The sequence below is a fragment of the Apteryx rowi genome, unplaced genomic scaffold (assembly GCF_003343035.1).
Source record: "Apteryx rowi isolate R43461 unplaced genomic scaffold, aptRow1 scaffold_551, whole genome shotgun sequence".
Lineage (NCBI taxonomy): Eukaryota > Metazoa > Chordata > Aves > Apterygiformes > Apterygidae > Apteryx > Apteryx rowi.
Window position 1 is genome coordinate 226,355 of NW_020450818.1, and position 144,179 is coordinate 370,533.

Sequence of the window (144,179 nt, forward strand, 5' to 3'; positions counted from 1 at the left end):
ACCCAAAAAAACAGCACTGAGTTACCTGGTGGGTATTTAGAATTCTTTGATTCCCGCTGCAAACTGCTAGGCTATTACTGGAGACTGCCTGTGGTGTGGAGTGCATGTTTGAATGCATTGTTTATTTTCAAAATTCCCTTCTTACTCGTCTACGTTCCACATCAGCTGCACGTGAGGGAGGCATGAGTTATAAGAGATCTGCTTTTGAGTAAGTTCTGAAGGTGTAGCGAAAGTTAAATCCTTGTTTTGAGGACTCCTGTGCTGGCTAGCGGTTCTGAGATTAGTGGGAGGCTGTTCAACCTGTTACATATATGCAGTAGTAAACTCATGAGAGCAAACAGGTGATTTGAAGAAAGTCTGAACTCCACTGGGACTAAAGGCAATGAATGTTTGTGTCTTGGAAGTTCATCTCTCCTGGCTGGAGAAGTTTCCTTGCTGTTGCACAGACTTGCCTCTGAAGGTCTTCTAGTACAATAGAAAAGGATTAAGGCTTGGGGTAGTAGAAGTAGCTTACCTAAGGCTTTGGAAGGCAAAGAACTTGCCTTCCAGAATGAAATGGTTTTCATTACCTAACGCTTGCCAAAGTTGACTATTTTGGAGGAGCTGTGCTGTTCACTTGCACAAAAGCTCTAAGAGGACTCCTACATTAAAAATGTACTGAACTACGACTGAGTTCTTAAACGCTGTAACTGCCTAAGGAGTAGTTTATGACAATAGGGTTTCTGCATCTGGCATAACAAATACCAACGAGTAAAATTCCTCATATGCAAATATAAAGGAATAATACTTCTCAAGTCATGTAAAACCTGGTGTCTCATTTCTTTCCGCAGTCTTTGTTCTTGAGTGTGGTAGACAGTATTTTGGGGCGTATCAAGGGAATTTGAATTCCTTGTAAGAGAATCTTAGTTTTTTTTAAGGCATTAGCAACCAAGATGCTCACATTTGGGATTTGCAAGTTCAAAAGAAAGAATACTGCTGCCAGAATACTGCTTCTGATGGAGCATTTGAATTGAAAGAGTTTTCCTTTTAGCTTCCTGGAGCTCAGGCTCTCTTATCCTCTGAAGAGATTGTGTGTTGAGAAGAAGTGAGATGAACTTCATTAGTCTTGAGTTTGGTAAAAACATACCTTGCTGCCTTTGTCTTTCATGGGATGAGGTTGCATCTCATATGCTTTAACTACTGCTAGTTGTGCAGGATTGCATGCAGAACATACAGCATTCTGCCTAAATGTTTATAATATGCCTGCACAAGCCTTGATTAACATTCCCCCCCCCCCCAATATTTCTACATTCTTATTTCTAAACCAAAAAATACCAAGGCAGAGGCTGTTATGTGAGTTAAGTTTCCTTTCAGAAGCATAATAGGTTTTCATTACAATTTTCTTAATAGCAACTTGCTTTGAGAAGGGTGTGTGTTTCCCCCCCTCCACTCACTGCAGTGTGTTATAGGTCCAGATAAGAAGTCCTTTTTACCTTGTCAGGACCAAGGATAGGAATCCTTGTAATCCTGTACAGATTGGGTATAGGTGTTGAATTTTACTTTTTGTCTCTAACTTTCATGGGATGAATCCTGCATGTGGTACACCTAAACCAATATTTTGCATCCATGTTGCTTTGGGGAAGGGGGAACTGATGTTGCGAAGGACAACTAAGGTGCATTGCTGATCAGCAGCAACATCTAACAAATTGGTGAAGACTGAGGATGATTGATTGAAGAGTAAATGTATACTAAGCTCATGTTGTCCTTGAGTTTGTAGAACCTACTGCTTGAGAGGTTGCAGAAACCAATTTTGAAGTATCCCTAAGAAAAATCATGATACTTTTATTGTGGGATTGGTGCTTTTTCTGAATTTAGCTTTATTTAGTAGATAGGGAGAGTCTTCTAAGAGGAATCTTTGCTCACATAATCTGTAGTGAGTGCACAGCTTTGTTGCAGTAATGCAGTGAAGAGAGAAGGATAAACTTGTGGACCTGAACCTTTAGTTATCTTGCTAGTTAGGAAACAAGCAAATACATGCACAAAACCTGAGTTTGTTCCCAGTGCCCTCAGAATTTCATTGTTTTGAATTTGCAAGTATTGTTTCTTCAAGTGTTAAATAGTGAATCTACCTTGTGGCCTTATAAAGGAGTATCCAGAACTTTCTATAGTAACCAGGTCTCCCTCAGTTGTCTTTGACTTTCCAGATTAATGTTTTGGGGTTTTTTGAGCCCTAAGCTTAAAGAGTGGGTGTGGATTGTCTAGTATGCTGCTTACCACTCATGTGCTGACAGTGGTGGCCTGCTTCTACAACGTGAAATCTTGTCTAGCTTTTCAAGTTCACCTTGAGTGCCTTGGATTCAAATTAAGATGCTTTTATATTAAAATGCTCTATGTCATTAAGACTTTGTCTTGAAAGTGTTTTTTCCCTGAGAAATCTCAGTGTAATGTTGCTCAGGTTTTTAGGATGGTCAGTTTGTGGCAGGGGCTGAGAAGGGAGAGGGAGATAAATGGTGGTTCTCATTAGCCAGAAAGGCATGTAATCTCAGGATGGACCATTGTCACAACTGTCTTCACTTTCTTTGGCAGTCTTGGACTGTAAGCATGTGGGGGGGTGAGGGGCAGGGTCTTACCCATCTGCAAAACACTTTACTCTTATAGAGTCCTTAGAGGAAACTGTCTTCTGTGTGGTTGGGCTTTTCCACTCATGAACAATCCTCAAATTTTTACTCTGCTGATCCATGTTGCAGGAAGGACCATTTGGATTTTAGTGAAACTTAAAGTGATAAAAGCTGCTTCCTATTTAAAAAGCCTAAAGATGGCTGTTTCTTCTGACAGATTTGAATTTGAGTTGAAAGCCAATGGAGGAAACCTTCGCTTTTAATATAGTCCTTGGAAATTTTAATTGCATGCTGGCATTTACTTTCTCCTGTTTGTTTGCAGTGTTTGCTCCTCATGTTTGTTAGCTTTTTATTAAGGCTGCTAGATGATGGTTTTCTGTTGTCTGTGAACTGACTTACCCAGAAAAAGCACATAGCATGTTGAAGACAAAAATCACTTGCTTGTTAGAAAAATAGCTATTTTTAGCTTTTTATAAAAAAAAAATCTTCTGGATGAGCTCTCTAGCATCACTATCTTATTGTTGACAAATTCTAAAGCATTTCCTTATCCTAATGTGAAAGCAGATTTCCTGAATAAAGGACAAAAATGGTAATGATAGCACTAATAACAAAGCTGCATATCTTTGAAAGTTTTTGAGCTTAGCAAAGAGGTCTTGTAGTAGTTTGCAGTGTCTTGTCTGTAAAAGCATTCTACTTTACTGCGTTTGGCCTTGAAAAGGTCTGTGGGAGAAACTGGTATAGCATACCAAAGATGCAGTGTTTGGAATTATCTCTTTAACTCTGGGAAGAATTTGTAGGAAATATTGTAGGCCTTTGATATCTTTTAAGGAGCCGGGGAAAAATCACAGGAGTTAAAAATGCGTTAACTCTTAGTCCTGAAGTTTGTCAGCTAGAGCTATTGTTTTTATGGCAAGGTTTGAGCCAGACTAAAGAGCCTTGGACAGTAACTGTTTTGTCAGCTGAATCAATGGACTTTGGATGGTTACTTTTTAATGATGTGCCTAAATACAGATAAGAACTTCTATGCTTTTAACAGGTTTTGAATTAAAATTTTTTTTTTTGAATAAAAGAAACAGCAGATGTCTGGCATCTGTTTACATAATAGGTAGTGATGAAAAGGTGGAAGACAAGCTGAATGTAAGTAGACTTTAGAGAAGGACTATCCCTACTAGACCTATAGCTTCTCAAGAATAACTGCGATAGGCAGGTTTATTAATTTCACGGCCTTATCAGGAAAAAATCAGGTCTAGTAAGCACATTCAGACTTGCCTGAATCTTTCTCATAATTCTTAAACTCATTGGAGAATTGGCCATCTGTTTTGGGCTGTGTATAGCTGTCAGTGTTTAAATAACTTTATTCTGTGCCAAAACTCCATACTGTGTACCAGTTGAGCTGAGCTGCTGGAGAGAATAGAAAATAGAAAAAAAAAAAAAAGCACTTTGGCAATCTGTACTCAAAAAAAGCATGTTATGAGCTAAGGAGAAGTTTACTGTTTTGTACTTAATGTCCTTTAACACTTTCAGTAAACCTAAGAATCATTCATTATGTGAGATTTCCTGGTTGTCACAGTGCTACTTCTATATGATAGATTGCACTGAGGAGAAAGATAAGGGTTTAAATCACTATTTGAGTTACTGTATTGAAAAAAAAAATCAGTATAAACAAAGTTGACTGGCAAGGGAATACTTGCTACATGAAACTTACTCTGAAACCTGATTTAGTTAAAAGGATTGGGCAGGTTGGTAACTGGAAAAAAATGAAGCTTGATGTAGCTGGACCTCAAAAGAAGTAAAATGTGCCAGGCAATGTCAATTAGTTTATCTTCAAAAGCAAGGTGTGATGGTGTGCGTAGCATGTCAAAACTTGGTATTGAACCCAGAACACTTTTTGAAGAAGATGGGCGAGTACTCTGGAGGTGTTTCTTCTAAAAGCTGGAATAAACATGAGCCTAGACTGACTTATTTTTAAACTTTCGTCTCCTAATGAAAGCAACTGTTTTTTAAAGAGTTTTTTTTCTCATAAAGAATATACAGGGAAACTTTCAGAGGGCTCTGATCTTAAAATCTAGAATGCTAGAACTGGGTGCAATTCTTGGTACCAACATATGAAAGATTAAAGGGAGCCTGCTTGAAGAAACAGCTCTTCTGTCGGGGAATGTCTTGTGTCACAGGGTTCTTGGAGCAGTGCCAGGATGTAATGTGGTTTTCCTTGAACACTTTAAATTTGTTACATTAACTGGTATCTATAGTAATTCAGTAACTTTTGATGCTTAAAAATGGCTACAGCTTATTTCTGCCAAATTTGGCATTTCCCATTTTTGTACCAAAACTATACAGTTTGGACTTCTGCTCTAAAACTTGAGGGGTAAAGAAAGCAGTCTTTAGAGTGTATTTTTTAAAGTTGCAGGTAGAATTCAACTGATTATTGGTGTGAGAAAGCAGAAAAGGGAACTGCAAGATTGTTTGGTGTTTCATCTGATGGTGCCCTGGGTAATTAATCATAGCATTATACTGTTTTTTTCCATCTTCATGATTTGTATGTGTGTATTTGTGTGTCTTTCATAAAGATGCAAGGGCTGTTGCTAAACTCTGAGACGTAGCACAGTGCCCTCAGGTATAGATGGATATCCTGTGTGGCCTCAGTGGAAGATGTGCATCACAGCATCACAGAAGTGGGAGAAATGACATGTTGAATAAATGTATTACTGAATTTCAGTATAACCTCCTAGGTCAATAATATCTAGGGTCTGCACCATTAATCACTTAAATGAGATACGTCTGTATCCTGTCCATCTTTCAAGGAATAGCTTTGAAAGTGTATCATGAGGAATGCTGTTGGCTTTTTCTTGACTTGGACATTCAGGATTTTGGTACCTAGTCAAGTTACTGAAGTTCATCTGCCTTGACAAAAGAGAAGGATTTGGAGTGACTCATGCCCACAGTGAAGCATTGGAAAGTGACCGGTCGTCCATGAACAGGACCAATTTCTCTGAATTAATCACTTAAAGCCCTGACCGAAGTGTTCTGATGGTGTTTAAGGGATTGAGTCTATTGCATCATATTCTTGCAATGGTGTAGATCTCTCTAGAAAGCCTAGCTAGCACCTGGCAATATTATATGTGGGTAGGATTTCCTGTCCGCTGATACTTTCAGCTGTTCTTGCCTTTGAACAAATCTTGAGGTTTCTACTGTGTTACAGGGGAGTGAAACAAAAACTTAACTTTCTGTTTAATAAATCCTCTGTCTGGCTTATGACTAGTGGTAAACTCTTATTTAGTTTGAAGAAAAAGTATGGTGTGGACAGTCTGGGTTTCCCTGTAGGCTTTTGGGACAGAACAGAGCCGTGCTGCTTCCAGAAGCAGTGGTTTGTTGTCCATTTAGATACCTTGGGACTGTCAGAGGTACCGAGGTGTTCCTGAAAGCCACTTCCTAAAAGCTGTTGAGAGACATCTAACTATAGGCAGGCTGTAAGGCTTAATAAATGATGGCTGCTTTAAAAGGGCAAATGGAATATATTCAAATATGTGAGGTCTGGACATCAATTCTGTGTAACAGAGGGCTCCCAGAGTCCTAGAGCTCCCATGAAGTTTGTCCATTTATTGTTATCATATCAAACTGGCACAAGGTAAGCAATAATGTTGTTACAGTTTTGATGTCTTCTTGAAACTTCTGCTTGCAAATGCTACTAACAAAATGCTAAAATGTTGAACCTCCAGCTCAGCTTTCAAAAAAGGCTTCAGGAGCACCCATACTTAGCCTATGACATTGCACATTCATTTTGCCTGCTATCTAACTGGATAAACGAGATATAACTGGATAAATATCAGAAAACCAGTTCTTAGGAGCTAGCATACACTTAAGCCTGTGCAGTAAAATAACCTACTTGCGTTCTTCTTTTCTGCATTGGGGGTAAACTCTGACTTGTTCTCTCTGGGTCTTGACTGATACTGTTACTGCTCTGCAGTCTTGTGCAGCACCAGTGTCCTGGTTCACAGCTTGACGGGACCAAGGAGTTTGTTTTACAGAATTGTTTGCAAGAGCCTTTCCCTCCATAACGGGCTCCCATGATCATGTGCTGCAGCATTATTCACAGGCGCTCACTGAAAGCTGGAAGGACCAAGCAGTCCCAGTAGCAGATCAGTCCCAGAGGTGGGCAGGATACGCTAGGTCAGTTTATGCTGCTGCTGTTTATTCTAGGTCGACTGGTCAACTAATCTGACTGACTAATATCTGAATCAACTAAGCTGTCAGAGGCTTGCAAAACAGTTGATGCCACTTTTCTTCAGTTGCTTCTCAAGTGGACACTCTCAGCCAGCTGAATCACTTCCACCACTTACTCTTTTCTGGGGTCTGTTGAAAGAATACTGCTGTGTCTTTTCTGCCAGCTGTCTCAATAAATGCAAAACTCCACCTCCAGAGTCTTACCTCTTCTCAGTGCTTCAAAGAAGAACCTTGCTGATAATGTTAGTCTGTGTAGCTAATCACTTGCTCTAGTGGGTTTTGTGGAGAAATATGACAATTGGTACTCTTCATAAGCAAATTGGAATGTAGGAGGCTTGTACGACAGCTGGGACACTGCATCACTGCTGCTTTTAAATATTGGAAATAAGGATAGCAGTGTGTTCCCCATACACACACTTTATAGTAGGTTTTGGTCTACTGTTCAGGGACAGAGCTTTCCTATCTAGCTCCTATTTTGTTTCTGCTGGCTCTGGGAGTATGTAGGAAAAAGTACTTGTAGCCTGTGTTGTGAGCATGTCCATTCAGTGAAATGGTTCCTCATAGCTACCTTACAAGGTTTGGGTTTTTTTTTTCTTGTTGTTGTTGAAAAGTCTGGATGAATGGAGCATAAAATGTTTTTCTTCTCCTTGAGGTTTACCTGACTTCCTTTTTAAGGCTTAATTTCTCTGAAGGGTTTATTTTTGAATGATGACTTGACTGTGTACTTTCTGACTAATGAAGTAGAGAACTGGGTGATCTCCATGACACAAACAATGGTAGTTTATTGTTAAACTTCTTGGAAAGAAATGCTTTTTGTCCCTCTGTCCCTCAGTGCCACTCCAATGGATTTTTGAATCTTTCCACATGTTAAATGCTACTGCAAAACAAGGAATGCAGCAGCTGAGTAAATTAGTGAAGTTTCTTGTGTTCAGCACAAGTGTCATTTATTCCCAGGGGTGAAAGGGAGACTTTAAATCCTAGTTACTTTCCATATAGACAGTACTTCTTAAAGCATCTGGTATGGATCAGTCTTTGTCGAAGAAGCTGAAGACATTGAGTAGCTTCTGAAGTCCTTTATGCTTCCCTCCCTTTACTTGCATCTTCCTGGCAGAGCAGATGAAAGATGGTCAAGCAAGTACACTTACTCAGTCACAAATATTTAGGTTATTTATGTGGTGTTTTTAGATTTGGATATTTTCTGAAATTAAATATTCCATTTGGGACTGGATAACTTGTACCCATGTGACTCAAATAGTTGGACTCTAACTGGAGACCAGGAAAGTTGTGTAAGACTGGAGAATTGCTCTTAAACTTTGGGGGAAGAAGGATATGGTGAGCTTTCTGATACAACTCTGTTCCTAAATGGTGTCTTCATAAAATGTACTAGTATGTCAAAGGTGATGACTCCCTGTTGTTACTAATAAATTACTCAAATGCAGGTTTGAGAAGCTCTTGGTTGAGAGAGCTGACAATATTACAAAATCTTGAGTTTAAACCTTAGTGAAACAGTTTATTAGATGCAAAGTGTGCACTGTAGATTCCTGATCCTTTTAAATTGAGCTTTTACACAATTTCACATGGGAATCCTTAAACTTGTTTTTTTTTGTGTAAGCAATATCTGTTTATGTTGCATCATGACCTATGTCCCTAGATCATTTCCCCTTGGAAAGATGGGGCTGATAATCCCGCAGACAGCTTGGGTTTTTCACCTGATTTCAGTGTTGGCTGATCACAAGCTCCTGCATTGAAGTCCAACATGGATGAATTATCGTCATGAGAAGGACTGCTGCTTTTCAATCTGTAAAGCAGATGAGTACTTGAGGGATTGAGAAAGGCGCACATGCTGTGCCAGTAGCACATAACCTGTTTGATACTCCCATGACGATATATCTAAGAGGTTATCAAACGGGTGTGTTGCCTGCATTGCTTTTGAATGCGTAGCTGGAGTATGGAGATCATTCAGTAGCTGATGCTGAGAACAGCCAACTGAAGGATATTGGAAGCTTGGAGAGTATTCAGCCACAGAGGTCTGAGCTGTGTTGCTTTTATTGTAATAATAAGCTTTTCTTTGTGGTTCATTAGATGCAGCTGCAATGCATTAGAAGTGACTTAAATAAAACTCAGCTGATCAGCTCTGGATGTCCTAGGTATTTTTGCCAAAGTTACAGGCTCTTTTTTTTTTTTTTTTTTTTTAGTACTTACTCAAAAAACTCTCTTAAGCAATGGAAAAGGAACAGTTTACCAGTTTGAACAATGTGTATCTGCTCTATATCTATAAAATAAACCCCATTTGCCTTTTTGTTATGCAAAAGATAAAAATTAGCTGAGGAGCTGGTAAATTGGAGGCTGCCAGGTGATTTCTCTAATCTCTGATACTTANTTTTTTTTTTTTTTTTTTTTGAGTCCTTACTCAAAATACTCTCTTCAGCAATGGAAGAGGAACAGTTTTCCAGTTTGAACCATGTGTTTTTGCTCTAAATCTGTAAAATAATCCCCATTTGCCTTTTTGTTATGCAAAAGATAAAAATTAGCTGAGGAGCTGGTAAATTGGAGGCTGCCAGGTGATTTCTCTAATCTCTGATACTTAACAGGCTAAAATTAGTTCCTGTATGGGATATCTGTATTGCAGGGACAGCTTCTGCTGCTTGAGAAACTTTTTCTGCTGGAGCACTTCTGTGCTTGAGCAATTTTATTTATTTCATCAGCTAGGTAGAGTCAGCATTCGACTTTGAGAGCTTCTGTGAATGTCCACAGACCCATGAGGAAAAGGAGTTGCTTACTGTGAATTAATCACAGAGTTGGTATGGCAGCATTTCATGTTTGATCTTTTTTCTGCTGGATGCGTGTTAGGTCCTGGTTTAAAATTTGTATTTTCTGTTTTTGATTTTACACCTCTGGCTTGTGTCTGTTTCAAGCCTGTCTGTTACAGTTGTTTAACCTTTAAGAATTTACAGTTTAACCTGTTAAGAATTTGTAACTTCAGTAAATGTTTTTTCAGAGAAGGGCCAAACTGAGATTTTGCTTCATTGGTTGTTCTTGCTGCTGTAGGAACTTTAAACTTAACAACTGCTGAGAGGAAAAAGAGAACATCTGGTACTTTCACGTATTTTGAGTCCATTTTCCAGTAATTTGTTGTGCATAAACAAAGACTAATCCATGCAGAGCAGTTCCATGTCCTTTCATGAATACACAGTAAAGGAGGCAGAATCTAAGCTTACGCATGCTTCTGTGTCCCAGGATGTAACTGGTGTAAGTAATGTTTATATGGTATCTTTCCTCTGGCAGTTCGTCACAAGTGTGGGAATAAGGCCAGGAGATGACAACCAAGTTTCTAACAGTCTACTCTTTACAAATTAGTCACAAGTTTCTGCGGTACAGGAATTTTTGTTGTCAGCCGAGCAATGCTTGACAGCAAGTCTTCAGTGTTTAGGTGCCATTCTTCATGTTTTATCTGTTGTGTGTGCTGATTTCAGCTTCCTCCTTCTGTCACCGTCTTGCCTGATGCCATGATGTTTCCCTAAAGTGACTCTGTTAGAGCTTGTGTTTGTAGATTTATGTCTGGAGCTTGTGGCTTTAGCTTTTTGAAGTCTTTGCAACATCAGACTCTAGGACTCTGATGTGGTTAAATGAACACCAGCAGTCGTGAATCTCAAGCCAAAGCTCTCTTAATATCTTTTCAGTAAATTAACTAGTTTACAGTTGCAGAGGGAATACTGCTAGCCTTAGGCAACTAGTTCTGATGTGCACACTCTGCTTACAATGAAACAGCTGTAAAGTTTTTGCATTAACGCACAGGCTGAATGAGCACTTGCAGATCTTTCAGCCCAGGCATGGTCTTGCACAGCTGACTTGCAGGTAACTTGCTTGCAGTGCCTGTGTATTTTATACAGTGTTTGTTCAGGATTTGCTCTGAAAAAGGTTTAAATTCCCTCTTCCTTACTGCTCTTGCTAATAAGCATACTTTAACCTGTTTTTCTACTACTTTTCCCCAAAAAAGCTTTACAAAGCAATGCATGAACTACTGAAAGCTGAAAGTTCAGCACTGAATAAAGTTCTGTTTCATGCAGAATGGCATAATATGCCTGCAAAGTAAAAAAGAAATAAATGTATATGCTTACTGACTTCTGAGCTATTTTGAGAATAACTTAACATAGCCCTACACTCTTGCTCTTTAATGTCATATGTGTTTGACTAGACAATGACATACAGCTGTGATCTTTAAGACAGAGTTGTGTGGGTCATTTATGTCAGCACTTCCTCAGGATCTAGAGACTTGCTGGTCTATGTATTAGCAAATAGTTGGAAGATGGTTTCAATATATATTTTGACTTCTTTTTTTGGTAGCAAAGGGAGGAGATTAAATGATGACACTGTTCCTAGCAGAACAGTTTCTTTAAAGTATTTATCAACATTGCAGAACAGGAAAAAGGATCCTTGCTTTCTGGGTGTGAGACAGAGCACCACTTTTATAAACTGAGTCCTTTCAAATTGTGGCCATCCTGACTTCTGAGTATTTGAGTTCGTTTCTAGAAGTGAATGATTAAGTTTGTCTCTTGTCTATGTAATAATATTCTTAGATATGCTGTTCATTTAAATGACCACACTTAATGTGGCCAGTGGAGCTTAAATGACTGATCTGTTCAAAAGAAGAGTGTGGAGTAAATTGTTTTCCTTCTAATATGCTGCTTTTTTTTTAGAGCTAGAGTATGCTGATCCCCAATGAAAGAGACAATCTCTTTCAAACTTGGAACTGCTTCTGTTAGATCTCATTGAGGAATCTGTCCAATACAATTGAATGTATTCTTTCTCTTTCTGAAAATGGGATTTATGAAAATTCCAAGTCCTGGTGTGGTGGTGGTGGGGGGGACAGTACTTATTAAAATAGTGCAACTTCTGTGTTTTCTAACTGTTCATGAGACTCCTGTGTCTAGTTAGTGGGAAGATGTGATCATACAGGGCTGTCTTTGAGAAACCACATCTGATACCAGCAAGGGCTTTAATACTGATGATAGCAGTTTTCATTCAGACTTCTCTGAATGAAGCATTGACCTGTCTGGACATGCCGTGAGCATGTGTCTGGGGCTTGTTTTTGGTAGTTGCTGACTTCTGCTGTAGTAAAAATGTTCTTAATGCTGGAAAAGTATATAGGCTCACTGTATGCCAGGAGATTTGGTATAAACTACTGTCATTTTTGCAAGATGAAGGAAGAAAGATGTGTACTATTTCAGAACAGTCCTTACTAATTTACTAATGCCTTGGCCTTCAAAAGATAATTTCCCCGCTCCCCTGAAGCATGAGTGCCATGTTCACCCAGTGAAAATGGACTTGTTGCTGTTTTAGAAGTACTTGATTATAAAACAAATGGCAAAGCATCTAAATTCAGTTTCCCATTTCCATGTTAGAAGGATATGGCTGCATAAAATCCACAATCTGGTTTGTTTTGCAGCATTCTTCAACACTCAACAGAGGTCAGCCTTTGAGTGCCCAGACAAAAAACATAATTTGACAGGACTGCTGTAAAGGATGCTGAAGAGATATCGAGATTTTAACTTCCTGATCTCGGCTTGGATCCTAGGTGAAGGCGGCTTCGCCATCTCTCGTGCCTCAATGTCAGGGCATGGTTGTAGTGAAATGGTATTCAGATAGCATCAATACCGTATTCTCCAGCTGTTGATGTTCTCAGAGTAGAATTTTGGTCACTGCTATATGTCCCATTTCTCCCTCTGAACATCTCTCTGTGCTGTGCCCTACAGGACACAAAATGGCTCAGCTGGGGGCAGGGGTAAGTAAGGGACTTCAGCAGTGTGTTAACACTGCTGTTGGTACATTGAGACCAAGTAGTTTATATACCTCTGGTGTGGGAGAAGTGGTCAGGGGAGTAAGGAAATACCTGAATGGTGTGCAAGATTATTTGGCTGTTTAGAGTTGCACTGTTTAAGTCTCTCTAATTAACAGTTTCCTGCACTTCATGTGCATTGATACAAGGCAGGAAAGTGTAGGTTTATGCAAAACTGTGTTGTTGGACTGATTTTGTTCTTAACGAACACTACCTTAAAAGCATTGGTCAGTGCTCCTGGAGGCTACTCAAGTAATTCTTGTAAAAAGCCAGTACCAGCAGCTGGGGGATGCCTTTCGCAGCAGTCTGACTGTTTTGAAGCAAAGGGGCTTTCTGCCCAAGGAGGTGAACTGTCTCAAATACTTGTGTGGCTTTAGTAGTCTAGAAAAATAACAAAAGGGAATACAAGGCGTTTGTGCCAACTGTAACTTTATGAGAGAAATGCAAGGTTTTAGGGGCAGGTAGATGCAGAAAGCAATCAGAGAGGAGATGGGCTTTTTCGAGTAACCTCAAGGAGTTGTCTATTTTATGGCATCTTTAACCATACACGATTGAAATTAACTGCCTCACTTCTGCTAAAATTTGGGGCAGAAGTATTTGAGGGCTACCTGGTACCTAACGCTAGCCATAGAAACGCAGGAAGATCGGTCATGATGATGCGCTCCCGACTGTAGACTTTTCCCTGTTCCCAGTGCTGCACTTACAAAGTGAGTTTGGTGGCCAGACACTTGGTCCAAAACCGCAAATGTTCCTGGGTCTCTTTGAGGTAGGGCTGAACTTTGAAACAGGTGTAATGAATTGGTTTTTGTACTAACACTTCTAATATACTACCTGCAGTAGTGCTTCTAGAATGGTTTCTCCTGCAAATTTTTACTGATTTTTTTTATTGTGGTTATTCAATCTAGACCTATTCGTTAGCAGCAAACTATGAATTTAAGATTTTTTTTTTTTAAGCTTCTGATTTAATATATTTGGGAATATATTTACCATGATGCTGTATTGAGACTTCTCAACAACTTTTTTTGCAAACAGCTCTGTTGCTTTTCCTTTAAAATCAAAGTTCAGTGAAGATGTGCACAGAAGAATAGCCTAAAGTAGAAAAGATAAAATTCTGAGTGCTGGGGCACTGTGTTGTGGTGGTATACTCCTGTGAGTATTGTTGTTTCATTATTGAATTAGGCATATAACTAGCATTACTGTGAAATTGGATACTACTTCAAGTTTTGATACAATCAAAAATCTAATACAGTGAGGTCAACCTTTCAAAACTAATTTCAAAGAAAATTACTTGATCTAGAATTTGCTGTTAGAAGGTGGTAATGGGTGTATATACAATTTTGGCAGGGGGAGTTGAACATAGGTAATAAACTTGCACTGCATAAATATATCAAGTTGAAATTTTAATAGGCTTGAGTATAATCTCTAGTATAAGATACATACATGAAATAGTGTAAAGTAAAATAAGAACATATGCAGCATAGCTGATATAGGGATAAAGGCATCTCATGTCAAGATAGCCATATATAGCTTTTTAGTGTATTAGAAAACACCAGAGGTGGAAGACAGCTTATCTAGGGCTTTTCATCATAAAGAAACAGTTAGGAGAAGGAGCTAGAGTGAAGCCAGGCGGTCCCAGAAATCCTCTATTTTCTGGACAGATTAATAGGATGATGCAGTTAGTAGTAATGACCGAAATGTATCTGATTCATCAAGATTTAACAACAGGTTCTGGCATCTTGACTGCTCTGTCTCCCTGTCCTTGAATTTATGTTCATGCAGGGATTCCCATCTGCAGAAATCAAGTCTTCAGACTTAGGTATGACTTCTGTCCTGATGGAAATCCAGAGCAAGATTATTTTAAAATAGGAAAAAAACTTAAATCTCTTTATTTTTAGTTGGGTTGTGTAAATAAAGAATTCTGTGGATAAGTTGTCTCAGAGCAGCATATAGATCTGTCATGTTAGATATATTGCATTATTCATTACTCACTGTATTGCAGGATTAGGAAATAAAGTTCTTTTAGTTTGCTTCTATGGAAATCTAGGGTCTTTAGGCTGCATTTATGGAACTGACTCCTACCTTGCTGGAGTGGGCAGGGAAGTGTGTTAGAAGATTAAAAACAAAAGCAGTGTCAAGCATCTTCCCCCACCCCCTGAGATGTAATTAGTAACATCAGGCCATTAAGAATGCTAATTATGGACTGGATATTCAGTTTTTATCTATTATAGGTATTCAGAATAACATCCAAAAAAAAGCTGGTCTTGACCATATTAATTCATATAAGTTAGCTATGAGCTGCCTGGCTTGGCAATGTCTTTACTTTCTTGCCTTCCTTCCTGGATGGTCTGTTGTGGTGTTTTTTTAATTTATTTTTTTATTCTGTTTTTTTTGTTTGTTTAAGGATATGAAATAATAAAAGCCTGATAAGGCTGTAAGAGAAGCTTGAGCTTTTTTTGGCTGAAAGAGGGCAGAGAAAGCTGATTGAAAGTGTTCTAGATCATACACCATTCCTTTCCCTTTATCACCCATTTACCCCCAGCTGTGAAAGAAAATTCTGCGGCTCAAGGCAGTTGGTAGCACAGACCTCTTTTTTTGCCTTTAAGTTCTGTTTTGATGCCATCTAGCAATGAGGAAAAAGCAAGGATTTAGTATTTGAAATACATAAAGCAACTAAAAGAAATGCTTTGAACTTGTCCTTATAGAAGGACATAACAGTAAAGGGCAAAGTAATTTTTTTGCATTTCCTTTCACCTGTAATGTGGTGTTCTAAAGGAGAAAAAGATCTTTATCATTTCTATACTTGAAAGCTGTTCTTTATTCCTTTACTTGCTTTTCCTTTTTTATTGCAGTTCAAGAAGGAAGTGGGTTTGTTCAGTCTCTTAAAATAATCAGGAAGAGTCCTGCAGTAAGAATTCTGCAGAACTTCACCTCCTGTGGCTTCACTCTTCAGTATTAATTTGTGAACAGGATGGTTAGGATAATGGAACTAGAGATGCATCAGATAATGTAGGTGTACACCTATTAGGACAGGTACAGCAAAGTCTATCAAGGTGTTTCTGTCAAACTGTATGTTGATTCATTCAGAATAAGTTGTAGGTTACTTCAAACATGCAGCCCTTTGAAATGGTTGTCTTAAAGTTTAAAAGAAAGCTTTAAAAATGAATAGTATCTAAAGCTAACCTGGGAATTTTCCTGAGAACAATCACAAAACCCATTTATTTACTGCAAAATCTTTAGGTCAGAGTGTGATTATCACTTGGAAAATGCTGGACTGTGTGTACTGTGGTATAGAAATATTATTCTTTTAACTTCTTTTTAATACATTGCATATTAACCTCCTAAAGCAGTGATTAAATGTTCTGGTGAAGAACTTAAATTGCTATAAAAACTTGATGTGTTTTCGCAAATAATCCACATCTTCTGCCGCTGCCTCTGGCTTTTACGTGCGGATCAGTGGGAGTTAGAGAGCTCTTGTGAGCTGGTCAAGGCAGGAAGACTTGCAGAGAACAGATGCTTTAGGATAACCTTTGGCTTTATTAACCGTGCTTCTGCTGAATAACAGGCTGCCAGTGTTCTTCACATGCTCGGTCTCTAGGTTAGCCAAAAAAAGAGTATAATGTTTAACACCGGCATTGTGTGGTAAGTCGCGTGCAGATAAGCTGCCTTTGGGCAATGTACAGCCCCAGTCTGCCTGGATAGTTCTGTTCACCATCTTAGCTGCCAGATTTAAGGCCAAGTTGATGTCAGCAAACCTCACTACCTTTTGCCCTGCTCTTGCAGGTTAAAGCTCTTGTCTTCCTGAGGCTTTGTGCTTCCCCAGAAAGTTTAATTGAGATTTTTCCTGTGCAAAAGTGACTTAGTTCTATGTGCACATGTAATGGTGCGCAGTTTACTTTGGTCTGAATACTTTTGCATATTCATTTCAGTTGTCTTCAATTCTAGAGCTTAAGAAAAAGCAGCCCATGAAATGGCTGTCTCAGTCCCCTTACAAACTGGACCAGTGAAGGCATGAGTGTTGGTGTGGCAGGCTGGCAGCCCTTTGAAAGGACTTGCATATTGCAGGACTTGCACTATTCAGTTAGGAAACTTCCCTGCTTACTCTTCTTTTGAAATCAGTTAACTGTGGGAAAACAAAACCTGCCTTTTGGGGGAGAAGTCAAGGGGATTCACTCTACAGTTTGAGGGGTAGGGCTGTGATGGAGATGCTGAGTTACCAGACTGGTGGCGTGGTGGACCTGCTGGGACTGGCTTCTGATGGGGTGTCTGTGACACTGCCGGGCTTCGGGCCCACTCATCTTTCCAGCTTAACCAGGAAGCTAGGAGAGACTAGTGCTGTGATGAAAATTGGAGAGGGGAAAGAGGTTTCTTTAACCTTGGCTTCTTCAGTCTGGAAGATGAGACCCAGTTGTCTGGTCCCATTGCTGGGCCTTGTCTGGGACATGAGGGACAAACTCTTTTAGCTATATTCTCCTTCAGTGAAAGGAGTGGGAGAGTAGACGGAGAGGCCTTGAAGTTGATGCGTGCCTCCTCCTGAATCAGGAAGAAGTTGGTTTTGTGTGGTGTGGTTTTTCTTTTTTTTGGTGTGTGTGTTTTTTTTGGTTTTTTGTTTTTTTTAATTTGGGCATCTCTTAAGAGTCGCAGTGCACTATTTTGCTTCCTATCTCCAGCTATTTGTAAGACTTTAGCTTTTGAAATTGCTGGAAGAGCACAAGCATGTAACATTGAAAGTATGAAAAGGAAAAGTCTTATGGCCCCTAAACCAAAGAATGAGGTGGAAGTTAAACTGAAGCGGGAGACCTAGCCAGTTCAAGGGGAGCAGGGGCTGTCTGTCTGAATGTGGGTGTTGACTTTGAAACCCTTCTAGGTGTCAAGAGGCCATGTTTAATACAGTACTCAAGCTGTTTACTTCAGCTCTGTTGGATCTCAGGGTTTTGTCTCTTCCGTTATTCACAGCACGCTCAAGAGGACTGCAGGTGCATACGGCTGAAGGGATGATACGTCTGTAGCAAGAGACTGTTCAAGCTTGACTTCCTGCAGGATGCATATGCCCTTTGGCAGGAGTGTATTGCCCTGGATAGCACTTTCTTAGAAGCCTGTGAGCTAGCTAGCATGAGAGATGGTGACAGTGTGGGCCAATGTTTAAATGAACAAGGGCAAAAACTTTTTTTCTGTAGTTGGCACGGTTTTGTGAATGGTGTTGTACAGTTGAAAGGTCTGCATACCTCTTCTCTTGAACAATAGTCTGTCTTAAAGTATTGATCAAGCCTGGAATTGTTCTCAACTTGTGTTTGAGATTTGCTGTTTGGCTCAGGCCTGAGGAAAGGCTTGTGCTTGAAAACTTGTCTTTTACTCAATTATCTCTTTAGACCACCAAGTATATTTTTCCTCTAAGAACTTTTTCTGTTTTAAAAAGAAAAAAAAAAAAACTGATGAAACAACCAAAGACAGTTCAGAATAGTAGATCTGTTTAGAAGACCAGCCTGGATCATAGAATATCTAATTGAATAAAATCAGTCTGGCAGGGGTGGTGATATCTCTTTTATATACCTCAGTAATATCAATGAACTGCTCTGTGTGTGAGCCAGCTATAGTTTTGGTGAAACTTTTATTTAGGTCAGTAGTAATGCAGGTAGTAGTTGGGCAGGACAGGCCCAACTTGACATTTAGTTAGCGTTTTGAATATAATAAATGTTTCTCCTCAGATATCCTGAACCTTTTTTGGATGAAAGATAACAATAAAAAGGAAGAATATTGTTTTTTGTTGGGTTCTCTCATCCTTTGCTTAAGCTTATTAATCCAGCTTGGTGATGCTGTCTCATTCTAGGAATAACTAGTTATGTTTCTATAAGTGATTATGTTCCTATATAATGACCTGAATAATCAGGAACATATTTTTATTGTAGTCTCGCATCTTGAACTGATCATTTAACAGAATGCAGTTATATGTTTCTTTACAGAAGGATATTGGAGTCAATATTTCCAGTGCAATTTCTAAGACTACTTCAGCTTTCTTGTACATCTTCTCCCTTCTCCCCTGTCATGCAGGATCCCCAAGAATTAGCCTATGCTTTTGTTAATTGCTCCTGCATGTTCTCTAGATAGATGAGTTCTTAAATAATGTTCTCATCTTGTTGTACTTATAATTTTGCAGAACTGCTTGCAATTGCTCAATGCTACTAGTTTAAGAGGAAAGAAACCAGCATAAGTCAGTGCAGCATTATTTAGAGCATCTCACAGACTGTTTTGGCTTAAGAATGCCAGCTAGTCAGAACATTAACAGTTTCTGAAGACTTTGCATTTTCTGTGGAGATTTCTTTTGTTCCTTCCTAGGTATACATTTTCATTGTTCCCTGTAAATTCCTACCTTCAGTGCATAACTTATCCTTCTGTCCTTTCAGTGTGGTCACGAGGACTACCAAGCTCTTCCCTCGTAGCAGACTTCATGCCTGTACTGATGGCTCTTTCTCCTCTGACCTTCCAGCAGCTGTCTCCTTGTTGCCCACCTGGAATGGGCAAGGCTGTCTAGCTGCCTCTTTTCTTGCCAAAAACTTCTACAGGTGAACTTCTGCAGCGCTATCCACAAGGATGAATTAAAATCCTTTTGCTCACATCCTGTGTGACTGTTCTTCATATCCATCTTCCACCTCTTCACTCACTTCCTTCTTTTTCTTGCCTTTGCAAAGGCTAAAGTAGGGAAGTGTTAAGCAATATTACGTGTTTAGTGATGAGTACAAGAGCCAGTGTGAAAATGTTTCTCTTCTAACCTAGTCGCTTCAGAGAGAGACTGTGTACTTTGTTTTTACTAATGCATAGCTTGACTACTCTGCTTTCTGCTCTTAAAATTGACTGTATTTAATTTAATAACTCTGTAAGGAAGATTTTGAGAACACCTTATTATCAGAAGATAAGGTTTCTTTCATAAACTTTTGGGGACTTTGATCAATATTATATCACACGAGTTCCTCTTCGTAACTTCTGCATAAACCGAGAGGCTTTTCTCTTGTGCTATGTGAGTTTTCCCCTGGAACAGTTTCCTAATCTAATTTGTGCAGCTTTTTTTTACTGGTGTTGCAGAGGGAATGACACAGAAGTAAGCAGATGTGAGAGTGGGGATGGGTTTTAATGGAGAAATGCTGTCTTATGCTGTTTGAAAACAACGGTGAAACCGCAGGCTAAGATTCATATTGATCAGACTTGTATTTGCAGACTCACCAAGCACAGTCTGTGCCATCATGTGTGAATATTGCAGTAACCAACAAGTTCTCATTGAATCGGGGAACTGGAAGAGTTGTCAGTGTTCTGATCTGAAAAGCAGATGTAGCCTGAAGAGATGCTCTCTGGCTGCCTATATGTGCCTTTACCCATAAAGAGGTTTGAGATGCTCTTTTCTAGCAGCCCTTGCCTCTGCTGGATTCAGCAGCTCGCTCAGACAGGCCTTAGAGTAACTGTGCATCAGCGAATGCTGTGCTCTTGCAGCCCCATAAGGGTTACTGAACTAACACACGCACCTCTTCCTCCCCACCCTCCCCTCCCACACACTCAAGTGTGCTGTTACCTGTATTTCAATAATTAGAATTTACAGTCCTTCCTCTTTACTGATCTTTGTCTTTACTACAGTATTAGTTTGAAGAGTCAACTCAATCTTCTTAAAGATACTATTAAAAAATATTCTTTTTTTGCTGTGTTCTGTTTTCTAAAGCAGAATTAGACTACTGGACTTCTAGCAAATGTGTAGCAACTTGATCAAGTCTAGTGCTGAGTGCTCTTTTCAGTCTGGGCTCCATTCTTTCACTGAATCATCAAACAGTGATGGTTGTTTTTTGTTTTTGGTTAAGATTTAGAAACACTCCTTACAGGCACCAAAAAAAACCCCAAACCAAAAAAAAAAAATCATGAAAACAAAATCCGGTAACATCAGCTTGTCCAAATAGCAATGTGTAATAATTGGCACATGCTTCTGTTCCACTGCCTGTACCCAGAAGGGAAGAGGGAAAATAATGGTCCCTGAAGCATGTTCTGAAAGACCTGATACGCCACTCCTGATGTGTTACTTCTCAGGATGATCTTCAGAAGGATGTTTAGGGCCATGTCTTAGGACCATATGGAGAACATCCAATCAGCTGTGTGTGTTCCTGATGCTGTTGGCATCTGATAGTGCAGCTTTGGTTGCCTTTGGAAAAAGGCAACCTGTTGGAGGGAGATGCATTTAATATCTGCTGTCTGGTCACTTAACTTCAGGATACTGATTTTTGTGTAATCACATTTATATAATAATATCATCTACAAGTATACAGCTTAATCAGACTATGCATCTGTGTAGCAATTTTGATGTGGTATCTATAAATGCAAATATATTCTATATGTAAAAATCCGTATGATATCATTCTAAGTCAAAATGGCAGGGATGTACAGAGGTGGATGAGAAGATGTTAATCAAAACAGCGAAGCGGAACAGATGTTGGGGGGCTTTGTCCACAGCTGTGATGAATGAAGGCTTCTCTAGCCTATGCATATGGGATGTTAATGGTGGCTGGACGGTCTGACCTGTTTTGTCACTGCATCTCGGTTCTGTCTTTGGCTCAGCACTGCCAGGATCCAGGCTCAGTTACTGTTTTTCACTGTGCATGAATGCTTGAGTATGTTACATAATGAAATATGGTTTTTTGTGGTGAAAACAGAGTGGACCAATGCAACTGATTCTTATCAGTGATTGTTACCTCTCTGACTTTAGTCTTGCTAGCTCTGCTTTATTTTATAAAGCACTCTTTTAAAACAAACAAAAAAACCCCTCCTGTTGATATAATTCAGGCTGTTTTATGGCAACCAGGAGTAACTGCATAAACCGTATGGCTTTAACTTCTGAGTGTGTAGCTTCTGATGTCTTTGGTCTAAAAAAAGTGATGGTTGCTTCTCTGCTAGGCAAACTTTACTAATGACTTGCTTGGACTGCAGCTAATTAGAAAATGCCACAGACAGTGTTTAAGGGTATCTGGATATAAAATCTTAAAACTGTGGTTGATTAATTAAAATACATTTATTTAAAGATAAATGGCTCCAATGCAGTACTCATTAGTAAATTGAAATGATCACTATATCTGTTGAACTTAAGAACTTTGTTTTCAGTTAAGTCTGCTTTCAGGACTGTCAAGAACTAGCAGATACCCTTTTCTAACTTCACTTATTACTTTTCTCTTAATCTGAATGTATTTTAAATACATTCTTTAATTTCTTTAACAGATACAGTGAGTCCTGTTTCCTGAACTTAACTAATTTCTCAGTTTTTGAATGCAGTAATTGCTGAACTAGTGTAATAAGTGGAAATGTAATATCTCCACAGAAGACAATATGGTCAAAAGCTGTTTTAGCTCTCCTTTACAGTACCAGTGATTCTTCACTAGTTCAGTATTAAAAAAAAAAAAATCACACTTTTGGAGACTGTTCACAGCTTACATTTTAAATTAACATGCTACACATGGTAGTATAGTATAGTCTTAAATAGCTTATATAATCTTTAATAGTATAGTCTTAAAATAATTATAGGATTGTCTATGTTGGGAATGGATTTTTAAAATCACATTTCTTTATTATGCAATAGATAGCTATATTCCTTTTATTTATACTTTTGCCTCACCTGAAAAAAATATAAGGGTAAGAACAGTTTCCCCCTTCCCCCCCCCGGCCCCAAATTAGATGTGAAATCTTCTGTGTAAGATTGGAAGGAATAAAAATTGTGAAAGAATTGGTAGATCAAAACTTGGTTTTGATACACGGTGGTATAGTAAGGGACTGACCAGTTGTACATTGATGCAAGTATTGTATGGAACACTTCAGTAAAGGTGCAAGTATTACGTAAACTGTAAGTACTTCAAATAAGAGGTGCTTTTTCTTTTTTGAGATGCTGAGATGCTCTAAAACATAGTGAGGTCTACTGATATAGCACACTGAAATCTGGTGCATATAAGTATGCCCTTCTGTAGGCGTTTTCCATCCTCAGCCTGTGGCTCACAGGAAACCTCTCAGATCATGCTATTTTCCTGTGAGATGTAGAAATCTAAATGCATAATCTCTCATGCACATTACTGCAATACCTGAGAAACTTGTAGACTACTGTTTTATTGATGTTTGCTTCATAAAATCTGCCTGGGCTTAACAGAAGTGAGCTGAGATTCTGTGTTTTCATTAATATAACAAGCAGTTATTCAAACAATTGCCTGCGTACAATGGGAGTCCTTCAGAAACTTAGTTGTTGGCATTGTTTTGGGGCTGAGACCAGAGAGAATGCCTTGCAAGCTTGCAGCTGATGTCAAAGCCTGAAGAAAAAGCTAAAGGTCTTGATACCAACCTAGGTTAAAAATAAAGGCCAGGCATCAAGTCAGTTAACCATACTGACTTTGGCAGAAAGTTGAAGTAATTGGAACAAATCTATGCTGTTTTAAAATAGAGAAAGCCTCTGCAAAATACATGTGTGTTTGAAATCCTGTATGAAGCAGTCTTCCAAAAGCTGAATCTCTTTCTTTTTTTGTCAGTTTAAATCTACTGCTCAGATTTTTCTCATCTGCTAACAAGACTTACAGGGCAGGAAGGATAGCTTGGATTTACATCAATCTCAAACTGTGGCAACAGAGTCGGGAGTCATTTCTATTCTTGCCTGTATTGTGGCTATATTTAATAGCTGAACTGTTCGTAATCAGCTGCAAATGGCCCATTAGCTTCATTGGTATCCTCCTACCACTGTTCATTTCAAATCCAGCCGGGTTTGCAATTATCTTTTATTTAAAGGAGGGTTTAAAAAAAAAACACAAAAGCTTGCTTGGGAACAAAAGTACCCTTATGAAGAACTACCTCTTGCATTCCTGTTTATTGGACCAGTTATTTTGGTTGAGAAATGCTTGACTATTGCCATTTGTATGTCCACTAATGTGCTTCAGCAGAACTATTGCAAGAAAACATACTGAATGCAATCTGTGCAAGATTTTAGTTTATTTTTAAAACGTGGTGGCATAGGATTTAAAGAACAGACCAGATTCTAGCAAAGTGGTTGGTCTTGTGTTCTGTATTTTTGTGGGCTGCGGAAGGCAGGTAAGGGGAGTTTTTGAACAGTGCACGATCATCTTACATGCTAATGGAAAATCTACTCTTTGCATTTCCTTCCTTTCCTCTTCCTTCAGTCTTGCAAATGTGAAAAAAATTGTGCTGTGGTGTGGTTCCTTTTAGGTATGGTGTGGTTCTTGCGGTAGTTTCCAGGCTAGATGCGGAGAACTTAGATTGCGCTGTCTTTTAAATCGTCTCTTAAAAGTAAGCATCTCAAATTGTGTAAGAAGAGTAATTTTTGAACTGAATTTGGACAGATTAGATTGGAATTGCCTAAAATTCAATTAAGCCACACTGCATGGACGTGCTGGGAATATAAATAAATACAATTACTGTAAATTTGTACAAACTGATTTGTTGCATTCTCTTGCTAATCTAACATACGGTACTTTTTGTGTCCATATTGCAGACGGCAACTCCAAACTAACATGGCAGTCAGACTGTGTGATGTGGCTTCTCTGCTTAGAAGTGGTTCGTGGGCAGCAGAGCCTTGGACTGGGGTCTGTGGGATTTTTCTTAAATTCTGTAGGCTACTTTTTTACATGTTAATAGTGCTGAGGCCATACCAAACTCCTTAAGTTTTCATTTGGCACTTTAACCCTGTTCATTATAGGCTGTAGGTTGTGTCCCTATTCTGTCAGGGCCTGGAGTACGCTGGTGTACCACGACAACTTTTTGCCTAACATGGTGATCTCCTGTAGAAATTAAACTGCAGTGGTTTGCCTTTCTTCTAATGTCAATCAGATTTAGTGCTAATTCAAAACATCCAGTGGATAACTGAAGAGTAGCATTGTACTAAAATGGTTTTGGTATGGTCTGAATACTAATTTGCAGTAACTTTAAGAACCTGTATACTGTGTATTTTTGATTACTATTTTAAAACTGTGTTTACAATTCTTATTCTAATAAATTGTTTGAAAATTGTAAATTTATCTCTTAAACTATTTCTGGATGAAAAATGTGATAACTGCCGAAGATGTGGTTTGTGTTTTGTGAACAGTTGTATTCAGCCTATCAATGGAATATGCATTATTTGTAAAATGTATTAGTATCACTTTATTCAGACCAGATGGCTTTATAGCTGAGAAATGCTGTAATTTCAGCACACACAGGCTACTGCAGCTGTTCACTTGAATGTTGGCTTAGGATTTCATTCTTGCCACCTGAACATCAAAATAAATGTGCAATTAAGTGAGGATTGTTTGTTGTCCTTGCTAAATCTTGCTTATTTTGATCAATGAACACTTTAATTTTTTTATGCAATCCTAGAGAGCTTCAGTCAGAGCGCAGCATTTGTGGCTACCAGCTCTGCCGGAGAAGCTGGCATTTTAGAAAGTAATTTGTCTTAATTGGCCTCAGCTACTTCCTCAGCTTTTCAGCAGACTGGTTTTGTCACAGTGCCAGGAGCAGGTTACCCCTAGGAGTGTGTCACATAAGAAAACTGTAGCTATTCCAGTGGTAGCTCCTCAGGAAAACTGGATCACAGTTTTATATTAAAAGCTCCTAATAAACATCTTCCCTTTACTAAAATAACTTATTGGAGAATAGTTCTGTATGCAAAACATAAAAATGTTTTTCCAGGAATGTCTGAATTATAGTTTAAGACACTCAACCTAATGCTTCTGTAATGTTTTTAGGAGACTTACTAAAATTCAAATTTGCAGTCACTGAGTGAATTGATTTAGCTGTTTGGTTATGCATTGATTGGATATACCTCTGTGAACAGGGGACTTAGATGAAAATCCAGAGGTCCCTTCCAACCTAAATTATTCTATGATTTTGGGATAGGCTTTTTCATGTGAGGAAAAATTTCCTCTAGAAACTTTGCTATGAAGCTGGGTTTCAATGATTACTGGATTTTTTTTTTTTTAATGAAACTGTTTTGATCAGTCTTGCTTCTGTATTGAAGTGTCTGTTAATGGATAACAAATCTACAGAACTTTCTGTTGTGAGTTGTCCTGTGTAGCTGGTCTCTAACTGGGTAGGCAAGTCTTGGATATTTGGTCACCACTGAAAACCTACTATATTTACCAGCCACTACCATTCAGTGAGTACCTGAAATGCCAGAGTGCCTTTTCTACATCTGGCAACTCCTGGGCGTTTTTCTAAATGACTGATGCTATATCTGCCAGCTGTTCAGCCAGTTATTTTTGGATAAAATACACAAGTTTTTGGAGTGGTGATCGCTCACTTATTTTGATGTCTAACAGTAAATCAAGTAGAGTGTCAAATTTAACTGTTTTGGGTTGGTGGGGAAGGGAAGAAGAAATGGAAACCAGTACGTTTCAATTTAATCAAATCTGAAATGCATTAAAAACCTATTTCCACTCAGTGTAGGCAGCAGAGTGACCTAAGGGTTATCAAGGAAGAGTTTTCCATCACAGCACATCCATTTAGCTCTAAGTATCCCTTTTTAAAAAAAACTATTAAGCTTCCAGTGCTTACCAGGAATAGGCGGAGGACGCAGTTAACACCCCACTATTTTTTTGAAAAATAACCATAAAACCAAATACTGTCATTTTAAAAACAAGATTAATGTCTCTTCAGTTCTTGGCTGTAAATTAACAGTACTGATTAGCCTTGCAGCTGGCTCATTCTGCATGGTAACTTCTGTACCAGAAAGGCTATGATGCCCCTAAATGACGAAGTTGGGGAGGAGGGCAGAAATCAAATTTTGCTATTGATTTCTTTCAGGTAACTCCTCAGAGATATTTTAGTGACAACTTTATTTGCCTCTATGTTTCTAAAATATTGGCCTTGACTAACAGTTAATTTTTATTTATTTATTTTGCATGCAGAGAAGATATTATACAAGCCTGGCAATACCAGTTCTATATAGTGACAAGTTTTTAAATTTTTGCCTGGACTTTCCCTAATGATTGTGAAATACGAGTTTTGATGGTTCTTATTTTCTGTGTTTTTAGCAGGTGATAGCTGCCATGGAAACACAACTGTCTAACGGACCAACATGCAATAACACAGCCAATGGTTCAACCGCCATAAACAATTGCTCATCGCCAGTTGATTCGGGGAACGTAGAAGACAGCAAGACCAATTTAATAGTCAACTATCTTCCGCAGAACATGACGCAGGAAGAGCTGAAGAGTCTGTTTGGCAGCATTGGTGAGATAGAATCCTGCAAGCTTGTAAGAGACAAAATAACAGGTATGTTGGTGCTACAATTTTTTTGCATCCACATATCTTCCCTCTCCGGTACTGAGCTTTCAGCTGGTATTTTACAGTTTTCTAAATCATAGAGTAAAGGCAGAAAAAATAAATGTGGTCATCACTAGGCTGAAGGAATTTAACTGTATTACAATCTTGATTATGCACAAAAAAATTGAAGTGTTTGTATTTGCATTTCATCCAGGTTTGTATATGAGCATTATAAATGCTAACAGGGCCTTTAAATACTCTGGGCAAGACAATCTAAGTCTTTAGAAAGAAGATTTAGATATGGAAAAGCAGAGAATTATACAAGATTTGCTTGAGTTTTTGTTTAACTCTGCTGGAACTATGACTTTGTTAGCCCTGGCTGATACAAAACTAACTTTCCGAAGGATGGGAATTAAAATTGTACTTTGGGGAAAAGGATGGCTTTCTAAGTGAAACAGCTTTTGAACTGCAGCATTTATGGCACTTTTCTTTAGAATACATGCTTAAGCAATGTGTGCTGTCTGAGAATGCAAGTATGAACTGCAGAATGAGAAGCAGTACAGAGTGTCTTGTGTTAGCACTTTATTTTAGCAGCTGTTGTACAAGTCACTCATGTATTTAGATCAGTCATTTCAATTTGCAGGAATTATCAGGCAGATGCATACACTTAAAAAGTGAAAGGGTGAATGGCAAAGTTTTGTTTGTATCTCATTTCCAATTGTCAACTCTTCAAGCTCTGTCCTATTAAAAAAGGATTGGCATACACCTTATGTTGACACTGCGTGTTAGCTGTGGACAGAAGCATTGACTTTGGCACTTAATATCCTGGCTTGGTGCACAGTCTTCAGTTTTGCAGCTTTGAAGAATATGTCTTTATGTTCTTGGTTGCAGCTCCTGAATGTGCTGTTTAGCTTCTGTGTTTAAAACTGTTCTTCAAGGCTCTGTTCTTCATCTTTTGATCTAAGAGATGGAAGAGACTTCTCTTGTACAGAAAGGTAGTGGCAGAACATAAGCACTAAATAAATCTCACACACTATATAAAATCTTTTTATTGTGATTCAGTGTTCCCAGAGCAGCAACACTGAGTAGGAAGATAAAAGTTTGTGTGTTGTATGCAGCTTCAACCTCTTCCAGACAGTTTTGTTCATGTTGGTGGATTGGGTGTATTACAGAGCTGTGTTCCCAACAGAGCGCAAAAAATAGCAAAGACTGAAGATTAAAGAACCTTCAGGCAGCTTCAGCACAGACCCTAGGACTTCTTTCTTCGTTAGCTTGCAGCATCTGCTTTCTTCTCCTGTCCTGAGTACTTCTAGCATGGCAGTATGAAGCTCTACCAGCTTTGTCTGCATTGGTGCTAGCGCTGCTGTGTTGTTGGTGAAAGGGTGATACTTAAGTAGAAATATGGCAGGAAAAAGCTAGTGTGGGGAATATTCCCCCATTGTTCTGTTCAGCTATGTCTGCATCTGCCTAGAGTTAGCAGAGTGAGGTAAGTTACGCAGCTGTTCTCCTAAGCTGACCATCTAGTCTGCTGCATAGCGAGACAGAATTTTGCCTCAGCTTGTAACTATCTGAATATCACAAAAGGCTTTAATTGCCAGGATTCATACCCGTGTACTGCTAATACACGGTTAGTCAAAATATTGATTTGACACTTGGGTATTTTTCAGAAGTTATCATCTTTTTGAGGATTTTTTTTTTTTCTGTCATCGTTCTTTCTCTGCCCCCTGGAGACAACAGCTGTGATGGTGTCTGATCAGTTTTACTTGTGTTTTGGTCTGAGAATGCCCTATTCCACATAAAGGGGATGTTTGGCCTTGCTCACTTATGATTCTAGGTCTTGGCTGTTCTAATCTCTAGGCAGTTCTGTTTGACAAACTACGCTTCTGTATCCCTAGGCACAAGTTGGATTCAGGTCTCACTCCTCGACCTCCTCCAGTTTAACTCTGCACAGCACCTGTGGAAATGCACATGGTCAATTTTAATCTTTTTTTTAAGATTCCCAAAGAGAAGGAGAAATAGCTATACTCAAGTCTGCTCCCAAGATTGCAAGAATGGGATTCATTTGAAGTCTTGGTCTCTTCTACTGACTATACTACACATACAGTTTTTACTTGCTAATTTGAAGGGAATTTCCTCCAAACAGGGTAATCTTGCTTAAAGGAAGGAACAATGCCTTTTTTAAAGGAGGCTGCCAAAATGGATCCCTCTGTCCTAGTGAATTCAGTAGGCCGTGCTTCGTGGCTCTTTCTTATTTCAGTTAGTGATTGGTGAGATCTTCTCTCATCAGCCCCTCCCTGAGGTAAAGACCATATAGTGACACAGACTGGGTCAAACTAAGAGGCTGTGTAAGGCCCAACACTGATCTTGTCGCTTCCTTCCTATTTAATAGTCTCTGATTTTGATGCCCTTTTAATGAAAGCTTTTTTTGCCTCTCCATTGGAACTTAAGGACCAGCATTATTCTCCATAGCAGATGGTTTGCTTTTAAGATATTGGGTAGTGAAATGGTTAAATCAAATCCATAAAGTACCTGGCTCCAGCATTATTGCCTTGGCTACTAAAACTACTGCCTCTAGTCCTTCTGGCCTGGCACTGGACTCTACCAAACCTCATGACAGTGTCTGCTTTTCACTTCAGGGAATGTTGAACATGCTTGGGTATGTCAGACAAACTAGATGGAGTAGATGCCACATGTTGCTGTCTTCAGCTAACAGCTGGCTCATACAGAAAATAAGGCTAACTTCTATTAAGGTAATGAACTTAGTGCTTCAAAACACAAGATTTTTGCCTTAATTGCTTCCTGTCCTTTTGTTCTAGGAGCAGAGAAATGTAACTGGCACTGATGTGATGCCCACTGGCACTGATGAAGTTTGCGTAATGGCTGTTCAAGGTGTTTACCACTTGTCTTGCAGATCTGAGTCTGCATATTTAGCATTCCTTATTAAAGTTGCTAAACCATGGCATGCTTTTCCCAACTAAAGATTGCTAGAGGCACACAGAGATGAGCCTCAAGGCCTTAATGATAGATGTTCAAATTGCACACATCCTTACACGATATTTTTGATATTTGGAACCTAGAAGCTCAGTTTGCTTCTCAGTGTCAAACGACTCCTTCTCTGGGAATAGAGAATGCAGTAAGACTTAATGTCAGATCTCTCATTTGAAGGTATGATGTTTTTTCTGAAGCGTAAAGTGATGCCTAAGAAGGATCCTTAAGTTAAGTTACACTCTTTGTAGGAGAGAGCTATTGGAGATAGTGGTGTTTCCTCTCTATCAGACAGCAGCTCCTGAGCTTTCAGAGGCATACATTCCAGCTGCCAGCAAACACACTGCATCAGTCTTGTTCTAAAAGGTTTCAGTATGTATGAGACTGAGAAATATATCTGACCTCATAACTGCATTGGGAGCAATACTTCTAATTTGAGAAGCCTGAAGCAAGATTATCTTGTGTTAGTGGATGCTGGGGAGAAAGAGCTCTAGGTTTAGTCCTGTTCTTCTCATTCATCTTCAGGCCTTACAGGGAGAGTGCTTGGGAAGCAAGTTTTCCTTTTTTTTTTCCTACAATCTGGAACAGGGGATTGTTACCAGATTTGGCATGAATTTCAGGATTCTTTGCTGTTTTAACACCAGAATTAAGAAACTAAGATGTTCATCTTAAGTGAACTGCCATGAGTCCTAGATACTTAGCAAATACCTTCAATCAGTAAAAAGCTAGAGAGCATAGAAATTAAAATACATATTTGTATAGACTAAATCACAGAATGAGACTTGAAGCAGTAAAGCATTGGTCTACCTTTGACTGTCTAATTCAGATTGGTCTACATCACTATTGGATGCATCATCTGGCCCCATTCTCCTTTCTTCAGGAAGTAAAACTTTGTGTAAAATATCTCAGAAGAACTGTTTGCCAAGCAGATAAGACAACTCCAGTATAGAAGCCCTAGGAAGTTTGGTATTATCTGCATGGGTGAATGAGAAACCAAACAGTTCAGAAAAAAGCAATAATGGAAAATTAGGAACAAGCTCTCTAGCTCAGCAATGAAATATTCTCTGAAGAAAACAAGAAATGCTAACCCATCTGTCCATATAGGTAGGCAGTGTTGGATTTCTGAGACCTGCTACATCCTGGGTCACTAGTGCAGTGTACTGAAATTCAGAGAAATCAAGGGAAGAAACTAATGTCGTGCCCCAAATTATTGCTAGAAGAATCCTGTTGGCTTTAACCAAATTATCTCCCATTACCACCACTGGAGTGGGTTTAAGGCTGTGTTTTAGGAGTACCACGGTTCCTTGAAGCTGTCTGAACACTTAAGGGTCCAGTCAAGTTGAGCTTGAGGGCCTCCCTGTCTCTGGAAAACTTCTTGGAGGAAAAGGAGACACCCTGGAGTTCACTCTTTCATTTCATATGAGCAGTCTGAAGCTTTGTTTATTAGGGGCTGCATTAGCAGTTTCGGTAGTGCTTAGCATTTTTCCATGAAGGGGAACTCATTTGAACAATATCTTAATTTCAGCCAGTGGTTATAGTTCTTTGCAATGTGTTGTCTACATAAAGTTTGTGTCCTTTATTCCTTCTTATATAATGGTTCATTTGTGAAGGATGTAGGGCAGAGAGCTGAAGTGCAGAAAGGACAGACCCACCTCTTTCCCTCCTGGTCATCTCAGAGCATGCCGTGTACAGCCCGACTTGCTATGGGGACACCTTTTGCAGCTGAAGTGGAAAATACTTGCTCAGCTAATGGAAAAACACTGACAGTCTTCTCGGCAGGGGTTGTAACCATTTGTTTACTGCTCTGTTTTATTGAAGGTAGAGAAATTAAACCATGATGCTAATCAGGATTCTGAATTGTGCTGTGCATTAGTTTCTCCATTTGGAGAACCCCATCAACAAAAGCAGCACACAAGTGAGGCATGAGTTGTCACCTATCTTCACTTGCAAACCAAATAATTCATCCGAAATAGTCATCTTGCACAAATATTTTGGGGTCTAAGTGAACTCTTAAAAGCTTTTGACTTGATTCAGGTATATTTCCAAGGTGCAGATATGTTAAGTACCTGGTACAAAACTACCAGATAACTACTTTTAGTTCTGCAATAGGTGGGGGACCATGGTCTCTGCAAAGCAGCAACTGAATTCTTATCACCTGTTCTGAATAACCATTTAATTTAGTATCCGTATGCTTACATATTTAAAAGCATTAGATAACTGTTAATCTTGTGTAATTGTGAAAACTAAGCTGCAAATGCATTCTGTTCTACCTTCTCCCTTTACTTTTAATGAAGTCTTAATTATCAAACCAATTTTTAGCCCTCATCTCTATGACAAGCTATGAATGTCCTTCCTTTGGTTTAAGCATTAGAAGCTTAAGCTCTCTACCCCAGAATAGGTCTATTCAGCAGCTGTTTAGGAATGCAAGAGATGGTGATAGCTGTCACTTAAGTCAACACTTATATTAATGTGGCAAACTGAGTTTTATAGAGTGACTTTTCTGAAACCTAAATAGGCAAAATGGCAGTGAATGTGGTGGTGTTATGAAAAGGAAGACTGCACTTTCCTGCTCTATTATACTGAAGTGGGAAATCAGTTCTGTATCTGGAAAATAAATGTTTAGTTTTAGCATGGTAGAAGCTGCATGACTTGAAGCCTTTGCTTCTTTGTCACTTTCCCAGCAGTGCTTAAGGAGTTGTCACCTTTCTGGATGCTCTTTAGAGGAATTCACTGTCTCACTTCTGAGAACGGTTGAAATCAGATTTCATGAACTTGGCAGAATGTCTTCGTTTTCTGAGCTTCAAAGGGCCTGTTGTGGTTCTCTTATTGCAATAATGCATATGCTTAGAAATTTCACAAATTTCTTGATCTAAAAGAAAATTTGTTGGTTGACAGGTAAGTTTTTCCTGTCTTTTTTGGTAGAGCACGTTTGAACTAGTAACACTGCATATATGAAGATACTGTAAGTTTGCAGTTTGGTGTGCAAGCCTGTGTTACCTGGAACACAAGGCAGGATACATCTAGAGATCAGCCTGGAAAGGTGTTTCACAGCGATAGATTGTGTAGCTGAAATTACTGTTAATAGCCTGTTCCATTTAGTACAAGGAGCCGGGTGCTCCCCACCTAACTCTTCTTTTTGCATCGCTATTTACTGACATGTCGTCTTCCTGCAAATCGAAGGGTAAGGGTTTTATTATGTGGCCCTTAACTTCCACTGACTTTCACAATCTAGATACTAGAGTGTGATGAACAGATGCAAGGGGGAAGAATCATATTGCTCTCTCTTTCTCTGCTCCAGTCTAGAAACAGTTGTAGTCTGTCTTGTCTTGTTTAATTCTATCTTGCCCTCTGCTGATGCTAATTTCCCACATGCTCATAATTGTTGTCCTGTAACTGTTCTGTTGGTCATAGTTTGGATGTAAAATGCAGTACACAGATCAGCAGGTGCCTAGGACTACAGTTTTGAAAAGAATGCCTGAAAGTTGAGTGTTTCCAGAAAATTGATGCAGCTGTGGCCAGTATGCTTGGACTTAATGTTTGTACAGAAATAGTTTTTAATTGTTAATGCTGAAATGTCTCATGCTTGTTCTCTGTATTGTTTTCCTTGAAGAGCCATGGTAACAAGTGCAAAAGATTCTGGGTTACTTGCAACAGAAAATAGCAAACTTGTGTGGAATTAGAAATGATGATGTTGTCCAAGGATTTGAGCTTTATCACATTAAGTATTACAGCAGTAGTAGTTCCAGTAATATTGGTCATAATTCAGTGCATGTTCTGCATACACGTGTGATTACTGAAATGTTAAGAGGAGCACTGGGCTGTCAAGACGCTCCGTTCGGGAGCACTCTAGTTTTGCAGGGTTTGAAGGGAAACACCTGGTTATAAAGCTTTACTGCAGTCTGCCCAAATGGTTGTCTGAGGCTGTGAAATTCCTTTTTCTGGAGGGAAAGGTGCTCTGTTTGAGCAGAGCACGACTGGAATACTGGTCTCATAGAGACCAGGCCAAACAGCTTCTGATTTGAGCAGCAGCGTGGACCAAAGGTACTGCCTGGCAGACTGCATCTTCCCAGCAGGACGCCTTGCGCAGGCCTGGACTAGGTGTGAAATTAAGAATAAAAAAGTGTGACTGAAGACAGCTTTATACACATGTGTATGACAAAACAGACTGCCTGGTCTGTTCTTTCTGGAGCAACTTGCTTAAGGAATTTCAAACATGGATTTGGGGAGGGAGGAGGAACAGGGTTTGCTGTTAACACCAGCTTTTTAGTTTTCATGAAACTCCATGTTTTGAAGCCTGCAGCTGTTAAAAATGCAGTTTCTGACGTGGCATAGGGACTCAGTGTGTTGAAGCAAGAAGAAAGTGTAAAAACAAAGAGTTGTCCTATTTAGCTGGTGATTAGAATAACGTTCATTTGTCTGGATTGCAGGAATAAACCTGAACAAGTTCGTCTTTCAAACAATACTGATGTATGGATCCAGAGCATTATTAGTGGAAAATTCCCAAGTGTGTTAATACTGTATGTCACAGTGTCTTTTCTCTGATAGGTAGCATTGCTGTTTAACGTTACCAAAAGGAAATAATGGAAATTACTGTACTTTTTCATAGTAAACTACATAACTTATTGTGTCATATATCTTCTGAAAATGATTCATGCAGACAGGTGGAGATGAAGTAACTTCTTTTATTGTATGCTGTTCAAGATAGTGTGTGTTTGTCTTTGCTCTTCCAAAAATGTCTGCTCCTTTGCAGGCATAGACACTGTTTTCAGAAGGTTTTAGGCTTTCAGAAGCTTCCAGGCTGCATTTTTTTTTTTTTCCAAACAGAACGGTAACTGAAGGAATGGTTCAATTTCATGTCTGCGGAGTCTGTTTTGGTACTCAATTACTATTTAATCAGCCCTTACTACTGACATTGATGTGAAAACAAGCTATTTTTAAAATGGTTAAACTGCTTATTCAACTCTATTTTAACCTGATTTAATGAGCTGATCTCAAGATACATAGCATAAGCACGCACTTAAAAAATGCTTTAAAACCGGAACATTTTTAAGACTAAATGTGATTAGGAAGCTTTCTGAATGTACTGAATCAAAATATCCATCTTGATAAATCATTCTGTTTTTCAGCAAGCACTGTGCTTTTTGATGGGATTAATGCAATATACATATTTTCTCTGGCACTCTTCTGCAGACAAAGATTAAAATCCACTCTTGTCAGAGTGGTGGCAGCGGTTTACAAGAACCCCAAGGCAGTGTTGCAGTGCTCAAGCTGCCAGCGCTCCTCTACTGATACAAGATACTCTTGAGTACTTTTAGCAGTGATAGTGCTCGTTGTTCACATCTTTGAAATCCCCAGGTTGTGTAYGTGGTGTGTTTTATTAATCCAAATGTTTCCTCTTAGGTGCTTATAAGTATAAAGTGCTTTGATATATCCTAGTGATTCTAGGTCAGCTGTTGTGAATAAATGTTAATTCCAGTGCAAGTGCTATGCTTTAGGGGAGACCTCAAGTAATCAGACTTTAAAGGTTTCCAAAGTTTTTACATGCCACCATGCCTTTCAGTGTGTGAGATCAGTGGCAAGTATTTCTAATAGTTCAGACTTCTGTTTCAGTAAAATCTGGCTTGTTGTGGTTAGCAGTGTTGCTGGCTTGCACGGCCTGAAGCCCTTGCCCTTTTGGGATGTCATATGGATTTTGTGGAAATGGGTATCCCTAGAGAAAGTAAGTACTCTTTCTTCATCACCACAAGCAGAGTGGTAAACAGGCATGCAAGACTTCCTTCTGCAGGTGGTCCTAACAGGTTTGCGGTCAGTCCATGATGTATTGAAGCAGCTAGTGTATCATGTTAGAGAAGCAAGAATCTGAGCTTCTTTTAACTTCATGTTTTTATACTTACTCTACTGTATGAAAGCCATTATCTTTACATTTGGTTCTCTTACATCATGATGCACTTCTTAACCTGGCAACTCTCACACCACAAACTTTTCAGGTGACATTGTGTTTCTCTGTACACAACTGCAGAACAGGGACTTACTGTACTGTTCTTTGGACTTTCTTTTGTCTTTCTTGGACTATGCCAAGTGTGAATTGAAGAGGATTGGAAGTTGTAGAAGTCAACAAAAGAAGAAAAAAATGTGAGCCTCTTTTTTGTGACATAATTATTTAATCCACATGAGAAGGGAAAATAACTGACACAAATACAGCTGAAATCCTGGATTTCATTTTAAGGTTTACTTAAGATCCCTTTAACAATTTTTATAGAAGTGATCAAATGCCAGAGTTAAAGGCATGGCTATGTTATGTTCAAGGGCTTCCACATTACTAATCAACTGCTTCAGCCACTTTTTTTTGAGATGCTTAGTAGAACTATGACCAAAACAGGACTTGTAATTTGCCTTCTTTTCTGTCTAAGTGTCCAGTTATACTGAAGATGAAAGTTGCTTTATTCTTCCTACTCTCTCTGGTACTGCTTCCTCCCTCCATTGCTTAATATAGATTAAGCCACAGCCCTTTTAAGATGCATTTGAGGCCTAATGTTGCTTCATAATGGTTATGAAGTTTTGTGCCTATAGCAAGATGCCCTTGCTGGTGGGTGGGTTTTTTGTTTGTCTACCCCTCGCCCCTGCCTGGCGCACTGTATAGAGGACTAATACTCTGTTTCCTTCCAGAATAATTTTGCTATGTTCCTATAGGGATTATTTCATGGCTTGAACCTGAAATATCTCTGTTTAAAAAAAAAAAAAAATGTCATTGGTTGTTATGTTTTAAAAAAAAAAAAAAAAAAAAAAGTTAGTTTTCTCAGCATATGCTCTCTTTGTACATATTTATCAACTGCAGTGATAGATGGCTTTGTTTTCGACTACCTAGTACTCCAGATTAGTGATTGTTCTTGCATGTTAATTACTACTATTAAAATTGAAAGAAGGTACTCCTCTTTGAGCTGTAGGGAAGGACATAACTTTATTATGAGTTGACACAGTTAAATTCTGTCCCTAGCCTAAATGCTAGTTTTTTGGTAAGAAATGACAGTAACTTGATTGTTGTCTTTCAGTCAGCAAAAAACACCTTGAAGGCAATACTGCAAGTTAACTATTGCAAAATGTCTTTTAAAAAGGGGAGTTAGAAAACAAACTTTTGATCCTGACATGTTTCAGGATCTATTTGTCTTTCAAAACTCTGCAGTTCAGTAGCAAATAAAAGAGCCTGAAAGGAAAAGAAAATCCAAAAATCCAATGTCCAACAAAAATATGTGTTAGTATTAAGGTTAGAAAGGAGTTTTTGCTCAAGACTGCTGTATTTTTACTTGTATGCACAAATACTTTCGCACTTCTGCCTGCCTTTATTTAAGGTGACTAGAAGCTAGCTAGAACAGGAAGAACATTATGCATTTCTGCTGGTCATGCTCCTGGCAAGGAGCAAGTCCTCACTAGGACTTGCTACTACTAGCAATGGTAAAGGCTAAGGTAAGATGATAAGGTAACTGATTTAGCAAATTCCATGGTCTGTTTTTGTCTTAACACAGAGGTTTCTACTTGTAGTATCACAAGCCAGTTTGTAAGAAAGCATGCTCCTTAGGCCGGTCATTTTCATTTCGGTCAGTCCATGGTTTTCACCAGTTCTGCTTGTGAACACAAGAGAAGCCATAATAGTAAAGGCTATCAGTATTCAGACGCCTGTAGTGGCCATAAACAAATGCCTGAGTGTTTTGCTTGTGTGCAAAGGCATGTGCTTCCTCCACATACACTCCCTGCTTCCAACTGTTTTTCACGTTTGTTTTTCAGGTTGTTATCTCCTTGTTTGGATGTAGTCTGTCTATGAGTAACCCTCAGTTAACTCTTTTTTCTATCTTTCTCCCCCCCCCCCCCAATTCCCTAGCTTGCTGAACTTCTTGTTAAGGTTTATGTAGACCTCAGCATCTACTGCATCCCCTACTATTGAGTACCACTGTTGCCTGCTCTGGGGGAAAAAACAGAGCTACCACCTCGTTTTTGTACCTGATATCAACAAGCCATAAGAAGCTTCCAGGAAAAATAGCTTATGTAGCAGATGATGGCGTTAGTCACTTGTGCATGAAGAGCCATGCAAGATGTAAGGCAAGAGAATGGTGCTAAGTTAGTGGGAGAATTGAACCTGCCTGTGATAAAACTTACATTTCTCTTGCCTAAAAATTTAGATTTATACCTCTAGTGATTGCTGCTTAATTATGGATTTAGTCTTAATGCATGGCAGAATAAACTATCGAATACTTCAGCCAATACTTCACCCTTTCCTTCAGTCTTTCTGACTTAAGTTTTCCCAGATTGGGAGCAAGAGCTGAGAATTAGGTTTGGGAGAAAGGCATTGAGGTATCAAAATTGAAATCTAGTAGTGAACTTTCTGCAAATATCATCGTGATAACTCTGTGGCTTGCTAGCTCAGTGGTATACGTGAGTATCAGTAAATAAAACTTGAACTACAAGCAAACTGCTATATAAATGGGAATTGCTCGGTAAATCATTCTGTTGCTGTAATTTTGCTGAAGCTGATTTGGAAATACAGTTTGAGTTTTGTCATGCAAAGTTGAAAGGACTGAAGTGTTAATAATTTATGTTAAAAGTAAATGGTGAGCAAGCAGCACTGATGGTAGTCTGTCCTAATTCCTTTAGCTTCTCTCACTAGAGACCATAGCTATGTAGGTACAATGTTAGATCACAGTCGAGTTTAATGAATTGCATACCCAGGTGTGTGCTTCTAGCCTGATTCCGTATCAAAATAAAATGATTTTGGTAACCTCTAGTGGCATAAACCAGACTCATTTGGCAGTGGTGATGTGTGAAGCTGCAGCAGCATTTTTTTGACAGTCAATTAATAAAATAAAAAAAAGCTGGCACCAGCTGACTGGTCCCTTCTTTGCAAACAAATAAGTGCTGTGTAAACTGTAGCTTGGGAGTATCACACTAACATATTACGGAGCATGCAAATGTTTCGACTTGCAAATCTAGACAACTAAAAGGTCTTGGGGGTTTGTGGATGTTTTAAACTCCTGTGGGTGAAATCCTCTTTATCAAACTTCAGTCCTCCATACCTGTCAGCTGGAACACAGGCCACAAATAGTGCTCGCTCTGCGGCCCGACTTGCGTGCCTTTGGAGTATCGTAGGCTGTGACTACTCGCTGGCTTTTAGGTCGATTTAACAGCGTTGCATCTTTTACAGTGGGTGGTTTACGCCACGCTATTTGTGCTTTTGTGCAGTTGGAGAAGGCGCTTGCTGTGCCTGTGCCCCTGTTGCTCAGATCCATTCTTCCCTCTTCTGAACGTCCAGGAGACTCGTGAAAAATGTTATGGGTCTAAGGGATGAGTTCAGACAAGCGCCTTGGGATATAGGCTTGTAATATTAAGGGTATCATGCAGATTTCTTTTAATGGCATTTTTCCCCCCAGTGTGTGCAACATTAGAAGTGTTGAAAAGCAGAAGAAAGCTTAATGTCAAGTTTCTATGAACTTGATTTTGGTACTGTTTACAAAGGTATGAAGTTGGCTTGTTCACATGGTATTTTAGAGGACCTTGGCCAACCAGCTTCTATTCAGAGAAAGATAAGCTTACAACTTTTAACCAAATTATTCTTTGTGTTTATTGAAAGTAGAGCATTTGATGTAAAATGAACACTTGCATGACTGGTGGCAGAAAATGTATTAATATTCAGGGAACAAGCTATCCACTTTCAATCACTGACAGGCTGACAGGTCTTCAGGGAGTAAATCTGTTGAAGGCAGCATACAGAGCTGAAATTTAGTTGTTTAAAAAAGAAAATCCTGAATCAATTAGAATTCTTTTTTTCACCTTCTGTGGGTTTGCATTGGTTTTCTGCTCCTTAATGTTATTTCTTAACTTCAGGAGTACATTTCTTCACTGTCAAATATTGATGCAAATATGTAATGTTTTTGGAAGATGAGCTTTTTTTTAAGCATTTATTGTGTGCAGTGTTCCAGTTCTTGCTGGTTTTATCCTTTTAGTTCATTATTTTAGGAATATCTTTGCATAAGTTGAATAGCCTCACCTCACTGAAATTGTGATTTTATTGTAAAAAATTATGTATAGTCCAGAGTTTTTAGTTTTCTGGAGTATATGATGCAGTGTTTCTTTAAGATAAATTCTTGTGCTAGAATGTGAGATGAGTTTTATTAGCTTGATTGTTCCTATTCACTTTCAGATATATTAATAACCAAATGTAAATGTCACTTTTCTGTTTTGTCTTTATGTAGAATCTTTATCATGATGTTAGTTTGAAACTGAATAATAGTTTGAGTTTTTGTTATAAGAATTAATGTTGATAGCTCTCAAGTTGTGGGGCTGCTTTTTCTACTTTACCTGTTAAGGAGATCAGTAAGGGAACAGGACGAGGGGAGGCAGAACTTAAATCTCCCTGGTTTTTTTTTTCCTTAAAATAAGTCCAATTTATATCATAGAAGTCATTCAGTCTCACCTTTAAGTAAAGTACATACTGAAAAAGTTTTGAAAGCTTAGCCACCTCTGATATTTGTATGTTTTAAAACAATTTTCATTCTTATTTTTTTTTCAGTAGAAAAAGTGATCTGCTTAAATTCTTGATTGTCTGTTTTGTTTGGTCTGTACATCTTACAGGAATCTTCAAAAATTCCAGACAAAGTGCAAGATTAACTGGTTACTCTGGTAATTTAATCACCAGTTAGTTCAAAACTAACTTGTTCAGCCCTTGCATAGGGTTTTGGTGGCTCTGATGGGGAACAGAGCAGCCAAGGACTCCCTCGTGTGGTGGGTGCGCCAAGCTTTCAAAGGCATCCTGTGTGCAGCAAAGCTTGTCAAAGGACTTCTGGTTCCTGTGAGTTGAAAGAGCATATTGAAATAATGGAAGTGTTGACCCTAGAAAAAATGCAACAGCAGTAACTCTTCTGGAACCAAAACTGCCGGTTCTGCAGCATCTGATAGTCATCAGATATTACCACTGTATAGCACTGGAGCAGTGCTGAAATATAATACCATCTGTGCACCCAAACAAAAATCTAAAATTCTAGCACAGGGGCTGTGGATTTTGTGTGGGAGGTCAGGCTTTGTCACAGTACTTAACCATCTTCAGCAATATCTGTTTCAGTAGGAGAGTCGTGAGGACATGGATTCAGTAGACAGCAGCAGGAGACTTCGGGAACAGAAGATAAGCACGTCCTATATTGGCTTAACACTGGCTCCCTAATCTTGTTACCATGCAGAAAGCTATAGGAGTCTTTCTTCAGGAGTTTAAAATGCTACATGACCACTGAAAACACAGCACTTAAGTTCACTGTACATTTGTAACCTCCCAGGGACCTTTCATGTGTGGTATGGCTCTAGCTGTATTTTAGAAGAAATAGCTTTCAAAGGACCCCTTAACATCTGTGAAATTAAAGCTCGTGCTTGTCTGCCTTTCAGCCTGTTCTCTTAAGGTGTAACAAAGGTTATAAATGACACCTGAGCGCTCTTAGCCAAACTTTGTTAACAGGACTCCATAGTTCAGATGACTATACTCCCTTTTACTATGCATTCAGCCCAGTAGCATTGAGTAAAGAGCTTTTGAAGCTGATCCCTTCACTTCTGTCTGAAATAATACACTTAGTTCCGAGGTACCTGTAGGCATGGGAGATATGTTTCCTCTTAAGTGGTGGTTCTTGGGTTGAAAAAACAGCAAAAGCATTTGTCCTGCTCCCAGGTCTGTTATGAAATACACTGTCATCCTTTGACCTGCAGAAGGCAGCAGCTACACAGTAGTGGCATTACTACACCTGCTTACTTGCAGAAGTTGTCTCTTGTTGTTAAATGCTTTAGCCCCACTTCTTGATTTTTAATTTTTATTTATTTACTTGCACCTGTTTTCCTGGTACAGGAGTACAATAGTCAAGCAAAGGGAGAGGTTCTCTTTAACTTGTCCTTTGAGGAAGCCACATGATCTGAAGACTCTTTTCCTTCTCTATCTGATTCCTTTGCGGAGATGGAGCATGGAGGAATTTAGCTCTTTTATGTGATAGTTGTCTTCTGAAATTTTGTTTAATGTAAGCTCCTGATCAGCCACTGCCTGTGGCTGCTGGAGCTGCTTCCATAGAGCAAAAGGAAGGAAATGAAGGTTGGTGAGTACACTTTTTCCAAAAGGGAAGTTGAGGTGGAGGCCTTTTCCAAGGGCAGATGAAAGATAAAGCTATAAAACAATCTCTTAATTGCTGGAGTGGTGTAGTTGGGCTAAATGGCAGGGTTCAGCTGTTTGCACAACACTCTTTAATGTAACAGTAGAATATTGACGCAGGTTTGTTGGAAGGAAGAAGCCAGTCTCTTGGTGGTATGTCTTTTTAGCCTTTCTTAAATTCCACTGTAGCTGAATTAATGTTTGGAAATAAGTTCTGAATATCACTGAGAAATGGGAAATTTGGAAGAAGCAGCAAAAATGATTTGATGCTGATGAGCTACTCTGAGATAGAAATTATTAGCTTATTTAGGGAGAGTAAAGCCTTGGTCGTGTTATCCTGCACTTGTCTTTAATTGTTCACTGTTTTTTGTAGGTGCTGCCCTCAGTCCTGTAGTGGCATAAATGTTGGTCAGGCAATTACTACACTTGACAGCCCAGCCCTTCAATTATCTGTCAGTACACAGATAATAGAGAGAAAATGATGCCAACTTTTAGACTGCGAACACATCATTTGAATGTAGAAATAGTTGTGTCCCATCCTATTAAGAAAATATGTCTTGTAAATTCGTAGCAAAATAAAGGGTTGCACATACACAGCTAAGAATGGTTGTAGTGCAAGAAACAAGCAATGTCAAATTCCCACCGGAGGAGATGAGCTGTATTTAAGATGGAAATGGAATTTAAGTGAAGCCTTTGCATTATAGTAAGCTGCAAGAAAAATGGTGACCTGTTGCTCTGTACTCTTGCATGATAATATGCTATTAGCTTTCCTGTCCAGGGCTGTTCTCATGGGACAGATTTTAGTAACTGAACAGTTTCCTAACCCATAACTAGGGATGCCTTGAGACACCCTGGATATGTTTTGTGTGACTGAGTATTTCATACCTGAAACCTTTCTTCAGGAGAGGACTTTTCCAGGTAATAGATGCCTCAAACTTCAGACAGCTTCAGTGTTCTTTTTTATTCTTTGTCATGGCCAACTATCTCTTGATTATTGCTCCATTATAAATAGTTTGGATAGTAACAGTAAGAGGTCAAAATTGCCTTGTGTCTCCAGATCTTCTATTCCTCCCCACGTTATGAGAGCTTTGTACAGGTAACTAAATGTGACCAAGTGAAGTGAGCTGGTTTGCAATTGCTTTTGAGCAATTAAGTAATTCAACAGAAGCCTTTATTAGATGGCGTAAATAGCTGTGCTTCGTGGAAATGTATAGTTCAATGTAGTGGTGCGTTTTGTATCCTGCAATCCTGAATTATCTAAGATGGAACTAGGCTGTTTGGATTTTGCTAAACAGCCAGTTAGGGTTTCCCAGTCTCTTTTGTCATTCCTTCATTCCCATGTCACATCTCTAGTAGCCCAACCTAAGTCCTCTCATGAGCTTTACTTTTAAAATTCGGTTCTTGAGTACAGCACACCTTAGATCTGCTGTTATAATCCTGTCTCCTTAGAAATGTTGAAGCAGTTGCTGGAAGCGACGAGAGAATCCCTTAAGTTAGCAAAGTTCTCTAGAGTGCAGTTATTCCTGTTCAGAAACCTGAATGTGTTTTTGTCCTCAGAGGGAGAAAGATGTTGTTTTTCTAATTATATTAAAAGGACTCAACTCTGCTTTCAGGAATACCATTGCTACTTTAAAAGCAGAGCATTAAGAATGGACAGCAGACATCACACCAGTGATGTGACAGCTTTCTGTGTGGATCCTGCTGGGACATTCCTCTCAATGTTGCTTAGTAGAAGACTTTCTTCAGGCTTTTATACCTGTGTGTGCAGTATTTAAGTAGGGTTCCTTTAGAATAAGCGTTTATGAAACAATTTGAGCAGGAAAGGACTAGTTCATTTGGTGATACTTCTTTTTGTAACTATTGTGAAATGGAATTTGCACTTTCTTAAAGCAAAAAAACATGATGTGACATTTTTGAGGCACAACAGTAAATGCAAGTATACTGTGACTATGGCTGTACCTTCCTACCTATTTAATTCTGTCTTTTTAGCTGAAATTTCATTGATCTTTGAGTGACAGGTGCCTGTAAAAAGTCTGTCTACTCCTCTTCCCTAAATATTAAAGCACTAAATTTTCCTTACTTCTCCCATTTAATGTTAAGTTACTTAGTGTTTATTTGTCTAGCATGCATATGGATCTCCACTCAGTCTAAGTTGTCCCTTCAAAGACTAATTAGAATCAAATTCAGTTTGTAATCATTTTTTGCCCCACTCTTCTCAAAATCCACTTCATATTTTGACTCTAATGCCAAAAAAAACCCTGGGCATTATCTGATAAATTATCATTTTTTAATTTGCATCCTCATATCTGGTGGTCAAGTGAGCTTTATAAAGTTCGTAAAACTTGAAACATAAATAGAACAATTTCCTCTGTTAAAGTGAGTATGTATGTGCCTTATGCTTTCTTTACCAGTTCATTAAGTTTTATGGTAAGCCACATACGCAGATGCTGGATATTTGGCAGTGACCCAGTTAGTGATGAACATAGCAAGCCTAGTTCCAAAACGACTCCTCCATCTAAAAGGAGTTTTTGCCACATACGCTTGAGTTTTACTTGGTCACAAATGCCAGTTACAGAAAACATAGAGTATAATTAGTGAATATGAAGCTTCAGATCACAAACTTCAGGTCATTCACTGTCTGTCTTATATAGGCATGTGAGATGCAGTTTTACTGCTGTTTTATTTTTTATCGAACTTTGCAGTAAAATTCAAGTCAGACTCTTTTTTTCTTATTCTGATGATGTAATGATAAAAGCAACTTCTGTTGGTATTTGTGGGCATTACTGTACTGCTGTGACAATGCTTGATGATGTGGCTATTGGTTTTAGTAGCTGGTGGAGGCTACTATTTAAGTGAGCAGAGATGGAGTTTCTGACAGTCTGGAAGAATCTGAGGTCTACATCTGTCCTCGTTTCCTCAAAGTAGCTAATGCTATGTATGATGTCGTTGTTTTCTTTCTGCATGTTTGGCTTGGGGCAGTACAGGGGACAATATCTGATAAGGGGCCCTGTTTTTAGTATTTTCTGTTGTATTTGCTAAATCTGATGTGTGGGGGTGTCCTGTGGTCCCCCCCCCCCCCACCACCACCATCATTTTGGCTTTTGCCACTTCAGGTAATTTCTTCTTTTCCCAAGGATTTAGGTAACTAGTTCCTAGCTTCTATGCCACATGGCCTAATATTCATAGTGTCCCTCTGGCCCAGGCAGAAAACCCAGTGGCAGGTAGCTTGCGACTATACCTTAAAAAGATACTTTAAACAGTGCTGTGAAATATCCACAGGAAAAAAAACTATTGAGGAGAATAAGCTTAACTGAGACAATCTGAATATGCCACTTCTACAGTGACGGACACTACTGCGAATGAGCAGAGCCTTCTCCTTGAAGGCAGTGAAAGTGTTTGGTTCTTTTTTTTTTTCTTGCTGGTGCGAGTAATAGCTCACAAAAATAAGAAACAAATCATTCCTTTCTTTAGGATAAACTAAGTTTAACAAAGCTTACCGCTCTGAGTTCTGGAATAAAAAGCTGGTGTACGCAGTCTCTCCTCTGTTCAGGAGGAGTAGGCCATAATTTTACAGGTCTAGAAAGGCTGAACTCTGGGTATTAGGAAGATCTAAACATATAATATGAAAAATCATAGAGCACCAGGTTAGATAGCCTGGGGAGGTGTTGGAGGGTTTCAAAACTGAAGAGTCATTAAGCACAAATTGCTGAGGCAAGAGCTAGGTGTTGCTGGCTGTGTCTTAGGAGACTAAGCTGCACTTTAATATGCATTTAAACCTGAGGATTATTTACTCTTTGGACAAATGTAGACTTCCTTTCTTCCTTTTTCCTCCACCTCTTGTGGACTCTGTGACAAATGTCCCCCTTGAATGTGTTTCTAGACTTGAAAGCAAGTGCATGATAAGCTTGGGTGATTTCTGTCTTTCAGTGTATGAAGTTAGCTTGTGCGGAAGTGGCGCAAATGGAACAAAAATCCCAGGTTGTTTCTGTCAGCATTTGCTTCAGGTTTTGGCTTTGTGCAACATTAATGGCATAAGATTAAACAACAGAATCACAGAATGGTTGGGGTTGGAAGGGACCTCTGGAGATCATCTAGTCCAACCCCCAGGTGCCCAAGCAGGGTCACCTGGAGCACATTGCACAGGGCTGTACCCAGGCAGGTTTTGAGCATCTCCAGAGAAGGAGACTCCACTCTGGGCAACTTGATGCAGTGTTCAGCCACTCTCACAGTAAAACTTCATGGCAGAATCACAAAATAAACATGAAGCAATTAGTTCAAGCTTGTCTTGGATAAATTACTGGATTGTGTTTGTGTAACTTCCTACTTTTCATATTCCTCACCGAGTTCAGTGAAGTCTCTCCAGAAGAACTAGTCATAAAAACGGTGGCCTTTGTAGCTCTTGAATCTGTTCTTTGCCTGCAGTGATCTGGCTGTTTTTATTACGTGAAAAATAGATCATGTGAACAGAGGAGTGGAAATCATTTCTAGGTGTCGTCTTTAACCCCCTCTGGAAATAGGCCCTGTTGTGATGGGAACATCTTCAAAGAAATCAAAATCTCTGGGGAAAAAAAACTATCTTCTTTRACATTTGTGGCTGAAGTATGCTCCTGTCTAGGAGATGACTGATAACACCACCACCAAAAATTAGCATTTCTGTTTTAGGAGAGAAAATAAAAGCCATGCACAAAGAGACATTCCTTTAGATTGTATGTGGTTGTGGGTGTGTTTTTCTTGTTTTTGAGAATGTTGGCAAGAATTTCTGCAGACAATGGGAGTGATGGAGGTGACAGGTACAGAAATTACTCTGCTGTAAGCAAATCAATAAGGAAAATTTCATTTTTAGGATAATTCACTATATTTTTTGCTTTATGTACTATTTGATACATACTATAATTTGATAAATAAAATATAAGTGCTTCTATATCTATCCTGGCAATAAATTTCTTTGCTATGTTTACATTTTATATAGCATTGTCTCACCTTTCCTACCATCCTATCTCCAAGGTAATATTTCCAGTTAGTGTCTTGCCAGTGAGAATGCTGGATGCTTTGACTTGTTGACTCCTTTTTAGACCTCATTTTTGTACAGTTTCTTTTAAAAAATAAGTCAACAGTATGGAAAATTGTCTTTGAAAAGGTCTGCAAATGGATAGTGTTCTTACTCAGCAGTATACTTTCTGCTATGTTAAGTTTTTCTACTTAACTTTTGTATTTTTGTACTTGTGCTTCAGCACACCCCTTTTAAAAGATTTGTAGTGAAGGCAGCTAGTTCATGATGGTATACTCTAGGTTTTGAAGTTGTTGAAAGATGACATTGCTACTAAGCTCTCAAGTGTTTAATAACAAGCACTTAGGCTGAGAATACACTGTTAGAAGTGGGCAGTAGTTCAGTAGGAGGTAATTAAAAATACTTTGTGGCTATCTCATCTGGATTACAGATGCTAAAAGAACCTGAAAATGGTGCATGTTTGTTCTGAAGATAATTAGGTGCTGTCCAGTCACTTGTAGCTGTTGCTTCRAATATAGAAATAAATGAGCTTTTAAACTCCTCTTTACTGTGAGGCTTTGTACTTAGAGTATAAATAAATATCTGTAGAAATGTTCAGCTTCAAAGATAACTTCTGGCTCAGAAATTAGAATTCTGATCCTGAAGTATGTGTGTTAGTTTCAAAGCACTATTGCAGAATTTTGCCATTATACTTTATATGTTCAGGTATGGAAGCTCAGAACTAAGCAAGTGGTGTGTGTGGGTGTATATTTTAAACCTTGAAGATCTTGCACTTCCTCTAACTCTCTAACTAATCATAACAAACTCCCAAACCTACTCCTCATAAATATTTTTAAGTCCTTCATTAAATTGGCTGTAGCTGTTTTATGTGTTGAACCTAGGGCAGTCCTTGGGAACAGAGAAAAGCTAGATAAAATCACTAATATTGCTGGAAAAACTAGGTGTTATGAACCTCTGAAACTTTGATATATGAAGTAGGTACTGTTTTTAATATAAGCAATTTTTGCTCAGTGTGTCCATATGCATTTTAAACATTTTTCTGTTATGTAGTGCTGCAGTACTAATTATCACTTTACTTCCTTTTTTTAATCAGGACAGAGCTTGGGATATGGCTTTGTGAACTATGTGGATCCCAAGGATGCCGAAAAAGCTATCAACACGCTGAATGGACTGAGACTTCAAACTAAAACAATAAAAGTAAGTAGAGTTAATTGTGTTTTAAAGGAACTGAAGTGTCTTGATTTCTTGATGATCAGAGGAATGACTTGTTTCCCCTTTCCAAGTGGAATTTAAGCATTCTGCTGATGTTAGTCATATAGGCTAGGACTTCACCGTGGAGCAGATTGTTAGTTTGGTCCTTAAATAAAGTCTGTTTATGCTAAATTTAGAGAGTTAGATTCTGGCTAGACTGAAGATTTCTGGTTAGGTATAGAGAAGTTAGATTTTTATATATTTGATAACGCTTTGGATGTAAGCTTGAAACATTACATGTTACATGCTTGATTATATGCAACACTGCATTTCTTTAAGTCTGAGGATACTGCACTATTTGCTTCTTGCTTACCTTCTCAAAGAACATGATATGGATTGCTTTTTAGCATTTTCTTTGTTTTATGGTGGTAATGGCTTATTTCTTTTAAAATTCCTTCAAATGAAGTGTCTGAAATATCTAGTTTGGCTACAAAAAATCATGAATTACTGGATTCCTAGTGTTATGGGGATTTTTTGTTTTGTAGCTATGGTTCATAGGCCTGTTTGCTTCCAGTGTTTGGGATTCCTGGTTTTTCATTTAGTGTATGTAGTCACCCCTGCTCCTCTTGTTTCCTAAATTTAATTGCGCAGAAAATTTTCTAGAGGCATTTCTTACCAATGCCTCTTCTTGCTCCACTCAGCCACGTTTTCTTCTTGCAGGTAAACTGGCTTAAAGTTTCTCCAAATTCATTACCTGGGCTGGGGTGGTGGGGAAGTGGCTTTTTAATTAGCATCTGGTTTTAGATGCATATTTCAAGTTTCATTTTATTAAGATTGGCTTTGAAATGCAGTCTTAAACAATCATCCCATTATCAGAAGAGTGACAACAACATATTCCTTTGAGCAGTTATTTGGGCTCTAAAATCTCAGGAGAGGAGATGAAACTTTTTTAGGGAATGCTGACTTTTGAACGTGGTTCACAGGTGTTAGTGCCTGAAGGCAACACGTGTGCCCACCAGTCCGTTCTTCAACGTTAAACAGCATGGTATGCTAGTGACTTGGGTAGCGGCTGCACTCTGACTAGAGTCAGACTTGAGCTGTAAGATGAAACTTGCTTCTGAAAGGGTGTGAACTTAAAAAGCAGCTCTGAGCCCCTTTAAAAAATGATTTTGAGACAAAAATAAGATAGCAGTAGTTAAGATTTAAATGCCCTACCTGTTCTGGGTTTGTAAGCTTAAAATGCTTGACACTATTTGAAATTTATAAATATTGCTGTTTAACAAATGCAGAATCGCTACTCTTTATAGCAAGGAATGGAAAACACTGATAGAAGCCTAGTTGCAAAAAGCTTCCTGTTTGCTTCTAGCAGACTCTTTGCCCATAGGCAGACTTTCTTCCTTAATCTACTTGGGAAAAAATTTGGATGTCACTTAACTCTCCAAAAGAGCATAGAGTTTTTGAAGCTGTCATCCTGTTGTGATGGGAGACGAATGAGGAATGGAACTGTGCTCTAATAATGTTGCAAGCACATTGTGTCTTGACATTTAATATGTCAATTGCACAAATTAAAAGAAAAAAAGCTGCTGTCAAGGATATGTTGAAAGTTCTGGAGACTATAGCTAGACACAAAAAGAAGAAAATGCTACATATGGAGAATCTGGCCAGGCCTCCCAAATCAAAGTAATCACCTAAGGTGGTTGCCCATGTGTTGGTGTATGCTCCCAGTATGTGAATTATTAATCCTTTCTCACCTTGCTAAGCAATTAATGCAAACAGGCACTGTATTTCTGCAAATAAAAATTTCTTTTTGAAAAAGAGATTGGGGGGAAAATGTGAAGATGGAATGGACGAGTATAGGGGATGACACTGCTCTACCTTTCYCGCATTCGATATGCACACACACACATTTTATATATATAAAAAGTATGTTAAAAATGTGTCTGTATCTATAGCTATCTGTCTATATAGGGAATTTGTGCCATAAGCCAAAATGATGACATCTTCACTAAAATAAATAAAACCGTTGTCTAGCTAGAAAAATCTGTGAATGCTGCTTGTTCAGGTCAAATTCTCATTCTGATTAAGTGTTCAATTCTAGCTATCTTCAGCAGCAGCTTTCAATGTTAGTATGCATGACTTAAGGGTGGAAAAACTGTGTTACTCCCTTCTCCCTTCCTCTTCTCCTTTCCTGCTCCATTTCTGGTAGTGCTTCAGTGACTGCAAGTTCTCCCAAGACAGGTGTTACAAGAATCAGGCTTTACCTCCTTCCACACTGCTGGAGGCCAGGGGGATCCCTAACCTGTTTTGAGACTAAAGCATTTGTATATCAGAAGTGTGGCAGTTGCTTGAAATGCAGTTAATCGAGAGCATCTGCACTGAACTGTCACCCAACAGAAATACCCAGCCTCCTGTGGAGCACTTTGTAATTAATATATTCCTCAGGTCAGTCCTGGAGCTTGGCTGAACAGAGGTAAAGTTGATGTCCTAGGCCTTTGTGGCAAACGGGCTCTCCATCCCAGGGGTTCTTTCTGCACCAGGACCTTTGCAAAGCTGACTTACAGTTCACAGGCCACAGTGCTCCTATCCATCTGGAGCTGATACTTCAGCTGAGCAGTTTCAGTTTTGGCAAACCTGGAATCCAACTCTTATTTAGTTGGCTACTGAAGTTTTTAACCAATGCAATGGACTTTATAGGGATTTTTATATACCATCATATGAAAAATGATTGGATAGATTACTGCCCGTAGTGGGATTTTTGACTTCCTAAAATAAGTAAAAACTTGGGTTATGAGTGTGTACAATACATATTAGTGCACAGAAGCTTATAAAAAATTCTAGGACATGTGCAAAAGTTTTGTAGTTTGCCACATTTCTGGTTGAAACTGTCCTTTTTCCTATTAATTAGTAAAATTGGAAAGAACCTCTTTGGTTAGGTGATGGATGTTCTGGTCATGGCTGACCTAAGAGCATTCCTGCTCAGAGGGAAGTATTCTGACCCAGGTGTGTGATATTCTAGATGGAATAAATGATGGATGCCTTGGAACCACTGCTTCTGTTCCAGTCTATTATTCATTGGGTATATTCTTCTGGCCCTTAAAAGGGCTGCCATCTACTATTTTCTTGAAATGCTAATATATAGAAAACATGAATTTGCAAATGCTGTTTTAACTTGTGCACAGATAGCAATATCAAAAACTATTAGCCTGGTACTTAAAAAAAATAAATAATCGTATGGGATATTTTATGGAATACTTTATTGAACTATTTGCAAAATATCGTAATTAAATTTCAGCTCCATTCCTACAAAGCAAGTAACAGCAGTCTTTAGTCTTGTCTTGGTGCCAGTTGCCTCACTTTCTGTTTTAACCTGAATATTTAAAACTCTGAGGTGGACGTGCATTGATATTGCAGGTGCATCAGGATGCGTTACGTATCAGAGCTAGCTGTGGTAGGCACTGTACTTACACGTTTGGTAATAACTTCCCATGCATAAATTATGGCTTATTTGCAATGTAATTTTTTTTTAATTGCAGATAGGCTGTTAAGTTTGGGCTTCATTTAATTATACAGCTTCAGTGCAAAAACTAGCTGTAGCATAAGGGAGAGGTAAAACACTTCTATGACTTCTCTTCTAGAAGAAACTACTGCTAGGAAACATTTAGACTCCGCTCTATTTAAGAGCCAGCAAAATATGGTTTTCAGTGTCTGGAGTAATTCTTTTGCTTATCTAATTGCTTATCCATGATTTTGGGGATGGTTTTTGGGTGCTGTCATGAAAAGATCAGTCATTCCTGGACATGTGGTGAAGTATCAAAGGAGCGAACAGCGTAAGAAATGGTCATAGTGACTTGTAGATAAATTCGCTTGCATCTTCTGTTGGCTTGGCTTCTGTGTGGAGGAGAGGAAACCAAATACATTGTCAGTGACTTCCCCTCCCCYTTCTCTAACTCTAAGTTCCTTCAGAAATAAGAAGCTATAGATGAAACTGTTTTTCTGAAACGGGAGCATTTTTCAGTGTGGTGCAAAAGCACAGTGAGCCTCCCTGTCTAAAAAGGTTTGGGCAAACCAATCTCCTATCCTTCTGAGCTGGCCCAGAGGTTTAGGGTGATTTGTAGGAGGCACGTTTTTACCTAGATCATAAGGGACTAGCAAGAGAAATAGGAAAATCGGGTGCAGATGCTAGACTGCTCCAGTAGAGGCCACRGTCTCTGGATCGGAGCTCCTGCAAGGCACAGCTGACAGCAGTGGTGCCAAGTGTTGGTTCTTCCTTCCCAAGGTGACCTGGGGCTCAGAAGCTTCCTGCTGTCTGACCCTAAGCTCTCTGGTGTGAGAGGGCRTAAAATGTCAGAGCATTTGTTTGCATGAGCTGGCAGATGGTTTTCTTGGTCATTATTGCTGATGATGCACATAGATGCATATGCAAATATATATGTTAAGGGAGAAAGAAAATTGTCCTGACTAAAGGTCTAGGAATTGCATCCTTTGTAAGATAGCATTGACTGACTTACCAGCCTCTACCCAGTTAGTGCTTCTTAAAAATCAGATCTAGTGTGGTTTCTTTTTCTTTGAAATTATTTAATGGACTATTAGAGTGTTTACATGGGTAATTATCAGCTGTCATGGGAATAGAGATTTAAGAAATATTTTATCTGAAGTATTAAATCTGTAGGTTTTCTTCCCACTCCTTCCTAGCTTTGCATATATTAAAAAGAATAAGGCTTAACATATAGCATTATTCCAACAGGAAGTTGATAGAAAGTTTATTTGACAAATTTTTTGGCTACACTGCAAAGATATCCTACTTTACCGTGATTATCACTTAGTTAACTGCCCTACTGTAGAGCTGTGTAATGAAAACAGTTATGACTTCAATAGAACAGTGAATGCTGCTTTGTAATCACTAGAGGTACCCCAAAAGCATGCAGTTGGTTAAGGGGAAACTAAGTGAGGGATATGCCACAAATTTCGTTAATGCCTTCTGAGAAAGGAAGTTCCTAAAACTTGGCATTATGCAACTTATTTTCACTTAGTCCTGTGAAGCTTTACTTAGGTTTGCAATAGTATTTATGTAAAGGAATTATACTGTAACTTAATTGCTCAAGACCTCAACCTTTATGACCCTATGATAGTGCTCTTGAAAATGCTGTGTATACCTCATAGGAGCTAACAGAGAATGCCGAAGAGAGAKAAACGTGCTAGCCTGTTTTCTACATCAGTGCAACAGGTAAAGGTTACCTTGAAATTGCTCCTGCCTTGTGTACTCTCCATATTTGTAGAAGAAAATCTTAGTAATGTCATTTTTAATAGCATTTTTTTCATTAACTAGTGTCCCTGGGTAGCAGTGAAGTATATATAGATTGTGTGTTTAAAAAAAAAAAAAAAGTAGTCCGTTAAAATACCAGGGACAAGTGAACTGTGAAGGTGAGAAAAAGTCCTCCTCACCACTTCTATTTCGCTCTTCTAGTGATAAAGAGCATTGATCTAGTGAGTCGCAAAAAGGGATCCTATTTGGAGGTTTAATTAAACCTACTGAATTTTATTGATGCTATCAATCACTAGAGACAGAGGGAGCAAGGTGCCAGAACTGTTAGTGGTCTTGACAGGGTAATTAAATACCTCAGGACTGTATTCTCAAGATAAAATTGACGTGCTCTAGCAGATCTGAAGCAGCAGAACAATTAGTCTTGGAAAAAAAAGTAAAGGTGTTTTTCCCTTAACTTCTGCAGGAGTTGCATAAATGGTAATTATACAGTCTTTTAGCTGTGTTATAGTTAAGCTTTGACAGTACTTCCATTTTAAAGCCCCTTCCCCACCCCACACACATTTTCACCTCCAGGTGAAACTTGTTCTTCACTGAGACTTAAATCCCCTCAGACTCTGAATGTCTTAAACAGCCAGCTTGAGCTGGTTAAGTATTTTTCATGTTGCAGAATAATATTGAGAGGGAGATTCACTTGTGAAAGCATACTGCTGTCACTTTCTGTAAACCATATTAAAGCCACACGATTGTTTCATAATGTCTAATCACTTTGAGGAAAATTAAAGCAGCCTGTAAGACTGAACTTTAAAATGTGCTAATCTCTCCCTAAGCAACTGCCCAGCTTGTTTTCTGTTCAGGTCCTGAACGTGCTGGGGTGCAGCTGATCGGGTTTTCTCACAGAAGTCTCTGCCCTTGCCTCCCTAGGGGCAGAGGCCCTTTGGACTCATCTAAAACTGTGCTGAGCAGGTTTCCTGACACAACCCTCTTCAGGAACCGTAAGGTCCTTTCTGAGCCTGCATAGGAGCTTCCGACCCAGAAATAGAGATGCGGGAATGGGTGGATGCTACTGTATAGGGCTGAGGGAAGACTTTGAGCACTGCTCAAGAGCCAAGCTCTAAATAACCCTCCCTTCTCCCCCCCACCAAAGAAAAATAACAAAAAGCTGTCTATTACTGGGACCAATAACACATTTTCAGGTCCTCTGCCATCGCCAAGCTATGGAGAATCCTTTAAACAGGATATAGTTTTTGCATGTGTCAAATACTGCAAATGCCAAGCATAGAAATCTGTCTGGGCTTTTTTCTTTAATTCCAATATCTGGTTTTTTTGTAAGAGTGCTTTTATTGTAAAATAGTCACTTTTGCAATTATGAAAGTCTTGAGAGAAATTGATTGACATCTGTTAAGCTAGTGGCTTTCCAATTTTTTCTGACAGGTTAATTAAATATTGACTCTAGGTGTCTCTTATCCATGGAGTAATAAGACTTCTTACTGAAAGGTTTCTTAGGCTGTAAAATTTTATGGAGAAGTGGTAACTGTAAGTGGCATTAGACATGTGCTTCATGCATTYCTGTAAGGTACGTGTGTGTGGAATGATTAGTGTGGGAGAGACCCAAGGAATCTGCCCATGTCTCTSTCTTCAGCAGCTCTCTGAACAGAAACATGGAGAAGTTGAAGTAAATTTTGTTTCCTTCAGAGGAAGGGAAAACACTTGAACAGATTCTTCTCTGACTCTGAAAGACAGAACTAAACTGGGGTCCCCTTTTTCAAGATGTTATTGTTCTGGATTGTAGCTTTCTCCTGTGGAGGGCATGGATATTGTCCTGTGCACTCCTGTCCTATGAAGTATGAAATTGCATATTTCTTGCTACTGGTCATGTCTGAAACTTGTAAGGCTGATATTCAGTGTTTGAGAATGAGTAGGAATGGAGTGTTCATCTGATGAGAAGAACAAAGTATGAAGGAAGATTTTGGGGGACTATCAAAGTGGGGGGTGGAAAAASTGGGAAAATGTCTTTGTTCTAAACACAAGAAGGGTGGAGACTGGGGACCACACTTCCTAAGTTTCTTACCTTTCTGTAGGACTTAAGTCCTAAGAGATTTAAGTATTTCTTATAAATAAACAATTATATAGGTATCACTGCAAATTTTAAACTTCTCATCTGTTTTACAGTCCTTTTAAAGGAAAGGCAGTCAGCAGAGCTGCTATTCTGTGACTGTAGTGCATAATTCTCATTTCCTGTTTCAGTGTAGAAAGAGGTCAGTAAACTTAATTATCCACTTTCTCCTGAATAACATACTAAACTTCTGTTTTTATAAGTAAAAGCTGTACTGTCCTGAGCATTTCTGGGAAAACCTCTGGTTCTGCTCTTGACTTTAGCAGCATTTTTAATCTGTTTCTGCTGTTAACATTAGGTGCTAATTAAATTTGCTTCCATTCACTAAATGGCACTTTGGATCTCTTACCTCCACTTCAGACCAAGTCTTAGAAAAACCTACTTGGTGTCACTTTTTGACTGATAGAGCAGCAGTTTGTTACTATGACCTTCTTCCTCTTCCAACTCTATGCTATCCTAAAGAAGACTCCAAGCCCTCTTCCTCCGAATCATAATCTTAAATGCAAATTCTTCCTGGAAGAAGACTATGATTAGAGAATGGCATAGTAGACTATGATTAGAGAATGGCATAGTAGGAAATATGTAGGCCTTGAATCTAGTAAAGAAAGGCAGAATACAATCAAGAGCTAGGAACCAAAGCTGCCAACTGGAGATGAAGTGTGATACCAAATTAGAGTATCATCTTCAAGGCCAATCTTTATGAAGGCTTAATCGAAAATTCATTGAGCCATCCTCACAGAACCCAGTAACCTTTGCTAGGAGGTGTCCTTCGGCTTGATTGCTCATACTGTCTCTCACCCCACCTCTTCCAGGACACAAATTAGGCTAGTGCATGAGCTGACCATATTCAAACTACATGAATTGTTACCTATTTACACTCTGTTCCTGGTCAAAACAAGGCCGATAAAAGTTTAGAAGGACTTTTCTCTATTGTCAGAATATCTCCTGATCTAGTACTGTGACACACTTTGTAAGGATCCTTTAGCAGACTTTTTTGTAAAGTCTAATCAGTTCATGACTGGACATATGCTTTTCATATTTTAAGATTCTTGTCTCCTTCCAACTATATGAAAATCTTGATGAAATAGCAGACAGTTCCTTGTTTGCATTCTTAATTTGTCACTAACATTTCCAATGAATGTTTTCAGGGAGCTAGTAGAACCACGTAAACAAACAAGACATCAAAATGGTGCATTACTTAAGTACAAGATCAACCTGATCTCTCCTTGCTTGCTGAATCCCTTATTTGTCAGACTTGCATGATGTACCTTTGAAATAGTTGCTTGTGGAAAATTCTTTCACAAGTTGAAAGCTGTGTGTTTTTGTTTTGTTTTAAGTCATTTTCCTACTGTGGAACAAAGGATTATTTTATGGTAGCTACTGAAATTCACAAAGAGCAGGCTTGCTGTTCTAATTGAAGCACTTCTACCACCCAGAGAAACCTTGCATTGCTTGCAGACAATCTTGTCAGAAAAGTGGCAAACAGTTGCCAGTTTCCTCTGGACTGTAAGAGAAACTGAGGATATAAATATAGGATATAAATATAAATCCTTCTGGAGTTGATTTAGCAGCTGGGAACTGTTAAAAGGAGATTGATGCCTGAAATCCCATAAGGATATCCCTCACTTTACATCAATTTCCATCATCATGACTGCTCATTTTCCAAATGAAACATGGCTGTTTTGGATAACAGCGTTATCCAAGGGTGTGAGATTCAGCCAGAATCAAGGCTTCTTGAATCCCAAGCAGAGGGCCCACATCTACCTAGGAATCTCAGCATGGATTTGGGGAGGAAAGGGGGGAGGAGTTTAAAAATGTTTTTATTGAAACAATGGCTCTGATCATGCGTGTTGTTGCTATGTGTGGTGAATTAGCCTACAAAAGACACCCTTTCTATTTGGTACTACTCTGGATTGGTATTGCTACTGTCTAGAGATGAGGATTGGCCATATTTTATTACAAAACTTATGCCTTTAGTGGCTGGCTTCATGGCAATGAAGAAAATGAGTTAATGACTTATTGACAAAAGACCACAGTGTCTTACCTGTGTCAACAGGAATGCTTAGTGCTTTAGATAGTAAGTCTTCAGCATGTAGAAAAAGATCTTGGCTTCAGGAGATATTTCTGTGCTTCATTTCGAGATAACCTGAGAAATAGAATTGGGGGAAAAAAAAAACACTTCTCGGTCTAAAGAATCCCTTATCTTGAAAATACTTCACCTTGAGGGTTTGGGGCTTTTTCAGCTTATCGGGGTCTGATTATTTCTAATGTCTTGCTGCTATCTTAAGCCTTCAGTCTTCTCATCCAGATAAGACCTGTTTGTGGGTCGGAGTTTCTGTTAGAGCTTGTGGCTTCTCCGTGCTGAACTTGCTGGTTGTCTCTGCTTTAATAATGACTAAATTATGCCCAATTCTGAGGAAGTCCCAGAGATAAAAGAAGTGGATTAAAAGGTTGAGCTGGGACTTGGACCCAGAGTGGAAACCAGACTTTCCAATAGATTTCCATGCTGAGCTCAATTGCCTGAGTGGCCAGCCCAGTTTCCTAGCCCTACCATGGGGCTAGGGCTTTTGAGCCACCGTTGGATGGGAAGCAGGGTCTGCTGAGCCTGGTCTCCTAAGTGACAAGAGTCAAATACAGAATCTCACCACATGGTCAGAGGAAATGCAAGTACAAAATCTTTTGGTAACTGAAAAAGTATAGACTGTCTCTGCTATGGAGCTCCAGTACTCGCATTGCTGATCTTCTCTGTCCAGTAACTAACTTGCATCTGAGGCTTCCACTGATTTTCTTCAATGAAAACATTGCAGAGGTCATTCCTTAGCCTTGAGAAACATATTTTTGTCCTACTTTTTTTCCCCACTCTATAAACATGTTGAGTATGCATTTATGAGTCTTAGTAGGTGCAGTGTGGTATATTTAGCTTATGGCTCTTTGGCAAATTCTTGTTTTCTAGATAGAATTATTCCAGTTCAAAGGAAGAACTTAATAAAATATAGGTACTCTTATGTTGGCTTAGTCATGCTCATGTAAACTAGTATGCTTGTCAAATCACTCTGAATACCATATTTTAGGGCTGCTTACATAAGAAATTTGTAAAGGAGAAGTGGAGCTTCAACACTATTTTAGCTTGGCTGCTGATTTGGGTGTGGAAAGAGCTGTCTTGGTCACTGTAGCTCTCCTTGAATGTGTTGTGGGGGTATCCTTTATCAAAAGTGCATTTACTGACTGTGCATTTAATTACTGTGTTACAGTATCTGAGATAATTACTAGCTTTGCACTTCCCATATATAAATAATGGAAGTGCAAAGCTAGTAAATATCTCAGATAATATATATAGAAATATGCTTTGTTTTATACTGTCCTTGAAGAAAAGGTTCCAATATCAAGACAGTATAGTGATGAGCCATATACCTATGTGTTAAGTATAGTTCCTTACCATGAAGGAAAAGTACCAGGTACTTCTCAGTGGCCAGTTCTAGTTATGGCAGTTTCATGGTGGAATAGAAGTGGCAGGTCAGTCTGTTCATGCTTGTAGCTGAGCTGGGTGCAGGATGGGCATAGGATCCCGTAACTTACCTACTTAGGATTGTGTCTCAGGAGTTAGTTTTAGCTGTCAGACCTACTGCTTTTCATGAGCTGTGAATTAAAATAGCAAAATGTATTTTAATGACGGCCCTGGAAGGCTTTTATTTGTGTCTCTGTTTTTGAAAGTGATCCATCACAGAGCTGTCTATATTAGATATGGGCCATTTTATTAATTTCATTTCAACAGATGGGTGAAGCTGTGTTTTCTGTGTTTTTGCAAGGTTGAGTCTAAACTGCTTTTAGAGAGGGAATTATATTTCTAGTTTATACTTTGCTGGCAAAAACAAATGCTGGTGCAGACGTGCTCTGACTTAAACTCAAAACCGTATATACATGTTTAACAAGGCAGTTTTGTGCATACTGAGAAGGCTGGTCTCCAAGCTTTCTGTCTGTTTGGAACAATCCCTGCTGTTTGAGTATGAGTAGAAAATGAACTTCATGTGGATATGCAGGAGTGCCCTTCTGTTTGAGATGGGTTGTCACTAGCCGGTGACAACAGAGACCAGGCTCAGTCTCTGCTTGGTACTGAAGCATCTTGTTATTGCAAATAAAATTGAGAGTCATGGCCTCTCGCATACTAATTTCRGTGTAAGTTAATACTGACCTGGTATAACAGTCTCTGAGAACATTGTTGTAACACTTACAAAAAAAAATTTGTTTTTTTTAAATCATGCTGGCTAAGAGGAATCGAAACATCTGTCAGGCTTGCAGAAATGTTTAACCCCTGTTTTATTTTTGCCTGAACAGACTGGACTGTAGCTTTTGTCTGTTTTTTTTGTTCAGCATTTCATCTAAAATGGGTGCATTTAAAAACTGTTGGATACTCTCCATGATAAAGCAAATATTTTTCTAGGTTGAAAGTCTGCACTAAACACTTTACTGAAATCCTGATCTTTACACTTAAAGATAATAAATTGCAAGAAAACCAATTAGAGGGCTGTGGGATTTGTTTAAATACCCTCTTTTGAAGTTCTTGCAGGTAATATAAGCATCCTATTTGCCCTCTACACTATTAATAAGCTATATGGTAGAAGGGTGGAAGTGCAGTAATGAGATGCCCATAAAGGTAGTAATAGGTGGTAAGGAACTGATAAACTTTCATTCGTACGGACTGGGTCTCCTTATTTTCTGCGGCTTTTTTTGTTTAACCTGGTAGCTTTCACAGTTTTGACTTGGAAATTTTAAGTCAGTTTGTCTTGTTGTTAACAGCTGAAGTATTAAAAGAGCAAAAATACCTGGATTTGGTATTTTAATGTTTGCATTTCTAGAAGCCAGTGTCTTTCCTACCAACTGCAAAGAACAAACAGTGTAATGGAAAATTCCAGTAAGATATTCTTTTAAATTATTGTCTTCAGAGAAACTGTGTTCAATGTGTACAGTGCATCATTGTTAAATAATTACAACTGTAGGCTTTCTAACTGCTTCTTAACTTATGTTCTGTGCTTAATGGTTTTGACATTGCATAACCTTGATGTTTATCCATTAAATATTCACCTGTTGAAGTAGCTGTGGAAGTAATATTTTTGCACAGCTGTTAGTTAATTCAGTGCATATATATGTTGCATGAGAATACTGAATCTAGAACTATAGGCAAATAACTACTGAAGTAACAAACTAACAGGATATAGACAGGGAGATGAATCTGGAGATTCTGTGCCTTAAATTTGTATCACAAGTGAAATAGTTGGGTATTAGTAAATAGAAACTGTATATTCTCCACAAAGATGCCTCTTTTCCATGGGAATTAGTTCCCTTTATGCCAGTAACGTTTTGTGGTATCATGATAGGGTTTTTTTTGGTGATGCTGACTTGCATTAATCACGGATCGGTAGAAATACTTTGCCAGAAAGAGATTAAATTTCAATTATGTTAGATTTCTTAAATTCCTTGTTTTACACTAGCTTCTCTTCTCAGCCAGGACTTCTTGTGCTTATGAATTGCAAGATGGCTAGAGATAGTGTCTGGATATTAATCCTGAAATACTGATTTGTCTGATGTGTGTTATCATTCCTGTGCCTAGTGTGCACAGATTCTGGCATACATCAGTTGGGGACAGGAGTTGTCACTGAGCTGTTTTCCACATTGGGTAATCTATTTGCCATTGATGTTTGTTCTTAGTTGTGAAAAGTAAACCGGAGAACTATTTCAAGAACTTAAAGAGAATGACACTGAAAGTGAACTTGTAGTGGTTATATTTACTGATGAGAACTCTAGCTTTCATTTGTGTGGGGTTTTTTGTTTGTTTGTTTCTTTGTTTTTACTTTTAAGTTGCATTCAGTTTGCACCTTGACTTCTGTGTCAAACTATTCCAAATATGCATTGCCAGCCAGGACATGAGCAATAGCCATCACTGGATCACCAGCCACCATGAAAGAATTCATATGTATTTGACAAATATAAGAAAAGTTACAGTAGATATCTTGGCAGATCCTGGTTCTGTAGTGGAGTTTCTAAACTAAGAAAAGTTTTCTGTGGTGGAAGGGACTGGGAGAATTAGTTTGTCGTTCATAAGTGACAGCGTTTGTCCAGTGGTGTGAATTCCCTTTTGGAGGACAATGTTGCTGAGGGCCTTGTCCAGCTGGGTTTTGAATATCTCCAAGGATATTCAAATACTGGGAAAGGTTGCCCAGAGAGACTCTCTGAATATCTTTGCAGAGAAAAAGTTTCTCTTATTTTCAAGTAGAATTTCCTATGTTTCCATTTGTGCCAATTGCCTCTTGTCCTGTCACTAGGCACCACTGAGAAGAGTCTGGCTCCTTACATCTTCCCATCAGGTACCCATAGATAAGATTCCTCTGAGCCTTCTCTTTTCCAGGCTAAATAGTCCAGCTCTCTCAGCCTCTCTTCCTATGTCAGATGCTGCAGTCCCTTAATCATCTTTGTGGCCCTTCGCTGGGCCATGCATCCTTCATCACTGCCCTCCAGAAACCTGGATTATTCATACCCTGCTGCGTTGATCCTCCAGCAGATACCAGGGTGGTTCAAGTCCTCCAGGAGGACCAAGGCCATGTGTGAGGCTTCTTCCAGTTGTCTGAAGAAGGCCTCATCTACTTCTTCCTGATCAGGCAGTCTATAACACACAGGCGCTTCACTGTCACCCATACTGGTCTGCCCTCTAATCCTGACCCATCAGCTCTCAGCCGGCCCCTCACCAGTCCCTGGCAGGGCTCCATGCATCCCCACTGCTCCCCCACATAAAGGGCAATCCCCCCTCCTCACCTTCCCAGCCTGTCCTTCCTAAAGAGCCTGTATCCAGCCACTGTAGCACTCCAGTCATGTGCTGCAGTATCCAGCCACTGTAGCACTCCAGTCATGTGCTGCACGACCCACGACATCTCCGTGATGACAATGAGATCGTAGCTCTAACTTCACACAGATCTCTAATTCCTCCTGTTTGTTTGTCATGCTGCATGCATTAATGCACAGGTGCTGCAGTGGGCACCCAGTCATGCTCACTTCCCGGAGAAGGTACGAGAGCTTTCCCCATGATGCTGTCCTGTAAGCACTCCCTTCTTTGTGTGCGTACACATGAGGTGGTTCCCCTTCAGCCTTGTGTTGTTGATCATGTGGTGCCTCCTGTCCCACCTCAGCTGTCATCCTCTCCTTGCCAAACCGGGCACCACTTCCTCACTTGACTGTGGGTTGCCGTTTCCCTCCCCTGTTGTTCCTAATTTAAAGCCCTCTTTACCAGGTTGGCCTGCCCGTTGGCAAAGATGCTTTTGTCTCACTTAGTCAGGAAAATCCCATGTCTTCCAAGCAGTCTTTGATCCTCAGAGAGGGTTGCATGGTCATAAAAGCCAAATCCCTGCTGCTGACGCCAGCTGTGCAACCAGTCATTGGCCTGCAGGATCTATCCATTTCTCTACAAGCCCTTTCCCATCTGCAGTAGGATTAAGGAGGTACCACTAGGCTCCCATGCCCTTGGCCCTCATTCCCAGAGTCATGCAGTCACTCCTGATACTCTTCAGGGCTCCCCTGGCAGTGTCATTAGAGCCCACAGGGGAAGTAATAGTCCAAAAGTGGGACAGCCCTCATCAGCAGTCTCTCCACAGTATCCTAGACCTGAGCATCCAGCAAGCAGCAACCTCCTCCACCCAGACAGCAGGTCAGGTTGGCAGATGGGGCCTCCATCACTGCAGCAAGGAGTCTTCCAGCACCAGCACTTGCCCCATCCTCCTGATGTTGGTGTGTGGCTTGAGCTCAGCAGCTCTGACCCTCATGAGGACTTTCTTCCCTCCCTGCTGCTAGGGTGCTGAGACTGGGTGGGGAAAGAGCTGTCCTACTGCTGCCTGAAGTCACTGTCCTCCCAGTTGTGGGTATTGCTATGCAGCAAGCAGACTCCAGCTGCCTCTCCTGCTGTGCTGCTGGGGGCTGAGGTGCTCATCTCTACAGGGTCTCGGAGAGGATTTAGTTTCTCTCTTTTCTTCCCTGATGCTGTGCAGCCTGCTCTGCTCCTTCTGCATGACTCAACGTGGTGACATGGCTCCTTGGCCAGCCTCTTGCAGGCAAGGACACTGCCTCTCCAAAGGATTATATGAACAATCTGTTCTTTGCTGCTCTGGGGAATTTGCTTTCTGAGAAAGGCAGGTGTCTTTTTCCTTGAAAGGCAGTATAGAGGGGGTTATTTTCTCTGAAGGTAGCTAACCCCCCAGGCCTTCTTCTGAAAGAAGAACACCTGGAAGGGATCTCAGGTGCCTCTTGTCATTCCCCAGCTACCTGTCTTCCAAAGACTGATAATGTTGAACAACCTGTTGATAGTTTGTGCCCTGTTGTGCAGCAGAGCACTAAAGGAAGGTGGCGGAGAAAGAGATGAAGGATTGGGCAGAGGCAGATATAGCATCTGATGTTGATATATATCCTCACTGGAGATGGTGAGCAAAAGATGCAGCTGTTCTGGGGACATCAGCATGGTTTCCAGACCTATAAAGCTGTTCCAGTAGCTTCATTCATGAGAATTATAGCATCAATGCCTGGTTTTACAGGGTTGTGTTAATTAACAGGAAGGTTTGGATGGCTTGTTTACAGGTAAAAAGCGTGAATTTTAATTTCATTTCATGTACTGTTGACCTTGAACTGCTGATCAGACAGACCATCTGAACTATACTTATTTGCTTCCAGACTACCTTAGCACCACTGAACTGGAAGGAAAGGAGTCAGTATTAAGTAATACCTTGTAGGTCACCATCTGGCTTATGGTTTTTCTTTCCTAGACTTTTACGCGCTTTTCTGTCTTTATAAAGAACACATCTCTATTTCTGCTCACACTATGCTTCCTTCATTTTATTCTAATGTGGTAAATCAGAATGTGTGATCAGTGAGCAGTCGGAGAGTCCCATTACTGCACTGGATAGATTCAATAGCTCTGTTTTCCAAGCAAAACATCCACATCTATAGAACTACTTCTAGAGCAAACTCTAGATAGTTTGGAGACTGGGAAAACATCACCACCCTTAAGTATTGCTTGCTAGTTTTGGAAGGCCTTCAGGTATCTTTTCACATAAATTCCCCACCACCACCACCTGTTTGGAAGCAGTTTACAAGTCCTGTATTCTGTAGTCTTTGTTCTGAGCACTTAAACACACACATGCTTAGGAAGCAGCTTAGGAACAGGTATCCATCTGAATTTTAAGCTATTTTTTAAAAAGTCCACAGTATCCCCTTAATCTTGGACTAACAATGGTTTGCCGGAGTTTCTCAGTAGAGAAATGGGTGTTTGACCTGCAGTTGCAGAGTTTTCTTTTTCTTATTAATTATAAAAATAAGTCATTGTTTTTCTTTCTCTAGCTGATGGTCACTCCTAGGATTTCTAACTCTTCTTTAGAAGACCTGATCAAATGCAAATGCAAAGAAAAACTTGTATCTGAAGGAGTATGTAGAACTGGACAGAAAAATTTTCAATGTATCTTAATTGCAGATTTTGGAAGAGAGAATGAAAAAATTTTGGATTAAATCAAGAGGTGTCAGCAATCCATGAAGCTGTGCATCTTTCATAGACTAGTTTACTTACTAAGTAGAGCCTTAGCTCCCCTGCATCCACTGGCATCAAATTTTGCATTGATAACAGTTAATTGTGTTCAATTACAAAATGGACTTTGCTGTACCCACCTAAATTGGGGGGGGGGGGTGTAATCCTCCCTGGGAAAACAAAGTAGAAGTTGGCCATTCACCAAACTGCTTATTTTTGATAATTGGGGATTTTAGCATTTCCAGCTTTGTCCCCCAAGCAGTTTGTCTCCATTCTCTGGCATTGGCTCCCATTAAGTTTTTCTTGTCAAGTGTGGCATACAGCTTCATTTCTTAAAGAAGCTCATAGCCAGCTTGGGCAAGCTCTTCCCTTTCTGTACGGCTTGGGCTATAGTGTTGGCTATGCAAGACATAGTCTTCTCTTTGGCTGAAAGCAAAACTTCACTCTCCCCGTGTTTTCCTCTCTGGTATCATTTACTGCTCAGGCTGTCTGTGTACCTGGGAATATGGAAATGTGTATACTTATGCCTCCAGAAGACTATGGAAAAGACTGAAAATATGGAAACTGTTCTTTGAAATACAGGTGCATTTGAAATACAGGTGCAATACATTCTGCATGCAGGATGAAGGTTGAGATTATACAGAATAAAGAAAAAATTCATCTCAGACCCCAAATTTGCAACCTTGTGCCCAGAACTGCCACTTGACACTGCTGTCAGAAAATTTGCTGTAAAGTTGGCAATTGAAGGGTAATTTCTATTATCCTTGTCTTAACAGCAAAACCATGCTTTCCCRTTATCTTATTTCTGTAGTTCCACTTGTACTCAGTGTCCTTGACTTTGCAGATACTTGCCTAAAAAGAGGGCATGTTTGATTAAGCAAAAACAGCAAAATGAGATAACAGCAGGATCTCTCCTTTCCTTTCCTTCTCTGAAAGAGCTGATGTTTCTGATGAGATTAGGACTTTGGAATAGTTAATCTGCTCAAGCAAGTTTTAAGAAATCAGAATTATGTATTAGGAATAATTTGCCTTTTCCTAAAAACTTGTTAAATTTCTCATCTGTCTTGTGAAAGGCTCTTGGGAATCAGGTATTCTCTCATGTGCAGGAACATGACTGCTGCTCTCATAAGCTAAAACATCTATTATCCTGTGTCATGCTTCCAACGATTTACAAGATTCTATTGTTGCTGTAGTTCAAAGAGAAATTCTGAGTAGTGTATGGATATATTATATTGTATGATGCTGTAAAATGGCCCTAGTCAGCTTTTACTCCGATAACTTTTGTAGCATTGGAGAGGCTTCCYAGGGCAGATAACAAGTATGTATATCTTGAACATTGTTTGTTGTGTGAATCTGCCTCTAGCAAAATAAGTAGTTTACATTGTCCTCTAGGAATAATCATATATTGACTTTTGATAGAGAACACTCCCTACTTAAGTTCTTGGTTGACAAGAATCAAGTGAAAATAAGCTTTTTTTTATCAGTTCCTGGCTAGTTCACAAAGATGTATTTTTCTGTTTACTCTGCACCTTGGGGGAGTGTGTGTGTAGSGGGGGGAGACACGAGACATCCTAGGCAGATTTGCAGAGGGGAAAAAACTTAGAAAATTCTTAGTGGATATTACAGGATTGCAGAAAAACTCCCTGTGACATGGAAAACTGAGATAAAAAAGATTTGTTGTGGGTTACGTAGCAGATTCCTATGTCCAGATGCCATTAGTCATCTTGGGTTTTTTGTTTGTGCCATAGCCCCTGAATGCATTTTTACTAGAGAAGGGTCTGTGGCTTTCTTGCTGGCATTTTGCTGGTGGTAGTTATCAGCTCTTCTGTAGTCAATTCCCTAGTGCATACACTAATAATATAAAGAAAGGAGAGGGGTGTGTGGTACAAACAGGGCTGAGTAATCTTTAGTGTTCAGTGGGCTGAGCTCCAGTGGAGAGTAAGTTGCTCTTTAGTGATGAGGCTTTTTGGAGTCAAAACAAGCTGTATGAAACTAGAAAGTTCTGTGCTATTTTTGCTCTGTAGAACTGGGCACTGGCAGCTTTTCTGACCTGATTAAACTTGCACATCTTTATAAAAATAAAAAATAAATATGGGGGAAAAAGATGAGTTTATTTGCAGCTACCTGTATGGGAGACCAGCGGACAAGAATTTTGAACGCAAGTCTTCAGCTTTTTTGTGGCTCTCTTGCTAGAGCAAGGCACAGCAGCTCAGTGTTTTATGCAGGATAGTGTTTTATGTTGGACAATCACAAGTTTTGTAGGTCAGTCCCATTTAGCCAGCTTTAGAAGAAATCTTGCACCAAGTCTTTTACGAAGAAGATCCTTTATGAGGATCAGAGCAGCGTTCAGGGCACTATTGATTTAATCACCTGGAGTGCTAGGCGCTCTACTTCTGTTGCAGTTTTCAGTTAGTTTTCACAGGAGTCTTGGAGTCTGCTAGGCCATGCAGAGCCAAGAGGGGGAGAGGATTTGAAAATAATTGCTGAATGATTAGCCTAAAGGTCTAGTCTTAGGAGAGCCAAGTTCCAGCTGCCCAGAGGCAGCCGATCCTTCCTTGAAGGGTACGGGGATAAATCAGATGGCTTCTCAAGGCTTCTTGTTAACTATACATTTTGCACAGTGAAAGCACCAAATAAATTATTTTGGCCTATGTTGTTGGATATACATGGACTTCAGGTTCTAATATCTTTCCTGTAATAAAGATAATCCACTGGTACAGACTTAAGTGAGAGTCCTGACTCTTATGAATGATTGTGTTTCATTTGATGCTGAGCTAAACATTTGCAAAGGGTGCAGTGAGCATTTGAAAAACACTTACAAACCTGCAGGCACTTTGGATTGTCTTTCTCTGTATTCATGGCTTTGAAACCAAAGTGAAATCTTTATCCCTTATATTTTTAATGATAATCAAAAGGAAAGCTGCCTTAGATCTCTTTAAATCCTTCTTTTTAATCTTATAATAAACTAACTGAAAAAGATCACTTCTCCATCAAGACTTGCTGGAGTGTGTACCTAGCTTTTCTCCTTTATTGAAAATAGTGCTTAAATTATAATTTACGTCCAAGTGGATGTAGTCAACTTCCACTGTTCGATCTATGCTGCATTCCTTTAGTGTTTTTACAGAAGTCAACACCAAAAATACATTCCTGGCTTTGCAAGGTACCTTCCCTGACTTTTCTTAGAAACATTTCAGTGTCTCAGGAGGTATTGTTTCATTTCAACCCTTTTAGGAATAACTCTATTCCTAAATTGATTTTTTGTGTGTGTGTATGCATTTTTTTTTTTAACTTTCCTCTTCTGAAGGTTTCATATGCACGACCAAGCTCAGCTTCTATCAGAGATGCAAATCTGTATGTCAGCGGACTCCCAAAAACAATGACCCAAAAAGAACTGGAGCAGCTCTTTTCCCAGTACGGACGCATTATTACTTCTCGTATTCTAGTTGACCAAGTCACTGGTAAGTAGGCAGTTCTGCATTCTCTCTCCCCCTCTCTTTTAGACTGGTAATTTGAGAAATATTTCATCTTCTAATACAACAGTCTTGCCTATAGAATGTATGAAAGGTGTATGTGGGCCAGTAAATGAAATTTTCTGCTGGAGTTGTTCATAAATATGCATGGACAAAAATAGATTTTGGTGCATACTGAGCCAGCCTGAGTCATTTCCACCCTGAAGGTGCAGGTTTGAAGCTTGTTTCATGGCTTGTAATAAATTTACAGCTGCTATAATCTTCTTTGCCAAACTGCCGTGCAAAAATAGTCCCTATGCTCTTTATGAAATGCTATTAAACAATTTTTTTATAAAATAAAATGCACAGCTGGTTCTCTGAGGCTAGGATTACAAAAGGACAGACTGGTAATTGCTGTTAAGACTGGTTTCAAGGTTGCCTCATTAACTAGGAGCACACTGAAGAATATGAACTTTGAGCTCCTCCAGAGCAGATAAATTCTGCAATTAGTAGTGTCTTAACAAAATAACTCTAGTAGGTTATTGTAGTATGTGACTAAAACCAGTGAATGGGTGTCAGTGACCAGTGACATTCTGTGGTTGCTGTCCAAAGTTGGACAGTAATACGCTTGTTTTTGCTGTGTATTCATGATGGCTCAGTGGCTGATTTTGAAATTCAGGAGCTTTATAATTTGCTTCATTACCTGTTTCCAGCAGGCATCTTACAAAAATAAATTATCAAAACTGCTAGCTCAGCACAGAATTATGGAGTTCATTAAATGCGAAGGAGTAGGGGCATAGAAACAAGAATTCTCATTCCACTTGAAAAACAAAAAAACAAAAAAAAAACACTGGGGGCCTGGGAGAGGGGGGCAGGGGAACATCTGTTACTCATCTAATTGTTCTCTGAATATTTTGGATTTATTTTTCTTGATGCTTGTTTCCAAAGTTGCGTGTCATCATGGGTGACAACATTCAGCCCCAGGAGGTCATAAAACTTTCAAGCGGTCCTGCTTTAAAAGACTGTGCATTCAGATGTTTGACACTTGACTGACCTGTAGGGGAGATCTCCCATGTACTTGTCTGCAATTCCATTATGTTAACAGAAATCTCAGTATTAACACATATTTGTGGGATGTTTAAATAGTGTGACTCTAAGTGTAGAGAGGTGGAGAAAGGAAAGTTAAAGGCCAAATAGTTACTTGCAGGAGAAGCAGATCTGCAGCTCAGATTCCCAGTCTTTGTGAAATAAACAGTTGTTTATAGTTTGTTCTCATATTCATGCACGGAAGTGGTGGGATTTGACAAATGGGTAAAACAAGTAAATATAATTCAACTTGTAAATGTGCACTGTAATTGTGAATACTCATAAATCTTAATATGTGCACAGTGCTTTTTTGTCATACTGTTGTTCAGGCTTTAGCTTTTTTCTCAAATTATTGAGAACAGAGAAGATAGACTCCAAATGGTATGAATAATAAGGTTGTGACACAAACTGACAGATGAAAAATGCAAAGTTGAGGCTGTGACATAGGCCTCTTAAATCTTTCTTAYGCCTGTTCATTGTCACTTTGATGGTTTAAATTGTCACTGTTTATGAACAGAATACATTTCTTGTCACTAATGTCTTTTTCAAGTGAGAACAAGCTTCTGACTTGTCTCTGTATTCATGAACCAAAATGCAAGAGGTCCCTGAATAGATTAAAGAATGCTGCTTTGCATGCTTTGCAGTTTAGTTATAATAGCTTTAATGCTAATTGGTTCAAGCATGAACATCTGCCTGTGTTTTATTCAATCTACAGTGTGAGTTTTGAAATTTGATGTTCCTAAGACCTCTCATAAACACTTGCTGATATCCTTGCAAGTTGTCTTTGACTTGTTTATACCAAGAAAGAATCTATGACCCATGGCCTTCAAAAAAAWATTGCTAACAGAAGTATACAGTGATTTGCTGAAATTGAATGTCTGCCTTATGGAAATAAACACTGAATAGGGCAGTAATTCCCATTACAGTAATCTAGAACCTGCACTTTATTCTTGATCTTTTCAGCATATTCTCTCCAATATGAGCTTCAAGGGATGCTGTAGGAGACCATAAGCCATGCCTTGCAGCTAGGGAGCAGATGATTAACCTATTTACAGAAGTTCCTTAAATGTAGATACTGCAAAGTAGCATAAACTGAACAGACACAACGGTGCAGCTTGTTCTGAAGTGTTCATCTCCATTACCTCCTCCCGCTCACCTTTCTAAACTTTCTTTCTACACTGTGTAACTTGTGGCTCTTGCATCAGTGTGTTTTGGTTGGTTGGTTTAAGTAGTAAATTCTTATTTCTATCAGCAAATGCTCRGTTCCCTGGCGAAAAAATTGAAATCATCTTAATGTTGAACATCCCAGCCTCTCTGAGCTAATTGCTGTATGCTTCCTTCACCCTATACAGGAGTATCAAGGGGCGTGGGCTTTATCCGGTTTGACAAGCGCATTGAAGCAGAAGAAGCTATCAAGGGTTTGAATGGCCAGAAGCCTCCAGGTGCCACAGAGCCCATCACTGTAAAGTTTGCTAACAACCCAAGCCAAAAAACCAACCAGGCCATCCTTTCCCAGCTGTACCACTCTCCAAACAGAAGGTATCCAGCACCTCTAGCTCAGCAGGCTCAACGTTTTAGGTAAGTCACACTTGTGTGCAGTTGCACTGCTGGAAGCCTCCTGGTCCCAGGGCTCTGCCAGTTTGTTTTTTCCTCTGCTTCTTCCCCTCCCTACTAGTCAGACTTCTGTGTGGGGAAGAAACCCTTAAATTTTGAACTTTTACAGGAATGCTCCAGGAATACAACTAGAAGCAGAAATGCATTGCAGCTTACAGCTTTTCACTATCTAATAAATCTACTTAATTAGACAGTCAGGGTTAAACCAAGATTACTTCTTTTTTCTTCTAGTCAGTCTGTAAAAGATCTTTGTATTTGTAAGGTTATTTTTATTTTACTAGGTTATTACTGACATAGTGTGCAAGTTGAGTCAAGTAGCATTGATCTAGACAACTCAATTTCCCTTCTTAACCATGTGGCATGCCACAGGCAGCCCCTTCCCCCTCTTTCCTCCCCATTCTGGCTTTCAGTTCCAGTTAGTGATCTAAATCCGGCCTGACACATTTTGTCTTGTCTTATTCCACATTTTTGTAATGAAAATGTATTCAGAGATTTTCTGCATATATCTTCTATGTTCCCATGGTGTTGAAACTACAGCCACAGTTCCCTGTGATATTTAGTGTTGAAAAGGGACAGATGGTGAGAGCAGAGGGAAACAAATATTGTATTAGCTACATCCATGAGTCACAATGGAGTTTTTCTTTCAGTGATTTTGGTTTGTTTCTTCCTCCCACCTCTGGGCTGTGTGATTATAATGTGTTAAACATTAATACAATGAAACACTTTTATTTTTCAAGAAATAAAATTCACCTGGCAGTTTAAAAGGTAATGAACCACACTTTGAAAGTTTTATATTGACTGCTCCTCAGTCCCAGGCTAAATGTTCAGAGTTCATGGACTGTACTTCTGGCAAAACTTCTGAATCTTATTTTCTTCAGCTTCTCCACCTTATGATGCCCTGCAAGTGCCTTACAGGTGTGATGGTCAACACTGGTGTAGGCTCTCTTCCTTAGGGGAAGAGAGAACTGATTTTCTTCATTACTGAGTAGATTTTCTTACAGTTTGCTATGGAATAAAAGGGTTAACTTAAGCAGGATGCTTCATATTGAATAAAAGTAGACTTTCCCTCATTCCATTGGTAGGCCTTCCAGCTCCACTGTGGAGCACAGGGTGGAAGTTGCACTTTTAGGGTGACCTGGAATGCACTATACTGAAGTAAGATCATGAGCGAGCTGTTGTACAGACCTGAAAAATGAGATAAATAACTCTTGCTGATAAGGTCTATGTGTTACAGCATTCAACATATTGTGGCAAGACTGGCTTTCTAACTCCTAGAGATCTTCTAAGTACACTTGTTCCCAGATACTCAGCTGTGTGCAGTATTACTGATACCAACTGGGGTAGCATCTGTGTTTAAATGAGGCATTTTTAAAACTGATCTAATCCTGATATGTCTGTTACGATTTGTAAAAGTTCTCCAGCTGTTTTTTCTTTAGATGGGACCTAAAGTTCTTTGCAATTACAGCATATCAAGAGACTACACATGTCCTACAAAACTGGGCATGGAAACTTTGTGTTTGGTTTTGTGGTCCTTTAAAAAAGGAAGAGTGTCTTTAAGAATGTGCATTTAACTTCCACTAAAAGGTTTTGCTGAGATTTTAAGTGTCAAGTGATGCCTGAAACAACCCCAAAACAGGTGATGTGATTTGCCCCGCTTCAGAGTAACGGTAACAAAAATCATTGAGTAGATATCAAGTGTCTAGTGAATAAGAGGATGAGTAAAGTCTTCCACTTCTGTGGATGTGGAAGAAAGAACAAGGCTGAACTGACTGACAAAGTAAAGTGACTGACAAAGTAAACTGTTGCTGATGTTAGGTTTTTGGAAAGCCTTCAGACTTCTTTTCTTTTCTCCAGAAGAGACAGCCTTGACAAGTCTTAAATTGTCGTATCTGTATAGAGGGAAACCTGTCTTTATTTTAGGGCTTTGTTTAGTTGCTGTTGCTGCAGTACTCCAGCTCTGCTGACCACATAGTTCACAGATTGCACTGGCAGAAGTAACCTCTTTAATTCACTTGTGTGCTCTAACTTCAGTTCTCATGTCTCACATGTAAAAAATCGTAGCTACTGAAATTTCAGACTTCAGTAGTTCAGTTGATAGTGGTCTGAAAATGCACAACTGGAGCAAACCCCAATGTCATATCACAGGGAAGAACATGAAGTACTGTAGGTATCCTATTCATTCCATTTTTGTCAATAAAAATCTTGAACTGGACTTTCAAAAGCAGCTGTATACAATTCTGCCTCAGTTACTGTAGGGTGAGCAACCTAAAACATCTTTAAAAATTGTTCAGTAAGTGCCTCTGAAAATTTTGATTGCATCTTATTAACGTGTACAAGTATCTGAAGGGAGGGTGTCAAGAGGATGGGACCAGACTCTTTTCAGTGGTGCCGAGCGACAGGACACGAGGCAACGGGCACAAACTGAAACACAGACACTTCCATCTTAACATGAGGAAAAACTTCTTCACTGTGAGGGTGACCGCACTGGAACAGGTTGCCCAGAGAGGTTGTGGAGTCTCCTTCTCTGGAGATATTCAAAACGCGCCTGGATGCGATCCTGTGCAAGGTGCTCTAGGTGACCCTGCTTGAGCAGGGGGGTTGGACTAGATGATCTCCAGAGGTCCCTTCCAACCTCAACAATTCTGTGATCTTTCCAAGGTCTTAAGTCATCCAGATATCTTATGAAAACTTTGTTACAGTCATACTGTTACTATATGGAGTCTTCAGTTTAATGCCTTAGAGCAAAGACTTGTAAGTGTTGTTTCTAAAATTCTTCAGTCCTCCCCAAAACTTCTCTAGAAGTACATAAGCTGTGAGTGTTTCAGAATTTCTGAGATTCCAACTTTCCCTTTTAGAGGAGACTTCTAAATTGTTACTTACTTCATTACTGTAACCTACTACAGATGCAAGTAAACAATTCTCATATTTTAAAACCATACCATTAGATATTAATAAATGTATCTCTTGCTAGAAATGTGTAAATGATAGTGGGCCTATACCAATACAGATTTCACTCTGAATTTTATTTGAAATCTAGTTGTAAATTGAAGCAAGCTTGTGTTTTAAGATGGTTCTACATAAGGAACAGTCGTTCTTGTGAACCACCTGGGGAAGGAGGGAGTAATGTGAACTGTCTTCTGTTGTTCCTGACTAGTCTATTTCATAGAATCCTGGAACAGCTGAGTTTGGAAGGTATGTTTGGAGATCATCAGCCTTTCTCCCCTTTCCTTGAAGCTCCACTCAAGAGGAGTCAGCTAAAGCAGATTGCCCAGGACCATGTCCAGCCAGGTTTTGAATATCTCCAAGACTGGAGACTCCACAACCTCTCTGGGCAACATGTTCTTAGTGCTCAGKCACCCTCMCAGTGTAAAAAATTTTTTCTTATGTTTAAATGGAATTTCTTGTATATCAGTTTGTGACCATTGCTTCTCATCCTGTCACTGGGCACCACTGGGAAGAGTCTGGCTCAATTTTCTTTACTCCCCCCAGTCAGGTATTTATACACAGTGGTAAGGTCTCCCTTTTCTTCTCCATGCTGAACAGTCCCAGCTCTCTCAGCATCTCATCACATGAGATGCTTCAGACCCTTAATCATTTTTTGGCCCCTCCATCAAGTCTGTCTTGTACAGGGGAGCCCAGCACTGGACCCAGCCTCACCAGGCCTGAGTGGAGGGGGAAATCCGTCCCTGGAAATGGTCTTAGCACAGTTAAAAACTGAATCGATTAACTTCAGATTAGACGTGAACCTTTATTTTCTAAGCTTATCTTTGCGGAGTCCTGAAGAGAACCTTTAAGCAACAAAATTCCTCTATTTGCTTGTCCTTGGCATGTCTGAGCCTTTCCAGGAGAGAGACGGGGCTTCTCTAAGGAGGAATGCTTCTTGGAGAAGCACTTTAATCCTATTCCTGAAGGCTCTTACCAGGATTAAGTATTGCTTGTCCCAGGTATCAGCTGGATAACCCTAAAAGCATTGGAGGTGGGGTTGTGTACTGCTATTTACCAGTCTGGAGAATGGTGAGGGAAGAAATAAATGGAGAAAACTTATAATTTAGTATCTATTAATATCCTAAAATGCTTTATTCCAGAAATTCTAGAATAGAAAAATGAATAATTGTTTGATCTTTTTTGAAATGCATGTTCTAACACTTGCTGCTGCTCCTAAACCCTGTGTCTGTGCAATTTGTGATTCCTGTCAGCATAAGGTTAGATGGCTCACTAAGATCATCAGAAACAAGTTTGTGGTTTGGAGAATTTCACCAAGGTGGTCACTGACTGTGTATTTATGCTAACACTATTGTTTCACTTTACCCTGACTTCTTGTAGCAGGACACTTTCTGATCTGAACTGAGTGTTGTGGATGGACTGTACAAAAAAGCAGTGTTATCTTACTACACTTGATACATTTAGTGTAATAGTATGCAGATATTCTTGTAAGTTGTGGTGCTCAAGCTTTGCATCAGTTTCTGTAGAATATAATGCAAGGGAACTAGCAATAATATACCAAGTTTCCTTAAGGTTAGGGGTGGAAAAGTCTGAAAACTAAACACTTTGCTAAATGTTTTGTAGGTTGGACAATCTGCTGAACATGGCTTATGGAGTAAAGAGGTAACAAAGAATCATTAGGTTTATAATAACTTTCCGACAAACTATTTGTTAAGAGAAAGTATTTTGAGTATTCTTACTTTTTTTGATAAGACTAATGTTGGACTCTTGCATGTTGAGACTTGCAGCTGAAATTGTTCATTTCAGTGCATTGTGCATGAAAGGGACAAATCTTTTGCAGCAGTCCCATGGATTTCTTGTTTGCAATGTCTTATTTATCGTTAATCCTCACTAGTGTAATAGCATGTTTTTCTTTCATTTTTCTAAATGTTACTTATTTCTACCAGACCAAACCCTCTTCCCCACTTATGTATAGCATTGTGTTATTTGTGCAGTTGAAAAACCTTGCAATGTTACCTTATTAATCTGGCCAAGGTGTCTATGCAGACTATGAAAAGCCTTGTGTTATTGACCTTTTTCTTTTTTGAAATTTTTTGTCAGAATTCATTGTGAACAGCCTTTTTATGCTTTTGTTTGTGTTTGTTTTGTTTCCCCCCTTCTTTAGTAGGTTTCCTCCAATGACAATTGATGGAATGACCAGTTTGGCTGGAATTAATATCCCTGGACATGCAGGAACTGGATGGTGCATTTTTGTGTACAATTTGGCCCCTGATGCTGACGAGAGTATCCTCTGGCAAATGTTTGGACCCTTTGGAGCAGTAACCAATGTGAAAGTCATCCGTGACTTTAACACTAACAAGTGCAAAGGTTTTGGATTTGTGACTATGACAAACTATGATGAGGCAGCTATGGCAATAGCCAGCCTGAATGGATACCGCCTTGGGGACAGAGTATTGCAAGTCTCCTTTAAAACAAACAAAACGCACAAAGCCTAACAAGTTATTCTCAGTGCATTAATATATGAAACCTATACAACAAAGGCAAGTTAAGAGAAACTTTATATAATGTCTTTGTTGTAAGTCAGTGTGGAAATGGGGATAAAATGACTACTTAGCATCCTAAGAATATGTGAGATTTTTTATTGCTAATATTTGAATTAAAACTTCTTAAATATCTTTTGTGTTTGAATATTGACAAGAGGTACAGGGTTTTTACCTGTCACAGTGCATTCTATTGCCTTCTTTGAAGAAGGTGAACCTTTTAAAATGTTTCAGCTAAGGGAAGTTTTTTCTTTTTACATGACTGCCTTTGAACCTATGAGTAAATATTGAGGCTTTGTGTTATACTTCTTGAGTTTTTTTTCTTATGTTGTATAATTTTGTGATTAGCTTTGTTTAATTTACACTTTAATGCGTTGCTGTTCTGTTGTTTGAGACGTATTTGAAGTTTACAATTTATTTATAAAGTTATAAGCAGTATTTATTTTATAATTATCATTTGATTTGGGGAAGGGGGAGCACATTATAAAAGCTTATTGTAAGAATACTGGAGAACTTTTCGTAAAGCAGTACCTTGCCAAAGAGATAAGAGCCTCTTTGATGTGGGTTTAAAAAAAGCATCTATTTTTATATATATTAAAAAAAAAAAAATTTGGAGAAACTTTTTACTGGTCCTGGAACAAATATTTTGACTTGAATACTTTGAGAAATCTCTTCATATGACACCTAGTGAGCTTTTAAAACTTACCAGGAAATTTGCAGTTGTTGGGGGAAATTTAGAAAGATTTATGATGTAGAAATACTTTTGAGACCTTTGTATTAAGAAGTAGAATCAATGGGATGCACTGTTGGTTTCATTTGTATAATCATCAGTGGGATCTTTGGTCATCCTGGTTATTAAGTGATAGGTGGCTCACATTAATTTGATTTTGAAACAAATGAAAAATTAAAAAAAATATATAAAAACAAGCAGGAAATTTAAAATACTAAGAGATGGGGGAAAAAAAAAATCTGTTCTTCCTAAAGAATTCCCTTCAGATAGAGCTCATGGTGTTTAGTGATGTACTTGCTATTGTTTGAAGAATTGTTTTGTCTTGAGAAAAGACGTTGTGCGTGGTTTGCACAGTAGCAAATCATCAGAGGTGGTCTAAGTTGGAAATATTTGGAGGTATTTTGAAAGTTATGTTCAAGGCTAACACCTGAGCTTTGTGTAATGTAAATAAGACCTTGAGTTATGAACCTTTCAGCTAATTTCGGTTTTAGATTATTTTTTAATTTACATGCCAAGTGGTGTTCAGGTTTTGAATGTTTCTGTATGAGTTTTTTCCTTTGTAAATGGCATTAACATTGTTACTTGAGGTCTGCTTATTCATTTTTATTGTCCTGAGGACTTGAATTTACAGTGCATCAGATCTGTTGCTATTTTTGTCTGTAGATAGTCTAGCTTCAGCTGTTTATGGTGATGCTACATTTTTGTTTATAAGTATGTTTGTGGTAAAAACAATTATAATCATAGGTTTTGAACAAATTTCCTTACATTTTTCATAAAAAAAACAAAAACATAAATACCTGTATGCTCTTGAAATTTAACTTTGTATGATGCTTAAATCACTATTTGGGGAAACAGTAAAAGTCTTTACCATGTATTGAAAAAATTTAAGAGAAAAAAAAGACAATATTTTCTGATTAGCATCTAGCTTATAATAAATTTTTAAAACAGCTGAGGGTTTTGATGCCTTCGTCAGGATGCACTGACAACTATATAGTTACGTCCTGCTTTTTGTATAAACTGAGATGCTCATATGCTTCCCCTTTAGAAAAAGCAATGTGCTATGCATAACATAGTTGTACATTATCTTTGCAGTTGCTTTTGGTTCTTATTCTTTTAAATTGTAGTTATAAACTTTTCAGTATAGTACAGTACATATACTGTGAAGCGCGTGCTAAAGTGAATAAGCGAGTTTCCATGCTGACCCACTCAATGCTATTAAAAAATCAATTGGCTTCCTGAGCACTTTCACATTCTTAGGTGCATTTAGATTGTTAAAGCTAATCCTTTGCACTAAAAATTGTATATACTGTAGAAAACACAAACTTTCCGGTGTGGGGAAAACAGTAGCTACATGCTTCTTTCCTATACTACTGTAGCAAACAAAGGCATTGATGAGAAGGCATGTAAATTGGGCTTCACTTTACGGTGTTTATCAGAGCACTTAGTAAAATGTAAGGCTGGTATTTATTTGAAGTTGTATAGTATGACTTAATTCACATCTGTTGGAATAGAAAATATATTCTGTTGAGTATTTAAGAGGCTGTACATGTTTTCTTTTGTGTTTGGATCCTTTGTACCTTTTCATGTTCAGTACATCAATAAACAAAGTTGAAGGGAAAACAGTGTCGCAGCAGGTCTTTTAACATGACGTCCTCTGCCTTACTGGGTAAGCGGTCAGGGTGAAAGGTTCGCTCCAAGCTCTTGAGTTAGTCATCCTTTTTAATTTACCTTAGAATCCCAGTTACCCACAAATGGGTGAATGGTAGTGGAGCTGTATACCAGCTCTATTATATTAGAATCAGTTTTGAATATTTTCACTTCAATTTTATAGAAATTACTCGGTTCTTAGGCTGGTACAATAAATGAGGAGCATTAAACACAATCTGGGGGGAAAAAAAAGTTGTCTGTCCAGTAAACATCTATTCGGTATAGTTAAGTTAATGCAGTGTTGTATTAGGATAAATACAGAGGAAGGAGACTTATTCTTTACTGTGGTGACCATTTGATTACTTTATTAATTTCTGGGCTCCATGATTTCAGAGCATGCTAATAGATATCTAGTTAACTTCACTTTCTGTTGTTCTTTCCCCTTCCCGACTCCTCAAATTCTTAAATTTGAAATGCTTAAATAAGAAATTCTTAAATCGCTTAAAACTGAATTCAGACTTTTTTGCCATTTGAAAGTACCAATATTCCTAAACTCACTGTTTTTGTTCAAATGAATGGGAACAAATGTCCACCAGCTAAATATAGCTACAAAAATGGTATATGAACAGTATAGCTTTTAGTTTTGTTTTCTTTCATCTCACTTTTTCATTCTTACTGTGATGTTCGATTTAAAAAAAAAAAAGGCACTGTGTCATAGTGTGCAGCTTCTCCCATCAATACAGTGTGTTCCAGCCAAGTCCACTTGGAGTGGTGGGGTTGGAGGTCTGTGAACAACAGATACAGATTATTACTTCATGATGTCTATTAAGTCATAACCACAGTGTTAACAGGCTGACTCTCTTTTTTTTACATACAGAAGTAGTGTATACTGTTAACTTTTTACGCAGTTGTGTTCTTTGGCTAGACGCCTCAAAGGATGCAAGAAGTTTGGCAGCAAATATAGGGCTATATTTGGAGTTGATGTTCCAGCAGGGACATCTGCATTTTCAGGTTGCATGCTTTCATGGAAGGGTAGTTTTAGTTCTAAATTTAAACGAGTTTGAGTACAATATAACTAGCTAGGTTCAGTTATTTTGTTATACGGAAATGAGGGCAAAATGTTTATTTAATTGTCTTCAGTTTAAAATCAAAACTCCTTGTATTTCTGAGGGTTAGCTGCAGATAGACATACAGTTAAGGAGCGTACTTAATTTATAACTTAATTATAAATGCAGTTGGCCAAAAGAATGTTCTGTGCTGGAAAATACAAATTGGATCATGTGTATCTGAGCACCTCTGGTTGTGGGAGTTCATGAATGAAGGAACCTGATGCTAATTTATAGAGATGGTACTTTTCTCTCTATATAAAAGCTTTATAGTAAAGCTAAGGAAAAAAAAATGTGAAGCTGCTTCATGGGATGTGGCAGAAGAGCGTTACTTCCTTTTGAAGTGAAGTACCTAAATATCCGATAAGAGCCCCAGAAGCATCTGTGAACATCTGTGTGGGACCAACAGCAGTAGGTGAGATGAGCTGGAGTCATAAGCCTAGTACAGTAACGGGGAGTGGGGGGGACATGCGTGCTAGCTGGGAGACTTGTGGAAGGGATTTGTTATTGCCGAAACAYGCCTGAGGTGTGCACAGCCTGTTCTGTAAAACATATCTGCAGCAAAGTCAACTGGTGAACTTTCCACCTGTGTCTAGAAGAACACTTCTGGTGGCAAGAGAATGTTTTTCCTGTGCAAACTAAAGGTTTTTAAGTGGACAGCTATCTATTAGAATTGTTTATGGTGCGTACTTGTTATTTCAGCAAAACATCCATAGTCGTCAAATACTAATGAGACTGGCATACTCTACCTGTACTGCTGAGCAGGGCTGGCTAGTGTTCAGAAGATGTTTGGGTATTTACATCTGGGTTGTCACTTAACGCATACTGCCCAAAGTTGACCAGTATCTAGGAATGGTGAGTTAGGTTAAATGCCTTGAAAAGCAGTGAGCAGCTAGAACTTCCTAACAAATTTTTTTGGCTTTGTTGAATCCCTAGTGGAGAGTTTCTTAGTTTTTGTGCTACAACTGTTTGAGAAATGAAAACAGTTTGAGAAATGTCCCATCAGAGGTAAAATAATAGCCAGAAACTGAGCTACTGCATCCTAGACAGAACAGTTGTATTCTGGCACCTTCTTTTAAGCTGGGCTTGTAGTCCTGCCAGATTATAGCACTCTGAAAATTCAGTGTATGCGCCTCAAAATTAAAAAGAATGCACCTAATTTTTTGAAAATTTTTCCTAACTAAACTGTGTTATACATGCTCCTGTCTACCAAACCAGTGCTGTAATGACCAATCCTTTGCACCAGCAGATGTGAAACAATGTAGTATTAGCGCATGGGAGGTCACCTGGGTCCAGCGGCTTGAAATGAAGCTGGGAGATGGGGGTCGGGTCTTTTGGTGGGAGGAGGCGTGCAGGTGCACTGTGATAATGCGTAGGAAGTGTCTGCTGTTTGGGGAAGAGGGGGGTTAATCTGAAAGGCTTGACTTTTTGTCCGTGCTGGAAATAGAAGTATAACATATTAAGGGTCATATTCCTCAGCTTTCTTGTGCTTAAAGTATGTGGGTGGCAAAATACTTTTTCTATTTTCAGAGTAATTAGTAGTTCTAAAAAGTAGAATATTAACAATATCAGTGACTAGAACTGGAACAATGAAAAAAGTCCAGCAAGCAACCTAAATTACCAGGTATCTTCAAGACAGCATGAGTAACTTCAGTGGGGTTCATGCCCAACTATGTGCTATCAAATCTAATGTGTTACTGTTTCTTCTTGTAAGTACTCTCTCCTATGTTCTGGCTTTTTACCAAAGTTCTGCTCTAAGAGATAAATGGGAACAAGGGAAATTTACTAATTTTATTGTTTTTATAAGGCTACTATTTAAAATGAAGCATAACTATAGAAAGTTAATGTAACTTTTTTGATTTCTTATTCTTGTGTACTATGTCATGTGTCTCCCATATATGAGTTTAAGTCAACATGACATTTTTAGTAACCCTATAATATTCAAAGCAAAGTTGCTAGAAATGCTGGCAGAGTATGGCTTATAACAGTGCATGCTTTGCAATTCAGCTTGTCTTGTGTTTTTTTGTAATATGAAGCAACTCTTGCACATTAAATAAGTCTCATGTAGACAGTAGTGAGCATGTATTTCTGTGGCTTCAAATGCAAATATGTTCTTAGTTTCAACTGTCTACTTAAATGCTTCACTGAAAAAAGCTGCTGCAGGTCATCTAGCTGCTTATCTCTTGGGCTATTTTCTAAGAACTACAACATGACTATTTGCCAGCATCTATTTTAAAAAAAAATCCCTAATTAAAAAAAAAAGTCCATGATTTCTTCATGTGTACCTATTTGAAAAATTCAACCTTAGCTTTTAGAAAGGAAAGGTATTCCCTTGCAGCCTGATTTATGTTAGACCTTAGGTGGAGATGTGCTGAGATGGAACACACTTTTTTTCCCCACTAATATTTGTGCCATCGTACAAAATATGGCAAGAAAAAGGGTCATGGCAGACTGTTTGTTTATTCTGTCCTTGATTAACACTGTCACTACTTGATGGATCCAAAACAGTTCAGCTACACCCTTCACTTCAAGCTGCCTGTCTTTGCTATTTGACAGTGTATTTTTTGTCTGAGAGGTTATGACTCCAGAGACCTTCTGGTTGAATCAGTTTCTTTTTGAGAAAGTGGCATGTTGCACATTCATTGCAAGCAGCTGCAGTATCCATTTTTATTGCCAAAAATTCAGGTCTGTTGCAAATATGAATTTTGATTATTTACTGTTTTTCAAAAAAACTATAGACAGAAGAATATTTAATCATCAAACAACATTTTTAAAGTAATTATTGATTGCTGTAAATACTAATTTTTTTTTTGTATTGCCAAAATATTAAAGTGAGTATGGGCTGCCTCCAATCCTGTTCACGTTGTGCTAACACTCAACAGCCCCCAGTTAGAGATCAGAAAATCTGGTATAATATGTAAACAAAAACCTCTGTTTCCAGTTTTAGCTAAGCTGAGTGGAAATAATCACAGGAGGAAGGTGGACTGCAGTTGTTGCCTTCAAAGATCATTGACAAAACTTGTAATAGAATTCATGTTTTTTTGCTTCATTGTTGAGGGCTGCCTTTCCACTAAACCTCTTGGATGGCGTTTGTTCAGCCCAGACTGGTTGGTCATAGACTCTCTGCTGAATTGTTCTGAAAAGATGCATAGCTTAGTGGATGCTGGCCCATCCTTCTGAAGGAAATACCTTGACACTATGTAGGACTGCATCCCATCTGATGCACTTTTAATGCATGTGTTATCAGATACACATTTTCACTTTTAACTGTCTTATTTGTAATCATTGCATTGATAAAAAGTTAACTTTTCAGCTTATTTTTAATTTTGAAGTGTTTCCTCCTGATGTGGCATGTTTTTCTAGTTCTGTCATGTTTAATTTCTCCTGGACTTTGATTGCTTGTGTTTTTCTCTCCCTTCTAATTCTCTGCTAACCATTTTTTTTGGTATTTTTCTCCTGTCTGATGTACTGTCCCCTTCCAACACATGCTTCACATCAATCTGGCAAACAAAGATCAGATAAATGGATATTGAAGACCAAGGAACAACTTGTGTGCTCTGCACCATCCTTTTTGCCTGATCTGACCTTACTGCTTAAAACTGTGCATCCAAATCATACAAACAGTCTGAGTTCCTGCCCCTTCTTAAGCTTTTTTTCCCCCTGCTAGTGCACAAAGCTGAATATTTTGCTGATTTTGGTAAAGCCTAAAAAGAGCAAAAATAATCCTTAGATTAGCTTTTTTAGGTTCCTCAGACAGGATTTACTTAAACTGGTCCACAGCTGAAGAACAACTTACTTTCAAGTGATGACTCATTTTTAGATGCCACTGGTTATCTTCCCTGATTGAAAACAGGGTCTTCAACTTTCTAGGTAGCTTAATAATATCTTCCCTATCTCCTGAAGCTGATGCCTAGGGAATTTAGATGGCTACCACTTGGGAGTTGGTAGGAAGCCTGAAAGGATCAAGTTTTGATCAAAAGGAAGAGTTAATGAGGTCAATGAAACTTCAGATTACCTTTAAAGATCACCAAGATTTCTCGTTTCAAAGGTCATTCCCCTTAGCTCTTTGGCTTGCTCTCACTTTCTCTTGGAAAATGAATATTTTGATTCCTGTTAACAGGAAATCATCTACAGAACACCAGAAGCTAAAAATTAAATAAAGTCAGCAGAAGCCTGAGAAGGACTTTTCAAATCTTGTTTCAGTAGGAATACCAATTCTGAACAATTCTGACAGCTGTTAGTGTGCCTGTCTGCTCTCCACCTTTTATATAGGCTTTAGAAAAAAGAAAAAAGTGAGCTGGTCTTCCTCTTCTGCTTACTGAATTGCTACTCGTGAAGTGTGTTGTTTTGGGGGGAGTTTACCTGGTTATGGTAAATCTCCAAAGAGACTTTGAGAGCCCCTGTTTTAAGCAATTGTTGTTCAGGATAAAATTCCTTAGTTGTTGCCTAGAAAAGTCAATGAAGAGTTTCCAGAAAGTGATACCCAAATTTCTTTCCTCATGATAGAATTTAAATTCTATCAGGAGTATCAAATAACACTGTTGTTGTTCCACACAGATGTTTTTCCTTAGCAGCAGCTCTAGATGAGAGTTTCTGTAGGACAATGAGGCGATTGGTCCATGCCTAGCACTCAAAGGAAATCTCAGTTTTCCTGGAACAAGTTGATATGTATGAATTCTACCTGTATGAATTACAGAAGATGCTGCTGCAAAGCCCTCTCTCCTCTTACCTTTCAGGAATAGCAGGTACTCTCTCCACTGAGAAGGATCAAATCCTGTAAAATATTCCACCTAGGAATATTTCATTTTTACTTCAGGGCACTAAGGCTGAGATGATCTTAAAATGTTGTCCTGTTCATCTTTTATTTCTATAAACTTTGAATGCAAAACAAGCCTTGCTGGAGACAAGCAAGGTCTAATCCAGGGAACAGACTATAATTTCAGGGAGTCTTGGGTGAAGGCATTGTCTTATTATGTTGGCTACTATTTGACAGCATTTTCACCTTAGATCACTGCTAAACATGAAAGGCCCTTCAATAGTATGGCAATATTATCATGGAAGTCACCAGCCATCCCTTCTCAAATCCTGATCTTCAGCTTTTCCAGGTAACCTGTTCAGGAAACAGCCCTGTGACCTGGTGAGTCTGCAGTGTCAAGTATCCCTTCAGTAACAGGGGCTGACTTTTCAGAGATGGACAAACTTGCCAATTCAGAGCAGTTTTTCAGAACTAGTAGTAGTCATGTTGCCAGATGGTTTTTGAATTGGAAACTCATCTGGGATTTTGTGTGGTTCCAGGCAAAGTAGTCTTCTCCAAGCATCCACATACTGAGAGCAGGCAGTTATAAACAGTGTTGGGCTCTGGGCGAGTGCCTGTTCCTGAAGATGTGTCATATTCTGGTTTCATTTGGCCACCAAGAGAGATGGAAAATTGAGAACTGGAATTTTGGATTCAGAAAGGCAAAGCACTGAAGTGCTTTGATATTTCTCTGGGAATGCATGCATCTGCTCTGCATGCATCATGCAGAAGTCACCAGTACCATAACAAATGGGATGCAGTGAGCAATTCTGAGCTTGGTTATAGAAGGAGCCTATTTAGCCGGAAGAGGTGCGCTTCAGCTTCTTAAACTGCTCAGCTTGGTTGTGGAGAGAGGATGTAGTCTGTGGGATGCATCCAAAGTGAAACTTCCATTAGACTTGCTGACATGCTTTTTCCTTAAATGAGCCTTGTTGCAGGCCAGAGCTTTGAGAAGATAGCTATATCTCACTTCTGTCTGTGGCACCCTAAATGTTGCTACTGTCACCTCTGTTCCTCGAATAACACCAGACTATCCCTGAAATCATCTGGGGTCCACCTAACTTTATTCTCACTATCCTTTCTGGTTCAGGCCCCTTCATCTATAGGTGAGCAGGTGTGTAATGTTGACTTTTAATGGCACTAGTCCTTGTGAAGACTTTGTTTCTTCTTAGGCCCCCTTAAATATCTTCTGGGATGGACAAGGCTTCACAGATTCAGAATTGTTCTTTCTAAATCCAGACAGCTGCTCACCAGCTGAGCTCAATCAGCCCTCTCAAGAGTCTCATATTTGTAGAAATGTAGCAGAAAGACCATTACAGGATGGTATCTTAAAAATGAATCAGCTTTCATTCTTTTCAACAATATATTCGAAATGGTTTAGATGCTGAGTTTTTGAGCTTTTTTGCATCTCAAACTTAGCTGCCCGTGTCTCATCACTTCCAACTTCAACCTGCCTTGCTTCAAATCCAGATCTCCATCTTTATTACCAGTATGCTGTTTCCAGGCTCTGGAGAAAAGAAAAAGAAAAAGCAGAGGGGGGGAAAGTGCCATTTTATTTTTGAATACTGATGTGTTTTTCTCTCCTTTTGGCTACTTAGCTGGCAAGCAAAGACTTTGTCACTGACACTGTGTTCTTTCCATCTGTGCAGACTGAAACACAGCATTTCAACTCAAATCACTATGTAGTCTTAATGTTTTTCTGTTTTAAAACTACAACAGCCCACTACTATGTGCATTACTGATGCAGTCAGATGATTGTCAAATCGCATTACTACAAATTAAGTTATGAAAGAAATCAGATGGTCTAGAACTATGGATGCTTTGATAGATATGCAAAGTAAAAATAAATCTATAAATAAGAGTAAAGGGGGGCAGGAATAAAGGTTTAGGAGGGAATGAGGGAATGTGAGTTACCTTGAAATGTCAAAACTAACTTTTTCTTTTTCTTTCCTTTAGACTGCTCATGCTTTTCCTATTGCTGCAAAATGTATGGGTGCAGTTGACAAGATGCATCTGTTCAAGGTGCTGGTAGGGAGAGGACTCAAATATCCAACCTCCTCATTGACTAGTGGAGGGTGGAAATATCCTTCCTTAAGCTATTAGAAACTCATATGGATTTCCATGCCAGGGGAGGTCATTACAGGTAAGACAAGTTTGCATTGTTCCTGACTTTGACATGATTTTTTTCCTGTGCATTCAAGCACACTCTTCTCACTGTTGTAGAATTGAAAGGAAGATTTGGGAGATGTGCAGGACTGATGGCCCAAGTGTTTTTTAAATACCGCTGACTCCTTTGCATGCTCAGCGTATGTACTGAGGCACAGATTCCTCACAAGTTAGGCAAATCACTGTGTACTTCTCTGTGTGTGAACAGCACACGTATTCCCCTGTAAGCTTGGTGTTTTTTTAACAAGAGTAGGTTCCAAAACCCCTACGTTGTTCACAGCTATAACAGATCCCCCAAAGCCCATGTCAGCAAATTATAAACTGTCTTACAGTGCTAAAGACTTTAAAGACTAACTAAACAGCAAGAATAAACTAGATGCTTGTTTCCTGTGGACAATGGCTAGGATGTTGTATGATGTAGGATATGACCTGTCCTAGGTCTGACAGGTTAAGGAACACGTCCCCTTTCTCTGCTTGCTTCTGAGACAAAGGAGAAGCAATCCTATGTTACTTATTTTTGTTAGGTGGTGGTATGGAATCTCTTAAAAAAAAAAAAAGAAAGAAAGAAAGAAGTAGTGCAGGAGCACCAATTTAGAAAAGGAGGTCTACCTCTGAGAAAACTTTAACCAAGATTTAGGGCAAACAGCAGCTGCCTAAAAATGCATTAATTCACTGCCAGAGAGTCTTCTTCCTGTAGTGATTGTTTATTCTTTTTGCGGCTAGGAGTAATTAGCTAGAAAAGTCAGTTGCAGCTGTAAGGTACTGTAAGCTCCAGCAGCAATCATAAAATGCCTTGTATGTATTGAGATCCTGTCTGGACTGTTTAAAAGGGTGATTTTTCTGGAGTAGTTAAGATCAGGGAGTGCTTCTAGCAGTCAGTGGGTCCACTGAAAGAAATAAGATAAACTTGCAGTGTATTCATAGCTCTACATCCTAAGAGTAATTGTCTGAAAGCCTTGTCATTGACAAAGCACGCATATCGCAGAAGTTATTTCAGCATACACCCATGTGACTTTGTTCAGAAGACAACCTCCTCTYCTCTTGCTCTGGGATGATTAATAGCAAGACACTCAGCTGTTTGCTCAGTAATAGTTCCCTGTATTTTCTGTCAGTTGTGTGCTTTTAGTTTTCAGTTGAACAGCTGAGGTGGTACTGAGTAATCCAATTTGCTGGTAACTTTTCTGTATGCAGAATTAGATTGGCCTGTGTGAAGTTCTTGCATTTTACTGTGTGTGCAGTTTTGGCAAAAGAGCTCCTCTAAGTGCCCTTCAGGCCAGGGGAACTCTTGTGTTGCAGGTTTTGCTTATTTCCTGGTGTGTATGGAGAGACTTTGCATCTAAAACTGTTCTCTGCAATAGGAGTTGCAGCTATTTCATCTTCTCTAGTACCTGCATGTAGAGGAGGACTTTATACCTTTTACTTCAAGTTTAAAAGTACAGTTTAATTCTCCTTTAGCTGGATAAGCAGAATGTATAGTGTCTTCAACTATCTGTATGTAGTGGACTTAGAGGATGGAAACGTTTGCTCTCTGCTTTCCCTTTGCTCATGTGCCCCTAGCGCTGCTCAGGACCAGCAGCAACTGTTCTCCCAAACAGTGCTATTTCTAGACTGCCACTATCTTTGCATCTTGTTCTTTCTTTTCTCAGACTCCAGCTGATTTGGGAAAACTTGATTGGCAGATGAGTAGCATCAGGACACAGAAAGGTAAAAATATCCCGAAAGATTTTTACAAAATAGCAAAAGTCACCCTTCAAATCACCTGCTCCTGTGCATCACAGTCCCCGGAGGCATGTGATGTTAATCAAGGGCTTAGACAGAAGCCTGCACAAAGAGTTTCTGTCCATGTTAGAACTACAAAGATACTTTTAAGGATGCGGCAATGGTCTTTACAAGCTCCTCAAGGAGTTAAGAAACTGTAAGTGGGAGAGAATGGCAAGGTTTTGTAAAGAATGTTCAGGAAACTTGGGTTGATGCCTTATGTCTCCTTCAACAGTGATACAAAAATGATAAAAAGGTCTGATTACCGAATGTGGAATGAGGCAACCATAAGCAGCATTTGTTGTATTTTTCTTTTTTTTTCCYGCAGAGTTGAAAAATAGACCTAACAAAAAGTCAGAGCTTAGTCTTAGTCCCCCAAAATCTGGTGCCAGTGCACATGCACCTRGTTAAGAAAGTTGGCAAATTTATTTCCTAGCCATGACAATAGACTTTGCAACTGCTAATTGCAACAGGATATCTCTTAGGAAGCTCTTTGAGTCTCTGTTGCAGGGTATTCACACAAACAAGGCAAAAGATTTATCTTGAAGTTCTGTAGGTTGCTGCTTATAAGTTCAAATTTAGTCATCTTTGAGGAAATACCAAATTGAGACTTTTTAAAACCGCAATTTACTACTTTAGCCATTCAGATTTAATGAGACTGTCAGCTCCTTTCAGAAAAAGAAAGAATGCCAAAGTTGAAGTTTTGATTTTACCTATCTGAAAAGAACTGGTGATGTTGTGCCTTTGATTTTTACTTACAGTACTCTCATTTTTATTCTTATCGGAGAAAAACCCTACCAACAACTGTAACTTGCTACTAACCAACAAGAAAAATTTAAACTTTTGGTTGCAACTCATGACTAGTTTCATCTGTTTCTTTTAATGAGGTAATTATAGTATCAATCTATCCTGATACTTGGTCAAGGAAGTTAATTTCTGAAATATTTGTCTTGGAGAAAAAACATTAAATTTAATTAATCTGAAAGTTCTTTAAAGCACAATATATCAAATTTTGTGTGAGATTGGTTTTCCCAGAAAAGCCATCATTCACAGTTCAGTTGACATTTATAGAATGATTTCAAGAAGGAGGAGACAACTACCATGTGGAATGATCTTGCAGAAGGTATATATAGATATATATATATATATATATTTTTTAGGCTTGTGAACCAAAAACACCAAGGAGGACCTTCATAAAATGGATATCATCTTCTGTCCTGGATTAAAAATGACTAATAACTTAGATATGGGAAGGAAGTATGTGGTGGGTTTTTTGCTTTTTCTAAAAGCACGTTGTTTGCAAATCCATGGTTTTAATACATACACCATAATGTGTTGCAGTTCAGCTCTTTTGTGCCTTGAAATTGAGTGATAATAATTAAATGTTTAAAATTTTATAAAGTGTAGTTTTAATAAGCTATAGAAATATTAGTGTATACTTTAAAAAGGTCTGCAGTCTCAGCAAGATGTGGTTTGTCTTCGTTAAAGATTTGGAAGGTGATGCATAAAGAGCGCATACTATCTGCTAATCCACTCAGCAGTTGTTTATAGATGTCTACTTGCTGTGCATAGCAAAAATATCTATAAAGAATACAATATAAATGAAGGTGCAGATTATTCTTGAAAGTAGAATTATCACATGCAAGTATATTGAGTTATTCTGTAAAATGCAAAGCAAATTTGATTGTGCTGTAAAATAGTTTATACAGATTCCAGTTTCTGAAGAAATAACTTTCTGGCAGCAAGATGAAAAAAAGCAACATCCCTTGAGATCTGCGCAAGCATATCACAATACACAGGAGAGAATTAATACATATAATCCCTTTAAAATGATTGCATTTTTAAATTGGGCTGCCATGACCTTTTCTCTCAAGATATGCTTCTGATCAGACAAACTGATCATAAGTCACGTGAAAGGTGATGTGACTTTAGAGCTTGCATTTCTCTTTTGATCACAACAGTTCGCGTTCTTAATCACTTAGCCAGGCTGCATGTGTATGGAACTAATGAGTGCTGAGAACATACACCAAAGACTCCTCTACGGATGAGCCATCACGATGCTCACCTTTCCCAGATATCCGTTTTACTACTTGCTTTTCGTACTGTTATCCAGGACATGTTTTAGAGGTACTTGCACTAGTAACTAAGTAAGTAAACATCTGAGTTATTTTTTGTTAGTATTGCAGAAAATCTGCCTTAGAGAATCAAAGGAGGAAGAAATTTCTCAGGCTGCTGTGCTATGAGCCTACTCTGTTGGACAAGAAACTGATCCAAGGTAAACCTTTGTTTTATCAATAGTGTTTGCACATCTAAAGTGAATTACCACTTAGTTTTGTATCTCATATGGTATTAAGTCTTTCCAGGAATTGTCGCTGTGCTTCTAGAATACCTATCCCCCTCTCATGCAAAACGATGCCTGGATTTCCATTGTGGGAGTGGTGATATTTCTTCTTTACTCTGGCTCTCTGCCTTACACTTCCTCTTAAATTTAACTCCTCAGTGCTTCTGTGGTTCTGGGGTTTTTTTTGTTTTCCTTTCCTTTGCTGGGGGGTGGAAGGGTCTTTAATCTTTAGTGGAAATCCATCAGAAGACATTGTTAATTTTATAGAAAACACACCAAGGGGAGTTTCATTTACCTCAGATTTCCTCTTAGAGGCTTCTGTGGCCAAACTAATCACATGTCCACCACTACTGAGTACTTCACTGAAGTTGCCTTAACTTGATCTTTTTCAGAATAATAAACTATATTCATGCAACACTATATGGAAACTGATTAGCACTATTTGTGTTAGACATTTCTAAAATAGAAACCCTTAGTGGCTGTGAAATTTTTTTCGCTCTGTGTGGAGAATAGATCAAAGATGTAAATCCTCTTAGTGTCAGGATTGTACATGATTTGTTTGAAAATTGTCACAACAAAATATAATTAAAGACTTTGAAGCACTAAGGAAACATAATCTAGATATAAATTAAGTATTATCAGTGTTAGACTGTCATATTTAAAGCTAAATATTTTCTTTAACATTGTGGTAAATGTGCTCTTTACAAAACCAGGCTCTCATATGATAGCTCTTGTTAATGCTGCTGCTTGGGTTTTTTCAACTGTCATTTCTAGGTCAGTGTCCCAAGATTTATACTTAATGTAGACTGCTTTCTACAAAGAACAGAATCCCTGAGTTAAGGTTTTATTTAGGCCTGGGGTGTATTTACAGGCAAAAATTTTATATTCAGGATTAGATACAGTCTTGCTTTTTCCAGCTTTTGTGACAAAGAGATGCAATCGAAGTTAAGTGTTTAAGCCTCCAAGATGCCCTATGTCTTTGTAGCTCTGCATCATTAATTTATCTGGTTTGCGAGAATGGATATTATGCCAGCCAAAATGGGTATCACATTGACCTTAGGGAACCGGAGAAGAGTAGTGAGGGAGATTGTGGCTATTCAGTAAATCCTTTAGTGAGCACTTCAAAGTCAGCTGTAATAAATACAATTACTTGACTTTAGCCCTCTTGTGTCTGAGCTCTCTTTCTTCTTTGTTTTTTTCTTACCTCAAGAGATTTAATTTTTTGGACACTAAATCTGCCTTTTCTGTAAGTGGTAGCTGCTATCCTTGGATTATAACAAAACCTACGCTAACCTGTCAGAAATGGTTTAACGTCACCTCTAGCGATTTAATCTCTCCCCCCTACACGCATACATGCCTCTGTCGGTCGTGGTAGGAGTGAGGGCAGGGAGCTTTTCAAAGCAATGAATCCAAATCTGTGGCACAGCTGAGGTCCCTCCTTTTTTTTTTTCTCCTGTGCAGAAGCTAGTCTCTTACAGTGTGACATGAAATTAAGTGCAACATGTTGTGACTGATCGTTACTGCCAGCGTTAACCGTGGCTACCTGCGGCGAGGAGGCAAGTGAGACCGTGGTGTTTGTCAAGACAAGAAGTGATGCCACAAGGAGACGGGGAGGCGCGGCTGTAATTTGCACCTCTGTTTCCCTTGCCCAAAGGATCTGTGTTGTCTTTGTCAGTGTTTCAGAAGAGTGACAAGGGGACACCAGTGAAGTGCACTGCTAACAGATACAGTCACGCTCCCGCTTGGGTGTCAAAGTCTATCATTGGTGCTCAAAGCTTTCTTTTTAAACATGTGCATTGCAGGGAGCCTACCGCCAGCATAAAATAGTTGCTAATCATCAGCCAAACACTCAGGGTTTTTATTCGCTGCAGTTCCTTCTTTTAAATCAGAGTTTCTCTGTTACAGCGGGGAAGGTAAGCGTTTATCCTCTTGACAGGGCGCTGTCAGAAATCCTGGATGCTGGAGCGCTCGCTTTGAGCCCAGAGAGGCACCAYCAGCCCCTGCCGAACAGCAGATCCAGTCTTGCTAATGAGTCTCTCCCATTGATACTTCAGTCAGCTCTTGTTAAAATGACGTCACAGCCTCTGCGTATACATTGTGTGATCCTTGGCAGCTGTGGATAGAGGGCTGGGGGAAGAAAATCTCTAACGGAGCTGGCCAAAAAGTAATAGATTGGCCCACGTTTAATAGATTTGCGTAGGAGTCTATTAACGTCATTGTTGTTATTCATCACTGTAGCAGTCAATTTTTCCTCACAAAAAGACAATCACAGTTTAAGCATGGAAAGTGAGCTGTGGCCCAATATTAGCTTTATTCTGGTATGATGCAAGTATAGACAGGGATTCTTGCTGCCAGTGTTCTGCAAAGATGGTTTTTATTAGGGTGCCTAAWAATCTGAGTGTTTTGGCACTTAAATGCTGTTCAGATATCAGCGTCTGTAGACAGTGTCACTGGCTTGCCAGCAGACCTGGCAAGGGAGTAGTTACCATGGCTTTTGCACCTAACACCCAGGTGACCATCTTGTGTGGGAAGCTGCTCTCAAATCTCAGCTGTTTCCCCCGGCCTGATTTCCCCTGATTGTCAGGTCATGAGCTGGACCAGTGCAGGAGCTGCTGCACCAGTAGCTCGGTTTCCACCAGCCTGAGGAAGAAGCTTATGGTGCAGTATAAGTTGCTTCCACACATAGGGAGCCTTTGTAGCTCAGTTAGTTTTCTTCACCAGGGAAACAGTGTTTAGTCCATCTTTTCATTACTTAAATGGAGTCTCTGATTCCTTACGTAATTCAAAGTTACTTAGGTTTCCTAGCTCTTACTGTATCACAGGAAAGGGGAAGCCCTGATGGAAGGTCGTAATGTGGTAGTATGTTGTTCTTCTTTGACAAGAAGCCTTGACAAGATGCAAGAAGCCTAGTTCCTTATCTCCCTAGCTGCCTCTCTGCAGACCAGCATGCCCATAAGCCATGTAAAGCGCTGTTTTTCACACCTTTCTCCAGCTATTCGAGGTATGTAGATTATTCGGACTCGGAGTAGGGAGAGGAAAAGAACTGTTTCTCAATGCAGTCAGTGTATCGCAGACATACTGTTGCAGAAATCATGCTAACCAAAATAATTTTTACTTTTGATGGCTACATGTGCATTGGAAGTTTTATATCATGGCATTTGACATTGCTTAAGAGCATATAGCTAAGTAAGCAAGTAGTATCTGAAAATTGGGACTACTCTGCTTTGATTACTTTCGATAAGAATAAGCTGGGGGGGGGGGATGTTCTGCTGAACCCTAAAAAGTTTATTAGCAATATTAGATGTATCCAGTGTTGGTGTTGCTGGTGACAAACAAAAGGTTTGATTTTAATAAATGGTATCCTGTATCTGCCATTGTGTTAATAAGAGCATGTTATTACCTTTGTCTTTCAGTTTTCTTTGCCTCATGAATCTGAATGTCAAAGAGCACATCATTATGGTTGCATGGTGTTTAGTACAGAAAATTGTGATTTGCCTTTCCTGGCAATTTTTTAATTTTACCAATTAAAAATAATTTGGGAATATAAGGGATCAAAAAGCATACCCACAGAGATCTTGTCAAAGTAAGTGCCTGCAAGCAAAGTTAGTTTTTGGGAAAAATTATTCAATGGATTGGTACAAATTGCCCAGCCCTGATATTTCATACCTTGACCAGCTTGAGAAAACATAGCCATCTTTTCTTAAATCTGAGCACTGCAATGTTGTAGATATGCCAGCTTACACAGCTAGCCAGAGAACTGTCATTAATTGAACACTTCTCTTTTCCATGATGGTTTTTGCAGGTTAGAGGCTCTAGGCTAATTTCCTAAAACTTAGATTTATTAAAATATGCTTTCTAACATGAAATGTTCATTTATTTTAATATTTGAAGAAGAAATATTTAAAATTGTGCAGAAGTAAAAGCTTGTTTTGGTTCAAGAAAGTCGAACCAAAGGATCAAAGAGGAAAAGAACAAATTTGGTGCCTTTGACTTATAATAAAAATAGTCTTTCTTTGCCTAAGAGAACAATTTAGATACCTTTCAAATAATTCAACTAAAACCAAAACAGTTGTCTAGAAGTCAGTCAATTGTTGCACATACTGGAAAAAAGACTTTTCATGAAAATCAAACTGCAGAACATATTTCTCTTGGAAGCTTTGATTTATTCCAGCCATTAGTTGTCTTGAAATGTAATATACATGAATGTTTACCTGTAGGAAATATATGTATGTGTTTAAGTCATCTACTTCTTGAAGACCAGTGCCCTCCAGATACAAGACTTTAGAAAGTCACAAGTTTTGTCTATGTTCTAGTTTTTTCTTACCACAACATTTACTAAGCCATTGCAGTTCTGTTGCCAGGGGCTTAGCTTTTGCTTGTACAATCAAAACAAGAAAATTTTCTAGCGTTTATTAAAGGCTCACCTACAAAAAGTGAGCGAAAGAGGGAAAGAAATGAATAAATCAATGTCTTTGTCAAGCTGGTACCCACTTTCTGATTTTATTTCTTTTTTTTTCCCCTTCTGTGAGAAATCTGTTCTAAAGTGTCAGTATCTTTGAAGATAGTTAGCGATTTTAAAGGATGATGAGAAAGAGGCCAGCTACAAGGCTTCTTTATCTTAAATTGGAAAGGAAAGACTAGCCAAAAAGACAGAAGAATGTGGCTTTTTCTTTAGGTGCCATGCTCTGTAACGTAGCTGCTGCAGCTCCGGAGGCACACCACACAACCCAGTTAAACACGGTTAGCCCTGGTTTTGCTTTGTGGCCCTTAAACATCCATCTGCACTAGCTTTTCACTTTCTTCTGATTGTTCTGTAGAAATACAATTTTTTTACGTTACGGTGGGCATTATAGGCTACTATTTCAGGAATTGCTCAGGCTCACCTGTAGAAACTGTGATGTTCTCAGGTTTCTACTCTTTCTCTAGACAGGTTGTGAACCAAGAAAAAGTCTCGGTGTTAATGGCACATTCTTTCTCTCATTCGTCAACTAGAAAAATGAGTTTTCATGACATTTCCTAATCAAAGTCTGAAAGCAGTTGGTAATCTGGAACAGATGTGGTAGAGACAGGCTGAGCTCTGTGTGGAGCTACACTGAAGTCAAGGTGGTTCTCTGTGGGCCACAGAGAACGGGATCTGGCTATGCATTGGTGCTAGCAGGGCAGAGGGTTTTCACGCACTACTTCTTAGCGTGTATTCCAACTATCAAAATATTGCCAAAGGAAGAAAAAAGAAGAGAAACTGTTTATCAGAAACAGTGCTGACTTTTTCTGAATTAAACCATTGCTACAACTTATTTAACACATTTTGAAGTGTTGTAATTAGTCTATAACTTGCTCAACAAACTTAAGCTGTATTGTCTTGTTGCATCCTGTGTCAGTATCTGTATGCTTTGAGATGTAAGATACTGGCACATCAGAACTGTTGCATATCTGATGATTCTCAGATATAAATTCCGAGGGAAGTTGTTTAATTTCATGTGTATGGCAGTAGGCATGTGTGATGGCAAAAGTACATTTTATTTATCTTTAGGAAGAGAACAGGAGTTTGCAACAGCTCTTTTTTTAAGATAGTAGGAAATGACTGTTGACCGTCTCGGTCAGCTTATGTTAAACCAAGATTTGGAACACAGGACTACAGAAATGCCTTATTTTTACCTGAATTGAAAGTTATTGATTTCTTTTGCACTTGTTCATCTGTGTTACATGAAAGACAGCCTTTGCAAAAAAAATGAAACAAGGAAGACATAAATGAAAAATCACAGTTAGTTTTTGCATTTCTTTTTTCTGTGCTCAACAGAGGCTAAATATGTGTTGAAATGTTTTGAAAGATTGCTTGTTGCTAAGAAACTTTTTGCGGTTTCATATTAAAAGATAATTAAAGCTGAGTTAATATCTGTTTCAGAGCTTTTAGAACAAAAACTTTTACTTTACAAAAAAAATTGAAATAATACTATATATATCATTAAATGTGAGCAATGTTGGTATACTTTACAAAAAAAAATCATTGAAATAATACTATATATGTATATAATCTAATGTGAGCAATGTTGGGATTCTTAATGATGTTTTGAATTTAAAAATATCAATTCAGACTGTGAAATCAAAACAACCTAGGGGATCAGCTTTCACTGATTTCCTTTTTATTTTTCTCCTTTATACTATTTGTGTTAGCAGGCTAACCAGTAAGAGTGGGAAGGTTAACTAACACCCAGATTGTCATTTATTTATAGATATTTTTCAAGCTGATGTTTAAAATGGCACACGGTAGTCAGTTAAAGTGTTTATTTTGCATTGACTTAAAGCCTTTTTTAAGAACAGATAAAGAATGTAGCATATATTCAGGTGTCTGAAGGAGGTGTTTTGGGTAGAGCCTATGCACTTGTTAATCAGTGATAATCACCAGTAGTAGGTGATGTATGAAGGAATTGCCTTCTCCACGTAGCTCTGCCTTTAAGCCTTGGAGTTCTGAGAAGGAAATCAATGTTACTGCTCTGACAGACTTAGCTTGCAAATAAGAAATGCCTTTGCCTAGCAGTGTTTACAAGTTGTCCCATTTTTATCAACAAAATCAGCACGGCAAGCCATTTATTTCTTTAAACATTAAAGGTGGAATCACACTAAGAAAAGGCATAGACCAGAATTTATAAATTATATCAATTGCATTCCAGGCATACTTTCCATTTGGTGTCTCAACGTAGCTTGCATAACACTTAATTCATTTGGTCTTTTCTGTGTGATGGGGAACTGAAGCACAGATGGCATGAAAACAGGTGCTCAAGGTCAAGAAAGTGAATTATCTATCTGAAAATATTTGTCCTCCAATGCTTTTGTCATTGGAATGGCTGAGAATACTCTGAGAAGACAAATTGTGCTTAAAGTGGCAATTTAAAACCATTTCTGTCTACTCTATTGCTCTGTTTCACAAGAAATTTATTTCTTTTACTGTAAGAATATATATTGGGTAGAAGTTTGCAGATGAAAATTTCTTCACAGAGACATTTCAGTTGGTGTAAGGCTTCCTTGTTGATTTTTATGATTAGCTGTGGCTAACCTGTAAATGCTCTCTGCAAATAGATGAGGCCAATTGGCAAATTGGCTTAGTATTTTTGCTTTTAATTCTGGCGAAAGCAGTTGTTTCTGATTCTGCTGCAATGTCTTTCCTTAAATGTTTACCAAGTCTCAGATGCTGCTTTGAATTATTTTCATTGTAAAAGGAGCTCTGCAGAACACTTGCATGCAGTTGATGAATGGCTTTATATCTGCATTCATAGGTTAATGAAGAGGAGATATGAGAAATACTGATCAAGGAGAGAGTAATGCTTTTCTTTAACAATGGGTAGGATTAGATGCAAGAAATCCCTGAAGCTCCATTCCTGCTCCGTCTGTAAATTGACGGTAGACTCGAATGGGCCTTTGAGCAGGAGGTTCAGAACTGGTAAGAACTGTGTATGTAGGGGGAGGGAAGTTCCTTCCCCTTGCTACACTTTTTTTGCTGTTTGTGCATTAATACATCTGCCTTCTTAAGGACACAGTGTTTTAATTTCTTTCCTCTTTCCTTCATCAAATTATACCCCTCATGGAGTATTAAGAGGATGCTGCCATTTTGCTTTAAGCTTGCAGATGTGTCAGCACATCTGCAGTTGAGGCTTTTGTTCTTTGCACGTGGAGTAGTAAGAACATGGTATGTCCTAGTCCTTAATGTAAAGCAAATTGTTTATGCATAAATCTAGAAGCCTACAGCTTCTATTACTTCTCTTGCTGTGCTTTGTGATAGCAGAGGCACAGTTCTATTGTTAGCCATAACTATAATTATTTATACACTGAGACAGTGGTCCTTTTCTCAGTGTTTAGGGGATAAATAAAAATACTCAAACTGAAAAAGGACATATATGGAGGCATACAGCTCTTTCAAAATGAGTAAATAATTTTCCAGTCTTTTTTTTTTATTCAACTTGGAAGGAATAATTTGTTGTATAACACTGGGACTGAAGTCTTTGCTCCTAACATATATATTTATTCTGTATTTGCAATTAATGTGCTGAGGAAAGATTCCAGCTCAGTACTGGCTAAAAGACTACAGGAATTTAAGCGCAGGTGATGTGGATTTTTCCTTGAATAAGAGGAGGGAGTTGACTGACTGTAGGAGCAGGGGAAATGGCAGCTGCTAAGAATGTTCCCATGTTGGATCTCCTGTTTCCTGGGTATAAGTTAGTTGCTGTTTGTCAGAGGTGAAAGCTTCAGCTTGCTTTTCCATTGAGAGTATTCCCTGATAGCTGGCTTATTAAAAAGATACGCTGATGTAATATAAGTATATGAACTCTGGTGAGGAAAAACTCAAGATATGTAAAGACTTGACCCCAGATTTTTTTTTCCTATTGCTACTACACAGAGAATGCTAGCTTGAACCATAAATCTTATTTGAATGCTGTTCAGTTAAAATTTCTTATAGCAGATCTTGTAGAAAGTCATCTTTCTCTAACACTTGTAGGTACAGAGATGGGAGAAGCAGCAATTGTTGTGGTGTGAAGCTATAAACAGTTAAAGCTGTCTGGCAGCAACTTAAAAAAAGCTTAAGGTTGGGACATTACATATAGTCCTCTGCAGTCAGAAAGCATTAGTGAGGCAGAAGAACCTGCAAAACTTTTGTTCTCTTTAGTTTTGTGGGCTGGAAGTAAAAAAGGCTTCCTATTGCTTGCTGATACCACAAATGTACCACAAGAAAAGGAGACATCAAGAGCATTGCCGGTGGCCTAAAGTTCCCACCACTTAGTAATGTCTTCTGGAACTTTTATTTAGGTGGACTGTAAGCCACTCTGAAGTGGTACAAAGAGCAGCCTGCAAGAAACAGGAAAAGGCAAACTACTCAAATTTGGAAGCCCAGAAAAGATTTCTTTATTGTATGCATATTAGCTGCTCAAAACCCAATAGTTGCTTAGAGACTTGTGCAATTTTCCTGTATAAGTATGTTGAATCAACTTATATGATTTATATTCCTGTTGCTAAAGTTAATTATGGCATCTGTCAGTCTACAATCAATCACAGAGGTAAAATGCAAGTTGAATGGTTACATGTGTGTATATATTTATGTCTTTCTATATTTTGGACTCTTCATTTTCAGCTCAGATGGAGTTAGTGCTTCTTCCCGTCTGAGGAGTAAGCCTGATGAAAGGCAGTTTTTTAAGAGTTGCTAGTAAATCCAGATATTTACCCATCAGTTTGAAATAGAAATCCTATTGTGTTAAAGTTACTGTGGCAACGAAAATGTGATTATGAATGAAAGCTTTAAATACAATCTCTTGACCCTCCTGGAGAAAAGAGGAGTGCTGGGAAGGGTTGGGATACATCTAATGACTGGAGTGTCCTTGCAAACAGGCTTGCTAAGTGAAGAGAGCTTGAGCTAGGCATATCAGGATAGGGTTCCTATAACATCGGGAGAAGTGACAGCATCTGAGGCAGAGCAGAGGTTTCCAGAGGGGAGGCTTTCACGCTTCCCCTGTAAAAGCAGCACAACTTGGGGCCCATCTCAACTGCCTGTACATGAATGCAGATAGCACAGGGGTCAAGGAGCAGGAATTAACGGTCAGTGCACAGCTGCAGAGCTGTGATCCCACTGGGGTTAGAGAGCTGTGGTGGGRCAGCTCTCATGACCAGAAAGCTGCAGTAAGGGGATACAGGAGAAGTTCAAATGTGTGGAACTTTGCTTTGAGGCAGGAGCTGAACTAGCAGAGAGCTTGTGGGGGATCAGAGGACAGACAGTACCAGTGGTATAGCAGCCGCCGCTACAGACATCCTGATTAAGAAGAAGTAGATAAAGCTGCCTTTAAACATCTGGACAAAGCCTTACGCAGGGCCTAGTATTCATCGTTGACTTAAGCCCAATACGTGCTGGATAGTGAGGAGAAAGCAATCCAAGAGGCTTTTGCAGTGTGCTGGTGAGAACTTCTGGTTGCAGGCGACTGATGAGCTAACTTAGGGAGGTGCCCTACTGTATGCCATCAGGGAAGAAGTGACTGGGAAATCACCCTGGAGGGCAAAGGGCCCAGAATGATACTTAAGGACAACATCCTCTAAGGACGAGGATGGTCCTTTCTAACATGTAGGAAATGAAGCAATCGTGGCAGGGGTCTGGCATGGCTGAACAAGGAACTCATGACTGAGCTCAAGGGCATAAAGGAAGTACACAGAAGCTGAAAACAAGGAAGAGGTACCATTGCCTGAGTGTGCAGGGGTGAAGTCAGGAAAGCCAGCACTCAAATGGAGTTGAAAGTGGTTAGGCATATGAAGGGCACCAAGAAGTTTTTCTGTAAGTAAATCAACAGTTTAAAAAAAAAAAGGCACTTAATTCATCTTTTTGTCTTAGTTTTATTGGTAAAGTCTGCCCTGGGATCTCCGAGGCCCCTGAACCTCCTAGCAGAGCCTGGGACAGTGAGGCAGTGAACATAGAAGAGGGGGAGATTAAAGTTGGGAGCACTTCAGCTACTGGAGACACACAAGTCCATGGCCCCAAACAGAATGCATCCCAGGATGCTAAAGGAACTGGCTGGTGTCATCATGAGGCAGCTCTCTAATGCCTTTGAAAGGTCATGCAATCGGGGAAGGTTCCTGATTATGGGCAAAAAGGAGAACATTGCACCCATCTTCACGAAGGGCAAAGGAGGAGGATCCAGGGAACTACAGGCTAGTCAGCCTCGCCTTAATCCCTGAGAAGGTGATAGCAAATCCTCCTGGCAGCCACTTCCAGGCATGAAAAGGACAAGAAGGTGACTGGGAGCAGCCAGCATGGGTATACCAAGGGCAAATCCTGCCTAATCAACCTGACAGCCCCAGTCATCTCAACAGAGAAAGCGGTGAACAAGGAGAGGGCAGTGGATGTTGTACACTTTCGCTTTAGCAAGGCCTTTGACACAGCCTCCCATAGTTGTCTTCTCACCAAACTGGTGAAATACGGACTGGATAAGTGGATGATAACATGGGTGGAAAATTGACTGGACCACTAGCATCAAGAAGATGCCATCAGTGGTATGAAGTCTAACTGGAGAGTGGTTGGAGACCAGTGGTATCTTTCAGGAGTTTGCCCCATCATCTAGCACAACAGTAGTACTGGCCCTACTACAGAGTGCATTCTCAGCAAGTTTGTGGACAGCACCAAACAAGGTGGGAAGGGAAGGGGGGCAGCTCTTCAGAGGGACCCAGAGAGGCTGGAGAAATGGGCTGATGAGAGCCTCACGCTGTTCACCGAAGACCAGCACAAATCCATCTGCTGTCCCATACAGCAGGACAAGCTGATGCTGACCGGCTGGGCAGCTCTGTGGGAAAGGCCCTTGGGGTCCTTGGGGGGCAATACCTCGGCCCCAAGGCAGCAGTGCACCTGGGTGGTGAAGAAGTTCCCCTGCAGCCTGGGCTGCATTAGCATGGTGTGGGGAAGCAAGTCTGCCCAGCTGCTCATCACTGGTGAGACTGCAGCTGGAGCATGGTGTCCAGGTTTGGGCTCCCCAGCACAGCATGGATGTGGATTTACTGGGGTGAGCCAGCACAGGGCCCCAGAGGTGGCTGGGGGCACAGAGCATACAAGGAGAGGCAGAGGGCACTGGGCTGGTTCAGCCTGGAGAAGAGAAGGGGAAGGGGAGACCTTATTGCTGTCTGCAACTACTTCATGGGAGGCTACGGAGAAGATGCAATCACACTGTCCTGAGAGGTCACGGTGACAGGATATGAGGCAATAGGCACAAGCTCCCACAGAAGAAATGTGGCTTAGATGTAGGAAAAGAAATATTCACTATGAGCATGGGGAAGATGATCAAAGTTCAACAGGTCCCTGAGCAATCTGATCTAAATGGACCTGTTTTGAGCAGGGTGTTGAACCAGGTGGTTTTCAGAGATCCTTTCAGTGCTTCTATGAAATACCAGTGAAATAGTCTCATTTTTGACCTTTCCAACAGTCAGAAGTATTAGTATCCTTCAAAGACTGATTTTTTTTATCTGCCCAGATAAGCTGACCTTTTCACTGCTACAATATACGCACAGCCACGGATAGTATGCTGTTGCGTTTCCTGTTGTCCCAAGCTACTGCTTCCAGCTTTATAGTAGCTTCCACAACAATGAATTATAACTAGAAAAATTGGAGTTGTGGCACTGCTTGAAAGGTTTTTGCAGACCATAACATATTATTTACTTTTGCATACTTCATTGCAGGGACTGCATCTGGACCATGAAACCACCCTTGCAGTCTGTTCCTAGCAGTTTCTTTCCTGTGGGCAATTCAAGAGCACAAAGGGTGCAGGCTAGAGGGAAAATTAATTGTTCCACCATCCCGTGTTACTTTGTCCCACTAACCCTTTTCAAGTATACTCTTGCATCTGTTACTGCATGCATAGTCTTCTGCATGCCTGTAATTGATACTGCTTGCAAGCATCAGATTGCAGTGTGTTGTATGTTAAGGCAGCACATGTGCAATGAATCCGCTTACTAGGAGCCTAGTGCCTCTTCTATTAGGGGCTCAGAAAAGGTCTGTGGTGCAGAGAGCCACTACTCTGAAACAGAAAAGTGATCTTCACCACCAGAAAGGACTGTGCTACTTTATACCTTTTGTCATAGTAGAAAGTCCTAGAAATGTTGTAAGAAGAGGAATCAATTTGTGGAAATGGTGCTTGTCTTGCAGAAAACTACCAATAATTTAACACATATCTAATCTTGTCATTAAAATATTGTGTGGAAAGTGCCAAATGTAAGCCATTCTTTTTTTTAGCATTAAGTCTGCATATCTGACATCAAGATGACTATATCCTTTTAAAAATATGCATGTGTCAATTACAGAATTGTCATTTAAATGTCCTAAATTAATTTTTCTTCCAAGAGTAGCTAAAACGCCTCTTTCAACAATTTAATTATTTAAATCAATTTTACCCTAGTTATTTCACTAATGCTAATCTATATTTTGACACGTTGTGCAGCAATTCTGCTTGTGCTGGGAGTAAGTCCCAAGAGGAGGTATGCTGCAGAATATTGCCCTGAATATGCATCCCAGCAGTCAGCTCAGCAGCTCTTGTGGCATGCCTCCAGATTCCTCCACACAATTAATTCTTTCTTTGCTGTAGTCCATCTCCCAAGCCCCTGTTAAACTGGTACAGGAGGCTTTGATGCACAGTGTATAACGGGAAGATCAGCTTTTGCAGCAGATGAGTCACTATTAGAGAAAGCAAGTTTCTTGCATAGTTTGGGCTTGGGTGAGGGGGGGGGATGGAGAAGGGAGAATAAGTATTTTAGCTGGAAAGGGTATTCCCTTTTCTTCCTGACATTCAGATTTTGAATTCAATTTGTGTTATAAATCACTGAGCAGTTTGTTGAAAGGTCTAGATTCAAATTAAGCTTTTAAAAGAATTAACCTTTCTTTCTGAGTTTTGTACAGCTGGGAGATAACAGAGCTCTTAAGTAGAATGAATTTTATTTACAAGTACAGCTATTCTTGTTTTTCAGTTGCTGGTATTTTCCACTGTGAGTGCTTTTTGTCTCCTCAAATTCGAATTAATAACAAAGGTAAGTGAAGTGTCTTGTTCTCTACAGTTCTGACAGACTGAAAGGTTTCTAATGTTTGTGTGCATTTTTCTTTGTCTGTTACTATCCTTTTGAAGAGAAAATAGTCATCAGATATGTTGGACCAGTTATTGCTTTTGTAGGATGCTTTTTTTATTAGTTTCATATGGCGACACCTGCAAGATGCTGAGCTTATCTGTTTTCAGTACAACCGTGAGTACTGTGAGTTTGTTTAATGACTAGAAGCTGAAGAAACTAGTTGTACTGCACATAAATGTGGGRTGACAAGAGGCCATATTGTATATATGTGCTAGAGAAGAGGGTAAGGGAGTTACAGTCTTTAAATAAATGACTGCCAGGTAATGCAAGACTAAATTATCCCCGTCCTTTTTTTGTTGATCTAAACACATGACATTCAGGTTGAATTTGCCTTTTACAGCTGCTTACTTGATTTCTCTGTTTATATCCATGTTAAAGGGAGATACAATATTCAAACTCTTCCTCTTCTTAAATGTGCAAGCTGTTATGCATTTTAAAATTCATAACAAATGTTAGCAGTTGCTTTGAGTTTTGTTCACGTGTTTTGATCAGAAATCAGGTATCTGTAGTTCTTTTTGAAAACAATAGCAGTGTTTTATGCTGCTGTATCTTTAGTAAGGGAAAACTGTAGACTTTGTTTATGAAACAAAGCCTTGGGGGGTTCACCTAGCTCTAATTGTGAGACTTACATAGTGCTGAAACACTCTGATTACAGATGGCACAGTATTTCAGGCAACTGGAAAGAGGTGGACAAGCTGGAAACATAGTATTTATATTCTGCAAACAGGTTTGGAGCTGGACTTTCAAAAATCAGGTGCCACTGAGTGACTGATTTACCTTGCAATTCAGATGCAAACTAAGCTTTTATATATGTTTAAATCAGGCTAGGGCTTGTTCTCATGTTAAGCAAGTCAAACGTTACGGTAACCATTTTGATCTCAGCAGAACTGCTTCTGACTTAAAATAAAATTGTCCATACTTATCAAAGGACATTTGCACTCTAATCAGATTGATAGAATACTGTTAAGAGACAGGATAGCTCCTCATTTTAAAATAGTTATAGAAACTAGGTCAGTTCTGGCTAAGGAAATTATATCTGCTCCAAGAAGAGCACATATCAAGCACATGTACATGTCACTGCCATCCTCAGGAAGTACACAAGGCATAGCTGGAAGAGAGGTCTGGCTAGCTGCTCTTTTGTTGAAAGGTTTTGTTAGTAAACAAGGGGTAGAAAGGATCAGCATAGCTGAAAGAAGTTAAATAGCTGAAAACAGCTGAGAGTTCTTTCGTTTATAGCTACAGGATCTTGCTAGGTAGGGTTTTGCCTAAAGGCTGTCTCCTGCTATGTTCCGGAAAATAGGATGTTATGCCTTTATTGTAGCAAAGCAGAAGTCTATCAAGAAACACTGGCACCATCAGCGAATCCCCCTGACAGGAACAACCTGCAAGACCCCAAATTTTTGGCTAGCCTTGCTTCAAAGGGTTGACAGAAAGTGCAAATGAAAGGCTTCTTGTTGATAAGATCTGTGACACACCCATAGATTTGTATCCTAAAAAAGAAAAGCAGTGATCTTTCCACAGCTACCTGAAGGCAGAATTATGCAACTCAACCATTTATGATATATGTAAGCGTAGACTTGAGACTAAGTCTTGTTAGCAACAGCCTCCCAAGCTGAGAGAGAGGAATGAAGCTCAAAAGCTATGGTTCTTGTCCAGATGTATTTTAATCAGTCATAACTTCAGACACTTAACAACAAATTCTGTGTTTGGCACTGGGAACATCTTTTAACAACATTATTTTCTAGAAATGACATTTTATAATTTTGAGGAGGAAAAATCCATCTAGCATATGCAAAGTAAAGCATTGTACACGGCAGCTCAAACTCGTGTTATTTCTCTACTGCTTGCCATTTCTACTGTTTAAAGTTTGTGCTCCCTCATCAAGTATTACCTTGGCGTGAAGCTGAGCTGTGTGGACTTAACCTTAAATTAGACCCATGTCTGCAGTCTGTAAGATACCATGAGTAGAATTCTTACGGAAATTTTAAAACCTGGAGATCAATCTCTGTAGGAAATAGCTTCTTCTAAGAGGGGAACAACTAGCATTTCAGCTTCTTTGCATGTAAATTTTTCACCCTACAGAATTATTTATAAGTGTTTATGGTTTACAGCATTGATACTGTGTTTTTTTGTTTAACTGATCTGTTCTGCTGCATGTTAACGGTGAGATTTTCTGCTTTATATAGTCACCAAGTAGTCCGTAAAGAGATTTGCTTTTATACGGTATGCAAAGCATATCTAAGAATCGTAGCTAACACTAAAGCTTTTGCACTAGAGTAGTCCAGCTTTGAGCCACACTTGCACTTGGATTTTTTTCAGTTCCTGATTCCAACTACTTCTTCATTGCTGTCATGAAACTGCCTTGGTTAACAAAGTTGTTCAGGCTAGATTCATCCTTATAGCCATAACTGTCCAAAGGGAGATAACAGAATATTTTGTAAAGTTCATTCCCAAATTGCCTAATACTTCATATTTTAGACTTGGAACAAAAGTTATTGATTTAATAATTCTGGTAGAAAAGCAGATCTGTTTTGCAGATAGCATGTTTTCAGAATATATGTTTGTGTACCTGGGGAGGAATAACCCCATGCACCAGTACAGGTTGGGGGTTGACCTGCTGGAAAGCAGCTCTGCAGAGAAGGACCTGGGAGTGCTGGTGGACACCAAGTTAAGCATGAGGCAGCAATGTGCCCTTGTGGCCAAGAAGGCCAATGGTATCCTGGGGTGCATCAGGAAGAGTGTTGCCAGCAGGTCGAGGGAGGTGATTCTCCCCCTCTCCTCAGCCCTGGTGAGGCCACATCTGGAGGACTGYGTCCAGTTCTGGGCTCCCCAGTACAAGAGGGATGTGGCACTACTGGAGCAAGTCCAACGAAGGGCTACAAAGATGATGAGGGGACTGGAGCATCTCTCCTACGAGGAAAGGCTGAGAGAGCTGGGCCTGTTTAGCTTGGAGAAGAGAAGGCTGAGAGGAGATCTTATCAACGTGTACAAGTATCTGAAGGGAGGGTGTCGAGAGGATGGGACCAGACTCTTTTCAGTGGTGCCSAGCGACAGGACGCGAGGCAGTGGGCACAAACTGAAACACAGACACTTCCATCTTAACATGAGGAAAAACTTCTTCACTGTGAGGGTGACAGAGCCCTGGAACAGGTTGCCCAGAGAGGTKGTGGAGTCTCCTTCTCTGGAGATATTCAAAACGCGCCTGGAYGCAATCCTGTGCAAYGTGCTCTAGGTGACCCTGCTTGAGCAGGGGGGTTGGACTAGATGATCTCCAGAGGTCCCTTCCAACCTCAGCGATTCTGTSATTCTGTGTAGTCATGTGGACTGAATTCATTGTCAAAGCAGAAACTGGCTAAAGGTATCCTCTGTAACTGCTGTGACTAATAAATCTTGTTTATAAAGACAAGTTTGAATCCTGTTTTTTGGAGATGCCAACAGTGTCAGTGTTAGTAATGTTTGCCCATAAACATTCACAAATTTAGGCTTGTTTGTATGTATGACTATGCATGAAAATAACTGACTGAGTTTTATCATGAATATTTATGGTCTACAATAATCTGGAATTAACCATAAAATTTGATGATGTATTAGCTCCTTGACCTAACAATTTGTCTTGCTGCCGGATCAATGATTCATTTTAATTGATATGAAATAATTAGAATTGGAGTTTTTCTGTGGTTGTTCTGTAACAGAAATACAAATATGTTGAAAACAATGTACTGAATCTGTAATATGAAATATGTAAATTGGTGGGTTTATCTAGCAGTGGTTTTCAACCTTTTTGCTAACTTGTCAAGGAAAGTGTGGACCCTTCAAAAAGTTCATCATTGTGGATTTTTACATAGCGTATGCAGACTTGCTTTTCTTAGTCATCTTTCATCTGATGTCCCTAAAAGTAGATCATGAAATCTCTGGGATTCTGAAAATCACAAACTAAAACCCCACTCATATTAGCCAATTGTTTACATGGATGATTTTTTTTTCAGATGTGAATGAATCTGTCAAATACTGATTCTAAAATGCATAGGTATTTAATTGTTTATCTGCATTCATTTTGAGGACCACTGCATTTTGTAATGTGGTGCTGCAGTTGTCAGGTCACTGTCCTTTGGAGGTACTTGCTGCCTGCTTCTTTACTGCACCTAGAGAACGCCTTGCACAGGGTGAGAAAGTTTATTTCTGAGCTACCAGCTCTCAAATTAAAAACAATACAGGAAATGGGCATGCATACAGAAGCAAGAAAATTTGACTCAAATTAAGTTGCCTTCAACAAAGGCAAATAAGTTCAGGAAGCCAAGTAGTGATAGAGATCCTTCCATTTTTCTAAATTTCAAAGAGAAGGGATGATTTTAAATAATCTGTAATATCTGTTATGCTCAGACTGAGCATGAAACCAGGTATGACCAAGTAGGATTAGTCAGACTAATCCTATTGTGTGACTTTAATGAAGAAATTTTGCAGGTAGCCTACACTTATAATTATTTTGCTTTTAGTAATCAAAGGTCGATAGTTTAAACCCTCTGCAACCCCTTGGACTTTCTGCAACAGGCATGGAACTTCTGACAGTGCTATTTTTAATGTTTTTGTCCAAGTCATTGTGAATTTGCTTTCTTTTTTTAAGCATTCCCTATATTCTTCATCTGTGGAATAGATTCCCAGCCAGCCTAGCTTGGAAAATTTTGTTGGAGGAGGACAGTTGTGAGCAAAGTTTCAAGTATACATCATAAATGGTGCATTTTTACAGTTCTRTGTTGTACGGTATATATTTAAGTCCAGATGAACTATAAACACTTTCTTCTAAAAACATCTAAGTGATCGCTTGCTGTTTACTTTTTGATCTGTATAATGAGATTTAAATTTAAAACAAATAAATCTTACCTCCTGATTTTTTTTTTAAATGTGCTAGTGGAACCTCATGTAGAGTACACAAGATAGTGTTTCTTCTGCTCAATTTTTTCTAAATAGAATAGCAACTTGCTAATGTAGTAATCATTGTGGCCCTTTATGGAATACTAAAAAAAACAATATGAGAAGAACTTCTTAGACTTAAAAATGCAGGAATTTCCAAATGTGCCATGAACAATATATAATAATATATAGCCACATATATAAAATAATATAGCCGCAGATCTGATGGATTCTGCATTCTTTTCAGAATAAGTAAGTCTTTTTTATCAGCAGAGGAACTTCATCTGAGAGTCATCCTTAATCTTGTTTCAGTCGGCTATGTTTTCCTGAAAGATGTATGCTCTAGGAAAAGCTCTAAAGCAAAACCTCACTTCATGTCACGTAGAAATGAAGATGCACAAATGAAGGTTAAAAGTGAGAGTAATGGTATTTTCCATTTTTACAAAGATGCCTCAGAATCACTGATTCCTGCACAGTTGTGTGTACTGAGTCATGTAAGCAAACCTCAGCGGGGTCAGAAAGTGAATCTGTGGCTAAGCAGAAATGTGGCCCTCACTCTTCTAAGACTGCCTCTTCTCCCGCATAAAGTGATCTGAAATGAAACAGGAGCAGCTATGGAAGTATTGCTTCTCACAGACTGCCATTTAAAATACTAGGGAAGCTGAAAACAAATTTTCTTCTCCCTGAGCAGTTAGCGAACACAAACTTTATTTGGATTCCTTTCTATTACTAATTTTTGAAAGTTTACTGAGACAAAACCAGTGCATTTTTCAAGAGCTGTTTCATGAGTAAGACTAGCAGTTGCATAGCATTTTGCAACTGTTGATAACCTCTTCTGAGTGGCCTCTTATCCACATGTGAGGTAGGAGTTTCATGGGACCTAAGCTGCCTGGAGGGGGCTGCATAGCCAGGAGGCGGCAGGCAGAGGCATGCCTGGTGCAGGTGCCGTGCTGTCCCTCTGACCTCACCTAGGAGCAGTCTGAAGAAGAGCAAGGGTGCACGACCCGAGTGAATCTGCACTGCATGCACAGAGCTCAGGCCCGCTTCCCAAGAAATACCAACTCACTCTGTCAGCGTGTAGCAAGGTTTGCTTTTCACGCTTTCCAAGTGTGCCTCCAGGGTTGGCAATATGGCGAAATAAGGAACCGCTGCATCTCTTGTTCGGTGAAACCAGTGCCCTGGCATGCACGGCAATCCAGTCTTGCCTCCAGGGTTTCTAGCATTAGGAGGCAGCCCTGCATCCCTAGTTTTCAGATGTTTCTGTGTCTCACTTTAAAGCCTGCCTGTTCTTTCCAGTTGAAATGGTAGCAGGTAACTGTGGCATCCAGCATCTCACACTGAAGTTGCAATGAGCAACAGGCTCAAGTTTTGTTTATTTTTAAAGTTGAGTGAAAGATGTGTTGAGAAATAGCAGCTCGGGATGAACGTGAAAATCACAGCTGCTTCTTGATCTGCAATATACTGCTTGCTTCTGATCTCTGGAGATTGTTAAGCTAATATGGTCCCATTTGATCAAGCCAGCAAGAAATCATTTTCTTGCTAAATGGTTTTAAAATTTACAGGACTTTATCAACTTAACCTACCAAAGGCAGCAAAGTGATTAAAGTGCAATAACAAATTACTCAGGTCCCTAAAGATAGTCTTGTAAGTCTCCATTTAAAAAGAAAGTAAGGAATCAATTTATCTAACATCTAGTTATCTTGCATCTAGTGAACTAWATTAAGCTGCAAGGGAAAACAGGTCTGACAAAAGGTTAGTGTAAACTGACTTTGCTGGAGAGATGAAATTTCAGTTTAAATACAGTTTTTTTCTACCAATTCCAGCAAAAAGAAGGCTGTATCTTGTTGACTTGTTTTTCTTTTTTGACTATTAATTGGAGTTCTGTCACCTTCCAGGGGTTAGTTCTGTAGGCTTAAAAAAAAGAACTTTTGTGATGACATTTACTCRCTAGTGAGAAGACTTGAAAAATGTGCTACTAACATGCAAGAGCATATTTCCCAGRAAAGCAGACTATGAGAGTCTTTGAAACAAAATCAATCTGCATACAGCATTCTCAAGTGAGGAACAAACATCCAAGCTATACTATGACAGCATACGAAATAACCTCGAGGGTAGAGAGAAGAGCATTACTAAAGCTTTAGGATGGCAACATAGGGTTGTTCCAAACTCCATTTGATTTTGTATCTAAATTTATAAATTTAATTTGACTACACAAGAAGGAAAAAAATTGTGGGGTTAACCAGGACTCTAAAACTGACTTGAAATAGGGTATGGCTGCATTTCATCTACAGCATCATGCAGACATGTGACTAAGCATTATTAATGAAAACAGTGTGGCTGGATTAGCTCTATGTTCCACCCATGCTAATTGCCAGCTTTTTGACAGAGCTAATTAAGACAAGCTTTTGTTTTAGTTAGTGTGATACTTCTTATCCTTAAGCTAGCTTGCATATCTCTACACAAACTTTTATTATGCTGCATAGATATAGCCTTAATTAGGTAAGAGAATCAATATGTTAAAGTCTATTACCTTGGACTGGTTCAAGAGCAGTAATAGTATGCATTCTGTCAAGAAAGGTGAAAATCTCCCCTCTGCAACAACCAAAGTACCTATTTTTGGACTTGTAGATGCACAGAAAATTATTTTCTAAAACAGTATATACAGATGCAGAGGGAATCTGTCACTTGCTTGTAAATAAATCTGGTTTGTTCCTGGCTTAAGATATTTTTAAGGAAGGAATTTTCCCAGTTTGTGTGGTATAAAATTGAAGAACTTTTCTCCTTGTTCATGTCAGCTCTTCTCAGACTGTTGGGAAGTTAAAAGTAAATCTGTGAGAAATGGTTGTTGGGCTGCCTGCAGCTGACCAGGGTGCATTACACATTTCTTTATTACAGACATGAAGAACCATCTCCCAGGAGACAAAGAAAATCATATTTTATAGATGTAGAAATGACAGCTGGTGTACAGAGGCTAACTTTAATCACCCAATTGCTTGAATTCAAAGCCTTCACTATAGAGTGACACAAACTAAGTCAAAAGAGAGAACAGGTTCTCTAAAAATAGTACATCTTATTAGCATTAACCTCTGTTCTGTCTGTAGCTTCCAAAATAGGCAGTGATGGTGGCAAATGTTTTGTTCTGTATCACATGAAATCTACTAGTGTTATAAAACCTTATCAGAATTTCTAATAAAACTAAAATCTAATCAGAAATGTGTATAGTGCTAAGGTATTCTTGGGAAGCCCAAAGAAGTCTGAATAACTTGCTAATGTATCTTGATCCACAGTTATTTTGATGTGCTCAAACATCTGCCTTGCAGATAAACTCAGCATACTCTTTGTGGTTGTTTTCTACTTTGAGATGACCATATGTTGTTAAAGAAACTGAAAGCTTTACTGAGTCCAGTTAGACTGGGGTTTGACTGGCTCTGCTCTTATATAGCTCTTAGTGTTTTTTATGCATCAGAGTACTTTCTAGGGGAAATAGGAAGTTTGCAGACTGTTTTTAGATGTTCTGCTGAGTGCCTGATAGTTCAGTGATGAAAGATGACACTTATTTGAAATTGCTAGGAATATATAGGCAGCAAAGTATCTTCACCAGCTCATGCTGTTTTCTGATACCRCACCATTCATCATATTATCTTCTCTAGTGCCTTGAATTTCTTCTTCAAGAAGCCTGGGATCTTAAAATGAACAGGAAAGCAGCAAAATCAAGTGGATCAGTGTTGGATCAGTCGGGAAGATGTTAAGTTTTGCTGTCTGGTTAATGGCATGGGAAGTCTTATTTTCTTTCCTATTATTTCCCTGACTAGCCTATAAATTCTTCTGGTTCACCCATCTCTCTTAGCAGATACATGCATACATTGAGATAATGACCTGTTTATACTAGACACTGTATACATCTCACTACTGCTTTAAAACAGGCAATTAATAATGAAATGCCAGTTATAGGATTATATGGAAATTTATTATTAAATATAGACCTGAATAGATAATTATAAAACAATGGAGCACTAACTGAATTTAAAAGTGGGATACAATATGAGTTCATGTAGGATTCTCTAATGATAACTGGGAGTTTGAGTTTCTTTTGTAGGGTTGTCTAGATTTGTGTTTCTGTTCAGGAATGCTGCATACTCAGCTTTTTCTGCAATAAAATAGTAAAAATATTTGTTATAATCTCTGGTCAGTCAAGGGCTTTGAGAAAATGGGAAAAAAGTGCATATTCTAAATAAAGTTTATATACATTAATTTTAACAGTTTAACAAGCACAGGTATATCTACCTGCCTTCATAATATGCAATTTCTTTGAAGTTAGAGAATGAGTATAATGCATATTTAAGTTAGGCTTGCCTCTTTGCCATTAAATTAGAATAAAATTGCCTCCCACAACCAAGATGCTACCCATGGGTGTAAAACTATACCCATGGGTGTAAAACTATGATTTATTTTGTAAACAGATTAAACAACCTTTATTAGATGACAGTGACTGTAGGAGAAGCAGCATTGTATTAATATTTGTGTGTATATCCTCTGTTAGTTATATTTAATCAAAGTATGCATTTGACAGCAACCTAGGGACTAGGTTTAAGCTTTCCTGCTTTCATGTGCATTAGACACTCGCAACTTTTAACTGAGAAAATACTTCTTGTCTTCCTGTTGCTGACTTGTGAAATGTGAAGGTGCCAAAAGAAGAAAAAGTAGAAGGGCATGAAGATCAAGGAAATTCATCAGCTATGTAGTCTGGAGTGGTGATTTGATGAGCTAACTCAAAGTTCCTCTGTGGAAAATCTGCACGAGAGGTGGGTAGGAAGGAGGGAGAGGATCCCTGGTTAGCAACACGCTCTCAGGAAGGACTGGTGTCTCCCAGAATTTCTACAGGGATTCCTTGAAGATTGTATAGTGCATTTGTGACTGTAGAGTTCTGTGTTTCAGAGAATAAATTTAACTCCCCACATCCACACCAAGTTCAGATAATACCATTCTGTCTCCTGTAAACTAAACTAGATTTGCTGTTAAATTTCTTTTCTAAACTTTATGGAAAATGTTGTACGCTAACAAGTAAGGCTTGGGCCATAACTGTAACTTCAGATAGCCTAGCATTTTAATTCTGAGTAAGTCTGGTGACAACCATATGTGATGCTCTGCAATTGATGTTTGAATTGCATATCCATGCTTTTAATCTTCCTTGGGCTGAGAATAGGAGTTAGCCCTATCTGTTTTTTAGCCTCTCTGACTAGGRAACAGTTTATTATTGTCTCCTAGTCAGTTCCATTAAGACCTCTGGGGCAATGCTGAACTTTCAGGCACTCCACTGGCTGAAATACCATGTTTCTTACTGCTCCAGCCTTGAGGACACTTTGATGTACAGGGACATGTGGAGTTGAAATATACAGAGTATCAGCTTTATAATGGCTTCATACAAAATTCCTGTGACTTCAAGTACACAGAAGAAATGACTGGAAGTGAGAGCTGAATAAAACCATGTTTTCCTGGCTGGGTTTCCTCACCCATCTACAGCATTCTTTGGGGTCTGATCAAAGACCTTGCAAGCGTTGTCTCCTGTTTGTGTATTGCTACTCAAACAACAGATTTATGCATGTGTTCTGATCAGTCAGATTTCTTCTGTTTTGACATATCCTGCAGCCAGATGAAAGTCACTTCTGCTAGGACTATATGCCCATTTGTTTCTCAGTTCCCCATGAACCGCTTCACCTGTGCATGCCTCCCAGTTCTGCAGTCCCATTCTTTCACTAAGCTTTGAGATGATCCCCTTCCTTCAAATGCCAGCCCCTCTGCAGCATCAGGGGCACCCCTTCTCCAGCTGCTAGTCATTGCACTCTATGTGTTGGTTGGGTCTCAGATTCATTCTTTCATTCTGAAGTTTGGAAACAWGTCAAAGTATAGAATACCTCGGTACTGAGGTGCAGTGCTTGTGCTACCACTGATGCAGCCTCAGAGGTCCTGTACTGCAAACACATGGAGCTTCCAGCAGCATAGTTGTGAGGGCCAGGGGTTGGAGACCATTTCCAGACATTGCTGGGTCCAAGGTAATCCAGTCTGTCTGGAGTGACAGCTGTCTTATTGTCAGGTTCCATATGTAATGCTTGCTACAATCATAATTATCTATTTTCCCTTTTCATAAAATGCATGTAGGGTACAGCACGCATATATATTTCAAAAAGAAACTTAAGGCTGAAAACGCCTGATCATAACAGTGGGGAAATGCATCCTTGTAGCTTTACAAGAGCCTTGTGTGCTCTCTAATTCTGTTATCATCTTACATTTATCCTGACATGACTTTGTCTCGCAGGACTCTGCTGCAGATGCACATGGGATCATAAACTTTATTGGATATGTTATTTCCTAATTTTCAAGTAAACTCTTACTCAAACTGCAGAGTTTTTAAATTGTTAGTGTGAATTATCTAAGCATGTAATCTGTATATGCTAATATACAAAATACCAACATACTACAAAGTAGCCCTCACATTAGCACCCAGTTTTCCTTGATTAGGCAGTTAAAAATGCAAAAGTTGTATATATCTAATCCTGTAGGTTTTATCCAGCTGCTTCAGTCTGGTGGTTTTGAGCTGTTTTTCCAAATTTCAGAATATTAAAAAGCTAAAAATAAAAATTTGACCATCAGGTTTAATTCAGTAGACTTTCATGTCGGGGAACGCTACTTATACTATCTCCCTTACTGTTTTCCATCTCTCCTCAAAAAAACCATGTTTCAGTTTTGAACTATGACAAAAGTATGGTTTAAGACTACATTGACTTAGCCTGGAAATTGGCCAATTGTATAGTTGTCAAAAGGATGTACAAGATGTTACTTATCCCTTTAGAGTGGTGCATGGTTTATGCTGAATTTGCCTTCTTTACGTTAATGAGAATAGACTCGGGCAAAAGAAACACTTTTGGCTGAAAAGACCAGGGTTGTGCATTGTGCAAGGAAGGTTTGTACAGTCTTGTGGTATTGAATCCTTTATATACACAGACAAAATAGGCAAGGAAGTTGAATATTGTTTGTTCCTGTTTAGGGAGAAGTCAAACAAATTAAGCACTTTGGAAATGCAAAACCTACAGTGTCTGTTTCGTTTCCTCTTCTCCTCCATGTTTCCAGACACTATACCCACACTCACTTTGTTAATCATTGTTTTATTTCAGTTCAATACACTTACTGTAAATTAACTGCTGTAGGAGYGGAGACTTTTGAACACCATTGAGCAATCAGATTAGGGACATGAATGCTGCTGCGAACGAGTATTGTGTATGTGAAAAGGCAAATGGAAAATGCTCTCTTAACAGGTTTTGCAACTAGCTGCTGCAGTAAATGTGTGGTTTGCCAAGACCCTGGCAGGAGACTGATCTTTATTCCTTCTCTCCAGACACATGCCACAGTTCAGGGTTACAAAAGGCTCCATCTGTCATGTGGCAGGAAATACTGTTTCAGGGATTACTACTGCAGGTGTTTAAATAAGCAGCTATATACCTCGCCTGCTGTGTTGTTTTAGCTGCTGATGGCTCTTTGGTGGGAGATTTTGTCAGAGAGACTTAACAAATGAATATCTGTCAAAGAGCATCACCACACTAAAATATATTTAAATCCTATACATGCTGTTCCTTGAAAACTCAATTACTTTAATGAAAGTGCCCGTGCAACTGTCAGCTAGCTGAAACTGTTCATTTGGTAAGGTCTGCTTGTATAAGGCTAATGAATTAAACTGGATGGACTATCAGGGAGCAGATGAGTGATACCGCAGATTCATTACCTGCACTGGTCTGGGTTGCACAGGATGGTGCCGAAAACCACACCGGCAGTTCAGATTTTACCTTCCCTAGCATACTTGACTGCTTCAGAAGTTGCTACCTTTGAATGCAGAGAGGATTAAAATAAATAGAATAAAAATAGGGTGAATTGCTATCAAGGACCTTCAACCTGGTTTGGAACAGAATGTAGATACTTCCTGTCTTTATCACTGTAACTGGTAGTTTTTAATTTATTTAAAAGGCATCACTATGTGTTTACAATGCAAGAAGAACAGTGCTTCCTGTGCAAAACATTCCCTGCCATTATCTTGGTCAGTCATAGACTTGATATGTTGTCCCTGTTGTTATTAATGATCTAGGAATTCAGAAGAACATCAGCAATAAAACAGCAGATTCTTCCCATCAGTGATTTCTGAATCAACCACACAGTGTCCTAGCTTCTCAACTAAACTACTGTCCCAGTTCTAGGCAATCACTTTTTCCCTTCTCCATTAAAAAAAAAAAAAAAAAAAAGTTTTATGGGGGGAAGGAGGTAATGAGGTGGGTTTTTTTAATATATATATATAGTAACATATTCCTTACCATTAATGACTTTTTTTTTACAGACAACTGTAATTTGCAGACAAAAATAGCAATACATTCAAAAGTATAACAACCATTGTGATAGTTGTTAGATGCCTACATCAAGCTAATTCAACAATAGTAGTCCTTGCCATTTCAAGCTTATATTTTTTGAAATTAGGACTGTTTCTCAAAATAGCCCAATAGCAGACAAATTAAGAAACACTAAAATTCTTTTCTCTGATACTTTATTCGCTTGTCAGATAGTTGAGAATATGGAGGGGCTTTCCAACACGTCAGCTAATCAACACTCTTCCAGTCTGGGATTGGGAGAAGCAGTTAATTCTAGAGCCAAGATGAAAGGCGAGATGAGAACTCAAGAACACATCCACTTGCCTCCTAAAGTATATGCTGCCTGGGATATATCTCTGGTATCGTTTGCTGACTGTAGATACTGATTTATCCTGGAGAAGAGGAAACAACCTTACCAGTGGGTAAGTAATGAGCTGTTTGGAGCTTGCAGATCTGAAACTAGCTCCTTTCATCATACTTAAAACTCATGAAAGATGAACAGTTGTGCTCCTTCTGTGTGGAATGGAAGGCAGAGCTAAAGTCCGCCAAAGCAAACAAACATACAAACAAGCATGTAATCCTTCAGAAGGTCTTGGCACAAGCCCCCCCCAAAAAAAGACAGAAGGTTTAAGAAAATTTCAAAGRAAGGTTTTGGCAGAGCCAGTTGAATATGAACCACATGGGTGAATGTAATCAGAAGGAAAAGGGGAGCAGAGGACAATATTAGAGCAGAAGAAGACTGAGCTATCAAGCTGGAAGCAACTGCTGTATTTAAGCCGATCCAGCAAATAAATAGGATGTTGGGAATATTAGTACTAAAAGTGAAGTTGGATTTGGTAGTATGTGAAGTCATTCATGGGTTTACTGCAGTAAGTTTGCAAAGAAACTAGGTTATCAGAATGTATAAATGGCAAATAAGAGAAGCTATGATTTGTAATGTTATCGCTAAAAACACCCAGTGCTAGATTAAAAAGTCAAGTCTCTTGCCTTATTGAAAGGGAGGATGAGTCTGCTGGAGGGCATGGTACCAACAGGGAAGACTACTTTTAGAGAATCTGGAAGCTGTTTGGGATAGTACAGAGTTGTAAATGCTGAGCTGTCCCATCATTCTTACTTGTAGGAACAACCGAGATGAGGTGTGTGTTGGACTGATCGCTTTTGGCGCGATAGATGAAGTAGGAAGAGCTAATAATGAGTATTTGGTCACTGTAGAAGCAAAGACAAAACCTTTTTCTTCATGTGCCTCCAAAATAGTTACAAGAGAACATCAACTTCTGCTAAATTGAGAGAGACTCTGAAAGACAAGAACTGGCGTGGAACAATATTTGCAAATTGATCTGTCGCTTGAGATTCACTTGATGTCACTTGAGATGTGAACAATCACATTTGGGAGAGACAGCTTCCTTAGAAACATGACATCAATGGTAACCTGATAAGCTGCACTGTAAAATATGGAATATTGTGTTGATCAAGTGTTCTTTATATTTCCAACCCCCCCATCTCAGTACTGGCAAAATTTTATTTAGAAATCAACATTCTTGTTCATAGACGTTCCTGCAAAAAAATGTTAAACAAGACATAATCAGGTACAAAAAGACTGCAAGAYAGCAATGTTTTATCTTGTCCTGGCATGGACAGCAACATTGAAGATGCCAGTAACGCTTGTTGTGTATGCCAGAAGTCCCAGATGAAATCAAGGAAAAGCATCAGTGCAGAAACTGGGAGACACATTTCCCTTTTTTCTCCTTGGAGGAAACTCTGTGCTTGTCCTAGGCTGTTACTCTTATTGCCCTATAGTAATCTTATTAAAAAAAAAAATGATGGCCAAAAAAAATCAAATTAATTTTTACCTGACACATAGATGTGTGATAACAGGCCACGGTTTAGTGGGCATGAGTTCAAAGAACTTGCAGTGGAATGCAGTTTTAGCCACATAATTCCTTTTCCCTGCAAAACCCAGTCCACCAGAGCAGCGCAATGCTATAGTTCAGAGCTGTTAAATCTGCAGAAGAGCACTGGTGAGGTACCAATCGTTCAAGCAAATATTTTTGCCAGTAAATGTACCTTTGAGAACATTCATGATAACCAGTACATAAGGGACATAAATGCTGTAAAAGCAAATGAACTTGAAAAAAAAAAAAAAAAAACACGAGTGCTAGTGACCAGTCTGGTCAGTGTTGTCATTTGTTTTGCTATGTAGCTGCTCTTGTTCCTCCTCACAAATGACCTTGAGCAGCTACACAGAGAACTTTAGTTTCCTATGCTATTAAATTATTTCATTTAAGTCATATTAACTCTTCTTTTTTTTGCAAGGGGGATTCCAGGGCTGTATTTGAGCATATTTTACCTGGTATTTGTGCTGGCAGCCCTTTTTCTGCAAACAGAGACCCAAAAGATACAAACCTTTACCTACTTACACAAAAAAATTGCCCAAGTAGCTTATTTGTTTGCTTGCAACCTGGCAACAACAAACTCAGTTACTATAGAAATAAGTCACAGAGCACAGGAAATTATTTGGAGATTACATTTTTCCACAAGATTATTTGTTTTTGCACAGTGTTCTATGGTGCATTTGATAAAAGCAGAAAGTAGATCATATTGGGAAATATTATTTTCCATCATCCTTCCTCCACAACCTGATTTGAGACAATAATAATCACTGCTGCCTGTCACTGTAAAAATTAGCATGAAAATTCTTCTCACATAAAATGCAATCTTTGAAAATAGGATTCCCTACTGAGACAAAGGTAACTATTTCTATTGCAGCAGTGTTTTAAGGTAGTTAGTATTGTTATTTGCAAACATTTCCTGTGGTTAAATAAAATGTATTCATTAATAGATGTTTCTAAATATTATCCACCTAGTTTCCTTAAGTGTATTGCACTGTAACCGAAAGGTGATGGAAACACCTATCTGCTCCTTGTTTCTTTCCATTCTCTTCTCATCTTTTTGTGGCTTTTCTTGATGGTGCAGAGGATAGATGGAAGAATTGAGTCTGCCTCCTGTAAGTTAAAAGTCTATTTAAAAAAAAAACATTTTTTTCTTCATGGCATGAAGTGGGAGATAAAACCTATAAGCCTGATACACTGGTTCAGCTCTCAGTTTTATTGGCTAGTGCTATTAGTCAAATAAATAAATAAATAAAAAGCAGAATCCAGCTCTGATTTTATGGCTGAGATTTGGAAAAAAAAGAATGTGGGAGGTCTCATTTTAAATATTTGAGCCAACACTTTTAGTACTGAGAATTGTGTTCAGTTCTCTCTCAAAGTACATTTCAGTCATTGCATGAGTGTCAAAAAAGTCTGCTGCTCTTACAGAAGAATTAGAGATAAAACCCAGCATTTTCTGAGCGCATGTCCTACCCCTACTGCTCCATTTTCTTTGCTATTGTATATACACTCCATATGTCTTATGGCTTTTAAAAATTAAAACACAAAACTTTGATCATCTACACTGATACATGAATTATTCCTCTGCAGATGAACTCTTCCTTCCCTCTTCTGATGACCAGTCAAAACCTCTTGTATTTTGATCTCATACTCCTTGAGCGGTTTCTTGGTATCTGCTGTCTCAGTAACATAGGGATTGAAGAGTATTTATCAACATTTTTAATATTCTCCTTTATAAAGCTAGATCTATCAACCTGTTGGGTACCTTTCAAAAGATGCCAGAGTCCCCACATGTGCTAGTAAACTTGGGAAATATGATGGTGGAGCTGCAGCAGGAATAAACCCTAAATAAATCTCTTCCTTTTTTCCTTTTTACTTCTAGATTCTTAAAGAACATTCTTAATACATGAACCTAAGCCAATTTTTTCTGGCTTCTAGTTCTGTGGCAAATTCACATCCAGAAAGGTGATTTTCTTTTTCTTTCTTTCTTTCTTTTTTTTTTTAACCCCTTGGTTAGAACACAAGTTAGTTTCGTTTGAATAGAGGTCAATATTTTAAAGCTGTGCAAAATTATTTTTTTCTGTATTATCCAGCCTTGGTTAAGACATATTTAGGTTTTCAGATACAGGTTCCACAATCTTGCAATTATTCTTTACCTGATTCAATTTTTAGGTCTCTCACACCATTGTGTAAATGTGAATTGAGTTCATCCGATAGGAATATCTAACAAACTGTGCAGAAGGGAAGGGGGGTTGGCACCTGTTCTTGGAAGCAGAGAAAAAGCTCCCACATGCCAGTATTTTTGCTCCGAGTGTACCCAGCTATTGTCACGGGGGGGAAGGGGGTGAGATGGGATGGTGTTGGACAGTGGCTGCTCTAGTTAAGCAATGTGGTGGAGAGCTCACCTCTACCAGTGTGTGGAGCCTGTGGCTATACTGGCCCAGTTCTCTGTGGGGATGTGGCAATTTCATAGATGAACTGTTTGGTTTTGAACATGGAAGCAAGTACCTGCTTGTTACGCTCCACGCAGCAGCCTGTATGTTGTGATTATTGCTTTTGTCACCTTTGCAATTATATGTGTTCTTTCATACCCTGCTGAATCAAGACTTAGAAATGTGATAAAGTATGCCTCTTGCAATGTTATAGCTTGGATGGAGCTCTTGAAGCATTTGGGTTTCCCCCACTGAATACGCCTTAAACTGTGATCCATTTTGGAAGTCCTAACAAATCCAAGGACAGTCCATAATCAAATGGCAGTCTGATTATGCTAATAAAGTACCACTTTGCAGAGAGAAGGTAGTTTTGTGAGACATTAGAAAGGTAAAGTATGAGAAATAGGATAGCTGTTGACCTAGCAAGATCCCTACACGGACATATTATTACATCTTACTTGTCACATTAACTGACTATAATTTCAAAGTGTCACTTTAATTGCCAGTATCTTAGCCATTCAACTGCTAGCTATACCCCAATGGAAATCTGAGAGACTTTTATGATTTAGTACAAAACTTTGGCAATTACGAAACCAGGAACATGCTGTTGGTCGAAGTGCATCTTTAAAATCCCTTTCCTTATCCTTGCACTGTTTGCAGTCTGCTGATGTTTTAGTTAGCTGTGATATTGTATCTAAAACCGTGTAGCTAAGAGAACCGGTATGCTAGCAAACTCTTTGTTCTCRTTTTCTTTGTCTGCCACAGTGAGTGCTGTACTTTAAACCAACTACACACAAAACATTCCTATTTTTAACTGAACAAGAAGGAGAAATAATTAGTCACCTTACAATTTTTGTACCTGCTCAACGTTAAAAAGTCAGTTCCAAGTAGTTGAAAGTTATCAAGCGCTTGAAATAAAGTATAGGAGGTAAATAAAATACCATACAAAAGTATAAAACCTATTACAATTATTTGAATCTTTCTTAAGTCTGTAACTCTGAATAATATTCCTTAACCTAACAGCAGATCAACGGTTATCATTCATGCTAGGTTCTCCTATATAAAAAGCATATTTTTATTTTGCCTTAATTTGAAAATGTGTGTCTGTATATTGTATTTATATCATTATTTTTCTATATTTAATATACATTTGTCATTTACTTGTGTGAAGAAAAGCTTCTACTCCAAAATATTATGTTTGATAACAATGATTTATTACATTGGAACTGAACACAACTGGGCAGCTATCTCTTTCAGAAAGCAGATTAATAAAAATACAATGATACATCAGAAAGGACCAAAAACGTTATGTCCCAAAGCCTTGTGCATTTTTACTGAAAAAAGTAGCTAAAACATCAGTAGACAGTTCTTAAAAGTTGCTTGTTTCCAACACAATTGGAAAAATTGCAAAACTTTCCAGGTGGTTAACTTTTCCACAATGATAGATTTTCATTTTTGTCTGTTAGGTTTAACTATAGTCTTTCTTTCTAAATGCACACTATGTATCACATCTCCGATATCCTGAAGTGCAGAACTCTTCAGTTCTTGCAAGTCATCAAACTAAAGCAGAGGCTACCTGAGCCCAAAGTAGGGTGGAATAGATAGATACCAAATGAAGATACAGAACGCAGTACAGGTAGATACTGTTTTCTGCATTTGGGAGACAGGAAAATTATCAAATGTTTTTTGGAATCAAAGACTGTGTGTGATCCTGTGCAACACTGCAGAGCCACTATGACTATATCATTTAAAAGAAGACACTACTGTAAATATCCTCTTACAACTTATCATTATTCTCCTTGAAACAGGAACTCTGGTATAGTGTGGTACTGTAGTCTTACCCTTTCTGTAGCACTTTGACCTGGTGCAATTGAAGTTGTTTTGCTACCCTCTGACACACATATGAAACTAGATCTATTTCTCTGTCTTTGGTGCCTCCACAATCCTTGTTTCATTCAGCTTTTTGGACATCCATTTGTCTTTAGTTTTCTTAGTCCTGATCATTTTTCTGACCTGTCACTTACCTGTATCATACGGAAGTGTTTAGCCTCCATGCCCTGGATTTTTGCAGTAGGTCAACTTGCCTTCATCTCTCCAAATTTTTGTCAGTCATAAATTAGTGAAAAATGCACTTACTAAATCCAGTCTGAGAAAATGAACTGGATTCTCCTTAACAGAACAAATCATGATTTTTCTATAGGTTTTGCTTCATTCTTAGAAAACATTTGTTTATGCCAACACTTCTACCTGCTTCCAAAAGTGAACGCATCTGAAACATGGGCACAGAAATGGAAAAATTAAGGAGAGCTCATTACACATCATATTGTTGCGAACTTCCCCTATTCCAGAATGAATTGGATGTGCTGTTGGGCAGAGCTTGTTTGAAGGATATCTCAGTGCTGCCTCAACCTTTTTTAATCTTACAGTTTTCATGATGTCAACATATTGCTGATGACACAGTCTGGATTAATGCCCCGTCTTTGCTCTATTACCATTTACCTGAAGATTTTGTAATTCAATGATGAATGACTCTGTTGGGTCATTTTAGAAGTTATAACAGTTAGTGTTGAAGAACAAAGCTTCAATAAGTGTACGCTGAGATGTGCAGTCCTTGAGTTTTTTGTGGACTTCTGCTGTTGCTGTTTTGGGACAAACATGTTTTGTCTAGTAGAAGAGCTAGAAAGAAAACACAATTTTCTTTTTTTCTGAATCAGCTGTGCAAGTTGTTGAGGATCCTGGGTTAGGAATAAGGGATTAGGATTGCTGTTGCTGCTCTTTTATATTCCTTGAGGCCTCATAGACGCAGTACATAATACTTTCTTCCTCTGTGTCATTTATTCTCATGGATCTGGTTGTAAATCTACAGCATTTTTAAAGAAAAATCYAGCACTTAATATTAGGGTAGGTAATTACCACATCGATAGAGGATATGGGTGGGTGAGAGAAGAGTGAAAACTGATTTGAGACACAGGCAGTATTCTTCAAACACATCTCTACATAAAAAATCAATGGCAATAAAACATAGCATAATAGAGGCATATAAGGGGTAGAGATCTTACAAAGTAATGTGTTGCATATGGAAACTTGACTGATTCAATTTATATTTTAATGGTGCTTTCCAGAGTGGGTATCTGCATTCAAAGGCAAGCAAGAATTCTCTGCAAATACAACAGCAGTAAATGTGAGAACAGAAATGGACCAGAAGAAGCAGTAGCTTTCTGTTGGTCACATGCTCTCGTGGTTCAAGACCTACAGGCTCAGAAGATCCAGGTTACTCCGCAGAAACAAGAAGGGCCTGAGCTATGTCCTGTGGTTTGATATGGAGAATTATTTTGCAATTTCTCTTCCTAATGATTTTCAGAACAGTTGTCTACTGGGATTGACAACACTGATTTAAACCATCTTCAGATGATCTTGGGCTGGGAAATACATCCCAAAGAGCGTTCTTAGGGTTATGGATTGTGCTACGTTGACCCATATAAATTAAAGATCTTAGGTAAGGAACTTTCAGATGCCAGCTTAATCTTCTCAACCCTTTTATGACTTTGCTCCTGAAGCTGTTTCACCTACCTTGTGATGCAATTAAAATCTCTCTCCCGTCTCCCCCAGGACACTGTTTCACTACCTCTAGAAAGAACGACTGTCAGCTACATGATGCAACAAGGCAGTGCATCAATGGAGCAAAGACCAACTCTCAGTGTTGTATAAGTCTCGTAAACTGGTATTTGTCCTGTTGTAGAACCTTTTGGTGCATGAAGAAAGTCAGCAGAGTGCTACTTTTAGCTTGACTTCCAACAGCCTTCTGTAAATGACATGGCTTCTCCTTTGTGCTCCCCAAATCCACGCATCTCAAAACTATTTGCTTCTGAACATCATCTTTGACAAGCATCTTCAAGTTTATTTCTAATGGGAACTTCAAAAACTCTCTTCCCATTTTCATGCATAAACATGAAGTTAACACACAGTACACTGTGTGTATATCAGAGCAACCTCATAGTGCTCAATGAAGCTGCTTTAGATTTATGGCATGATTACCGAAAGATAAGTTTTGTTTCTGGCCACTGAGAATGCAACATGTCATATGAAACTAAAGTCACTAGGGAGATTCTCTAAAATCTACATGTTGTTAAAGCAGAAATTTATTTAAAAGGAGGCAAGTGCCAAGTGAAATTTAGGATTTTTTAAAAGGAAATTTAGACTTTGGGTCATGCTTATATTTTTAATCTCTAAGTGATATATTTATTGAGAAAGTACAGATATTTAAAAATAAGTTGTTTTTTTCCTCTGGTTTCAAGACCAAAGTCTTGACCAAAGACAAGACCGTGCTTGATACTTTTAAGGCAGCTGTTACATAGTTTAAAGTATCCTGACTTCTTGGTGGAGTTAACAGCAAAAACAATACAACCCTCTTTTATCTGTTCTCAGGTAGACCTTTTTCTATCAGTATAAACATACTTGTTGAACTGGAGTAGATATACTAGCATGGAGAAGAATTGGTAACATCACCTTCTATTTCAGTGTAATTATGCCATTTTTATGGCTTTTTGCTCATTGGTAGAAAAGCAAAGTTATAAACCTAAAATAAATAATATACTTGTATCCTGGTACAACTTCTCAAGGTAGATGAAGTCTTGAAAGTTTAGAAGTCTTGGTTACAGCAATTTCGATATCATTGTAAACAAGCATGTAAGAAAAGTAAACTATTTTCCTTTTTATGTTTTATTGTCCCAGCTAAATGAAGGAACAAGTTTTTGACAAGATTTTTTTTTCATTTGAATAACTTGGCATATCATACTTTGAATACTGGTAAGTAAAGTGAAAAAAGTAAAGCAGTAGTTCTCTTTTTATTCAGAATTACCTTTAAGTACTTGAACAGTTATAAGGTTTCTGAAACTAAATTTCTCCAGTAGGTTCCAGTACAAAACTGCACATTGTCTTACTTCATTTCTTTTATTCAATACCTTGAATTTTTCCTGCATGTTTTTCTATAAAAAATGAATACTCTGAATCACTAAAATAGATGAGATCCTTACTTAATAGTCTCAAAGTCTGTTTTTTATCTGAAGTTTTAAAAGAAAATCCTGTAAAATGAAACTTCCACAATGCAGTATTGCACTGTTAGTGCACAGAAGTTTCAGTGCTCTTCTCCAAAATTCTCTATTCCAATGGCTATGTGATAGGATAGGAAATTTGAACTATTGTATCATATGAAATTGCAATTTTGTTCTTAAGAAAAAGGATGTGGGTTGAAAGGATGCACTCAGTATCCTTTTTCTGGGGAGAGAGATTGATGACATCTTCAAGAAGGTCACTCAATTGGAAAAAGACCAGCAAGGTTTCAGTCGATGATAGTCGTATTTTCTTTTGCCAAGCTGAATGTCCTTTAGGAGGTCTCTTGCTTTGTGTTTTTGTAACACAATAATAGAAATAAAAAGTTTTAAGGTGGATCTCTGTCTGATTTTCCTGTAATCTAGCTTAGCTGAGTTCTTTCATTCAGGATCTGCTAACTGGTTCCCATGCATGAATCTAGGCCCCAAAAGTATGTCACTGTAAAATGTTTATGGAATGCCTGTGTAAACTTCTTCCTGAAGCATTGTTAGTACATGGGAGCATACACCCACAAAAATGAAAAACTGGCCATGCAAGCTCTACATCTCTCTAGGTGTTGTTTCTTTCATGACATTTTACTTCAATGGCTTTCTACTGCCACCTACCTTCAAAGGAATTACATAAAATCTGCAACTGAAGAATGAAGTTCGAAAGAATAGCCTGCAATGTGTGCAAAGCTGGCACTGGAGGTTTGTTGGGAACACATCCATTGTTCAGCTAAGAGTTTAACATCTCTTGGAGAGAACAGTACCTTTGCAAAAAAAATGAAAGAGAAGTTGTCATCCATCCTTTACAATTAAAGCATTGCTTCCTGTTTTGGTCTTACAGAATTTGCCTTGCCCTGTTAAATAGACTTAGTTTTTAACCACAGTAAATTGCTTATGTTGTATTTTATTGCCCCAATATGCTTAGAATCAGAGATGTCGCTCAACACAGGACTSCTGTATTTGGAACCTGTGAGCGTCAGTAGTGGAATACGATGAAACTTTCCTTTGAATGCACACTAACTGTCACTAACAATGCAGACAAAGTTAACACTGGACTCTTACAACCATATTGTTCTCCCATCTTACCAGTTGCTTTCTGGTTTTGGCTGAATTTTTCTTTTCAATCCAGAGATGTGTTTCTAAGTCTTTCTGCAAGTTTAATTTGCTCATTTTGAGGTAGTAGAATATGCATCCTCATTAATCTACACTGTAGGAGTATCAAATAGTCTTATCTAGAGCTGTATATATACAATAAAAAAAAAACAACATAGTCCTTATCACAAAATACTGCTTGAGTGAGGTCTTGGTTTAGCAAGATGCTTCAACATATTGCCAATCTTAAACACAAGAACAGCCCCAATTCTTTCAGAAGAAATCCTGTGTCAGTGATAGTACCTGAAGAATGAGGAGCAAATAATACCAGTGACAGTGAGACAGATTTCCATAGGACATAGCATGAGATGGATATTAACCAGCTTTCAGCTTTTAATGAAGGTTATGTATGCAATATGTGTTACACCTTGCCTAGTTTCTTTCATCATCTGACCTTGTCCTGCTTTTACTTTCATCCCTTTTGTTTGTCTGATTGGCTTTATCTTTTTCTCTCCTTTTGTTATTCTTGTCTTTTTTGACCAACCACTTTGAGTGTTTGTATTTTCCATTGAGAGATATCATGCTTACTTATTAAGTCATTATCAAGGAGAAAAGCGTGATATTTTAGCACATTGTAGTCTGCTTAATTTTGTAATCTTTGTTTTGTTTTAACTTTGTCAAAATTATTTGTTATGAAATTTTCAAAGAAATTATTTTAATATATATTTTTCTGCCAAAGGTCTTTGGCTTTTTCTTGGAAATGTGCAACTCATGAATATTGGTCTATGTTCTCATGTATTTGGCTTTTGAAATTTATTGCAATTTAAGGATCAATGTTTAAGTGTTATGCAACAGAAAAATGAATGCTGCACCTGTACAATACAGAACTTCCATCTGCATCAGAGATCAAATTATGGTGTGATAGAGTAAGACAGTTACAAGGTTTGATTTTTGCACTGTTATTTTTCTGTTGTGCAAGTTGGGAACATGCAGCTGTGGAAACAAACACTCCAACAGATAGATATTCACATTCAAATTTGTGTTTAAAAGCTGAACTTAAGGTTCCCATTGTAATGGGGGCTGCATTGTATATGGAGGGCTGATCCTCCAAGATGTTAATATGTACATGTAGTGGGTGTGAAATGGTACTAGTCTGACTTTGCATTTCATACAGACAAACAAGCGTGCGGAAGTGGTGAAGGAGCAAAGCAGTGTGAGCTAGCACAGGGCTGTGTCGGTATCTGTCTGTCTCAGATATTTAAGTCTGCTTCACCATGGTAGCCAAAGTTTTCTGTCATTTACTAATCTGTCCTTGAAACATTCTTATTCAGGGCTTGTCTGCATAAAGGAATGAATCATGTAAGGTTCATTACAGGTATAATTCCAGTTTAACACACTAGTTCAGCAGTAGGACTGTTCCTACAAAGACTTAGTGTATTTCAATTCTTCTGTCATAGGGAGGAATGTAGGGGCAATATAGATGATAAAACACAACAACAGTAGAATCAGGTTTGTGTAGTTACATCAGAAAATGCCATGGTACAGGAAAGCTGAAAATCAGCACTGCTCAGCTGTTGAGATGATAGGAACGACTAATGTGGTATGAAATGCATATACACGAGCAAACAAACACACACTTCTCTAGAAGAAATGTATTCTTAACATATTGAAAAAAGATTTAGATTAACGTACCTCAGCAGTGCCACTACAACTTGTTCAAAGTCGAGTGGCTTCGCTGGATAGAGAAACAAGGTCTGGTTAGGAAACCCAGGTCTTGCCAGCCTGAGTTAGTAGCAGAATCACTAAACGTCACAAAACGTTGTAGCGCAGAGATGTATATGCTACTAAGCCCTGAACATATTTTGCCTGCAGACATCCTGAAATAACATACCTTGGAATTTTCTGGAAGTAGCTTGGTAAAGAATCCTCTTCCTCCTGTTCTGTACAACACCTGGCTGGACTTGTCTATGTTCTCCTGCATTTTTGTCATTGGCCCCAACATTTAACAAAAAGTAATAACATTTTGTAGTCTGATATTTGGAATGGCTTTAAAATTGTAATCTGAACCTTTAATGCCTATCTGTAACCTGGGGTGTACRAATGTAAGCTCATATGATATTGCTGTGTTGATATCTGTGGAGCATGTATGGATGCACCTTGAAGAGCGCTTGTGAAATGTGCTTGTGTGAGATTGCTGGAGAGGCTAACGGAAAAGAAAATACATAGTGTTTTATGTGACTGTCCAGTGTCACAACGATGACAAACAAATAACTTTTCTTCTGAATAAGACAATTCCCTCAGTGTAAATTCTGATTGCTCTCAAAATTTGCCATTTGGCTTTTCATAAAAGATACTTTCTTCTTCTTGCTTTATGTTTTCACATGGTTGAAAAGACCAGCAGCCTGAATCTGATAGCACCCATGGTTAAAACTGTACTTTTCAACTGACACTTAGGTCTTATTTTGAGGTTTATCAGAAACTGGACAGATGTCTTAAATGAGTGTCACCTAGCAGGACAAGAAACTGTGCTGGAAACATAAGGGAGACCAATGACCAGCATAGCATCCTTATCATAAAAAGACCTTTGTCCCTCCAGATAATAGCATAGCACAGCCCGCTGCTGCATCATTTGCCACTGCATAGCCAAATGCATCTCTGAGTATAGTTTACATTTTCTGCTTCTATCACTGTCACACAGTCCCATCATCAGTCAACCTATGGACTAAATATTTCTTTTCCCAACATTTACATTTCAGAGTAACATTTTGGAGGTTTGCCTTCTGATTTATGGTCACCATGTAAACATTTTAATTCCCTGCCTTTCTCAATTCAGTTACTGAAACAGCTTCCTGTCCCACCTCATGCATGCCCATCCCGCCTATATCTATTAAGACTGAAGTGTCTGCAATCATCTTTACCTGCTGCCTTGCTTGGTTTGACTTGTCCTTTTTGTGAGGCTCTTTATTTACTACTTTTCTTCCACTGCATCATGCTCAAGCTGTTGCTCCCCGTTCTTGTACCCTTCATGCCTTTACTTCCTCCTCTTTCTTCATCTTACCATGTTTCTTCCCAACTTGACAAATCTGCTGCTGCAGGACACCCCTAAGTTACCAGCCTGCAAGTTGGCTTCATGCTCAGACATCTCTGCCCTGCATCTTGCATCTTTCTTCAATGAATAAAAAAATGAAAAAAAATTCTACAGAATGATCAGCCACTGCAGATTTTATGGAAACAGGGCAAAATCAAATCAACATATGTGCCTCAAGAGCAAGTGACCTGTTTTGTTACAGGTTAGGTCGAGTTGTTTTCCCTGGAGATCTGTTGCTTGTTTTAAGACCTGATTTTCACTCCATTCTATTTAGTGGCTTAGTCATTTTTTGTGTTATGTTTTCTTGTGTCTCATAAAAACCCCCGCTGATTTAAGTCTTCTGCAATGAAATAAGCTACGTCACTTTCATAACTTAGAGAATACTGGCTCTTCAGAGTGGTTGAGAATAAGATGAAAATGGTATTTCTTTACCTTTGTAGAAAATGACTGTAAATGTAAATGCAGAATGCTTGTTCTGGTGGTTTTACATACAATATTAGATAGTTTAATAGAAGAACATGTCTCTCCAATTTAAAAACTGTGGAGGAAGGAAATTTAAAAATAGAAAATGAGTTGTTTTCCATTTAAAACCTCTAGTTTCCAAAAAGTAATTTCCAAAGACCCCTTTTAGTTTCATCTCCATTAAAATATTACAGGATTTTCTTTCCCAGTTTTTCCTTTCTGCCAGTAAAAGTCTGACTGCCTGTCCAGACCAGAAAGGATGGAACCTCCAGAGAAACCTCCATAGAGGAGCCCTTTGCCTCCTCTGAGCTTCCATCCGTGTCTGTCATGCAGAATGCTGTTGGAATTGGTGAGATGAAAGCAAGCGTCCAGGCAAGCAAATCTCTGAAGGATTTGGTTCTGTGGATGGCCTATTCCCACCAGAATTTTTCAATTTAGGTATAGCTAGGAACTTCTTAAGACCAGGAGCATATTTCCTTAGATCTCTGAATTGCACCCCAAGTTTGACATTGGGCTGATACTCTGAAACCCCAACATAAGAAAAATTAACGGAGTGAGGCTGGTTCCCTGTACTACTCCTGTACCTTGCTGCTAGTGGGATGGATGTAAACTTTACTTAATACCTTCAGCCTTGTTTTATCTCTGCAAAAAAATGCAAGCCTCCTAACAGCAGTGACAAAACAATTAATTGCCCAAATATTTCTTAAGTCTGAATCTGTAAAAAGTGCCTATAGAGAGAGAACMTAAGTAGGGAATGTATCAAGGCCTAATACTTATGCCTGTGCAGCAGAATGTGCGGTTGCCATAGCAGCAATCAATCTGCTAAATAACAACTAACATAAACTGATTCAAAGAAAAAGACTGATTTAGGTCAGGGAATAACACTTCATAAAAAGAAGGACTTCTCTGTGACTTTTAATGGTTGTTTTGCTTTTGTGAATGCACTTGCAATKCATATTGAGAAAATGCCTGACTGCCAGAACAAGTGTGTTACGACTCAAGAGCCCTTGAATACAGTGAAGAACCAACCCACTTACAGCACTTATGGCAGTTCCAGTGTCAGCTACAGAAAAGTGAAGATTAGGTGATGAGGTGTTGCTTGTTTTATGTTATTTATGAGTTTCTTCATCTCTAACTGATGAAAAACATTTCCAAGATGTTATGCGAGTGCTGCCTGCTGCCAGAGAAGGGATGAGCTCACACTGAAATATTTGTATTTACTGAGTTATGGGAATGTCTGCCTGCCTCTTAGAAATGGCCATGGTGTTTTTGGTAGGTATGCACATATGTATATGTATATATACAAATATATGTGTGTGTATGTGTATATATAAAACATATATAAAAACTGTACCTATATATATATAAACACATGCATACGCACACATGTGCATATACAAATTTTTTAGAGAAATAATTTAGTTCTGGAGAAATTAAGATGAGACACAGGGAAATCAAAATGGCATTGATCAAATAAGTCAAAACCTGGTTAAATAAGTCTAGGAATATGCATATTGATGAGTTACTAATTTTCCTCAGTTTCAGTGTAGTTTGGGCTGTAGGGGTTAGTTATGGCTTTGTGCTATTTAACACTTGTGAATGAGAAAGAGGATACTGAGCAGAGAGGACTGCAATATCCTGGATATTTGGCTCTGATGTAACAGCCACCAGTTTGTGACATTAAATTCTGGTGCCCACAGTTCAAGACAGAGGTCAATAAATGGGAAGGTTTTGCCAGTGATATGAGAATGGTTAAAGAATTAAGAAGCCTTTATAGAGAAACACTTAAGTCAGTCTATTTATATTATTAAAGGGAAGATTAATGGGTGAATTGGCCCATCTCTAATGAAATATTTACATAGGGAAACTTAATAAAAAGGGCTCCTTACCATAATAATGGAAATTTTAAAAATAATTAGCTGGACGTTGAAGCTAGGCAAATTCGAATAAAAACAGGACACAAAGTTTGTGCAGTGAAAGTACTGCAACATCTTCCATGAGATGCTCCTTCACTGGAAAGTTTTAAATACAGACTGTAAAATCTTCTTTAACATACATTGTAGATTAAGCACTTGCTGTAGAAATGAAGATGATAGGACTCAAAACCATGGCAGAGGTAGGATTAGACCCTTCTCAGCAATTCTTCCTGTCTTTAAAAAGTTGTGAACATGAAACTTGCTTATGTGTGAGGCTGTATACAAACATGGAAGCTGTTAAGCTTTGCATTATGTCTCAGGACACTGTACTTGACCTGGTGAATAAAGGTACAGCCCATGCCCCCAGGATCTTCCTGTTTAAGCTGTGCTACAGAGCCAAAGACAGCCAGCGCTGCAAAGATGGGCTCTTCCAACAGCTCGCCTCAAAACTCCTGCTGTAGAGATGCTTCCAAGATCTAGTTCRCCTCTGTGCCAACTTAACCTCTGCTCCGGGTGAAAGGAAGGACATCCATTATGCTTTTTGTTTTTTAATTTAAACTAAGAGCGTCTGTTCATTAGAATGCAGACTGATGCTTGTGACTTGTGTCACAGGAACTAGAGACCAGCTGTCAAACAGCAGTGACTTCAGTCCTTGTTGACCTGGCCTGGCTTCAATGCATTGACCTAGTTGCCAAGGTTGCTGCCTATATCTTAACATCTTTCCCCAGAGCCTTCAGTCCCGTATGTTATTTTCTTTCTAAGTTATCCCTCGTTTCATTTTCATGTCATAAAACAACTGTGGTGATGTAGTCCCAGGAAAAAAAATTACCTTTCTATGTACAGACATAACTGCATTACAGTAAAATAAAGATTTATCTCCTACGGAATATATTTTCACAAGAGCGGTAGTAGTTAGTGCTGTTCTTTTTTGGTAGCCTGAATACGGATTTGACTCTGAGATTCAACTACAGCAGACCACGCTATTTGAGAGTTCCTCCAATTCAATTATTCACCTCTCCCTATAAACTGCCCTCCACATAATTCATCTCTGAGTGCTCTGGTAATGTGATGAATTTTGTGGGATAATAAAATTACCTAGACTCCAAAGTTATCTATATCACTCTTCCTGCACACAGACAGATTTTCTCCTGAACTGAAAGGAGTGTGACAGAAYGGTGCCTTCTTCCAGCAGCGTTCACATTTGTGCTGGTATTTGCAATGTGAAATTTATAAAAGATTACTTGTATGAAATGTCAGCCTGCACTTCTCATCCACAATGATCAGTTCTTGTGCTGAGGGTTTTTTTTTTTTGTTCCCTTATTTATATATGCCAGCTCCTGGTACTGTTTTTCATTAATTTTTATTTTTTCAAGCAGAAATAAAATGTACTAAAGAATAAAATAAAAGGGGGGGGGGTAAGAAATGAAATGGTGAAGAAAGAGACCCTGGTGATGAAACTGCTTTCATTGCTATCTCCACCTCATTTTTCCTAGACTTAAGCATAAGTACAGGAAGAAGGCAAGTTTTATACTAGGACTCACTTTCCTTAATTGATAACGTGCTGTGGAGCTAAATATCCATCCATATTTACTGATCTCAGAGTTAAGACATCACTAGACTGCCRCTCCCTGCGTACACAAATGTCATGCTTCTTCCTTTAGAATAAGCCTCTTCCTTATTCAAAAAAATTTGCAACACACAGATATTCTTGACAGATAAGGGAAACAATTATGAAGAAATGATGTAGTTATTTCCTTGATCCAAATGCTGAGATGTTTATCCCTGGTGCCACAAGGATCGTTTGGTAGCTCTGCCAGTTCGCTTTGTAGTGCACTGTTTGGCCACTCAGGTCCTCCTGCAGATGAGGGTCCATAGCCTCTTTGGCATCTTGCTGACTCCTTCTGGACTGTTTGCAGCGTGTCACTCTGGGGAACATAATTTCYTCTTCAGTCTGCTTGGGATTTATTCCTGCTTTCCTCAAAAAAAGTATTATTTTTCAACAACATTTCATATAAAGGTTTGTGATCAGCATCCTCTGCATGTAATGAGGAGATCAGTTTGGTGACAGCTCTCACTGGTCTTGACACTCTGTCCTAAGTCCCCTGTGCTTATGTATTTACGTTCCCTGCCCTTGCTGCCTCAAGTCACTCTCTCCAAACCTTATCACAGCTGCTGATGAATGAGAAGACATTGAGCAACTGACTTGGAGACCAACAGAGATGTCCTTTTTCAAGATTATCTTACACAGATTGCATAGCCTACAAGTCATCAAATATAGGCTTCTCTTGAAAGTCATTAACAGTCTATCTGTCATTATGGTGTATATTGCATCTGAACAATCATTTTTCTATTTATGTGAACCTGGTCAGTCTTTATTATGATAGGTGACAAGTAACATTGCAGAAAATTTGTTCTAGATCCATAGGTTCCCCAGTGCCATGCAGGGGATCCTCTGCTAAAGATATGATTGACTAGTAGAGAATGAAAGGCCTAATAGGCAAGCAACAGATATATTTTTTTCTATACTCCAAGGCAGGACTACAAAATTGATGTACTGAACACCAAACTGTGTCCCCTTGCAAAACTCTTCTTCTAGGATTAGAGAAATAATGGGAACGTGAGAAGATCTTTTAGGTGTATGTTAAATCTGAAGCATATGAGAAATGATAGAGCAAATTGTTTGGAAAGCAAACGGTGCAGGGCAACAGGAGTGAAAGATACCTCAGAAATGGTATCACAGGGTGCAAGGGCTCCCACCGCCAGTGTATGCACACAAATGCACAGGGACAAGCAGGAGGGATTAGAGGTCCACGTGCAGTCGCAAAACTATGGCATTACTGCAATGACTGAGACATGGTGGGACACTCACATGACTAGGGTGAGCAATGGAGAGGTACAAGTCTTTCAGAGGAGGCAGGCAGTGAAGACGAGGAGGTCGCCTCTCTGTGAAGGAGCAGCTTGGATGTGTGGGGATCCTCTGTGAGATAGGTGACAGGCAGGGTGAAGGTTGGTGGATCAGGGTCAGAGGAGAAGCCCTGAAATGGGTGACACTGTAGGGGGAGTGTACTACCAATGCCCCTGGTCAGAGTGAGGAAGTGGATAAAACCTCCTTTTAACAACTCAAGGATGTCTCTGGGTCACACACCCTGGCTGTCATGGGGTATGTAACCTCCCTGACATCTGGCAGGGCAGCATGGGGGGGATGCAAGCTGTCAAGCAGATTTTCAAAGGGTTTTTAGGGATATCTTCTTGGTATGAAGGTACTGGATGGATCAACCAGGAGTAAAGCACAGCTGGATCTGCTGTTCACTAACAAGGAGGAACTGGTTGGGGAGGTGATAATTGCTGATAGTCTTGGCTGTAGTGACCATGAAATTGAGGAATTCAAGATCCTGCAGGGAGTGAGGAAGGCAAATAGCAGAGAGCAGTCTGAAGACTTCAGGAGAGCAGACTTTGGCTTAGTCAGGGAGAGGGTAGGGGGCATCCCAGGAGACATAGCAGAAATTTCCAAGCACAAGAGTGGGCTGTCTTGATACTCAAGTAGACAAGCAGACATTTCAGGAGACCTGCTTGGCTAAGTAGGGAACTCATGATAGAGCTCCAGTGCAAAAAGGCAGCTTACTAGGGGTGGAAAAGGGGCAGGTGACAAAGGAGGAATTTAGAAATGTTGCATGGGCATGCAGGGATGTTAGGAAAGCTAGAGCTCAGCTGGAACTGAGACTGACAAGGGAGGTCAAGAGTAACAAGAAGAGTTTCTACTGCTACATTAGCAGTGAAAGGCTGAACAAGGAAAACATGAGACTTGCTGAATAGGGTGGATGATTTAGTGACAGTGGACACAGGTAAGGCTGAGGCACTCTTTTTTTTTTTTTTTTTTTGTCTTAGTCTTCATCAACATGGTCTTCTAAGGCTCTGTGCCGGGGGATGGGGCTCAATGAGGAGGAAAATGATCAGCAGTGGATGAGGGTCAAATCAAGGATTACTTGCACAAACAACCAATACAAGTCAATGAGACCAGACAGGCTATATCCTAGGATGCTGAAATAGTATGCCAATGTCCTTTCAAAGCTGCTCACTGCCATCTTCAAGAAGACAGGGATATTGAAAGAGATTCCTGATGACTGGAAGAAAGTAAATGTCACACCCATCTTCAAAAAAGGCCAAAAGGATGATCCAGAGAACTGCAGGCCAGTCAGCGTCTGTTCAATCCCTGGAAAAATCATGGAAGGAGTTCTCTTGAAAGCCATTTTGGGGCACATGAAGAAGATGATGGAGAACAGCCTACATGGATTTACAGGTAAACCATGACCGACCCCATTGGTTTTTTTTGGAAAATGAATGGATTTATGGGCAACAGGAGAGCAGTAGATGTTGTTTATGGCAACTTTGGCAAGGCTTTTCACACTTCCACATCATTCTTGTATGGAAGTTGGGACATTATGGTCCGAAGGGGTGCACAACTAGATGGGTAAAGCTTGATTGGGTGATCAGGCTCAATGGTTAATGGGTCATACCTGACTGGAGGCTGATACCAAGTCAGGTTCCGCAGGGTCTGTCCTGGGACCTGTCCTGCTTAACATCTTATCAGTGATTTGGAGGAGAAGATTGCCTGCTTGCTTTCAGATGAGACTCAGGGGCAGGGTTGCCGTCCAGAGGACCCTGGGCAGGTGGAAGGAAAGGTCTGCCAGGGACCCCATGACATTCAGCACAGGCAAATGCCTACCCTGCCCTGGGATGGCAGAGCCCCAGCAGCAATGCTGGTGGGTCCAGGAGCAGCTCTGTGGGGGCTTCTTCTCCTGCTTGTCCCTGTGCATTTGTGTGCATACACTGGCGGTGGGAGCCCTTGCACCCTGTGATACCATTTCTGAGGTATCTTTCACTCCTGTTGCCCTGCACCGTTTGCTTTCCAAACAATTTGCTCTATCATTTCTCATATGCTTCAGATTTAACATACACCTAAAAGATCTTCTCACGTTCCCATTATTTCTCTAATCCTAGAAGAAGAGTTTTGCAAGGGGACACAGTTTGGTGTTCAGTACATCAATTTTGTAGTCCTGCCTTGGAGTATAGAAAAAAATATATCTGTTGCTTGCCTATTAGGCCTTTCATTCTCTACTAGTCAATCATATCTTTAGCAGAGGATCCCCTGCATGGCACTGGGGAACCTATGGATTCCTGACATGAGTGAGGCACCCTGGCCATGCATGTTCAGTCCTGTGATATGGCCATCTGTAACACAAATTGTGTCAAGTTCGCAATGCTCTGCAGCTGTCCGAGAACACAGATGAAGGTGGAATGCCCACATACAACTTTAGAAGAGAGCAGTTTATCAGTGACACTGAATCTTGAGGCTTAATAAACAAAAATAAAGAGCAAGAGGTGAATAATAGTGAAATGACAGAATAAATCACAAACATGGCTCTCTGTAAACACATCTCTTTCGAAGGAAAGCGTGGATGCTCTGGAGATTGCTTTGTGCCAGCAGAACAGCTGAAACTCTTCCCGCTATCAGTTCTGTGCACCACAAAGCTACTGTTCCTGTTAAGCAAAACGAGTCACATCAATTTCATCTCCTTTCAGAAGGCAACTTAAAAAAAAGAAAAGAAAAAATCACCACCTGAAGTGACAATTTGTTCAGTACAAAAAAAAAGTTTCCATTTTAGTGAGAAAAGCAAACAGACTCAACAGAATTCATTGTTTCTCTTTTTATTTGAGAGTGAAATGAAGATAAATACATTTGAATAATGTATAATCTGAAGGTAGTCTAAAAGGGAAACACAAACAATTGGAAATACAAAACCAGATAAAAATAAAAGAGGATAGTGGGTTTTAGTTTWGTTTTGTTTTGTTTTTTAATAAAGCTACCAAAAAGCAGGGCTAAAAAAGCTAGTGTACAATAGTTATTTTTAACCTGAAACCTAATCTACCCACTTCTGGTTTCATAGCTGTCATAAAGCAGAAAGAATTCAATATTGGGTTGCTTTTCATCAGTATGACTAAGTAGAAAATTTTAAGAGAAAGTAGTAAGATTGTTTGTGTGGGTGTAGGCACACCATCAAACATTTTGTATCCAGAAGAGGGGCCATTCAGAAAAAGGTGGTTTATTATTACATTTTGGTAGGAAAAACATTTTTCTATTCTAAGTAGAAGGAAAAATATCTAGTACAGTATTTTGATACCACTGTGTAGTAATTCTTGGGCAATGTTGATTTTATACTTCATCTTTTTTACTATAGAAAGCATGTAATAGGCAACTTCTTATAAAATTTGCTACAACCAGTGTTATCAAAAACAAATAATCCTTCATTTCACTGAATCATAATTYTTTTATTATTGCAGTTCTGCATTTATACATTTATATCATCAAAACGCAGACAGCCCCAGGGTCTGGACTCAAAGGCTGAATGTTGTAAAACCAGGAGAAAAATCATGCCCTGTAGAGAAAATAGACATTCTTGATGTTCTCATTCCAATAAAATAAAATACCATCATTCAGTAGACTGCAGTTGTTTCCATAGGTGTGATTCAGAGCTCATATTGGTAAAAGAAACAAAAGCAAACTGAAGAAATTATGCTGTTTCCACACACTTCTCTGTACCTGTCATTTTCTCACCAAAGACATTGTAAATCTCTAACTAATTTGCTTGTGTTTGCTTTAGCATGACTAAAGGTAATAGAGCTGTGTACAGGTAAAGAGAAATACTGTTACAGTCAAAAGTAATGCAATTATCCTCCAAGAAGCAGAAAGAATATACATTTGGTGAACTTTTGGATTCCTGGTAGTGGTAAGTTTGTGTATACAAGCAGTACTATGGAGATAATTAAAAATTGCAAGGCTCATTTTTTGCTCAAGCAGGCCTTCTCTTAATGTGAATTAGAAAAACTTTGAATTAAATGAAAATCAGCCACTCTTAGCATTACAAAAGATTTTTCTTGAATCTGCATGTAACTGAAATCATCCAGCCAATCTGTTTTTTTTCATTCATGAAGCTTAATATACTAGCTACTATTTCCTTAAATGATTTCAAAAATGAATGAGATCTGTGCATAGTTTCTGTTACTATGAAATATTTCTTTGTGATAATCTGAACTGAAATCTTTTCAAGAAGGTTGTTCTTTTTGTTTGTTTATTTGTATGCTTTACATTTTTGTTTTGTCCCTTAAAAAAAAAAAGAAATTTGTTTCTGATACCAGTGAACTAGGGTGCAGGAGACGTAGAAAGTATGGATTGCCAGCTCCCTTCCCCTGCCCAAATTTCCCTTTATGACCTTAAGCAAGTTAATCTTTACATCGCAGTCCCCCTCTTAATTGTCAAATCCTTTGTCTCTTTTTTCATAGGGAAACCTTTGGGGTTCCTGCTGAAGTGCATGTAATCCAAACTACCTGCTCCCTATTACTTCAACACAAACAAATAACATTCTATACATTAGGTTTTTGATGCATACTCTTTGATGATAGAGGTYATGATTTCCTTTCCCAGTAATGTCAAAGAGGTTTATCACATGTTGATAATTATATCAAGCAGTGCTATTTTATTCCTATAAAGTGTCTCTGTGGTTAGATGTTGTTCTTTTTTGTTTTTGTTTTTGTTTTTAAGCACATATTTTAGTTTGTCATTGAAGTGATTTTCTTCTTTTTGCTTCCTGCTAGCAGGTAAAATGATACTTGCTTTGGTATTTAGACCTCTTCAGTTATTTTGCCTGTCTTTCAAATGACTCTTCAAGTGCCTTATTCTTCTAAGAAACATTAATGTGACCTTCAGTTCTGTCAACAAAAGACACAAGAAGTGTCTGTAGCTCTCTAGTGTAGAAGTATGGTTACTTCTAATATTTTGCTCTAGCCCTGTCTTTTCAGTTTTCTCAAACATGTATTACATTTCCACTCTTTGCAGATTGCGTATTTGAGATCTGGGAAAAGCAGTTCTTTAGGATGTGCAATGACTGATAGAGCAACAACAAGCCTTTGAAAGTTCCTATTTGTCCTTTCATTGAATCATCTGTAATGTGTGAAGTTAGCGCTTTAATTGTTATGGATCAAATAGAGCGCCAGCCAGAAGAAAAGACTGAGGAAGCTGTGCAGTATTTCTAGTAAAGCATATGAAGACCAATCTACAGAGCTCAGCTTCAATCCCACAGAGCTGGTTCTAGTTTATTCCTCCATATGTATAATGAACGGTATTTGATGTCAAATAGTAAGCCCGTATTTCACAGTGGATTCTATGTTTGCTAATGTGTAGAAAGGTAAAGTTGGTGATTGCTAAATTATGTTAGCCAGAATAAGAACATTTAGGGGTAGGAAGTAAGGGTTCTGAAAATCATGGAAATATTTTGATAACTGATCTTTCTGTTTTCATTCCAGATATGCAACTTTTTTCTTTTTTACAACTGATAGGACAATTTACCTTTGCTGTTAGGGATGAGCTTTCCTTTATTTGCAGTTTGACCCCAGGTTTTACAGGTTAGTTTTCATGAAAAATTTCTATCCTTCTCTAATAATTCAATTGTTTCCGATCTCTTTTTGCAGTATAACATGCACTCTAATTAGCAAGCAGTCATTAACTGCAATTCTTTGGTAATCTTACAATACATCAAGACATTTTCTTTCTTACTTGCCTAAGTTTTAATTTCAGATAATTTCTCTGGCTAACATACTGTACAGTCATTTTCTTAGCCTTGCACTTAACACAGTCTCTGAAATGCTGTTTCTACTTTTGACTTTGTTCTCTGTGATCATTTGTCTCCCTTGTATTGGTATTTTCCAGAAATGCTTCTCTAAACTACACTGAAATATATGGTAAAACACAGAATGACTACTTCTGTGTATACAACTTATTCTAAAGGTGCAAGGTCGTAAGTGCTGAAACTGTGGGACACAAGTCTCAACACATTTTGTTCACAGAGTTCATAGAAAATACATTTGTTCTCTGTAGTAGCATATACATCTGGCTTTTGTTTTCTCTGTTAATTAGCCTTTGTTTCTGCTTGTGAGTCTGTTTTAYTGGGCATCAGATGGTGCGGTTCCCCACTAGCAGTTTGTGCAAGTAGCATAAGGTTTCTGGAGAAATTCATGTAAAATTATTTTCATTGTAATATGTTTTGTCTTTCTGCCTTAAAATTTTCCTTTATGGAATTTCACTCAAAGTGTTTTCCATTTAAAAGTATATGGCAAAATTTATAAGCTCTCCACTTTTTTGCATGTAGGGTTTCATATTTGCTTGATTATCCTATGCATCTGTCTTTTTGATCTTTTGAGAAGGCAAGATGGAAGACTATTACACAATGCATCTGTTCACAAATAGGAATTGGCATCACCACATTTAATCAATCAAAGAATTGGAAAAGATTAAAGGATTTGGGCATGCACTGACTTCAGTGCTTTATGTGTGAGACATACAATTTTGTCCCCATGGGAGGAAAGTTAAAATCCACTTCTCCCATCTCAGAATAATTCCCCAATTTTCAGGTTGCAGGTGATTTGTGATCTGGGACTCCCTATGTTCTTGCCATTGAAGCTGTGTCACTTGTATGAGGCATACAGTGATATCTGTTGAATCAGGGAAAGAACCTGGGACTAGGTACAGGGGCTGTAATCTATGTTCTACTAAATATGTCATTACATATCTAAAAATGCAATGGCTTTGATGGAAGAGAATGACAATGTTCTCTTCTGCTATCCTCTAGCACARTAGTGGCATAGTTTTGCAAGGTAAACAGCTCCATTCCTGTTGTAAGGGAGTTGTAGCTTAATATCCCATATTTAGGATGATTAACTAAACATCAGGCAAATGTGTATAACCTCGATGGGGGCTTGTTTCTCTTTTCATTTGCATTTTTAACTAATACCTCAAATTATTTTGCTTTAAGTTCTAAAGGAATATTCAGTTCGATATGAAAAAAAAAAAGTTTTCATTTTG

The 144,179-nt window shown here is 38.9% G+C and overlaps 1 protein-coding gene across 8 annotated transcripts; it reads left to right on the forward strand.

Annotated features, from left to right (window-relative positions):
• Window positions 1-17,770: 17,770 nt before the first annotated feature.
• ELAVL2 (ELAV like RNA binding protein 2) lies at window positions 17,771-77,105 on the forward strand. Of its 8 annotated transcripts, none has more exons than XM_026081532.1 (7): window positions 17,771-17,779; window positions 26,670-26,910; window positions 48,151-48,254; window positions 68,479-68,632; window positions 71,062-71,287; window positions 75,890-75,928; window positions 76,434-77,105. In XM_026081532.1, exons 1-7 carry the CDS (start codon window positions 17,771-17,773, stop codon window positions 76,759-76,761), a joined length of 1,101 nt encoding a protein of 366 aa, XP_025937317.1. In that variant the 3' UTR covers window positions 76,762-77,105. The 8 variants fall into 8 exon arrangements, with proteins under 8 accessions (XP_025937317.1, XP_025937318.1, XP_025937319.1 ...); XM_026081534.1 differs by lacking the exon at window positions 17,771-17,779 and adding an exon at window positions 24,162-24,245 and having other exon boundaries at window positions 76,431-77,105; XM_026081526.1 differs by lacking the exon at window positions 17,771-17,779 and adding an exon at window positions 24,174-24,245.
• Window positions 77,106-144,179: the final 67,074 nt, after the last annotated feature.

Coding starts and splice junctions, on each gene's coding strand:
- ELAVL2 (XM_026081534.1), top strand. CDS start 24,174: ATGGCAGTCAGACTGTGTGATGTGGCTTCTCTGCTTAGAAGTGGTTCG. Junction 26,911..48,150: donor TGTAAGAGACAAAATAACAG/GTATGTTGGTGC, acceptor TTTTTTAATCAG/GACAGAGCTTGGGATATGGC. Junction 75,929..76,430: donor ATGGCTTATGGAGTAAAGAG/GTAACAAAGAAT, acceptor CCCCTTCTTTAG/TAGGTTTCCTCCAATGACAA.